Raw genomic sequence first — 144,179 nt, 5'->3', positions numbered from 1 at the left:
CCTATGCCGCCGGAACCAGTTGATTTGGAGTACGTATGAGAAAGTTATGCTCGACTTCGTGGACACTAGCAAAGATGTTCGGGGATTCTCTCTTCTAATTTGATTTTATTTTCCTAATTGCAACTCTTTTCTTACTCTTTGATCATTTTTGCTTCCTGGACACCTAATTTTCGACTTGTACCTATAAGATACCAAATCCACCAATTAATATAGAAATATAAATTAATCCGAAAAAAATCCACCTAAACGTAAACGTAGAGTTTTATTTCTACACTCCACTGTATCTTTTTTATCTAGTGTTTTTGCCGTTGTTTGTTGATGCGAATTAAAGTCCGAAAATTGTAGTTCGGGTTTTTAAGAACGTTGTTGCGAATGCAGTTTTGCGCATGTTTTTTTACATGTACGTTTGTGCATGTCCATTTGAGCGAGTGTGCTTATGCATGTTTGTTGATTTGTATTAATGTCCTAGGATTGTAGTTTGTGTTTTCATGATCCTTTTTGCGAATCCACTTTTGCGTGAGTACTTTTGTGCATGCTTTTGTACTTTTACTTATGTGCGTAACTCGTCTCGCGAGTGTTTTTGTGCACGTTTCTTGATGCGCATTCATGTCCTCGAACGGTAGTACGTATTTTGATGATCGCTTTTGGAATCCAATTTTGACCATGTTCGAGTCCGAATTTGGAATTTCGCCATTAGACATGAATTGTAGCCAGCTGAAATAGCTTTCCAATGCCGCTGGAACCAGTTGATTTGGAGTACGTATGAGAAGGTTATGCTCGACTTCGTGGACACTAGCAAAGATGTTCGGGGATTCTCTCTCCTAATTTGATTTTATTTTCCTAATCGCAACTCTTTTCTTACTCTTTGATCATTTTTGCTTCCTGGACACCTAATTTTCGACTTGTACCTATAAGATACCAAATCCACCAATTAATATAGAAATATAAATTAATCCGAAAAAAATCCACCTAAACGTAAACGTAGAGTTTTATTTCTACACTCCACTGTATCTTTTTTATCAAGTGTTTTTGCTGTTGTTTGTTGATGCGTATTAAAGTCCGAAAATTATAGTTCGTGTTTTTAAGAACGTAGTTGCGAATGCACTTTTGCGCATGTTTTTTTATATGTACGTTTGTGCATGTCCATTTGAGCGAGTGTGCTTATGCATGTTTGTTGATTTGTATTAATGTCCTAGGATTGTAGTTTGTGTTTTCATGATCCTTTTTGCGAATCCACTTTTGCGTGAGTACTTTTGTGCATGCTTTTGTACTTTTACTTATGTGCGTAACTCTTCTAGCGTCTGTTTTTGTGCACAATTCTTGATGCGCATTCATGTCCTCGAACGGTAGTACGTGTTTTCATGATCGCTTTTGGAATCCAATTTTGACCATGTTCGAGTCCGAATTTGGAATTTTGCCATTAGACATGAATTGTAGCCAGCTGAAATAGCTTTCCTATGCCGCCGGAACCAGTTGATTTGGAGTACGTATGAGAAAGTTATGCTCGACTTCGTGGACACTAGCAAAGATGTTCGGGGATTCTCTCTTCTAATTTGATTTTATTTTCCTAATTGCAACTCTTTTCTTACTCTTTGATCATTTTTGCTTCCTGGACACCTAATTTTCGACTTGTACCTATAAGATACCAAATCCACCAATTAATATAGAAATATAAATTAATCCGAAAAAAATCCACCTAAACGTAAACGTAGAGTTTTATTTCTACACTCCACTGTATCTTTTTTATCTAGTGTTTTTGCCGTTGTTTGTTGATGCGAATTAAAGTCCGAAAATTGTAGTTCGGTTTTTAAGAACGTTGTTGCGAATGCAGTTTTGCGCATGTTTTTTTACATGTACGTTTGTGCATGTCCATTTGAGCGAGTGTGCTTATGCATCTTTGTTGATTTGTATTAATTTCCTAGGATTGTAGTTTGTGTTTTCATGATCCTTTTTGCGAATCCACTTTTGCGTGAGTACTTTTGTGCATGCTTTTGTACTTTTACTTATGTGCGTAACTCGTCTCGCGAGTGTTTTTGTGCACGTTTCTTGATGCGCATTCATGTCCTCGAACGGTAGTAGGTATTTTCATGATCGCTTTTGGAATCCAATTTTGACCATGTTCGAGTCCGAATTTGGAATTTTGCCATTAGACAGGAATTGTAGCCTGCTGAAATAGCTTTCTAATGCCGCCGGAACCAGTTGATTTGGAGTACGGATGAGAAAGTTATGCTCGACTTCGTGGACACTACCAAAGATGTCCGAGGATTCTCTCTTCTAATTTGATTTTATTTTCCTAATTGCAACTCTTTTCTTACTCTTTGATCATTTTTGCTTCCTGGACACCTAATTTTCGACTTGTACCTATAAGATACCAAATCCACCAATTAATATAGAAATATAAATTAATCCGAAAAAAATCCACCTAAACGTAAACGTATAGTTTTATTTCTACACTCCACTGTATCTTTTTCATCTAGTGTTTTTGCTGTTGTTTGTTGATGCGTATTAAAGTCCGAGTATTGTAGTTCGTGTTTTTAAGAACGTTGTTGCGAATGCACTTTTGCGCATGTTTTTTTACATGTACGTTTGTGCATGTCCATTTGAGCGAGTGTGCTTATGCATGTTTGTTGATTTGTATTAATGTCCTAGGATTGTAGTTTGTGTTTTCATGATCCTTTTTGCGAATCCACTTTTGCGTGAGTACTTTTGTGCATGCTTTTGTACTTTTACTTATGTGCGTAACTCTTCTAGCGTCTGTTTTTGTGCACAATTCTTGATGCGCATTCATGTCCTCGAACGGTAGTACATATTTTCATGATCGCTTTTGGAATCCAATTTTGACCATGTTCGAGTCCGAATTTGGAATTTTGCCATTAGACATGAATTGTAGCCAGCTGAAATAGCTTTCCTATGCCGCCGGAACCAGTTGATTTGGAGTACGTATGAGAAAGTTATGCTCGACTTCGTGGACACTAGCAAAGATGTTCGGGGATTCTCTCTTCTAATTTGATTTTATTTTCCTAATTGCAACTCTTTTCTTACTCTTTGATCATTTTTGCTTCCTGGACACATAATTTTCTTCTTGTACCTATAAGATACCAAATCCACCAATTAATATAGAAATATAAATTAATCCGAAAAAAATCCACCTAAACGTAAACGTAGAGTTTTATTTCTACACTCCACTGTATCTTTTTTATCTAGTGTTTTTGCCATTGTTTGTTGATGCGAATTAAAGTCCGAAAATTGTAGTTCGGGTTTTTAAGAACGTTGTTGCGAATGCAGTTTTGCGCATGTTTTTTTACATGTACGTTTGTGCATGTCCATTTGAGCGAGTGTGCTTATGCATCTTTGTTGATTTGTATTAATGTCCTAGGATTGTAGTTTGTGTTTTCATGATCCTTTTTGCGAATCCACTTTTGCGTGAGTACTTTTGTGCATGCTTTTGTACTTTTACTTATGTGCGTAACTCTTCTAGCGAGTGTTTTTGTGCACAGTTCTTGATGCGCATTCATGTCCTCGAACGGTAGTACGTATTTTCATGATCGCTTTTGTAATCCAATTTTTAGCATTTTCGAGTCGGAATTTGGAATTTTGCCATTAGACAGGAATTGTAGCCAGCTGAAATAGCTTTCCAATGCAGCCGGAACCAGTTGATTTGGAGTACGTATGAGAAAGTTATGCTCGACTTCGTGGACACTAGCAAAGATGTTCGGGGATTCTCTCTTCTAATTTGATTTAATTTTCCTAATTGCAACTCTTTTCTTACTCTTTGATCATTTTTGCTTCCTGGACACCTAATTTTCGACTTGTACTTATAAGATACCAAATCCACCAATTAATATAGAAATATAAATTAATCCGAAAAAAATCCACCTAAACGTAAACGTAGAGTTTTATTTCTACACCCCACTGTATCTTTTTTATCTAGTGTTTTTGCTGTTGTTTGTTGATGCGTATTAAAGTCCAAAAATTGTAGTTCGTGTTTTTAAGAACGTAGTTGCGAATGCACTTGTGCGCATGTTTTTTTACATGTACGTTTGTGCATGTCCATTTGAGCGAGTGTGCTTATGCATGTTTGTTGATTTGTATTAATGTCCTAGGATTGTAGTTTGTGTTTTCATGATCCTTTTTGCAAATCCACTTTTGCGCGAGTACTTTTGTGCATGATTTTGTACTTTTACTTATGTGCGTAACTCTTCTAGCGAGTGTTTTTGTGCACAATTCTTGATGCGCATTCATGTCCTCGAACGGTAGTACGTATTTTCATGATCGCTTTTGGAATCCAATTTTGAGCATGTTCGAGTCCGAATTTGGAATTTTGCCATTAGACAGGAATTGTAGCCAGCTGAAATAGCTTTCCAATGCCGCCGGAACCAGTTGATTTGGAGTAGGGATGAGAAAGTTATGCTCGACTTCGTGGACACTACCAAAGATGTTCGGGGGATTCTCTCTTCTAATTTGATTTTATTTTCCTGATTGCAACTCTTTTCTGACTCATTGATCATTTTTGCTTCCTGGACACCTAAGTTTCGACTTGTACCTATAAGATACCAAATCCTCCAATTAATTAAGAAATATAAATTAATCCGAAAAAAATCCACCTAAACGTAAACGTAGAGTTTTATTTCTACACTCGACTGTATCTTTTTTATCTAGTGTTTTTGCTGTTGTTTGTTGATGCGTATTAAAGTCCGAGCATTGTAGTTCGTGTTTTTAAGAACGTTGTTGCGAATGCACTTTTGCGCATGTTTTTTTACATGTACGTTTGTGCATGTCCATTTGAGCGAGTGTGCTTATGCATGTTTGTTGATTTGTATTAATGTCCTAGGATTGTAGTTTGTGTTTTCATGATCCTTTTTGCGAATCCACTTTTGCGCGAGTACTTTTGTGCATGCTTTTGTACTTTTACTTATGTGCGTAACTCATCTCGCGAGTGTTTTTGTGCACGTTTCTTGATGCGCATTCATGTCCTGGAACGGTAGTAGGTATTTTCATGATCGCTTTTGGAATCCAATTTTGACCATGTTCGAGTCCGAATTTGGAATTTTGCCATGAGACAGGAATTTTAACCTGCTGAAATAGCTTTCCAATGCCGCCGGAACCAGTTGATTTGGAGTACGGATGAGAAAGTTATGCTCGACTTCGTGGACACTACCAAAGATGTCCGGGGATTCTCTCTTCTAATTTGATTTTATTTTCCTAATTGCAACTCTTTTCTTACTCTTTGATCATTTTTGCTTCCTGGACACCTAATTTTCGACTTGTACCTATAAGATACCAAATCCACCAATTAATATAGAAATATAAATTAATCCGAAAAAAATCCACCTAAACGTAAACGTAGAGTTTTATTTCTACACTCCACTGTATCTTTTTTATCTAGTGTTTGATGCGTATTAAAGTCCGAGTATTGTAGTTCGTGTTTTTAAGAACGTTGTTGCGAATGCACTTTTGCGCATGTTTTTTTACATGTACGTTTGTGCATGTCCATTTGAGCGAGTGTGCTTATGCACGTTTGTTGATTTGTATTAACGTCCTAGGATTGTAGTTTGTGTTTTCATGATCCTTTTTGCGAATCCACTTTTGCGTGAGTACTTTTGTGCATGCTTTTGTACTTTTACTTATGTGCGTAACTCTTCTAGCGAGTGTTTTTGTGCACAATTCTTGATGCGCATTCATGTCCTCGAACGGAAGTACGTATTTTGATGATCGCTTTTGGAATCCAATTTTGAGCATTTTCGAGTCCGAATTTGGAATTTTGCCATTAGACAGGAATTGTAGCCAACTCAAATAGCTTTCCAATGCCGCCGGAACCAGTTGATTTGGAGTACATATGAGAAAGTTATGCTCGACTTCGTGGACACTAGCAAAGATGTTCGGGGATTCTCTCTTCTAATTTGATTTTATTTTCCTAATTGCAACTCTTTTCTTACTCTTTGATCATTTTTGCTTCCTGGACACCTAATTTTCGACTTGTACCTATAAGATACCAAATCCACCAATTAATATAGAAATATAAATTAATCCGAAAAAAATCCACCTAAACGTAAACGTAGAGTTTTATTTCTACACTCCACTGTATCTTTTTTATCTAGTGTTTTTGCCGTTGTTTGTTGATGCGAATTAAAGTCCAAAAATTGTAGTTCGGGTTTTTAAGAACGTTGTTGCGAATGCAGTTTTGCGCATGTTTTTTTACATGTACGTTTGTGCATGTCCATTTGAGCGAGTGTGCTTATGCATGTTTGTTGATTTGTATTAATGTCCTAGGATTGTAGTTTGTGTTTTCATGATCCTTTTTGCGAATCCACTTTTGCGTGAGTACTTTTGTGCATGCTTTTGTACTTTTACTTATGTGCGTAACTCGTCTCGCGAGTGTTTTTGTGCACGTTTCTTGATGCGCATTCATGTCCTCGAACGGTAGTAGGTATTTTCATGATCGCTTTTGGAATCTAATTTTGACCATGTTCGAGTTCGAATTTGGAATTTTGCCATTAGACAGGAATTGTAGCCTGCTGAAATAGCTTTCCAATGCCGCCGGAACCAGTTGATTTGGAGTACGGATGAGAAAGTTATGCTCGACTTCGTGGACACTACCAAAGATGTCCGGGGATTCTCTCTTCTAATTTGATTTTATTTTCCTAATTGCAACTCTTTTCTTACTCTTTGATCATTTTTGCTTCCTGGACACCTAATTTTCGACTTGTACCTATAAGATACCAAATCCACCAATTAATATAGAAATATAAATTAATCCGAAAAAAATCCACCTAAACGTAAACGTAGAGTTTTCTTTCTACACTCCACTGTATCTTTTTTATCTAGTGTTTGATGCGTATTAAAGTCCGAGTATTGTAGTTCGTGTTTTTAAGAACGTTGTTGCGAATGCACTTTTGCGCATGTTTTTTTACATGTACGTTTGTGCATGTCCATTTGAGCGAGTGTGCTTATGCGTGTTTGTTGATTTGTATTAATGTCCTAGGATTGTAGTTTGTGTTTTCATGATCCTTTTTGCGAATCCACTTTTGCGTGAGTACTTTTGTGCATGCTTTTGTACTTTTACTTATGTGCGTAACTCTTCTAGCGAGTGTTTTGGTGCACAATTCTTGATGCGCATTCATGTCCTCGAACGGTAGTACGTATTTTCATGATCGCTTTTGGAATCCAATTTTGAGCATTTTCGAGTCCGAATTTGGAATTTTGCCATTAGACAGGAATTGTAGCCAGCTCAAATAGCTTTCCAATGCCGCCGGAACCAGTTGATTTGGAGTACGTATGAGAAAGTTATGCTCGACTTCGTGGACACTAGCAAAGATGTTCGGGGATTCTCTCTTCTAATTTGATTTTATTTTCCTAATTGCAACTCTTTTCTTACTCTTTGATCATTTTTGCTTCCTGGACACCTAATTTTCGACTTGTACCTATAAGATACCAAATCCACCAATTAATATAGAAATATAAATTAATCCAAAAAAAATCCACCTAAACGTAAACGTAGAGTTTTATTTCTACACTCCACTTTATCTTTTTTATCTAGTGTTTTTGCCGTTGTTTATTGATGCGAATTAAAGTCCGAAAATTGTAGTTCGTGTTTTTAAGAACGTTGTTGCGAATGCAGTTTTGCGCATGTTTTTTTACATGTACGTTTGTGCATGTCCATTTGAGCTAGTGTGCTTATGCATGTTTGTTGATTTGTATTAATGTCCTAGGATTGTAGTTTGTGTTTTCATGATCCTTTTTGCGAATCCACTTTTGCGTGAGTACTTTTGTGCATGCTTTTGTACTTTTACTTATGTGCGTAACTCGTCTCGCGAGTGTTTTTGTGCACGTTTCTTGATGCGCATTCATGTCCTCGAACGGTAGTACGTATTTTCCTGATCGCTTTTGGAATCCAATTTTGACCATGTTCGAGTCCGAATTTGGAATTTTGCCATTAGACAGGAATTGTAGCCAGCTGAAATAGCTTTCCAATGTTGCCGGAACCAGTTGATTTGGAGTACGTATGAGAAAGTTATGCCCGACTTCGTGGACACTAGCAAAGATGTTCGGGGATTCTCTCTTCTAATTTGATTTTATTTTCCTAATTGCAACTCTTTTCTTACTCTTTGACCATTTCTGCTTCCTGGACACCTAATTTTCGACTTCTACCTATAAGATACCAAATCCACCAATTAATATAGAAATATAAATTAATCAGAAAAAAATCCACCTAAACGTAAACTTAGAGTTTTATTTGTACACTCCACTGTATCTTTTTTATCTAGTGTTTTTGCTGTTGTTTGCTGATGCGTATTAAAGTCCGAGTATTGTAGTTCGTGTTTTTAAGAACGTTGTTGCGAATGCACTTTTGCGCATGGTTTTTTACATGTACGTTTGTGCATGTCCATTTGAGCGAGTGTGCTTATGCATGTTTGTTGATTTGTATTAATGTCCTAGGATTGTAGTTTGTGTTTTCATGATCCTTTTTGCGAATCCACTTTTGCGCGAGTACTTTTGTGCATGCTTTTGTACTTTTACTTATGTGCGTAACTCTTCTAGCGAGTGTTTTTGTGCACAATTCTTGATGCGCATTCATGTACTCGAACGGTGGTACGTATTTTCATGATCGCTTTTGGAATCCAATTTTGACCATGTTCGAGTCCGAATTTGGAATTTTGCCATTAGACAGGAATATTAGCCAGCTGAAATAGCTTTCCAATGCCGCCGGAACCAGTTGATTTGGAGTACGTATGAGAAGGTTATGCTCGACTTCGTGGACACTAGCAAAGATGTTCGGGGATTCTCTCTTCTAATTTGATTTTATTTTCCTAATCGCAACTCTTTTCTTACTCTTTGATCATTTTTGCTTCCTGGACACCTAATTTTCGACTTGTACCTATAAGATACCAAATCCACCAATTAATATAGAAATATAAATTAATCCGAAAAAAATCCACGTAAACGTAAACGTAGAGTTTTATTTCTACACTCCACTGTATCTTTTTTATCTAGTGTTTTGGCGCTGTTGTTTGTTGATGCGTATTAAAGTCCGAAAATTGTAGTTCGTGTTTTTAAGAACGTTGTTGCGAATGCACTTTTGCGCATGTTTTTTTACATCTACGTTTGTGCATGTCCATTTGAGCGAGTGTGCTTATGCATGTTTGTTGATTTGTACTAATGTCCTCGGATTGTAGTTTGTGTTTTCATGATCCTTTTTGCGAATCCACTTTTGCGCGAGTACTTTTGTGCATGATTTTGTACTTTTACTTATGTGCGTAACTCTTCTAGCGTGTGTTTTTGTGCCCAATTCTTGATGCGCATTCATGTCCTCGAACGGTAGTACATATTTTCATGATCACTTTTGGAATCCAATTTTGAGCATGTTCGAGTCCGAATTTGGAATTTTGCCATTAGACAGGAATTGTAGCCAGCTGAAATAGCTTTCTAATGCCGCCGGAACCAGTTGATTTGGAGTACGTATGAGAAAGTTATGCTCGACTTCGTGGACACTAGCAAAGATGTTCGGGGATTCTCTCTTCTAATTTGATTTTATTTTCCTAATTGCAACTCTTTTCTTACTCTTTGATCATTTTTGCTTCCTGGACACCTAATTTTCGACTTGTACCTATAAGATACCAAATCCACCAATTAATATAGAAATATAAATTAATCCGAAAAAAATCCACCTAAACGTAAACGTAGAGTTTTATTTCTACACTCCACTGTATCTTTTTTATCTAGTGTTTTTGCCGTTGTTTGTTGATGCGAATTAAAGTCCGAAAATTGTAGTTCGAATTTTTAAGAACGTTGTTGCGAATGCAGTTTTGCGCATGTTTTTTTACATGTACGTTTGTGCATGTCCATTTGAGCGAGTGTGCTTATGCATGTTTGTTGATTTGTATTAATTTCCTAGGATTGTAGTTTGTGTTTTCATGATCCTTTTTGCGAATCCACTTTTGCGCGAGTACTTTCGTGTATGCTTTTGTACTTTTACTTATGTGCGTAACTCTTCTAGCGAGTGTTTTTGTGCACAATTCTTGATGCGCATTCATGTCCTCGAACGGTGGTACGTATTTTCATGATCGCTTTTGGAATCCAATTTTGACCATGTTCGAGTCCGAATTTGGAATTTTGCCATTAGACAGGAATTTTAGCCAGCTGAAATAGCTTTCCAATGCCGCCGGAACCAGTTGATTTGGAGTACGTATGAGAAGGTTATGCTCGACTTCGTGGACACTAGCAAAGATGTCCGGGGATTCTCTCTTCTAATTTTATTTTATTTTCCTAATCGCAACTCTTTTCTTACTCTTTGATCATTTTTGCTTCCTGGACACCTAATTTTCGACTTGTACCTATAAGATACCAAATCCACCAATTAATTAAGAAATATAAATTAATCCGAAAAAAATCCACCTAAACGTAAACGTAGAGTTTTATTTGTACACTCCACTGTATATTTTTTATCTAGTGTTTTTGCTGTTGTTTGCTGATGAGTATTAAAGTCCGAGTATTGTAGTTCGTGTTTTTAAGAACGTTGTTGCGAATGCACTTTTGCGCATGGTTTTTTACATGTACGTTTGTGCATGTCCATTTGAGCGAGTGTGCTTATGCATGTTTGTTGATTTGTATTAATGTCCTAGGATTGTAGTTTGTGTTTTCATGATCCTTTTTGCGAATCCACTTTTGCGCGAGTACTTTTGTGCATGCTTTTGTACTTTTACTTATGTGCGTAACTCTTCTAGCGAGTGTTTTTGTGCACAATTCTTGATGCGCATTCATGTCCTCGAACGGTGGTACGTATTTTCATTATCGCTTTTGGAATCCAATTTTGACCATGTTCGAGTCCGAATTTGGAATTTTGCCATTAGACAGGAATTTTAGCCAGCTGAAATAGCTTTCCAATGCCGCCGGAACCAGTTGATTTGGAGTACGTATGAGAAGGTTATGCTCGACTTCGTGGACACTAGCAAAGATGTTCGGGGATTCTCTCTTCTAATTTGATTTTATTTTCCTAATCGCAACTCTTTTCTTACTCTTTGATCATTTTTGCTTCCTGGACACCTAATTTTCGACTTGTACCTATAAGATACCAAATCCACCAATTAATATAGAAATATAAATTAATCCGAAAAAAATCCACCTAAACGTAAACGTAGAGTTTTATTTCTACACTCCACTGTATCTTTTTTATCTAGTGTTTTGGCGCTGTTGTTTGTTGATGCGTATTAAAGTCCGAAAATTGTAGTTCGTGTTTTTAAGAACGTTGTTGCGAATGCACTTTTGCGCATGTTTTTTTACATGTACGTTTGTGCATGTCCATTTGAGCGAGTGTGCTTATGCATGTTTGTTGATTTGTATTAATGTCCTAGGATTGTAGTTTGTGTTTTCATGATCCTTTTTGCGAATCCACTTTTGCGCGAGTACTTTTGTGCATGATTTTGTACTTTTACTTATGTGCGTAACTCTTCTAGCGTGTGTTTTTGTGCCCAATTCTTGATGCGCATTCATAACCTCGAACGGTAGTACATATTTTCATGATCACTTTTGGAATCCAATTTTGAGCATGTTCGAGTCCGAATTTGGAATTTTGCCATTAGACAGGAATTGTAGCCAGCTGAAATAGCTTTCTAATGCCGCCGGAACCAGTTGATTTGGAGTACGTATGAGAAAGTTATGCTCGACTTCGTGGACACTAGCAAAGATGTTCAGGGATTCTCTCTTCTAATTTGATTTTATTTTCCTAATTGCAACTCTTGTCTTACTCTTTAATCATATTTGCTTCCTGGACACCTAATTTTCGACTTGTACCTATAAGATAAAAAATCCACCAATTAATATAGAAATATAAATTAATCCGAAAAAAAATCCACCTAAACGTAAACGTAGAGTTTTATTTCTACACTCCACTGTATCTTTTTTATCTAGAGTTTTTGCTGTTGTTTGTTGATGCGTATTAAAGTCCGAAAATTGTAGTTCGTGTTTTTAAGAACGTTGTTGCGAATGCTGTTTTGCGCATGTTTTTTTACATGTACGTTTGTGCATGTGCATTTGAGCGAGTGTGCTTATGCATGTTTGTTGATTTGTATTAATGTCCTAGGATTGTAGTTTGTGTTTTCATGATCCTTTTTGCGAATCCACTTTTGCGCGAGTACTTTTGTGCATGATTTTGTACTTTTCCTTATGTGCTTTCTCTTCTAGCGAGTGTTTTTGTGCACAATTCTTGATGCGCATTCATGTCCTCAAACGGTAGTAAGTATTTTCATGATCGCTTTTGGAATCCAATTTTGAGCATGTTCGAGTCCGAATTTGGAATTTTGCCATTAGACAGGAATTGTAGCCAGCTGAAATAGCTTTCCAATGCCGCCGAAACCAGTTGAGTGAAGTACGTATGAGAAGGTTATGCTCGACTTCGTGGACACTAGCAAAGATGTTCGGGGATTCTCTCTTCTAATTTGATTTTATTTTCCTAATTGCAACTCTTTTCGTACTCTTTGATCATTTTTGCTTCCTGGATACCTAATTTTGCCGCTGCCTCTCTCGATCAGCCACCCTCTCCCACGGCCACCACCACCGCGCCGTCGCCGGAAATTCGCCGGAATCGGCCACCCGTTGGCCGATCTCTTTCGGTATTCCTTTCCTTCTTTCTTTTCTTCCGTTATTCTGACTATTACGTGTCTAGTGCCACGTGTTTAGTAGATCGAAGTATACGAGGTGAAATCCAAGAGGAGGAAGATCGAAGAATCGAAGATGCGAGAAGGCAATTCCGAAAAACTGCTCTCGGATTTTCTGCGCTGCCCAGCGAGAAAATTCTCCATAAATCAACCGGTCATCCGATGGACGTGAAATTTTGACAGCAGCTTCACGACTCATAAATCTACCATCGTCCAGAAGGAATTGTTCATCCAGTAAATACGCATGGAGATACTGAAGTCGGAGCAAGGCTGTAATTTCAGATCAGCAAACAGGTTGGATCAATAGGAGTGGGAAGAGCAGCTAGCCATCTTCTCTGCGCGTGAATCACATGCGCCGCCGTAGCTCGGATCATAGCCGTTGCTGCCCCGGATTGCACGGATTGGTTTCTGTGGCAATCCAGCTTTGCTTAGTGCGCCTACCTCACGCTTCAAGAGGTAATGTTTCGAATCTATTGTCATTCGATTCGGTCACGTTTAAATTAATATATGCATGTTCGTTTTAATAAGAAACTTGTATGATTTTATGTGACTACATGAAATTGGTTTTATTATTGCGAGCATGATTATTTGATTTAAACGCGAGCATGCTAATTGATTTAATTTCGATTAAGTAATTAAGCATGTATGTTGTTTTAATTTCGCTGGAAGCGCAAAGGTACGCAATTAATTGTTTTCAATTATCGGGCATGTGCTTATGTGATTTAAAACTCGTTTAATTCGCATAAAATTTTTGTTTTCCGCTGCGTACGCGTGCCCGAAACCCAACAGTGGTATTAGAGCTCGTTGCGCAATTAATTGCGTTCGTTTTAATATGCTATGATTTTATGCATGTTCGATTTATTAAAATAGTGATTGTTGTATTATGTAATTGGGAGTTTTCGTAAGTTTAAAATATTTTTGAAATATTGTTTAGAATTTTTCCAGCTTTAAAATTGTTTAAAATTGGAAAAACGGATCTGAAATTATTTTAAAATGTCGGTTTTTTCAATTGTTCGGATCAAACCGGTCGAACCGGCCGGTTCGATGGTTATGCACGATTCAATTGACCGAATCCACGTGGATTCGGGTCGGTCAGACCGGTTCTCGGTCCGACTGACCCGGCCCACTGATTTGGGTCAATTGGACTGGGCAGAACCGGACTATTTCGGTCCGAACCGGTCAGTCCGGTCGGCCGAACCGGTTCACTGAAAATAAAAAAAAAAAAAAAAAAAATTATTTCAGATTTCTAAAATTAAACTTAAAACAAATTGATTTTAATTTTTGGAAAATTATTTTCAATTAATCCCAATTAGATAATTGGATCGACAATCATCTATTTTAGTAAATAGGTGTTAGATTAATTAATTAAGTTAAATTGTTAAATTGATTTCAATTAATAGAACACATTCATAATTTTGATTATGGTTCAACTTAATTAGTAGTACCTCAACATTATTTGAATGATTTATGCTAGTTGAGGTTCTATAATTATTTTGAAAAACTCGATAATTAATTAATGTAATTAATTATGACATTAGGTCGTATGTTCCTCTTAGGACAATATGCGCTTCCATATACCTTTAGAGAACATAGATGTAGTAATCACATAGACCAATCCAAACCTTCTGATGAGATAAAACATTTTAATAAAAATCCCTCATTCTTAATTTAATTAAGAATCATTTCAAGCTATAAAGAAAAACCCAATCTGTTGAGTTATTTCTTTCCTTCTGCCAACGGTTGGATTATGTGTAGCCCTTTACTATAGTGCAGTAAGCCGTGTTAGCGGGGAGTGCTATGGTAGAGTAAGCTGTAATTCAATTGACATAGCGATGAAGGTAGCCGTAGAAAAGGGTTATGTTGAATTAACGTGGTCGGCTAGATTAACTAGGGACTGCATTAGTTTGGCATAATCAAGTTCTATGAGCATCTTTGATTGGTAGGTCAGACTTGACACACGACGATTTTGATATTCGCGAGATTAACTTAGGTCATTATCAAGTGTGAGGAAAATTAATTTAGGGTCATATTGTGGATATGATTGATTGTGATCTACCTTTGGGCAAATATAATCGGGCTAGATTAACTACGGGTTATATTTGTCTATTGGACCTAAAGCCCATTAAGAAAAATCAGTTTTCTCGATTGTCTACTAGAGGGAAGTGGAACTCGATAAAATTAGTGGGAGAACAATTAAATAACACAAGGCCAAACATTTAATTGTAACAATCATTTAACGCGAATCTCTAATAATCCTCTTCTCTATACCTCTCAGATAATCATGTCTAAGAATCCCATAATGTCAATCCTCGACAATAAACTCAATGGCCCTAATTACCTAGATTGGTTGCGTAGTCTTAAGCTTGTGCTAACCGTTGAGGGGCGTCTCTATGTTTTGAACGAGAGACTTCCCGCCACTATACCTGCCACAGCAACTGATGCTGAAAAGAAAACTTATGAAGCATGGAAGAAAGATGACACACATGCTAGGTGCTATATGATAGCCGCCATGGAGCCCGCGCTTGCGAGGAAATATGAGTCTCACATGCATGCTTTCGATATAAAGGCTCATCTCGATAGCATGTATAGTGAGAATATTAGGGCATCGAGGTACGCTGCTACAAAGGAGTTGATCACGGCGAGACTGCGCGAAGGGACTTTGGTCCACGAGCACTGTCTCAAAATGGTCAGTCTCCTTGAAAAGCTAGTGAATCTCGATGTCACCCTCCCAGCCGAGCTCTCGTTGGATTTGATCCTGTTGTCTCTTCCTAGTTCCTATGAATTGTTCATAGTGAACTTCAACTTGAACAAACTAGATCCTCCATTGGATTAGTTAATGAACATGTTGGTCAGTTTCGAGTCCACCATTAAGAAAGAGAAGTCTGTTCTCATTGCTGTTACTTCTGGAAAGAATAGTTCTCCCCAAAAGAAGAGAAAGGAAAGAGTTCCCTTTCCAAACAGCAAGTTCGAAGTGGGTGAAGGTAGTGGGGGCCCCTAAGGCGAAATTCAGCAAAACGTAGTGAGATATTAATGATAAAGAACTTTGGCATTCCCGGAAACCCAACTACAAACATATTAGGATATGGGGTTTTCCCGCTTATGTGAAGCGATTAGTGGGAGATAAGTTGGATAGTAAATCCGACTTGTGCTATTTTGTGGGGTATCCCGAAGATTCAATGGGATACGAATTCTATTATGTCAAGGAAGAAAAGACGTTTGTTTCAAGAAATGCCACCTTTTTGGAAAGAGAGTTTCTATCCGATAGAAAAGGCAACATGATAGAACTTGAAGTAGTTCAAAAACCACAAAGTGAAGTTCAAGCGCAAGAACAAGTAATCGAACCAATACAACAATACACTAATATACCTCCTGAACCTACGGTACGTAGATCCGAAAGAGTTCGGAAAATGCCGGATAGGTTATTCCTCCTCGAAAATGATGAAGATCATGTTGATCTTGGACGAGATCCAAGAACATACAATGAGGCCGTATCGGATGCGGACATGGGACATTGGCTAACTGCCATGAAATCCGAAATGGACTCCATGTACTCCAACAAGGTATGGACCTTGGTAGATCCACCCAAAGGAATTGTTCCTATAGGCTGCAAGTGGATCTATAAGAAGAAAATTGGAGTTGATGGAAAGGTATCGACCTATAAAGCTAGATTGGTAGCAAAAGGATACACTCATAGGCCCGTTGACTATGAGGAAACCTTTTCGCCTGTCGCGATGCTGAAGTCCATTAGGATTTTGCTGGCCATAGTTGCGTGCTACGACTACGAGATATGGCAAATGGATGTGAAGACCGCCTTCCTTAATGGAGATATTGAGGAAGAAATTTACATGGCGCAGCCGGAAGGCTTCATATCTTCTGGAAGTGAGCAAAAGGTTTGCAAGCTCCAGCGATCCATTTATGGATTGAAGCAAGCATCCCGTAGTTGGAACATTAGGTTCGACTCAACTATCAAAGAGTTTGATTTTGAGAAGAATCCGGAGGAACCTTGTGTATACAAGAAGGTTAGTGGGAGGGCAGTGATATTTTTAGTGCTTTACGTTGATGACATTCTACTCATTGGGAATGACGTAGGAATGTTACAACAAACGAAAGCATGGTTGTCCACACGTTTCTCAATGAAGGATTTGGGAGAAGCATCTTACGTATTAGGAATACGCATCTATTGAGATGGAGCAAGGAAGATGCTTGGTTTATCCCAAAGCCTGTACATAGACACCGTTATGAAACGGTTTAGCATGGAAGAATCCAAGAAGGGATTCTTGCCAATGTCCCATGGGGTTCGTCTCTCGAAATCTATGTGTCCGCAAACACCTAGTGAAATTGAGGAGATGAAAAGGACGCCCTATGCTTCTGCCATAGGAAGCATAATGTATGGCATGCTATGTACGAGACCCGATATTGCGTATGCTGTGAGTGTCACAAGCAGATATCAGTCTAACCCCGGCCCGGCTCACTCGAAACCCGTGAAAGATATCCTCAAGTACTTGCGAAGGACTAAGGATATATTTTTGGTCTATGGGGGTGCCGAGTTGAAATTAGAGGGTTCTACCGACTCTAGTTTTCAATCGGACGTGGACGACTCAAAGTCGAATTCTGGATTTATATTCACGCTTAATGGTGGTGCCGTGTGTTGGAAGAGTTCCAAGCAAAACACGACGGCCGATTCCACTACTGAAGCGGAATACATTGCAGCGTCCGAAGCTGCAAAGGAAGGGACTTGGATAAGGAAGTTCATCCAAGAGTTGGGTGTCATTCCTAATGCTAGTGATCCAGTACCGTTGTACTGTGATAACACCGGAGCCTTGGCGCAAGCTAAGGAGCCGAGATCTCATCAGAAGTTGAAGCATATTCTGAGAAAGTATCATGTGATCCAAGAGATCATTGATAGAGGTGAAGTTAAAGTAGAACGAGTCACCTCGGAAGAGAATGTTGCAGACCCCTTTACGAAGCCTTTACCGAGATCGGTCCATGAGAAACATCGAGAGTCGATGGGATTGCGATTCATGGGTAGTTGGCTTTAGATCAAGTGGGAGATTGTTAGAGTAGGTGACCAACAAGCCAACTTGTGGCTGTGGTCTTTCGTATTTATTATGGTAATAAACGAACCTTTATTCGTATTAATGATAAAACACCTTGGCATTCTATATCTTTGTCCCTTTGTCACAAGCATAGATATAGTCCTTACAGTTATTACAAGTACTAGTAATTGATCGTTAGGATCGTGAGATATTTACTTAAGTATTATAACTGTTAAACGTGTTCCTAGTCGAAGGGTTACGCCACCAATGAGGATATCGGCCTTTCCCATTAGAAGACTAGCACTTAGTGTATGTGTACTGCATCTCATCAGTAAACGGTATTGTGATATCGGCATGCATAAGTGGGTGCTCGTAAGTTGACGAGTTCACTGAACTCCCTCACCCTAGAAATCTCTAAGTGGTTCCCAATAATCGAGTAGAGATATCTATGGTATAGTTGTACACCATTAGTCCTTATGACCTAGACATCACCGTGACTTCACTAGAGGACCAGCTGTATCGTGACCTGTCTCTGAGTTCCACCGAGGACCATCCCAAGGGCCAGTGTTCGTGCAGTCCGAAATCTAGTGGGAGGTCTGTGCATTGTAGTCGGGGATTCGATCGCTAGAATAGTCTTGGATGTCCTGTGTGTTCTGATAGTTTGTAATCATTCTAAGTCTCTGGCCAGAGCTGACTAAGTGATGATTAGAGGATTCGATTCTCTAAGTCATGCACGTGACGATTACAATACTTAGAACGATCGCACCGTCATTGAACATATAAAGAGGTCTCGATGAACCAATGCTTCTAGTTCAATCGGGACATATGAATCGAAGGGACCGTACTGTACGTTAATTATATCTGAAGGTTCTTGCAGGCACTTCATTTGTATCTAGGGAATCATGACGCGTAGTTGCTAGACGCCAATCTTGATTCGTTGGGTGATTAAGGTGAAACGAGTTTCATCTTAATCGTAACTCTAAGGGGACGAGTTTTGACCACAAAGGGTTGTGGGCCCACGGCTAGCTTACTCCTGAACCATCGAGGGTCACAATGCTCGTGCACATGAGATCTTTGAATAAACGGTCAGAGATAAAATGGTTTATCTTTGCATGATTGGAAGTCAATATGAGTGGGTCCAACATTCGTAATTTCTAATTATGAATGAGAATAAGAAAAGGAAAAGAATAGGCAAATGTATTAGTGGACTCTCTAAATCGGGAAGTTTCCAAATTTAGAAAGTGCACTGAATTAGGGTTTCCACTTTTGGAAAGTTGGAAATCGAGAGTTGGCACTCGTAATGACGAGGACATTATAATGATTCCGAAAATGTAATCGTTACAATTTTCCGATCATTGAATTGAGAGAGACGAGCAAGTAAAAGAACTAACGAACTTAAGCTGTTGGGCCCTGTCCAACTTAAGCCCGTTAGGGTTTTATGCAAGACATATAAATACTTGATTTATAGGTCTTACAAACACACAACTAAGAGAACACACGTTCATAACCCTAGCCGCTGCCTCTCTCGATCAGCCACCCTCTCCCACGGCCACCACCACCGCGCCGTCGCCGGAAATTCGCCGGAATCGGCCACCCGTTGGCCGATCTCTTTCGGTATTCCTTTCCTTCTTTCTTTTCTTCCGTTATTCTGACTATTACGTGTCTAGTGCCACGTGTTTAGTAGATCGAAGTATACGAGGTGAAATCCAAGAGGAGGAAGATCGAAGAATCGAAGATGCGAGAAGGCAATTCCGAAAAACTGCTCTCGGATTTTCTGCGCTGCCCAGCGAGAAAATTCGCCATAAATCAACCGGTCATCCGATGGACGTGAAATTTTGACAGCAGCTTCACGACTCATAAATCTACCATCGTCCAGAAGGAATTGTTCATCCAGTAAATACGCATGGAGATACTGAAGTCGGAGCAAGGCTGTAATTTCAGATCAGCAAACAGGTTGGATCAATAGGAGTGGGAAGAGCAGCTAGCCATCTTCTCTGCGCGTGAATCACATGCGCCGCCGTAGCTCGGATCATCGCCGTTGCTGCCCCGGATTGCACGGATTGGTTTCTGTGGCAATCCAGCTTTGCTTAGTGCGCCTACCTCACGCTTCAAGAGGTAATGTTTCGAATCTATTGTCATTCGATTCGGTCACGTTTAAATTAATATATGCATGTTCGTTTTAATAAGAAACTTGTATGATTTTATGTGACTACATGAAATTGGTTTTATTATTGCGAGCATGATTATTTGATTTAAACGCGAGCATGCTAATTGATTTAATTTCGATTAAGTAATTAAGCATGTATGTTGTTTTAATTTCGCTGGAAGCGCAAAGGTACGCAATTAATTGTTTTCAATTATCGGGCATGTGCTTATGTGATTTAAAACTCGTTTAATTCGCATAAAATTTTTGTTTTCCGCTGCGTACGCGTGCCCGAAACCCAACAGTGGTATCAGAGCTCGTTGCGCAATTAATTGCGTTCGTTTTAATATGCTATGATTTTATGCATGTTCGATTTATTAAAATAGTGATTGTTGTATTATGTAATTGGGAGTTTTCGTAAGTTTAAAATATTTTTGAAATATTGTTTAGAATTTTTCCAGCTTTAAAATTGTTTAAAATTGGAAAAACGGATCTGAAATTATTTTAAAATGTCGGTTTTTTCAATTGTTCGGATCAAACCGGTCGAACCGGCCGGTTCGATGGTTATGCACGATTCAATTGACCGAATCCACGTGGATTCGGGTCGGTCAGACCGGTTCTCGGTCCGACTGACCCGGCCCACTGATTTGGGTCAATTGGACTGGGCAGAACCGGACTATTTCGGTCCGAACCGGTCAGTCCGGTCGGCCGAACCGGTTCACTGAAAATAAAAAAAAAAAAAAAAAAATTTATTTCAGATTTCTAAAATTAAACTTAAAACAAATTGATTTTAATTTTTGGAAAATTATTTTCAATTAATCCCAATTAGATAATTGGATCGACAATCATCTATTTTAGTAAATAGGTGTTAGATTAATTAATTAAGTTAAATTGTTAAATTGATTTCAATTAATAGAACACATTCATAATTTTGATTATGGTTCAACTTAATTAGTAGTACCTCAACATTATTTGAATGATTTATGCTAGTTGAGGTTCTATAATTATTTTGAAAAACTCGATAATTAATTAATGTTATTAATTATGACATTAGGTCGTATGTTCCTCTTAGGACAATATGCGCTTCCATATACCTTTAGAGAACATAGATGTAGTAATCACATAGACCAATCCAAACCTTCTGATGAGATAAAACATTTTAATAAAAATCCCTCATTCTTAATTTAATTAAGAATCATTTCAAGCTATAAAGAAAAACCCAATCTGTTGAGTTATTTCTTTCCTTCTGCCAACGGTTGGATTATGTGTAGCCCTTTACTATAGTGCAGTAAGCCGTGTTAGCGGGGAGTGCTATGGTAGAGTAAGCTGTAATTCAATTGACATAGCGATGAAGGTAGCCGTAGAAAAGGGTTATGTTGAATTAACGTGGTCGGCTAGATTAACTAGGGACTGCATTAGTTTGGCATAATCAAGTTCTATGAGCATCTTTGATTGGTAGGTCAGACTTGACACACGACGATTTTGATATTCGCGAGATTAACTTAGGTCATTATCAAGTGTGAGGAAAATTAATTTAGGGTCATATTGTGGATATGATTGATTGTGATCTACCTTTGGGCAAATATAATCGGGCTAGATTAACTACGGGTTATATTTGTCTATTGGACCTAAAGCCCATTAAGAAAAATCAGTTTTCTCGATTGTCTACTAGAGGGAAGTGGAACTCGATAAAATTAGTGGGAGAACAATTAAATAACACAAGGCCAAACATTTAATTGTAACAATCATTTAACGCGAATCTCTAATAATCCTCTTCTCTATACCTCTCAGATAATCATGTCTAAGAATCCCATAATGTCAATCCTCGACAATAAACTCAATGGCCCTAATTACCTAGATTGGTTGCGTAGTCTTAAGCTTGTGCTAACCGTTGAGGGGCGTCTCTATGTTTTGAACGAGAGACTTCCCGCCACTATACCTGCCACAGCAACTGATGCTGAAAAGAAAACTTATGAAGCATGGAAGAAAGATGACACACATGCTAGGTGCTATATGATAGCCGCCATGGAGCCCGCGCTTGCGAGGAAATATGAGTCTCACATGCATGCTTTCGATATAAAGGCTCATCTCGATAGCATGTATAGTGAGAATATTAGGGCATCGAGGTACGCTGCTACAAAGGAGTTGATCACGGCGAGACTGCGCGAAGGGACTTTGGTCCACGAGCACTGTCTCAAAATGGTCAGTCTCCTTGAAAAGCTAGTGAATCTCGATGTCACCCTCCCAGCCGAGCTCTCGTTGGATTTGATCCTGTTGTCTCTTCCTAGTTCCTATGAATTGTTCATAGTGAACTTCAACTTGAACAAACTAGATCCTCCATTGGATTAGTTAATGAACATGTTGGTCAGTTTCGAGTCCACCATTAAGAAAGAGAAGTCTGTTCTCATTGCTGTTACTTCTGGAAAGAATAGTTCTCCCCAAAAGAAGAGAAAGGAAAGAGTTCCCTTTCCAAACAGCAAGTTCGAAGTGGGTGAAGGTAGTGGGGGCCCCTAAGGCGAAATTCAGCAAAACGTAGTGAGATATTAATGATAAAGAACTTTGGCATTCCCGGAAACCCAACTACAAACATATTAGGATATGGGGTTTTCCCGCTTATGTGAAGCGATTAGTGGGAGATAAGTTGGATAGTAAATCCGACTTGTGCTATTTTGTGGGGTATCCCGAAGATTCAATGGGATACGAATTCTATTATGTCAAGGAAGAAAAGACGTTTGTTTCAAGAAATGCCACCTTTTTGGAAAGGGAGTTTCTATCCGATAGAAAAGGCAACATGATAGAACTTGAAGTAGTTCAAAAACCACAAAGTGAAGTTCAAGCGCAAGAACAAGTAATCGAACCAATACAACAATACACTAATATACCTCCTGAACCTACGGTACGTAGATCCGAAAGAGTTCGGAAAATGCCGGATAGGTTATTCCTCCTCGAAAATGATGAAGATCATGTTGATCTTGGACGAGATCCAAGAACATACAATGAGGCCGTATCGGATGCGGACATGGGACATTGGCTAACTGCCATGAAATCCGAAATGGACTCCATGTACTCCAACAAGGTATGGACCTTGGTAGATCCACCCAAAGGAATTGTTCCTATAGGCTGCAAGTGGATCTATAAGAAGAAAATTGGAGTTGATGGAAAGGTATCGACCTATAAAGCTAGATTGGTAGCAAAAGGATACACTCAAAGGCAAGGTGTTGACTATGAGGAAACCTTTTCGCCTGTCGCGATGCTGAAGTCCATTAGGATTTTGCTGGCCATAGTTGCGTGCTACGACTACGAGATATGGCAAATGGATGTGAAGACCGCCTTCCTTAATGGAGATATTGAGGAAGAAATTTACATGGCGCAGCCGGAAGGCTTCATATCTTCTGGAAGTGAGCAAAAGGTTTGCAAGCTCCAGCGATCCATTTATGGATTGAAGCAAGCATCCCGTAGTTGGAACATTAGGTTCGACTCAACTATCAAAGAGTTTGATTTTGAGAAGAATCCGGAGGAACCTTGTGTATACAAGAAGGTTAGTGGGAGGGCAGTGATATTTTTAGTGCTTTACGTTGATGACATTCTACTCATTGGGAATGACGTAGGAATGTTACAACAAACGAAAGCATGGTTGTCCACACGTTTCTCAATGAAGGATTTGGGAGAAGCATCTTACGTATTAGGAATACGCATCTATAGAGATGGAGCAAGGAAGATGCTTGGTTTATCCCAAAGCCTGTACATAGACACCGTTATGAAACGGTTTAGCATGGAAGAATCCAAGAAGGGATTCTTGCCAATGTCCCATGGGGTTCGTCTCTCGAAATCTATGTGTCCGCAAACACCTAGTGAAATCGAGGAGATGAAAAGGACGCCCTATGCTTCTGCCATAGGAAGCATAATGTATGGCATGCTATGTACGAGACCCGATATTGCGTATGCTGTGAGTGTCACAAGCAGATATCAGTCTAACCCCGGCCCGGCTTACTCGAAACCCGTGAAAGATATCCTCAAGTACTTGCGAAGGACTAAGGATATATTTTTGGTCTATGGGGGTGCCGAGTTGAAATTAGAGGGTTCTACCTGTTAGAGTAGGTGACCTGCAAGCCAACTTGTGGCTGTGGTCTTTCTCTTTTCTTTGTAATAAAACAATCGTTTTTCGTTCGTAATAATAAAATATCTTATTTGGCATTCTATATCTGTTATCCCATGCAAGCAGCATAGATATAGTCCTAACTAGTTACTCTATTACTGTGAGTTGATCTAGTAGAATCGTGAGATAACTCAGCAATGTAATGTAACTGTTAAACCTTGTTCCTAGTCGATGGGTTACGCCAATAATGAGGATACCGGCCTTTCCCTTTTGAGACTAGCACTTAGTGTATGTGTACTGCGTCTCATCAGTCCTCGGTGTTGTGACATCGGCATACTTGAGTGGGTGCTCATACTGGATGAGTTCACTGAACTCCCTCGCCCTAGAAATCTATAAGTGGTTCTCATTCATCGAGTAATAGGTTTCTAAGATATAGTTGTACACCATTAGTCCTTAAGACCCAGACATCACCGTGACTTCACTAGAGGACCGATTGTATCGTGACCTGTCCCTGAGTCCCACCGCGGACCGCTCCAAGGGCCAACGTTCGTGCAATCCGAAATCTAGTGTGATGTCTGTGCATTGTAGTAGGGGATTCGAGCGCTTGAGTAGTCATGGATGTCCTGTGTGTTCTGACGGTTTATAATCCATGGAATCTCTGGCCAGAGTTGATAGTTGGGTGATTAGGGAAATGTGTTTCCCTAAGTCGCACACGAACGGATTTATAATACCTAGAACGTGCGCACGGTTATTGAACTTTATAAGAGGTCTCGGTGAACCAATGCCTCTAGTTCAATCAGGACATGTGCTACGAAAGGATCGTACTGTAGGCTAACTATATCATAAGGTTCTTGCAGGCACTTCATTTGTATCTAGGGAATCATGATGCGTAGTTGCTAGACGCCAATCTTGATTCGTTGGGCACCGATTTGATCGGGATTAGGTAAAATGAGTTTTACTCTAATCGGGACTCTTGGGAGGAGTTCATATAAGAACAATGTGTTGTTCGAATCACAAAGAGTTGTGAGCCCACGGCTAGCATACACCTGAACCATTGAGGGTCACACTTCTCGTGTAATATAGATCCTTGATAACAACAAGCATAGATTAATGTGTTAATCTTTGAACGATTGGATGTCGATATGATTGAATCCAAGATTCGTAATTGTGAATTGCGAATTGGAATAAACGTGGAGAAAGAGAGAAATTCGGAATTAAGTGAACTTTCTAAATTGGGAAGTTTCCCGATTTAGCAAGTCCACTAAAGTGGAAGTTTCCAATTTTGGAAATTGGAAATTTCGAAGAGGCACTCGTATCGACGAGGACTTTGAGCTCGTCACAAATATAATTTTGTTATAATTTTGTGAACGATCGTTTATTAGAAACGAGGCCGACGAGGGAATGGGTTTAATGCATCAGTGGGTCAAGCCCAATGACTTAAGCCCGCTAGGGTTGAAAACCCTAGGTATAAATAGACCTCAAAAGGAGTTTTGAGATCAGATTTTTCAGCACAAAAACCCTAGCCGCTCAACCCCTCTCGGCCGTTGCATCTCCGCCGCGCCACCGCCGATCACCGCCGGAAACACCGCCGGTTTTCTCCTCTTTTTCCTTCGTTTTATTCGTGTTGTTATCTAACTCGTTTACATCTAGTGCTGTAGTTCGAGTGGGTCAAAATATATGAGGTGAAACCTAATTGGAGAGGAGCTGCTGCCCCGACCAATCCACGCACCGCCGCTCACGCGCCGTCGCTGCCGCTGCCACGCGCCGCCGCTGCTGCTGCCGTTCGTCGCCGCTCGTTGCTTGCTGGATCAGCTCGGTCCAGCCGTGAGGTGCAGCCCCGAGGATTGGTAATTAGCAGCTTGTACGTGACTCGTTCTAGGATTTCGATTCGTCGAAATCGCACGCTACAAGAGGTAATTAAATCGGAACTTTCGTAATTCGATTCGAACATGTTTGTATGATTATTAATTTGCGAGCATGAGTAATACGTGATTACATGTTTCGATTTTATTAAATGATGAATAAGCATGTTTCGTGATTTTTCGGTTTTATGTATTTTTCAATTAAATCGAAAATTACCATATGTATGGCGGAAGCGTTAAGGTACGTTGACTATGTGATTAGTATTGCATGTAATCGAAACTAGTTCGATATAAAATTTTTAAATTCCGCTGCGTATACATGCACGATCCCCAACAGTGGTATCAGAGCCACGGGTTAATCGTTTATTTGTCAACGTGTTTATCGTTTTCGAAAGCATGCTTCGATTTGTTGAATTGTTGAATTATTGGTGTTATCTAATTGGGTGTTTTAATATTAATTAAATATTTTGAATATTTCAGAAAATATTAAAAAATTTTAATTTTGAAAAATTCGTTTTTGCTGCTGTTTTTCAGCTGACCGAACCGGTCCGGTCGGACCGGTCCGACCGGTCCGGTCAGCACAACAAAAAAAAAAAAAAAAAAAAAAAATTTAATTTGATTTTCTGAAATTAATATTAAAAATTAATTGATTTTAATTTTTTGAAATTATTTATCAATTAAACCCAAATTAGATAATTGATCCATTAATTTAATTTGAATTCAAAGAATAGTGTTGGATTAATTATTTAATTTAAATCGTTAAATTAGTTTAATTAATGGAACACAAATTAGATAGCAAATAATTAATGGACTTCATTCTTATTTGATTGATTTATGAATGAAGGGAGTCCGTTAATTATATTTGCAATTTATCGTATTAATTAATTAATTCATGAGATGAATAATTGTGATTAAGTACGATGATGATCGTATGTCTCTCTTAGGATCAATATGCGTTTCCACATACCTAGAGAACATAGTTGTAGGAATCACAAACGATCATAACCTAAAACTTCCGATGAGCTAATAAGATTTAATAAATAAAATCCCTCATTCTTAATTAAGAATAATTATCAAGCTATAAAGAAAAACCAAATTGTTGAATTTTTCTTTCCTTCTACCAACAATTAAATTATGTGTAGCCTCTCATAATAGTGCAGTAAGCCGTGTTAGCGGGGAGTGCTATTGTGGGATAAGCTGTAATTTAATTGACATTAGATGGAGATACGGTCATAGATAAAATTATGTTGGATTAATGTGGTCGGCTAGATTAACTAGGGATTGCATTAGTTTGATATAGTTGGATCTATGACATCTCATATTGGTAGGCTAGACTTGACACACGAAGATTTTGATATTCGCTAGATTAACTTAGGTCATTATCAAGTGTGAGGTAAATCGAACTTTAGGGTCACATAGTGATGTGATTGATAGTACTCTACCTTTAGGCTTATGTAATCGGGATAGATTAACTACGGGTTACATTAGCGCTATTGGACCTAAAGCCCATTAAAGAAAAATAAGTTTTCTCGATTGTCTGCTAGAGGGTGGTGGAATTCGATAAAATTAGTGGGAGAACAATTAAAACATAAAAGTCCAAAATTTTAATTGTAACGATTATTACGAACTAAACTCTAATTATTGTCTTCTTAAGATTTTCTCATCAACAATGTCCAAACATCCCTTTCCTTTATCCTCGACCAAAACAAACTCACCGGTCCAAACCATTTGGATTGGCTTCGCAATCTGAAACTTGTGTTCCAAGTAGAGGAGACGCAACTGCAAGGCTTACCTCGATCAGAAACGTTCTGAAAAGGGTACGTATTTAGTTGAAGTTAACTTGTCCGTTAAATCTTCTGCTTGGGTATTGGATACTGGTTGTGGCTCACATCTTTGTAATGATTTGCAGCTCATGACAAGAAGTAGGAAGCTTAATGTGGGTGAGACCTACCTAAGAATGGGCAACGGAGCAAGGGTTGCTGCTGAAGCCATTGGGACAATTTATCTTTCTGTTTTGGATTCTAGTTTTTCCATTGTTTTGAACAATTGTTTATTTGTTCCGTCACTTATTCGAAACCTTATTTCTATTCCCGTTTTGGATAATGAAGGTTTTACTTTTGTTTTTGGAAATTCGATTTGCATTATACAAAAGGAACAAAATATGATTTGTAAGGGACAACTTATAAACAACTTATATGAACTGAATCCAAGTGAAATACCTATTAACGTTATATCAGCAAAACGAAAAGATATAAGTCTTAACCCCGCACAACTTTGGCACGCTCGACTAGGTCACATTTCCTTGAGAAGGATGAACAAGTTTGTTAGTGAAGGAATGTTCTCCTTGGAGGACGTTAATTCACTTCAAACTTGTGTATCCTGCCTTAAAGGAAAAATGACCAAGACTCCCTTCAAAGGGAAGATGGAACGGGCCGAGGGTCTTTTGGATTTGATCCATTCAGACGTGTGTGGTCCACTAAGCGTTAGTGCTAGGGGTGGTTTTAACTACTTCGTTACCTTTACCGATGATTATTCTAGGTATGGTTTCGTGTACTTAATGAAGTATAAGTCTGAAACTTTTGAAAGGTTCAAAGATTTTAGACACCAAGTAGAAAACCAACTCGGTAGACGTATTAAGAAACTACGATCCGTTCGTGGTGGCGAATACTTAAGTACTGAGTTTATAGACTATCTTAAAGAGAATGGGATTCTGTCTCAATGGACTCCTCCTGGAACTCCTCAACTTAATGGAGTTTCCGAACGTCGGAATCGAACACTGTTAGACATGGTTCGATCTATGATGGGGTTCACCGAGTTACCGGCATACCTGTGGGGTCATGCACTCCTAACTGCCGTGTATTTGCTGAATAGGGTTAATACCAAAGCAGTTAACTCCACACCTTATGAACTTTGGCACTCCAAGAAACCCACGTTTAAACATATTAGGATATGGGGTTGTCCCGCTTACGTGAAGCGGCTAGTGGGAGACAAGTTGGATGGAAAATCCGACCTATGCTATTTTGTGGGGTATCCCGAGGATTCCATGGGATACGAATTCTACTATGTTTCCGAGGCAAAGGTGTTCGTCTCGAGAAATGCCGTGTTCCTTGAGAAGGAATTTCTATCGGATAGAAAGGGCAGTGTAGTTGATCTCGAAGAAGTTCGAGAACCACAATCTGAAGTTCAAGCACAACAATCAGATAATGAACCAATTCAACAAACCACTAATATACCTCCTGAACCGTCGCTGCGTAGATCCGAAAGAGTTCGGAGAGCGCCCGATAGGTTATTCCTCGTTGATGAAGTTGACCAAGGATGTGATCCTAGAACTTTCAACGAAGCTGTATCGGATACAGACAAGGGACATTGGCTTAATGCCATGAAATCCGAAATGGACTCTATGTACTCCAACAAGGTATGGACCTTGGTAGATCCACCCGAGGGAATCGTTCCCATAGGCTGCAAGTGGATCTATAAGAAGAAAATTGGAGTAGATGGAAAGGTATCGACCTACAAGGCTAGATTGGTAGCGAAGGGTTATACTCAAAAGCAAGGAGTTGACTATGAGGAAACCTTCTCTCCAGTTGCTATGCTTAAGTCCATTAGGATTTTGCTCGCCATCTCTGCGTGGTATGACTACGAGATATGGCAAATGGATGTGAAGACCGCTTTCCTTAATGGGGACATTGAGGAAGAAATTTACATGGCGCAGCCGGAAGGCTTCATATCTTCTGGAGATGAGCAAAAGGTTTGCAAACTCCAGCGATCCATTTATGGATTGAAACAAGCATCCCGTAGTTGGAACAAAAGGTTCGACACAACTATCAAAGAGTTTGAATTTGTGAAAAACCCGGAGGAACCTTGTGTCTACAAGAAGGTTAGTGGGAGTGCAGTGACTTTCCTTGTACTTTATGTTGATGACATACTACTCATTGGGAATGATGTAGGGATGTTGCAGTCAACTAAAGTATGGTTATCCACACGTTTCTCGATGAAGGATTTGGGAGAAGCATCCTACGTATTGGGAATACGGATCTATAGAGATAGATCGAGGAGATTGCTTGGCTTGTCCCAATCCATGTACATAGACACCGTTCTCAAACGGTTTAGCATGGAAGAATCCAAGAAGGGATTCTTGCCAATGTCCCATGGGGTTCGTCTCTTGAAATCCATGCGTCCTCAAACGCAAATGGAAATCGAGGAGATGAAAAGGACACCTTATGCATCCGCTATAGGAAGCATAATGTATGGCATGCTATGTACACGACCTGATATTGCGTATGCTGTGAGCGTCACAAGCAGATATCAGTCCGACCCCGGCCCAGCCCATTGGAAGGCTGTGAAGGACATTCTCAAGTACTTGCGAAGAACTCGAGATTTGTTTTTGGTCTATGGGGATACCGAGTTCAAATTAGAAGGCTTCACGGATTCTAGTTTTCAATCGGACGTGGATGACTCGAAGTCAAACTCGGGGTATATATTCAAAGTCAACGGGGGTGCCGTGTGTTGGAAGAGTTCCAAACAAGGCACGACGGCTGATTCCACCACCGAGGCTGAATATATTGCAGCATCAGATGCTTCAAAGGAAGGGTCATGGATTAGGAAATTCATCCAAGAGTTGGGTGTATTTCCGAACGCTAGCGATCCAGTACGGCTGTACTGCGATAACAACGGAGCCGTAGCGCAAGCTAAGGAACCAAGAGCTCATCAGAAGTCGAAGCACGTGTTGAGAAAATACCATGTGATCCGAGAGATCATAGAGAGAGGTGAAGTCAAGCTGGACAGAGTCAACTCGGAGGACAATATTGCAGATCCCTTCACCAAGCCATTGTCAGGATCAGTCCACGAGAAACATCGAGAGTCGATGGGACTTAGATTTATGAGTAGTTGGCTTTAGGTCAAGTGGGAGATTGTTAGAGTAGGTGACCTGCAAGCCAACTTGTGGCTGTGGTCTTTCTCTTTTCTTTGTAATAAAACAATCGTTTTTCGTTCGTAATAATAAAATATCTTATTTGGCATTCTATATCTGTTATCCCATGCAAGCAGCATAGATATAGTCCTAACGAGTTACTCTATTACTGTGAGTTGATCTAGTAGAATCGTGAGATAACTCAGCAATGTAATGTAACTGTTAAACCTTGTTCCTAGTCGATGGGTTACGCCAATAATGAGGATACCGGCCTTTCCCTTTTGAGACTAGCACTTAGTGTATGTGTACTGCGTCTCATCAGTCCTCGGTGTTGTGACATCGGCATACTTGAGTGGGTGCTCATACTGGATGAGTTCACTGAACTCCCTCGCCCTAGAAATCTATAAGTGGTTCTCATTCATCGAGTAATAGGTTTCTAAGATATAGTTGTACACCATTAGTCCTTAAGACCCAGACATCACCGTGACTTCACTAGAGGACCGATTGTATCGTGACCTGTCCCTGAGTCCCACCGCGGACCGCTCCAAGGGCCAACGTTCGTGCAATCCGAAATCTAGTGTGAAGTCTGTGCATTGTAGTAGGGGATTCGAGCGCTTGAGTAGTCATGGATGTCCTGTGTGTTCTGACGGTTTATAATCCATGGAATCTCTGGCCAGAGTTGATAGTGGGGTGATTAGGGAAATGTGTTTCCCTAAGTCGCACACGAACGGATTTATAATACCTAGAACGTGCGCACGGTTATTGAACTTTATAAGAGGTCTCGGTGAACCAATGCCTCTAGTTCAATCGGGACATGTGCTACGAAAGGATCGTACTGTACGCTAACTATATCATAAGGTTCTTGCAGGCACTTCATTTGTATCTAGGGAATCATGATGCGTAGTTGCTAGACGCCAATCTTGATTCGTTGGGCACCGATTTGATCGGGATTAGGTAAAATGAGTTTTACTCTAATCGGGACTCTTGGGAGGAGTTCATATAAGAACAATGTGTTGTTCGAATCACAAAGAGTTGTGAGCCCACGGCTAGCATACACCTGAACCATTGAGGGTCACACTTCTCGTGTAATATAGATCCTTGATAACAACAAGCATAGATTAATGTGTTAATCTTTGATCGATTGGATGTCGATATGATTGAATCCAAGATTCGTAATTGTGAATTGCGAATTGGAATAAACGTGGAGAAAGAGAGAAATTCGGAATTAAGTGAACTTTCTAAATTGGGAAGTTTCCCGATTTAGCAAGTCCACTGAAGTGGAAGTTTCCAATTTTGGAAATTGGAAATTTCGAAGAGGCACTCGTATCGACGAGGACTTTGAGCTCGTCACAAATATAATTTTGTTATAATTTTGTGAACGATCGTTTATTAGAAACGAGGCCGACGAGGGAATGGGTTTAATGCATCAGTGGGTCAAGCCCAATGACTTAAGCCCGCTAGGGTTGAAAACCCTAGGTATAAATAGACCTCAAAAGGAGTTTTGAGATCAGATTTTTCAGCACAAAAACCCTAGCCGCTCAACCCCTCTCGGCCGTTGCATCTCCGCCGCGCCACCGCCGATCACCGCCGGAAACACCGCCGGTTTTCTCCTCTTTTTCCTTCGTTTTATTCGTGTTGTTATCTAACTCGTTTACATCTAGTGCTGTAGTTCGAGTGGGTCAAAATATATGAGGTGAAACCTAATTGGAGAGGAGCTGCTGCCCCGACGAATCCACGCACCGCCGCACGCGCCGCACCGCCGCTCACGCGCCGCCGCTGCTGCTGCTGCCGTTCGTCGCCGCTCGTTGCTTGCTGGATCAGCTCGGTCCAGCCGTGAGGTGCAGCCCCGAGGATTGGTAATTAGCAGCTTGAACGTGACTCGTTCTAGGATTTCGATTCGTCGAAATCGCACGCTACAAGAGGTAATTAAATCGGAACTTTCGTAATTCGATTCGAACATGTTTGTATGATTATTAATTTGCGAGCATGAGTAATACGTGATTACATGTTTCGATTTTATTAAATGATGAATAAGCATGTTTCGTGATTTTTCGGTTTTATGTATTTTTCAATTAAATCGAAAATTACCATATGTATGGCGGAAGCGTTAAGGTACGTTGACTATGTGATTAGTATTGCATGTAATCGAAACTAGTTCGATATAAAAATTTTAAATTCCGCTGCGTATACATGCACGATCCCCAACACTACCGACTCTAGTTTTTAATCGGACGTGGACGACTCAAAGTCGAATTCTGGATTTATATTCACGCTTAATGGTGGTGCCGTGTGTTGGAAGAGTTCCAAGCAAAACACGACGGCCGATTCCACTACCGAAGCGGAATACATTGCAGCGTCCGAAGCTGCAAAGGAAGGGACTTGGATAAGGAAGTTCATCCAAGAGTTGGGTGTCATTCCTAATGCTAGTGATCCAGTACCGTTGTACTGTGATAACACCGGAGCCTTGGCGCAAGCTAAGGAGCCGAGATCTCATCAGAAGTTGAAGCATATTCTGAGAAAGTATCATGTGATCCAAGAGATCATTGATAGAGGTGAAGTTAAAGTAGAACGAGTCACCTCGGAAGAGAACGTTGCAGACCCCTTTACGAAGCCTTTACCGAGATCGGTCCATGAGAAACATCGAGAGTCGATGGGATTGCGATTCATGGGTAGTTGGCTTTAGGTCAAGTGGGAGATTGTTAGAGTAGGTGACCAACAAGCCAACTTGTGGCTGTGGTCTTTCGTATTTATTATGGTAATAAACGAACCTTTATTCGTATTAATGATAAAACACCTTGGCATTCTATATCTTTGTCCCTTTGTCACAAGCATAGATATAGTCCTTACAGTTATTACAAGTACTAGTAATTGATCGTTAGGATCGTGAGATATTTACTTAAGTATTATAACTGTTAAACGTGTTCCTAGTCGAAGGGTTACGCCACCAATGAGGATATCGGCCTTTCCCATTAGAAGACTAGCACTTAGTGTATGTGTACTGCATCTCATCAGTAAACGGTATTGTGATATCGGCATGCATAAGTGGGTGCTCGTAAGTTGACGAGTTCACTGAACTCCCTCACCCTAGAAATCTCTAAGTGGTTCCCAATAATCGAGTAGAGATATCTATGGTATAGTTGTACACCATTAGTCCTTATGACCTAGACATCACCGTGACTTCACTAGAGGACCAGCTGTATCGTGACCTGTCTCTGAGTTCCACCGAGGACCATCCCAAGGGCCAGTGTTCGTGCAGTCCGAAATCTAGTGGGAGGTCTGTGCATTGTAGTCGGGGATTCGATCGCTAGAATAGTCTTCGATGTCCTGTGTGTTCTGATAGTTTGTAATCATTCTAAGTCTCTGGCCAGAGCTGACTAAGTGATGATTAGAGGATTCGATTCTCTAAGTCATGCACGTGACGATTACAATACTTAGAACGATCGCACCGTCATTGAACATATAAAGAGGTCTCGATGAACCAATGCTTCTAGTTCAATCGGGACATATGAATCGAAGGGACCGTACTGTACGTTAATTATATCTGAAGGTTCTTGCAGGCACTTCATTTGTATCTAGGGAATCATGACGCGTAGTTGCTAGACGCCAATCTTGATTCGTTGGGTGATTAAGGTGAAACGAGTTTCATCTTAATCGTAACTCTAAGGGGACGAGTTTTGACCACAAAGGGTTGTGGGCCCACGGCTAGCTTACACCTGAACCATCGAGGGTCACACTGCTCGTGCACATGAGATCTTTGAATAAACGGTCAGAGATAAAATGGTTTATCTTTGCATGATTGGAAGTCAATATGAGTGGGTCCAACATTCGTAATTTCTAATTATGAATGAGAATAAGAAAAGGAAAAGAATAGGCAAATGTATTAGTGGACTTTCTAAATCGGGAAGTTTCCAAATTTAGAAAGTGCACTGAATTAGGGTTTCCACTTTTGGAAAGTTGGAAATCGAGAGTTGGCACTCGTAATGACGAGGACATTATAATGATTCCGAAAATGTAATCGTTACAATTTTCCGATCATTGAATTGAGAGAGACGAGCAAGTAAAAGAACTAACGAACTTAAGCTGTTGGGCCCTGTCCAACTTAAGCCCGTTAGGGTTTTATGCAAGACATATAAATACTTGATTTATAGGTCTTACAAACACACAACTAAGAGAACACACGTTCATAACCCTAGCCGCTGCCTCTCTCGATCAGCCACCCTCTCCCACGGCCACCACCACCGCGCCGTCGCCGGAAATTCGCCGGAATCGGTCACCCGTTGGCCGATCTCTTTCGGTATTCCTTTCCTTCTTTCTTTTCTTCCGTTATTCTGACTATTACGTGTCTAGTGCCATGTGTTTAGTAGATCGAAGTATACGAGGTGAAATCCAAGAGGAGGAAGATCGAAGAATCGAAGATGCGAGAAGGCAATTCCGAAAAACTGCTCTCGGATTTTCTGCGCTGCCCAGCGAGAAAATTCGCCATAAATCAACCGGTCATCCGATGGACGTGAAATTTTGACAGCAGCTTCACGACTCATAAATCTACCATCGTCCAGAAGGAATTGTTCATCCAGTAAATACGCATGGAGATACTGAAGTCGGAGCAAGGATGTAATTTCAGATCAGCAAACAGGTTGGATCAATAGGAGTGGGAAGAGCAGCTAGCCATCTTCTCTGCGCGTGAATCACATGCGCCACCGTAGCTCGGATCATCGCCGTTGCTGCCCCGGATTGCACGGATTGGTTTCTGTGGCAATCCAGCTTTGCTTAGTGCGCCTACCTCACGCTTCAAGAGGTAATGTTTCGAATCTATTGTCATTCGATTCGGTCACGTTTAAATTAATATATGCATGTTCGTTTTAATAAGAAACTTGTATGATTTTATGTGACTACATGAAATTGGTTTTATTATTGCGAGCATGATTATTTGATTTAAACGCGAGCATGCTAATTGATTTAATTTCGATTAAGTAATTAAGCATGTATGTTGTTTTAATTTCGCTGGAAGCGCAAAGGTACGCAATTAATTGTTTTCAATTATCGGGCATGTGCTTATGTGATTTAAAACTCGTTTAATTCGCATAAAATTTTTGTTTTCCGCTGCGTACACGTGCCCGAAACCCAACACTTTTGTGCATGATTTTGTACTTTTACTTATGTGCGTAACTCTTCTAGCGTGTGTTTTTGTGCCCAATTCTTGATGCGCATTCATGTCCTCGAACGGTAGTACATATTTTCATGATCGCTTTTGGAATCCAATTTTGAGCATGTTCGAGTCCGAATTTGGAATTTTGCCATTAGACAGGAATTGAAGCCAGCTGAAATAGCTTTCCAATGCCGCCGGAACCAGTTGATTGAAGTACGTATGAGAAGGTTATGCTCGACTTCGTGGACACTAGCAAAGATGTTCGGGGATTCTCTCTTCTAATTTGATTTTATTTTCCTAATTGCAACTCTTGTCTTACTCTTTGATCATATTTGCTTCCTGGACACCTAATTTTCGACTTGTACCTATAAGATAAAAAATCCACCAATTAATATAGAAATATAAATTAATCCGAAAAAAAATCCACCTAAACGTAAACGTAGAGTTTTATTTCTACACTCCACTGTATCTTTTTTATCTAGAATTTTTGCTGTTGTTTGTTGATGCGTATTAAAGTCCGAAAATTGTAGTTCGTGTTTTTAAGAACGTTGTTGCGAATGCTGTTTTGCGCATGTTTTTTTACATGTACGTTTGTGCATGTCCATTTGAGCGAGTGTGCTTATGCATGTTTGTTGATTTGTATTAATGTCCTAGGATTGTAGTTTGTGTTTTCATGATCCTTTTTGCGAATCCACTTTTGCGCGAGTACTTTTGTGCATGATTTTGTACTTTTCCTTATGTGCTTTCTCTTCTAGCGAGTGTTTTTGTGCACAATTCTTGATGCGCATTCATGTCCTCAAACGGTAGTACGTATTTTCATGATCGCTTTTGGAATCCAATTTTGAGCATGTTCGAGTCCGAATTTGGAATTTTGCCATTAGACAGGAATTGTAGCCAGCTGAAATAGCTTTCCAATGCCGCCGGAACCAGTTGATTGAAGTACGTATGAGAAGGTTATGCTCGACTTCATGGACACTAGCAAAGATGTTCGGGGATTCTCTCTTCTAATTTGATTTTATTTTCCTAATTGCAACTCTTTTCGTACTCTTTGATCATTTTTGCTTCCTGGACACCTAATTTTAGTCTTGTACGTATAAGATACCAAATCCACCAATTAATATAGAAATATAAATTAATCCGAAAAAAATCCACCTAAACGTAAACGTAGAGTTTTATTTCTACACTCCACTGTATCTTTTTTATCTAGTGTTTTGGCGCTGTTGTTTGTTGATGCGTATTAAAGTCCGAAAATTGTAGTTCGTGTTTTTAAGAACGTTGTTGCGAATGCACTTTTGCGCATGTTTTTTTACATGTACGTTTGTGCATGTCCATTTGAGCGAGTGTGCTTATGCATGTTTGTTGATTTGTATTAATGTCCTAGGATTGTAGTTTGTGTTTTCATGATCCTTTTTGCGAATCCACTTTTGCGCGAGTACTTTTGTGCATGATTTTGTACTTTTACTTATGTGCGTAACTCTTCTAGCGTGTGTTTTTGTGCCCAATTCTTGATGCGCATTCATGTCCTCGAACGGTAGTACATATTTTCATGATCACTTTTGGAATCCAATTTTGAGCATGTTCGAGTCCGAATTTGGAATTTTGCCATTAGACAGAAATTGTAGCCAGCTGAAATAGCTTTCTAATGCCGCCGGAACCAGTTGATTTGGAGTTCGTATGAGAAAGTTATGCTCGACTTCGTGGACACTAGCAAAGATGTTCGGGGATTCTCTCTTCTAATTTGATTTGATTTTCCTAATTGCAACTCTTGTCTTACTCTTTAATCATATTTGCTTTCCTGGACACCTAATTTTCGACTTGTACCTATAAGATAAAAAATCCACCAATTAATATAGAAATATAAATTAATCCGAAAAAAAATCCACCTAAACGTAAACGTAGAGTTTTATTTCTACACTCCACTGTATCTTTTTTATCTAGAGTTTTTGCTGTTGTTTGTTGATGCGTATTAAAGTCCGAAAATTGTAGTTCGTGTTTTTAAGAACGTTGTTGCGAATGTTGTTTTGCGCATGTTTTTTTACATGTACGTTTGTGCATGTCCATTTGAGCGAGTGTGCTTATGCATGTTTGTTGATTTGTATTAATGTCCTAGGATTGTAGTTTGTGTTTTCATGATCCTTTTTGCGAATCCACTTTTGCGCGAGTGCTTTTGTGCATGATTTTGTACTTTTCCTTATGTGCTTTCTCTTCTAGCGAGTGTTTTTGTGCACAATTCTTGATGCGCATTCATGTCCTCAAACGGTAGTACGTATTTTCATGATCGCTTTTGGAATCCAATTTTGAGCATGTTCGAGTCCGAATTTGGAATTTTGCCATTAGACAGGAATTGTAGCCAGCTGAAATAGCTTTCCAATGCCGCCGGAACCAGTTGATTGAAGTACGTATGAGAAGGTTATGCTCGACTTCATGGACACTAGCAAAGATGTTCGGGGATTCTCTCTTCTAATTTGATTTTATTTTCCTAATTGCAACTCTTTTCGTACTCTTTGATCATTTTTGCTTCCTGGACACCTAATTTTAGTCTTGTACGTATAAGATACCAAATCCACCAATTAATATAGAAATATAAATTAATCCGAAAAAAATCCACCTAAACGTAAACGTAGAGTTTTATTTCTACACTCCACTATATCTTTTTTATCTAGTGTTTTGGCGCTGTTGTTTGTTGATGCGTATTAAAGTCCGAAAATTGTAGTTCGTGTTTTTAAGAACGTTGTTGCGAATGCACTTTTGCGCATGTTTTTTTACATGTACGTTTGTGCATGTCCATTTGAGCGAGTGTGCTTATGCATGTTTGTTGATTTGTATTAATGTCCTAGGATTGTAGTTTGTGTTTTCATGATCCTTTTTGCGAATCCACTTTTGCGCGAGTACTTTTGTGCATGATTTTGTACTTTTACTTATGTGCGTAACTCTTCTAGCGTGTGTTTTTGTGCCCAATTCTTGATGCGCATTCATGTCCTCGAACGGTAGTACATATTTTCATGATCACTTTTGGAATCCAATTTTGAGCATGTTCGAGTCCGAATTTGGAATTTTGCCATTAGACAGAAATTGTAGCCAGCTGAAATAGCTTTCTAATGCCGCCGGAACCAGTTGATTTGGAGTTCGTATGAGAAAGTTATGCTCGACTTCGTGGACACTAGCAAAGATGTTCGGGGATTCTCTCTTCTAATTTGATTTTATTTTCCTAATTGCAACTCTTGTCTTACTCTTTAATCATATTTGCTTTCCTGGACACCTAATTTTCGACTTGTACCTATAAGATAAAAAATCCACCAATTAATATAGAAATATAAATTAATCCGAAAAAAAATCCACCTAAACGTAAACGTAGAGTTTTATTTCTACACTCCACTGTATCTTTTTTATCTAGAGTTTTTGCTGTTGTTTGTTGATGCGTATTAAAGTCCGAAAATTGTAGTTCGTGTTTTTAAGAACGTTGTTGCGAATGTTGTTTTGCGCATGTTTTTTTACATGTACGTTTGTGCATGTCCATTTGAGCGAGTGTGCTTATGCATGTTTGTTGATTTGTATTAATGTCCTAGGATTGTAGTTTGTGTTTTCATGATCCTTTTTGCGAATCCACTTTTGCGCGAGTGCTTTTGTGCATGATTTTGTACTTTTCCTTATGTGCTTTCTCTTCTAGCGAGTGTTTTTGTGCACAATTCTTGATGCGCATTCATGTCCTCAAACGGTAGTACGTATTTTCATGATCGCTTTTGGAATCCAATTTTGAGCATGTTCGAGTCCGAATTTGGAATTTTGCCATTAGACAGGAATTGTAGCCAGCTGAAATAGCTTTCCAATGCCGCCGGAACCAGTTGATTGAAGTACGTATGAGAAGGTTATGCTCGACTTCATGGACACTAGCAAAGATGTTCGGGGATTCTCTCTTCTAATTTGATTTTATTTTCCTAATTGCAACTCTTTTCGTACTCTTTGATCATTTTTGCTTCCTGGACACCTAATTTTAGTCTTGTACGTATAAGATACCAAATCCACCAATTAATATAGAAATATAAATTAATCCGAAAAAAATCCACCTAAACGTAAACGTAGAGTTTTATTTCTACACTCCACTATATCTTTTTTATCTAGTGTTTTGGCGCTGTTGTTTGTTGATGCGTATTAAAGTCCGAAAATTGTAGTTCGTGTTTTTAAGAACGTTGTTGCGAATGCACTTTTGCGCATGTTTTTTTACATGTACGTTTGTGCATGTCCATTTGAGCGAGTGTGCTTATGCATGTTTGTTGATTTGTATTAATGTCCTAGGATTGTAGTTTGTGTTTTCATGATCCTTTTTGCGAATCCACTTTTGCGCGAGTACTTTTGTGCATGATTTTGTACTTTTACTTATGTGCGTAACTCTTTTAGCGTGTGTTTTTGTGCCCAATTCTTGATGCGCATTCATGTCCTCGAACGGTAGTACATATTTTCATGATCACTTTTGGAATCCAATTTTGAGCATGTTCGAGTCCGAATTTGGAATTTTGCCATTAGACAGAAATTGTAGCCAGCTGAAATAGCTTTCTAATGCCGCCGGAACCAGTTGATTTGGAGTACGTATGAGAAAGTTATGCTCGACTTCGTGGACACTAGCAAAGATGTTCGGGGATTCTCTCTTCTAATTTGATTTTATTTTCCTAATTGCAACTCTTGTCTTACTCTTTGATCATATTTGCTTCCTGGACACCTAATTTTCGACTTGTACCTATAAGATAAAAAATCCACCAATTAATATAGAAATATAAATTAATCCGAAAAAAAATCCACCTAAACGTAAACGTAGAGTTTTATTTCTACACTCCACTGTATCTTTTTTATCTAGAATTTTTGCTGTTGTTTGTTGATGCGTATTAAAGTCCGAAAATTGTAGTTCGTGTTTTTAAGAACGTTGTTGCGAATGCTGTTTTGCGCATGTTTTTTTACATGTACGTTTGTGCATGTCCATTTGAGCGAGTGTGCTTATGCATGTTTGTTGATTTGTATTAATGTCCTAGGATTGTAGTTTGTGTTTTCATGATCCTTTTTGCGAATCCACTTTTGCGCGAGTACTTTTGTGCATGATTTTGTACTTTTCCTTATGTGCTTTCTCTTCTAGCGTGTGTTTTTGTGCCCAATTCTTGATGCGCATTCATGTCCTCGAACGGTAGTACATATTTTCATGATCGCTTTTGGAATCCAATTTTGAGCATGTTCGAGTCCGAATTTGGAATTTTGCCATTAGACAGGAATTGAAGCCAGCTGAAATAGCTTTCCAATGCCGCCGGAACCAGTTGATTGAAGTACGTATGAGAAGGTTATGCTCGACTTCGTGGACACTAGCAAAGATGTTCGGGGATTCTCTCTTCTAATTTGATTTTATTTTCCTAATTGCAACTCTTGTCTTACTCTTTGATCATATTTGCTTCCTGGACACCTAATTTTCGACTTGTACCTATAAGATAAAAAATCCACCAATTAATATAGAAATATAAATTAATCCGAAAAAAAATCCACCTAAACGTAAACGTAGAGTTTTATTTCTACACTCCACTGTATCTTTTTTATCTAGAATTTTTGCTGTTGTTTGTTGATGCGTATTAAAGTCCGAAAATTGTAGTTCGTGTTTTTAAGAACGTTGTTGCGAATGCTGTTTTGCGCATGTTTTTTTACATGTACGTTTGTGCATGTCCATTTGAGCGAGTGTGCTTATGCATGTTTGTTGATTTGTATTAATGTCCTAGGATTGTAGTTTGTGTTTTCATGATCCTTTTTGCGAATCCACTTTTGCGCGAGTACTTTTGTGCATGATTTTGTACTTTTCCTTATGTGCTTTCTCTTCTAGCGAGTGTTTTTGTGCACAATTCTTGATGCGCATTCATGTCCTCAAACGGTAGTAAGTATTTTCATGATCGCTTTTGGAATCCAATTTTGAGCATGTTCGAGTCCGAATTTGGAATTTTGCCATTAGACAGGAATTGAAGCCAGCTGAAATAGCTTTCCAATGCCGCCGGAACCAGTTGATTGAAGTACGTATGAGAAGGTTATGCTCGACTTCGTGGACACTAGCAAAGATGTTCGGGGATTCTCTCTTCTAATTTGATTTTATTTTCCTAATTGCAACTCTTTTCGTACTCTTTGATCATTTTTGCTTCCTGGACACCTAATTTTAGTCTTGTACCTATAAGATACCAAATCCACCAATTAATATAGAAATATAAATTAATCCGAAAAAAATCAACCTAAACGTAAACGTAGAGTTTTATTTCTACACTCCACTGTATCTTTTTTATCTAGTGTTTTTGCTGTTGTTTGTTGATGCGTATTAAAGTCCGAAAATTGTAGTTCGTGTTTTTAAGAACGTTGTTGCGAATGCAGTTTTGCGCATGTTTTTTTATATGTACGTTTGTGCATGTCCATTTGAGCGAGTGTGCTTATGCATGTTTGTTGATTTGTATTAATGTCCTAGGATTGTAGTTTGTGTTTTCATGATCCTTTTTGCGAATCCACTTTTGCGTGAGTACTTTTGTGCATGCTTTTGTACTTTTACTTATGTGCGTAACTCGTCTCGCGAGTGTTTTTGTGCACGTTTCTTGATGCGCATTCATGTCCTCGAACGGTAGTACGTATTTTCCTGATCGCTTTTGGAATCCAATTTTGACCATGTTCGAGTCCGAATTTGGAATTTTGCCATTAGACAGGAATTGTAGCCAGCTGAAATAGCTTTCCAATGTCGCCGGAACCAGTTGATTTGGAGTACGTATGAGAAAGTTATGCCCGACTTCGTGGACACTAGCAAAGATGTTCGGGGATTCTCTCTTCTAATTTGATTTTATTTTCCTAATTGCAACTCTTTTCTTACTCTTTGACCATTTCTGCTTCCTGGACACCTAATTTTCGACTTCTACCTATAAGATACCAAATCCACCAATTAATATAGAAATATAAATTAATCAGAAAAAAATCAACCTAAACGTAAACTTAGAGTTTTATTTGTACACTCCACTGTATCTTTTTTATCTAGTGTTTTTGCTGTTGTTTGCTGATGCGTATTAAAGTCAGAGTATTGTAGTTCGTGTTTTTAAGAACGTTGTTGCGAATGCACTTTTGCGCATGGTTTTTTACATGTACGTTTGTGCATGTCCATTTGAGCGAGTGTGCTTATGCATGTTTGTTGATTTGTATTAATGTCATAGGATTGTAGTTTGTGTTTTCATGATCCTTTTTGCGAATCCACTTTTGCGCGAGTACTTTTGTGCATGCTTTTGTACTTTTACTTATGTGCGTAACTCTTCTAGCGAGTGTTTTTGTGCACAATTCTTGATGCGCATTCATGTCCTCGAACGGTGGTACGTATTTTCATGATCGCTTTTGGAATCCAATTTTGACCATGTTCGAGTCCGAATTTGAAATTTTGCCATTAGACAGGAATTTTAGCCAGCTGAAATAGCTTTCCAATGCCGCCGGAACCAGTTGATTTGGAGTACGTATGAGAAGGTTATGCTCGACTTCGTGGACACTAGCAAAGATGTTCGGGGATTCTCTCTTCTAATTTGATTTTATTTTCCTAATCGCAACTCTTTTCTTACTCTTTGATCATTTTTGCTTCCTGGACACCTAATTTTCGACTTGTACCTATAAGATACCAAATCCACCAATTAATATAGAAATATAAATTAATCCGAAAAAAATCCACCTAAACGTAAACGTAGAGTTTTATTTCTACACTCCACTGTATCTTTTTTATCTAGTGTTTTGGCGCTGTTGTTTGTTGATGCGTATTAAAGTCCGAAAATTGTAGTTCGTGTTTTTAAGAACGTTGTTGCGAATGCACTTTTGCGCATGTTTTTTTACATGTACGTTTGTGCATGTCCATTTGAGCGAGTGTGCTTATGCATGTTTGTTGATTTGTATTAATGTCCTAGGATTGTAGTTTGTGTTTTCATGATCCTTTTTGCGAATCCACTTTTGCGCGAGTACTTTTGTGCATGATTTTGTACTTTTACTTATGTGCGTAACTCTTCTAGCGTGTGTTTTTGTGCCCAATTCTTGATGCGCATTCATGTCCTCGAACGGTAGTACATATTTTCATGATCACTTTTGGAATCCAATTTTGAGCATGTTCGAGTCCGAATTTGGAATTTTGCCATTAGACAGAAATTGTAGCCAGCTGAAATAGCTTTCTAATGCCGCCGGAACCAGTTGATTTGGAGTTCGTATGAGAAAGTTATGCTCGACTTCGTGGACACTAGCAAAGATGTTCGGGGATTCTCTCTTCTAATTTGATTTTATTTTCCTAATTGCAACTCTTGTCTTACTCTTTAATCATATTTGCTTTCCTGGACACCTAATTTTCGACTTGTACCTATAAGATAAAAAATCCACCAATTAATATAGAAATATAAATTAATCCGAAAAAAAATCCACCTAAACGTAAACGTAGAGTTTTATTTCTACACTCCACTGTATCTTTTTTATCTAGAGTTTTTGCTGTTGTTTGTTGATGCGTATTAAAGTCCGAAAATTGTAGTTCGTGTTTTTAAGAACGTTGTTGCGAATGTTGTTTTGCGCATGTTTTTTTACATGTACGTTTGTGCATGTCCATTTGAGCGAGTGTGCTTATGCATGTTTGTTGATTTGTATTAATGTCCTAGGATTGTAGTTTGTGTTTTCATGATCCTTTTTGCGAATCCACTTTTGCGCGAGTGCTTTTGTGCATGATTTTGTACTTTTCCTTATGTGCTTTCTCTTCTAGCGAGTATTTTTGTGCACAATTCTTGATGCGCATTCATGTCCTCAAACGGTAGTACGTATTTTCATGATCGCTTTTGGAATCCAATTTTGAGCATGTTCGAGTCCGAATTTGGAATTTTGCCATTAGACAGGAATTGTAGCCAGCTGAAATAGCTTTCCAATGCCGCCGGAACCAGTTGATTGAAGTACGTATGAGAAGGTTATGCTCGACTTCATGGACACTAGCAAAGATGTTCGGGGATTCTCTCTTCTAATTTGATTTTATTTTCCTAATTGCAACTCTTTTCGTACTCTTTGATCATTTTTGCTTCCTGGACACCTAATTTTAGTCTTGTACGTATAAGATACCAAATCCACCAATTAATATAGAAATATAAATTAATCCGAAAAAAATCCACCTAAACGTAAACGTAGAGTTTTATTTCTACACTCCACTATATCTTTTTTATCTAGTGTTTTGGCGCTGTTGTTTGTTGATGCGTATTAAAGTCCGAAAATTGTAGTTCGTGTTTTTAAGAAAGTTGTTGCGAATGCAGTTTTGCGCATGTTTTTTTACATGTACGTTTGTGCATGTCCATTTGAGCGAGTGTGCTTATGCATGTTTGTTGATTTGTATTAATGTCCTAGGATTGTAGTTTGTGTTTTCATGATCCTTTTTGCGAATCCACTTTTGCGTGAGTACTTTTGTGCATGCTTTTGTACTTTTACTTATGTGCGTAACTCGTCTCGCGAGTGTTTTTGTGCACGTTTCTTGATGCGCAGTCATGTCCTCGAACGGTAGTACGTATTTTCCTGATCGCTTTTGGAATCCAATTTTGACCATGTTCGAGTCCGAATTTGGAATTTTTCCATTAGACAGGAATTGTAGCCAGCTGAAATAGCTTTCCAATGTCGCCGAAACCAGTTGATTTGGAGTACGTATGAGAAAGTTATGCCCGACTTCGTGGACACTAGCAAAGATGTTCGGGGATTCTCTCTTCTAATTTGATTTTATTTTCCTAATTGCAACTCTTTTCTTACTCTTTGACCATTTCTGCTTCCTGGACACCTAATTTTCGACTTCTACCAATAAGATACCAAATCCACCAATTAATATAGAAATATAAATTAATCAGAAAAAAATCCACCTAAACGTAAACTTAGAGTTTTATTTGTACACTCCACTGTATCTTTTTTATCTAGTGTTTTTGCTGTTGTTTGCTGATGCGTATTAAAGTCCGAGTATTGTAGTTCGTGTTTTTAAGAACGTTGTTGCGAATGCACTTTTGCGCATGGTTTTTTACATGTACGTTTGTGCATGTCCATTTGAGCGAGTGTGCTTATGCATGTTTGTTGATTTGTATTAATGTCCTAGGATTGTAGTTTGTGTTTTCATGATCCTTTTTGCGAATCCACTTTTGCGCGAGTACTTTTGTGCATGCTTTTGTACTTTTACTTATGTGCGTAACTCTTCTAGCGAGTGTTTTTGTGCACAATTCTTGATGCGCATTCATGTCCTCGAACGGTGGTACGTATTTTCATGATCGCTTTTGGAATCCAATTTTGACCATGTTCGAGTCCGAATTTGGAATTTTGCCATTAGACAGGAATTGTAGCCAGCTGAAATAGCTTTCCAATGCCGCCGGAACCAGTTGATTTGGAGTACGTATGAGAAGGTTATGCTCGACTTCGTGGACACTAGCAAAGATGTTCGGGGATTCTCTCTTCTAATTTGATTTTATTTTCCTAATCGCAACTCTTTTCTTACTCTTTGATCATTTTTGCTTCCTGGACACCTAATTTTCGACTTTTACGTATAAGATACCAAATCCACCAATTAATATAGAAATATAAATTAATCCGAAAAAAATCCACCTAAACGTAAACGTAGAGTTTTATTTCTACACTCCACTGTATCTTTTTTATCTAGTGTTTTGGCGCTGTTGTTTGTTGATGCGTATTAAAGTCCGAAAATTGTAGTTCGTGTTTTTAAGAACGTTGTTGCGAATGCACTTTTGCGCATGTTTTTTTACATGTACGTTTGTGCATGTCCATTTGAGCGAGTGTGCTTATGCATGTTTGTTGATTTGTATTAATGTCCTAGGATTGTAGTTTGTGTTTTCATGATCCTTTTTGCGAATCCACTTTTGCGCGAGTACTTTTGTGCATGATTTTGTACTTTTACTTATGTGCGTAACTCTTCTAGCGTGTGTTTTTGTGCCCAATTCTTGATGCGCATTCATGTCCTCGAACGATAGTACATATTTTCATGATCACTTTTGGAATCCAATTTTGAGCATGTTCGAGTCCGAATTTGGAATTTTGCCATTAGACAGGAATTGTAGCCAGCTGAAATAGCTTTCTAATGCCGCCGGAACCAGTTGATTTGGAGTACGTATGAGAAAGTTATGCTCGACTTCGTGGACACTAGCAAAGATGTTCGGGGATTCTCTCTTCTAATTTGATTTTATTTTCCTAATTGCAACTCTTGTCTTACTCTTTAATCATATTTGCTTCATGGACACCTAATTTTCGACTTGTACCTATCAGCTAAATAATCCACCAATTAATATAGAAATATAAATTAATCCGAAAAAAAATCCACCTAAACGTAAACGTAGAGTTTTATTTCTACACTCCACTGTATCTTTTTTATCTAGAATTTTTGCTGTTGTTTGTTGATGCGTATTAAAGTCCGAAAATTGTAGTTCGTGTTTTTAAGAACGTTGTTGCGAATGCTGTTTTGCGCATGTTTTTTTACATGTACGTTTGTGCATGTCCATTTGAGCGAGTGTGCTTATGCATGTTTGTTGATTTGTATTAATGTCCTAGGATTGTAGTTTGTGTTTTCATGATCCTTTTTGCGAATCCACTTTTGCGCGAGTACTTTTGTGCATGATTTTGTACTTTTCCTTATGTGCTTTCTCTTCTAGCGAGTGTTTTTGTGCACAATTCTTGATGCGCATTCATGTCCTCAAACGGTAGTACGTATTTTCATGATCGCTTTTGGAATCCAATTTTGACCATGTTCGAGTCTGAATTTGGAATTTTGCCATTAGACAGGAATTGTAGCCAGCTGAAATAGCTTTCCAATGCCGCCGGAACAAGTTGATTTGGAGTACGTATGAGAAAGTTATGCTCGACTTCGTGGACACTAGCAAAGATGTTCAGAGATTCTCTCTTCTAATTTTATTTTATTTTCCTAATTGCAACTCTTTTCTTACTCTTTGATCATTTTTGCTTCCTGGACACCTAATTTTCGACTTGTACCTATAAGATAAAAAATCCACCAATTAATATAGAAATATAAATTAATCCGAAAAAAAATCCACCTAAACGTAAACGTAGAGTGTTATTTCTACACTCCACTGTATCTTTTTTATCTAGTGTTTTTTCTGTTGTTTGTTGATGCGTATTAAAGTCCGAAAATTGTAGTTCGTGTTTTTAAGAACGTTGTTGCGAATGCAGTTTTGCGCATGTTTTTTTACATGTACCTTTGTGCATGTCTATTTGAGCGAGTGTGCTTATGCATGTTTGTTGATTTGTATTAATGTCCTAGGATTGTAGTTTGTGTTTTCATGATCCTTTTTGCGGATCCACTTTTGCGTGAGTACTTCTGTGCATGCTTTTGTACTTTTACTTATGTGCGTAACTCTTCTAGCGAGTGTTTTTGTGCACGTTTCTTGATGCGCATTCATGTCCTCGAACGGTAGTACGTATTTTCATGATCACTTTTGGAATCCAATTTTACCATGTTCGAGTCCGAATTTGGAATTTTGCCATTAGACATGAATTGCAGCTCAAATAGCTTTCCAATGCCGCCGGAACCAGTTTATTTGGAGTACGTATGAGAAGGTTATGCTCGACTTCGTGGACACTAGCAAAGATGTTTGGGGATTCTCTTTTCTAATTTGATTTTATTTTCCTTATCGCAACTCTTTTCTTACTCTTTGATCATTTTTGCTTCCTGGACACCTAATTTTCGATTTGTACCTATAAGATACCAAATCCACCAATTAATATAGAAATATAAATTAATCCGAAAAAAATCCACCTAAACGTAAACGTAGAGTTTTATTTCTGCACTCCACTGTATCTTTTTTATCTAGTGTTTTTGCTGTTGTTTGTTGATGCGTATTAAAGTCCGAAAAATGTAGTTCGTGTTTTTAAGAACGTTGTTGCGAATGCACGTTTGCGCATGTTTTTTTACATGTACGTTTGTGCATGTCCATTTGAGCGAGTGTGCTTATGCATGTTTGTTGATTTGTATTAATGTCCTAGGATTGTAGTTTGTGTTTTCATGATTCTTTTTGCGAATCCACTTTTGCGTGAGTACTTTTGTGCATGCTTTTGTACTTTTACTTATGTGCGTAACTCTTCTAGCAAGTGTTTTTGTGCACGTTTCTTGATGCGCATTCATGTCCTCGAACGGTAGTACGTATTTTCATGATCACTTTTGGAATCCAATTTTGACCATGTTCGAGTCCGAATTTGGAATTTTGCCATTAGACATGAATTGTAGCCAGCTGAAATAGCTTTCCAATGCCGCCGAAACCAGTTGATTTGGAGTACGGATGAGAAAGTTATGCTCGACTTCGTGGACACTACCAAAGATGTTCGGGTGATTCTCTCTTCTAATTTGATTTTATTTTCCTAATTGCAACTCTTTTCTTACTCTTTGATCACCTAATTTTCGACTTGTACCTATAAGATACCAAATCCACCAATTAATATAGAAATATAAATTAATCCGAAAAAAATCTACCTAAACGTAAACTTAGAGTTTTATTTCTACACTCCACTGTATCTTTTTTATCTAGTGTTTTTGTTGTTGTTTGTTGATGCGTATTAAAGTCCGAGTATTGTAGTTCGTGTTTTAAAGAACGTTGTTGCGAATACACTTTTGCGCATGTTTTTTTACATGTACGTTTGTGCATGTCCATTTGAGCGAGTGTGCTTATGCATGTTTGTTGATTTGTATTAATGTCCTAGGATTGTAGTTTGTGTTTTCATGATCCTTTTTGCGAATCCACTTTTGCGCGAGTACTTTTGTGCATGCTTTTGTACTTTTACTTATGTGCGTAACTCTTCTAGCGAGTGTTTTTCTGCACAATTCTTGATGAGCATTCATGTCCTCGAACGGTGGTACATATTTTCATGATCGCTTTTGGAATCCAATTTTGACCATGTTCGAGTCCGAATTTGGAATTTTGCCATTAGACATGAATTGTAGCCAGCTGAAATAGCTTTCCAATGCCGCCGGAACCAGTTGATTTGGAGTACGGATGAGACAGTTATGCTCGACTTCATGGACACTACCAAAGATGTTCGGGGGATTCTCTCTTCTAATTTGATTTTATTTTCCTAATTGCAACTCTTTTCTTACTCTTCGATTATTTTTGCTTCCTGGATACCTAAGTTTCGTTTTGTACCTATAAGATACCAAATCCTCCAATTAATATAGAAATATAAATTAATCCGAAAAAAATCCACCTAAACGTAAACGTAGAGTTTTATTTCTACACTCCATTGTATCTTTTTTATCTAGAGTTTTTGCTGTTGTTTGTTGATGCGTATTAAAGTCCGAAAATTGTAGTTCGTGTTTCTAAGAACGTTGTTGCGAATGCAGTTTTGCGCATGTTTTTTTACATGTATGTTTGTGCATGTCCATTTGAGCGAGTGTGCTTATGCATGTTTGTTGATTTGTATTAATGTCCTAGGATTGTAGTTTGTGTTTTCATGATCCTTTTTGCGAATCCACTTTTGCGTGAGTACTTTTGTGCATGATTTTGTACTTTTACTTATGTGCGTAACTCTTCTAGCGAGTTTTTTTGTGCACGTTTCTTGATGCGCATTCATGTCCTCGAACGGTAGTACGTATTTTCATGATCGCTTTTGGAATCCAATTTTGACCATGTTCGAGTCCGAATATGGAATTTTGCCATTAGACAGGAATTGTAGCCAGCTGAAATAGCTTTCCAATGCCGCCGGAACCAGTTGATTTGGAATACGTATGAGAAAGTTATGTCTGGCTTCGTGGACACTAGCAAAGATGTTCGGGGATTCTCTCTTCTAATTTGATTTTATTTTCCTAATTGCAACTCTTTTCTTACTCTTTGATCATTTTTGCTTCCAGGACACCTAATTTTCGACTTGTACCTATAAGATACCAAATCCACCAATTAATATAGAAATATAAATTAATCCGAAAAAAATCCACCTAAACGTAAACGTAGAGTTTTATTTCTACACTCCACTGTATCTTTTTTATCTAGTGTTTTTGCTGTTGTTTGTTGATGCGTATTAAAGTCCGAAAATTGTAGTTCGTGTTTTTAAGAACGTTGTTGCGAATGCACTTTTGCGAATGTTTTTTTACATGTACGTTTGTGCATGTCCATTTGAGCGAGTGTGCTTATGCATGTTTGTTGATTTGTATTAATGTCCTAGGATTAAAGTTTGTGTTTTCATGATCTTTTTGCGAATCCACTTTTGCGTGAGTACTTTTGTGCATTCTTTTGTACTTTTACTTATGTGCGTAACTCTTCTAGCAAGTGTTTTTGTGCACGTTTCTTGATGCGCATTCATGTCCTCGAACGGTAGTACGTATTTTCATGATCACTTTTGGAATCCAATTTTGACCATGTTCGAGTCCGAATTTGGAATTTTGCCATTAGACATGAATTGTAGCCAGCTAAAATAGCTTTCCAATGCCGCCGGAACCAGTTGATTTGGAGTACGGATGAGAAAGTTATGCTCGACTTCGTGGACACTACCAAAGATGTTCGGGGGATTCTCTCTTCTAATTTGATTTTATTTTCCTAATTGCAACTCTTTTCTTACTCTTTGATCATTTTTGCTTCCTGGACACCTAATTTTCGACTTGTACCTATAAGATACCAAATCCACCAATTAATATAGAAATATAAATTAATCCGAAAAAAATCCACCTAAACGTAAACTTAGAGTTTTATTTCTACACTCCACTGTATCTTTTTTATCTAGTGTTTTTGTTGTTGTTTGTTGATGCGTATTAAAGTCCGAGTATTGTAGTTCGTGTTTTTAAGAACGTTGTTGCGAATGCACTTTTGCGCATGTTTTTTTACATGTACGTTTGTGCATGTCCATTTGAGCGAGTGTGCTTATGCATGTTTGTTGATTTGTATTAATGTCCTAGGATTGTAGTTTGTGTTTTCATGATCCTTTTTGCGAATCGACTTTTGCGCGAGTACTTTTGTGCATGCTTTTATACTTTTACTTATGTGCGTAACTCTTCTAGCGAGTGTTTTTGTGCACAATTCTTGATGCGCATTCATGTCCTCGAACGGTTGTACATATTTTCATGATCGCTTTTGGAATCCAATTTTGACCATGTTCGAGTCCGAATATGGAATTTTGCCATTAGTCAGGAATTGTAGCCAGCTGAAATAGCTTTCCAATGCCGCCGGAACCAGTTGATTTGGAGTACGGATGAGAAAGTTATGCTCGACTTCATGGACACTACCAATGATGTTCGGGGGATTCTCTCTTCTAATTTGATTTTATTTTCCTAATTGCAACTCTTTTCTTACTTATTGATCATTTTTGCTTCCTGGACACCTAAGTTTCGTCTTGTACCTATAAGATACCAAATCCTCCAATTAATATAGAAATATAAATTAATCCGAAAAAAATCCACCTAAACGTAAACGTAGAGTTTTATTTCTACACTCCACTGTATCTTTTTTATCTATTGTTTTTGCTGTTGTTTGTTGATGCGTATTAAAGTCTGAAAATTGTAGTTCGTGTTTCTAAGAACGTTGTTGCGAATGTAGTTTTGCGCATGTTTTTTTACATGTACGTTTGTGCATGTCCATTTGAGCGAGTGTGCTTATGCATGTTTGTTGATTTGTATTAATGTCCTAGGATTGTAGTTTGTGTTTTCATGATCCTTTTTGCGAATCAACTTTTGCGTGAGTAATTTTGTGCATGATTTTGTACTTTTACTTATGTGCGTAACTCTTCTAGCGAGTTTTTTTGTGCACGTTTCTTGATGCGCATTCATGTCCTCGAACGGTAGTACGTATTTTCATGATCGCTTTTGGAATCCAATTTTGACCATGTTCGAGTCCGAATATGGAATTTTGCCATTAGACAGGAATTGTAGCCAGCTGAAATAGCTTTCCAATGCCGCCGGAACCAGTTGATTTGGAATACGTATGAGAAAGTTATGTTCGACTTCGTGGACACTAGCAAAGATGTTCGGGGATTCTCTCTTCTAATTTAATTTTATTTTCCTAATTGCAACTCTTTGATCATTTTTGCTTCCTGGACACCTAATTTTCGACTTGTACCTATAAGATACCAAATCCACAAATTAATATAGAAATATAAATTAATCCGAAAAAAATCCACCTAAACGTAAACTTAGAGTTTTATTTCTACACTCCACTGTATCTTTTTTATCTAGTGTTTTTGTTGTTGTTTGTTGATGTGTATTAAAGTCCGAGTATTGTAGTTCGTGTTTTTAAGAACGTTGTTGCGAATGCACTTTTGCGCATGTTTTTTTACATGTACGTTTGTGCATGTCCATTTGAGCGAATGTGCTTATGCATGTTTGTTGATTTGTATTAATGTCCTAGGATTGTAGTTTGTGTTTTCATGATCGTTTTTGCGAATCCACTTTTGCGCGAGTACTTTTGTGCATACTTTTGTACTTTGACTTATGTGCGTAACTCTTCTAGCGAGTGTTTTTGTGCACAATTCTTGATGCGCATTCATGTCCTCGAACGGTGGTACATATTTTCATGATCGCTTTTGGAATCCAATTTTGACCATGTTCGAGTCCGAATTTGGAATTTTGCCATTAGACATGAATTGTAGCCAGCTGAAATAGCTTTCCAATGCCGCCGAAACCAGTTGATTTGGAGTACGGATTAGAAAGTTATGCTCGACTTCATGGACACTACCAAAGATGTTCGGGGGATTCTCTCTTCTAATTTGATTTTATTTTCCTAATTGCAACTCTTTTCTTACTCTTTGATCATTTTTGCTTCTTGGACACCTAAGTTTCGTCTTGTACCTATAAGATACCAAATCCTCCAATTAATATAGAAATATAAATTAATCCGAAAAAAATCAACCTAAACGTAAACGTAGAGTTTTATTCCTACACTCCACTGTATCTTTTATATCTAGTGTTTTTGCTGTTGTTTGCTGATGCGTATTAAAGTCCGAAAATTGTAGTTCGTGTTTCTAAGAACGTTGTTGCGAATGCAGTTTTGCGCATGTTTTTTTACATGTACGTTTGTGCATGTCCATTTGAGCGAGTGTGCTTATGCATGTTTGTTGATTTGTATTAATGTCCTAGGATTGTAGTTTGTGTTTTCATGATCCTTTTTGCGAATCCACTTTTGCGTGAGTACTTTTGTGCATGATTTTTTACTTTTACTTATGTGCGTAACTCTTCTAGCGAGTTTTTTTGTCCACGTTTTTTGATGCGCATTCATGTCCTCGAACGGTAGTACGTATTTTCATGATCACTTTTGGAATCCAATTTTGACCATGTTCGAGTCCGAATATGGAATTTTGCCATTAGACAGGAATTGTAGCCAGCTGAAATAGCTTTCCAATGCCGCCGGAACCAGTTGATTTGGAATACGTATGAGAAAGTTATGTTCGACTTCGTGGACACTAGCAAAGATGTTCGGGGATTCTCTCTTCTAATTTAATTTTATTTTCCTAATTGCAACTCTTTGATCATTTTTGCTTCCTGGACACCTAATTTTCGACTTGTACCTATAAGATACCAAATCCACAAATTAATATAGAAATATAAATTAATCCGAAAAAAATCCACCTAAACGTAAACTTAGAGTTTTATTTCTACACTCCACTGTATCTTTTTTATCTAGTGTTTTTGTTGTTGTTTGTTGATGTGTATTAAAGTCCGAGTAATGTAGTTCGTGTTTTTAAGAACGTTGTTGCGAATGCACTTTTGCGCATGTTTTTTTACATGTACGTTTGTGCATGTCCATTTGAGCGAGTGTGCTTATGCATGTTTGTTGATTTGTATTAATGTCCTAGGATTGTAGTTTGTGTTTTCATGATCCTTTTTGCGAATCCACTTTTGCGCGAGTACTTTTGTCCATACTTTTGTACTTTTACTTATGTGCGTAACTCTTCTAGCGAGTGTTTTTTTGCACATTTCTTGATGCGCATTCATGTCCTCGAACGGTGGTACATATTTTCATGATCGCTTTTGGAATCCAATTTTGACCATGTTCGAGTCCGAATTTGGAATTTTGCCATTAGACATGAATTGTAGCCAGCTGAAATAGCTTTCCAATGCCGCCGAAACCAGTTGATTTGGAGTACGGATGAGAAAGTTATGCTCGACTTCATGGACACTACCAAAGATGTTCGGGGGATTCTCTCTTCTAATTTGATTTTATTTTCCTAATTGCAACTCTTTTCTTACTCTTTGATCATTTTTGCTTCCTGGACACCTAAGTTTCGTCTTGTACCTATAAGATACCAAATCCTCCAATTAATATAGAAATATAAATTAATCCGAAAAAAATCAACCTAAACGTAAACGTAGAGTTTTATTCCTACACTCCACTGTATCTTTTATATCTAGTGTTTTTGCTGTTGTTTGCTGATGCGTATTAAAGTCCGAAAATTGTAGTTCGTGTTTCTAAGAACGTTGTTGCGAATGCAGTTTTGCGCATGTTTTTTTACATGTACGTTTGTGCATGTCCATTTGAGCGAGTGTGCTTATGCATGTTTGTTGATTTGTATTAATGTCCTAGGATTGTAGTTTGTGTTTTCATGATCCTTTTTGCGAATCCACTTTTGCGTGAGTACTTTTGTGCATGATTTTTTACTTTTACTTATGTGCGTAACTCTTCTAGCGAGTTTTTTTGTGCACGTTTTTTGATGCGCATTCATGTCCTCGAACGGTAGTACGTATTTTCATGATCGCTTTTGGAATCCAATTTTGACCATGTTCGAGTCCGAATTTTGAATTTTGCCATTAGACATGAATTGTAGCCAGCTGAAATAGCTTTCTAATGCCGCCGGAACCAGTTGATTTGGAGTACGGATGGGAAAGTTATGCTCGACTTCGTGGACACTACCAAAGATGTTCGGGGGATTCTCTCTTCTAATTTGATTTTATTTTCCTAATTGCAACTCTTTTCTTACTCTTTGATCATTTTTGCTTCCTGGACACCTAATTTTCGACTTGTACCTATAAGATACCAAATCCACCAATTAATATAGAAATATAAATTAATCCGAAAAAAATCCACCTAAACGTAAACTTAGAGTTTTATTTCTACACTCCACTGTATCTTTTTTATCTAGTGTTTTTGTTGTTGTTTGTTGATGCGTATTAAAGTCCGAGTATTGTAGTTAGTGTTTTTAAGAACGTTGTTGCGAATGCACTTTTGCGCATGTTTTTTTACATGTACGTTTGTGCATGTCCATTTGAGCGAGTGTGCTTATGCATGTTTGTTGATTTGTATTAATGTCCTAGGATTGTAGTTTGTGTTTTCATGATCCTTTGTACGAATCCACTTTTGCGCGAGTACTTTTGTGCATGCTTTTGTACTTTTACTTATGTGCGTAACTCTTCTAGCGAGTGTTTTTGTGCACGTTTCTTGATGCGCATTCATGTCCTCGAACGGTGGTACATATTTTCATGATCGCTTTTGGAATCCAATTTTGACCATGTTCGAGTCCGAATTTGGAATTTTGCCATTAGACATGAATTGTAGCCAGCTGAAATAGCTTTCCAATGCCGCCGGAACCAGTTGATTTGGAGTACGGATGAGAAAGTTATGCTCGACTTCATGGACACTACCAAAGATGTTCGGGGGATTCTCTCTTCTAATTTGATTTTATTTTCCTAATTGCAACTCTTTTCTTACTCTTTGATCATTTTTGCTTCCTGGACACCTAATTTTCGACTTGTACCTATAAGATACCAAATCCACCAATTAATATAGAAATATAAATTAATCCGAAAAAAATCCACCTAAACGTAAACGTAGAGTTTTATTTCTACACTCCACTGTATCTTTTTTATCTAGTGTTTTTGCTGTTGTTTGTTGATGCGTATTAAAGTCCGAAAATTGTAGTTCGTGTTTCTAAGAACGTTGTTGCGAATGCAGTTTTGCGCATGTTTTTTTACATGTACGTTTGTGCATGTCCATTTGAGCGAGTGTGCTTATGCATGTTTGTTGATTTGTATTAATGTCCTAGGATTGTAGTTTGTGTTTTCATGATCCTTTTTGCGAATCCATTTTTGCGTGAGTACTTTTTTGCATGATTTTGTACTTTTACTTATGTGCGTAACTCTTCTAGCGAGTTTTTTTGTGCACGTTTCTTGATGCGCATTCATGTCCTCGAACGGTAGTACGTATTTTCATGATCGCTTTTGGAATCCAATTTTGACCATGTTCGAGTCCGAATTTGGAATTTTGCCATTAGACAGGAATTGTAGCCAGCTGAAATAGCTTTCCAATGCCAGCGGAACCAGTTGATTTGGAGTACGTATGAGAAAGTTATGTCCGACTTCGTGGACACTAGCAAAGATGTTCGGGGATTCTCTCTTCTAATTTGATTTTATTTTCCTAATTGCAACTCTTTTCTTACTCTTTGATCATTTTTGCTTCCTGGACACCTAATTTTCGACTTGTACCTATAAGATACCAAATCCACCATTTAATATAGAAATATAAATTAATCCGAAAAAAATCCACCTAAACGTAAACTTAGAGTTTTATTTCTACACTCCACTGTATCTTTTTTATCTAGTGTTTTTGTTGTTGTTTGTTGATGCGTATTAAAGTCCGAGTATTGTAGTTCGTGTTTTTAAGAACGTTGTTGCGAATGCACTTTTGCGCATGTTTTTTTACATGTACGTTTGTGCATGTCCATTTGAGCGAGTGTGCTTATGCATGTTTGTTGATTTGTATTAATGTCCTAGGATTGTAGTTTGTGTTTTCATGATCCTTTTTGCGAATCCACTTTTGCGTGAGTACTTTTGTGCATGATTTTGTACTTTTACTTATGTGCGTAACTCTTCTAGCGAGTTTTTTTGTGCACGTTTCTTGATGCGCATTCATGTCCTCGAACGGTAGTACGTATTTTCATGATCGCTTTTGGAATCCAATTTTGACCATGTTCGAGTCCGAATTTTGAATTTTGCCATTAGACAGGAATTGTAGCCAGCTGAAATAGCTTTTAATGCCGCCGGAACCAGTTGATTTGGAGTACGGATGAGAAAGTTATGCTCGACTTCGTGGACACTACCAAAGATGTTCGGGGGATTCTCTCTTCTAATTTGATTTTATTTTCCTAATTGCAACTCTTTTCTTACTCTTTGATCATTTTTGCTTCCTGGACACCTAATTTTCGACTTGTACCTATAAGATACCAAATCCACCAATTAATATAGAAATATAAATTAATCCGAAAAAAATCCACCTAAACGTAAACTTAGAGTTTTATTTCTACACTCCACTGTATCTTTTTTATCTAGTGTTTTTGTTGTTGTTTGTTGATGCGTATTAAAGTCCGAGTATTGTAGTTCGTGTTTTTAAGAACGTTGTTGCGAATGCACTTTTGCGCATGTTTTTTTACATGTACGTTTGTGCATGTCCATTTGAGCGAGTGTGCTTATGCATGTTTGTTGATTTGTATTAATGTCCTAGGATTGTAGTTTGTGTTTTCATGATCCTTTTTGCGAATCCACTTTTGCGCGAGTACTTTTGTGCATGCTTTTGTACTTTTACTTATGTGCGTAACTCTTCTAGCGAGTGTTTTTTTGCAGAATTCTTGATGCGCATTCATGTCCTCGAACGGTGGTACGTATTTTCATGATCGCTTTTGGAATCCAATTTTGACCATGTTCGAGTCCGAATTTGGAATTTTGCCATTAGACATGAATTGTAGCCAGCTGAAATAGCTTTCCAATGCCGCCGGAACCAGTTGATTTGGAGTACGAATGAGAAAGTTATGCTCGACTTCGTGGACACTACAAAAGATGTTCGGGGGATTCTCTCTTCTAATTTGATTTTATTTTCCTAATTGCAACTCTTTTCTTACTCTTTGATCATTTTTGCTTCCAGGACACCTAATTTTCGACTTGTACCTATAAGATACCAAATCCACCAATTAATATAGAAATATAAATTAATCCGAAAAAAATCCACCTAAACGTAAACGTAGAGTTTTATTTCTACACTCCACTGTATCTTTTTTATCTAGTGTTTTTGCTGTTGTTTGTTGATGCGTATTAAAGTCCGAAAATTGTAGTTCGTGTTTTTAAGAACGTTGTTGCGAATGCACTTTTGCGCATGTTTTTTTACATGTACGTTTGTGCATGTCCATTTGAGCGAGTGTGCTTATGCATGTTTGTTGATTTGTATTAATGTCCTAGGATTGTAGTTTGTGTTTTCATGATCCTTTTTGCGAATCCACTTTTGCGTGAGTACTTTTGTGCATGATTTTGTACTTTTACTTATGTGCGTAACTCTTCTAGCGAGTTTTTTTGTGCACGTTTCTTGATGCGCATTCATGTCCTCGAACGGTAGTACGTATTTTCATGATCGCTTTTGGAATCCAATTTTGACCATGTTCGAGTCCGAATTTTGAATTTTGCCATTAGACATGAATTGTAGCCAGCTGAAATAGCTTTCCAATGCCGCCGGAACCAGTTGATTTGGATACGTATGAGAAAGTTATGTCGACTTCGTGGACACTAGCAAAGATGTTCGGGGATTCTCTCTTCTAATTTTATTTTATTTTCCTAATTGCAACTCTTTTCTTACTCTTTGATCATTTTTGCTTCCTGGACACCTAATTTTCGACTTGTACCTATAAGATACCAAATCCACCAATTAATATAGAAATATAAATTAATCCGAAAAAAATCCACCTAAACGTAAACTTAGAGTTTTATTTCTACACTCCACTGTATCTTTTTTATCTAGTGTTTTTGTTGTTGTTTGTTGATGCGTATTAAAGTCCGAGTATTGTAGTTCGTGTTTTTAAGAACGTTGTTGCGAATGCACTTTTGCGCATGTTTTTTTACATGTACGTTTGTGCATGTCCATTTGAGCGAGTGTGCTTATGCATGTTTGTTGATTTGTATTAATGTCCTAGGATTGTAGTTTGTGTTTTCATGATCCTTTTTGCGAATCCACTTTTGCGCGAGTACTTTTGTGCATGCTTTTGTACTTTTACTTATGTGCGTAACTCTTCTAGCGAGTGTTTTTGTGCAGAATTCTTGATGCGCATTCATGTCCTCGAACGGTAGTACATATTTTCATGATCGCTTTTGGAATCCAATTTTGACCATGTTCGAGTCCGAATTTGGAATTTTGCCATTAGACATGAATTGTAGCCAGCTGAAATAGCTTTCCAATGCCGCCGGAACCAGTTGATTTGGAGTACGGATGAGAAAGTTATGCTCGACTTCATGGACACTACCAAAGATGTTCGGGGGATTCTCTCTTCTAATTTGATTTTATTTTCCTAATTGCAACTCTTTTCTTACTCTTTGATCATTTTTGCTTCCTGGACACCTAATTTTCGACTTGTACCTATAAGATACCAAATCCACCAATTAATATAGAAATATAAATTAATCCGAAAAAAATCCACCTAAACGTAAACGTAGAGTTTTATTTCTACACTCCACTGTATCTTTTTTCTGTAGTGTTTTTGCTGTTGTTTCTTGATGCGTATTAAAGTCCGAAAATTGTAGTTCGTGTTTTAAGAACGTTGTTGCGAATGCAGTTTTGCGCATGTTTTTTTACATGTACGTTTGTGCATGTCCATTTGAGCGAGTGTGCTTATGCATGTTTGTTGATTTGTATTAATGTCCTAGGATTGTAGTTTGTGTTTTCATGATCCTTTTTGCGAATCCACTTTTGCGTGAGTACTTTTGTGCATGATTTTGTACTTTTACTTATGTGCGTAACTCTTCTAGCGAGTTTTTTTGTGCACGTTTCTTGATGCGCATTCATGTCCTCGAACGGTAGTACGTATTTTCATGATCGCTTTTGGAATCCAATTTTGACCATGTTCGAGTCCGAATTTGGAATTTTGCCATTAGACAGGAATTGTAGCCAGCTGAAATAGCTTTCCAATGCCGCCGGAACCAGTTGATTTGGAGTACGTATGAGAAAGTTATGTCCGACTTCGTGGACACTACCAAAGATGTTCGGGGATTCTCTCTTCTAATTTGATTTTATTTTCCTAATTGCAACTCTTTTCTTACTCTTTGATCATTTTTGCTTCCTGGACACCTAATTTTCGACTTGTACCTATAAGATACAAAATCCACCATTTAATATAGAAATATAAATTAATCCGAAAAAAATCCACCTAAACGTAAACTTAGAGTTTTATTTCTACACTCCACTGTATCTTTTTTATCTAGTGTTTTTGTTGTTGTTTGTTGATGCGTATTAAAGTCCGAGTATTGTAGTTCGTGTTTTTAAGAACGTTGTTGCGAATGCACTTTTGCGCATGTTTTTTTACATGTACGTTTGTGCATGTCCATTTGAGCGAGTGTGCTTATGCATGTTTGTTGATTTGTATTAATGTCCTAGGATTGTAGTTTGTGTTTTCATGATCCTTTTTGCGAATCCACTTTTGCGCGAGTACTTTTGTGCATGCTTTTGTACTTTTACTTATGTGCGTAACTCTTCTAGCGAGTGTTTTTGTGCACAATTCTTGATGCGCATTCATGTCCTCGAACGGTAGTACGTATTTTCATGATCGCTTTTGGAATCCAATTTTGACCATGTTCGAGTCCGAATTTGGAATTTTGCCATTAGACATGAATTGTAGCCAGCTGAAATAGCTTTCCAATGCCGCCGGAACCAGTTGATTTGGAGTACGGATGAGAAAGTTATGCTCGACTTCATGGACACTACCAAAGATGTTCGGGGATTCTCTCTTCTAATTTGATTTTATTTTCCTAATTGCAACTCTTTTCTTACTCTTTGATCATTTTTGCTTCCTGGACACCTAAGTTTCGTCTTGTACCTATAAGATACCAAATCCACCAATTAATATAGAAATATAAATTAATCCGAAAAAAATCCACCTAAACGTAAACGTAGAGTTTTATTTCTACACTCCACTGTATCTTTTTTATCTAGTGTTTTTGCTGTTGTTTGTTGATGCGTATTAAAGTACGAAAATTGTAGTTCGTGTTTCTAAGAACGTTGTTGCGAATGCAGTTTTGCGCATGTTTTTTTACATGTACGTTTGTGCATGTCCATTTGAGCGAGTGTGCTTATGCATGTTTGTTGATTTGTATTAATGTCCTAGGATTGTAGTTTGTGTTTTCATGATCCTTTTTGCGAATCCACTTTTGCGTGAGTACTTTTGTGCATGCTTTTGTACTTTTACTTATGTGCGTAACTCTTCTAGCGAGTTTTTTTGTGCACGTTTCTTGATGCGCATTCATGTCCTCGAACGGTAGTACGTATTTTCATGATCGCTTTTGGAATCCAATTTTGACCATGTTCGAGTCCGAATATGGAATTTTGCCATTAGACAGGAATTGTAGCCAGCTGAAATAGCTTTCCAATGCCGCCGGAACCAGTTGATTTGGAATACGTATGAGAAAGTTATGTCCGACTTCGTGGACACTAGCAAAGATGTTCGGGGATTCTCTCTTCTAATTTGATTTTATTTTCCTAATTGCAACTCTTTTCTTACTCTTTGATCATTTTTGCTTCCTGGACACCTAATTTTCGACTTGTACCTATAAGATACCAAATCCACCAATTAATATAGAAATATAAATTAATCCGAAAAAAATCCACCTAAACGTAAACTTAGAGTTTTATTTCTACACTCCACTGTATCTTTTTTATCTAGTGTTTTTGCTGTTGTTTGTTGATGCCTATTAAAGTCCGAGTATTGTAGTTCGTGTTTTTAAGAACGGTGTTGCGAATGCACTTTTGCGCATGTTTTTTTACATGTACGTTTGTGCATGTCCATTTGAGCGAGTGTGCTTATGCATGTTTGTTGATTTGTATTAATGTCCTAGGATTGTAGTTTGTGTTTTCATGATCCTTTTTGCGAATCCACTTTTGCGTGAGTACTTTTGTGCATGCTTTTGTACTTTTACTTATGTGCGTAACTCTTCTAGCGAGTGTTTTTGTGCACAATTCTTGATGCGCATTCATGTTCTCGAACGGTAGTACGTATTTTCATGATCGCTTTTGGAATCCAATTTTGACCATGTTCGAGTCCGAATTTGGAATTTTGCCATTAGACAGGAATTGTAGCCACTGAAATAGCTTTCCAATGCCGCCGGAACCAGTTGATTTGGAGTACGGATGAGAAAGTTATGCTCGACTTCGTGGACACTACCAAAGATGTTCGGGGGATTCTCTCTTCTAATTTGATTTTATTTTCCTAATTGCAACTCTTTTCTTACTCTTTGATCATTTTTGCTTCCTGGACACCTAAGTTTCGTCTTGTACCTATAAGATACCAAATCCACCAATTAATATAGAAATATAAATTAATCCGAAAAAAATCCACCTAAACGTAAACTTAGAGTTTTATTTCTACACTCCACTGTATCTTTTTTATCTAGTGTTTTTGCTGTTGTTTGTTGATGCCTATTAAAGTCCGAGTATTGTAGTTCGTGTTTTTAAGAACGTTGTTGCGAATGCACTTTTGCGCATGTTTTTTTACATGTACGTTTGTGCATGTCCATTTGAGCGAGTGTGCTTATGCATGTTTGTTGATTTGTATTAATGTCCTAGGATTGTAGTTTGTGTTTTCATGATCCTTTTTGCGAATCCACTTTTGCGTGAGTACTTTTGTGCATGCTTTTGTACTTTTACTTATGTGCGTAACTCTTCTAGCGAGTGTTTTTGTGCACAATTCTTGATGCGCATTCATGTTCTCGAACGGTAGTACGTATTTTCATGATCGCTTTTGGAATCCAATTTTGACCATGTTCGAGTCCGAATTTGGAATTTTGCCATTAGACAGGAATTGTAGCCAGCTGAAATAGCTTTCCAATGCCGCCGGAACCAGTTGATTTGGAGTACGGATGAGAAAGTTATGCTCGACTTCGTGGACACTACCAAAGATGTTCGGGGATTCTCTCTTCTAATTTGATTTTATTTTCCTAATTGCAACTCTTTTCTTACTCTTTGATCATTTTTGCTTCCTGGACACCTAAGTTTCGTCTTGTACCTATAAGATACCAAATCCTCCAATTAATATAAAAATATAAATTAATCCGAAAAAAATCCACCTAAACGTAAACTTAGAGTTTTATTTCTACACTCCACTGTATCTTTTTTATCTAGTGTTTTTGCTGTTGTTTGTTGATGCGTATTAAAGTCCGAGTATTGTAGTTCGTGTTTTTAAGAACGTTGTTGCGAATGCACTTTTGCGCATGTTTTTTTACATGTACGTTTGTGCATGTCCATTTGAGCGAGTGTGCTTATGCATGTTTGTTGATTTGTATTAATGTCCTAGGATTGTAGTTTGTGTTTTCATGATCCTTTTTGCGAATCCACTTTTGCGTGAGTACTTTTGTGCATGATTTTGTACTTTTACTTATGTGCGTAACTCTTCTAGCGAGTTTTTTTGTGCACGTTTCTTGATGCGCATTCATGTCCTCGAACGGTAGTACGTATTTTCATGATCGCTTTTGGAATCCAATTTTGACCATGTTCGAGTCCGAATTTGGAATTTTGCCATTAGACAGGAATTGTAGCCAGCTGAAATAGCTTTCCAATGCCGCCGGAACCAGTTGATTTGGAGTACGTATGAGAAAGTTATGTCCGACTTCGTGGACACTAGCAAAGATGTTCGGGGATTCTCTCTTCTAATTTGATTTTATTTTCCTAATTGCAACTCTTTTCTTACTCTTTGATCATTTTTGCTTCCTGGACACCTAATTTTCGACTTGTACCTATAAGATACCAAATCCACCAATTAATATAGAAATATAAATTAATCCGAAAAAAATCCACCTAAACGTAAACTTAGAGTTTTATTTCTACACTCCACTGTATCTTTTTTATCTAGTGTTTTTGATGTTGTTTGTTGATGCCTATTAAAGTCCGAGTATTGTAGTTCGTGTTTTTAAGAACGTGTTGCGAATGCACTTTTGCGCATGTTTTTTTACATGTACGTTTGTGCATGTCCATTTGAGCGAGTGTGCTTATGCATGTTTGTTGATTTGTATTAATGTCCTAGGATTGTAGTTTGTGTTTTCATGATCCTTTTTGCGAATCCACTTTTGCGCGAGTACTTTTGTGCATGCTTTTGTACTTTTACTTATGTGCGTAACTCTTCTAGCGAGTGTTTTTGTGCACAATTCTTGATGCGCATTCATGTCTCGAACGGTAGTACGTATTTTCATGATCGCTTTTGGAATCCAATTTTGACCATGTTCGAGTCCGAATTTGGAATTTTGCCATTAGACAGGAATTGTAGCCACCTGAAATAGCTTTCCAATGCCGCCGGAACCAGTTGATTTGGAGTACGGATGAGAAAGTTATGCTCGACTTCGTGGACACTACCAAAGATGTTCGGGGGATTCTCTCTTCTAATTTGATTTTATTTTCCTAATTGCAACTCTTTTCTTACTCTTTGATCATTTTTGCTTCCTGGACACCTAAGTTTCGTCTTGTACCTATAAGATACCAAATCCTCCAATTAATATAGAAATATAAATTAATCCGAAAAAAATCCACCTAAACGTAAACGTAGAGTTTTATTTCTACACTCCACTGTATCTTTTTTATCTAGTGTTTTTGCTGTTGTTTGTTGATGCGTATTAAAGTCCGAAAATTGTAGTTCGTGTTTCTAAGAACGTTGTTGCGAATGCAGTTTTGCGCATGTTTTTTTACATGTACGTTTGTGCATGTCCATTTGAGCGAGTGTGCTTATGCATGTTTGTTGATTTGTATTAATGTCCTAGGATTGTAGTTTGTGTTTTCATGATCCTTTTTGCGAATCCACTTTTGCGTGAGTACTTTTGTGCATGATTTTGTACTTTTACTTATGTGCGTAACTCTTCTAGCGAGTTTTTTTGTGCACGTTTCTTGATGCGCATTCCTGTCCTCGAACGGTAGTACGTATTTTCATGATCGCTTTTGGAATCCAATTTTGACCATGTTCGAGTCCGAATTTGGAATTTTGCCATTAGACAGGAATTGTAGCCAGCTGAAATAGCTTTCCAATGCCGCCGGAACCAGTTGATTTGGAATACGTATGAGAAAGTTATGTCCGACTTCGTGGACACTAGCAAAGATGTTCGGGGATTCTCTCTTCTAATTTTATTTTATTTTCCTAATTGCAACTCTTTTCTTACTCTTTGATCATTTTTGCTTCCTGGACACCTAATTTTCGACTTGTACCTATAAGATACCAAATCCACCAATTAATATAGAAATATAAATTAATCTGAAAAAAATCCACCTAAACGTAAACTTAGAGTTTTATTTCTACACTCCACTGTATCTTTTTTATCTAGTGTTTTTGCTGTTGTTTGTTGATGCCTATTAAAGTCCGAGTATTGTAGTTCGTGTTTTTAAGAACGTTGTTGCGAATGCACTTTTGCGCATGTTTTTTTACATGTACGTTTGTGCATGTCCATTTGAGCGAGTGTGCTTATGCATGTTTGTTGATTTGTATTAATGTCCTAGGATTGTAGTTTGTGTTTTCATGATCCTTTTTGCGAATCCACTTTTGCGCGAGTACTTTTGTGCATGCTTTTGTACTTTTACTTATGTGCGTAACTCTTCTAGCGAGTGTTTTTGTGCACAATTCTTGATGCGCATTCATGTTCTCGAACGGTAGTACGTATTTTCATGATCGCTTTTGGAATCCAATTTTGACCATGTTCGAGTCCGAATTTGGAATTTTGCCATTAGACAGGAATTGTAGCCACCTGAAATAGCTTTCCAATGCCGCCTGAACCAGTTGATTTGGAGTACGGATGAGAAAGTTATGCTCGACTTCATGGACACTACCAAAGATGTTCGGGGATTCTCTCTTCTAATTTGATTTTATTTTCCTAATTGCAACTCTTTTCTTACTCTTTGATCATTTTTGCTTCATGGACACCTAATTTTCGTCTTGTACCTATAAGATACCAAATCCACCAATTAATATAGAATTATAAATTAATCGAGAAAAAATCCACCTAAACGTAAACGTAGAGTTTTATTTCTACACTCCACTGTATCTTTTTTATCTAGTGTTTTTGCTGTTGTTTGTTGATGCGTATTAAAGTCCGAAAATTGTAGTTTGTGTTTCTAAGAACGTTGTTGCGAATGCAGTTTTGCGCATGTTTTTTTACATGTACGTTTGTGCATGTCCATTTGAGCGAGTGTGCTTATGCATGTTTGTTGATTTGTATTAATGTCCTAGGATTGTAGTTTGTGTTTTCATGATCCTTTTTGCGAATCCACTTTTGCGTGAGTACTTTTGTGCATGATTTTGTACTTTTACTTATGTGCGTAACTCTTCTAGCGAGTTTTTTTGTGCACGTTTCTTGATGCGCATTCATGTCCTCGAACGGTAGTACGTATTTTCATGATCGCTTTTGGAATCCAATTTTGACCATGTTCGAGTCCGAATATGGAATTTTGCCATTAGACATGAATTGTAGCCACCTGAAATAGCTTTCCAATGCCGCCGGAACCTGTTGATTTGGAATACGTATGAGAAAGTTATGTCCGACTTCGTGGACACTAGCAAAGATGTTCGGGGATTCTCTCTTCTAATTTGATTTTATTTTCCTAATTGCAACTCTTTTCTTACTCTTTGATCATTTTTGCTTCCTGGACACCTAATTTTTGACTTGTACCTATAAGATACCAAATCCACCAATTAATATAGAAATATAAATTAATCCGAAAAAAATCCACCTAAACGTAAACTTAGAGTTTTATTTCTACACTCCACTGTATCTTTTTTATCTAGTGTTTTTGCTGTTGTTTGTTGATGCCTATTAAAGTCCGAGTATTGTAGTTCGTGTTTTTAAGAACGTTGTTGCGAATGCACTTTTGCGCATGTTTTTTTACATGTACGTTTGTGCATGTCCATTTGAGCGAGTGTGCTTATGCATGTTTGTTGATTTGTATTAATGTCCTAGGATTGTAGTTTGTGTTTTCATGATCCTTTTTGCGAATCCACTTTTGCGCGAGTACTTTTGTGCATGCTTTTGTACTTTTACTAATGTGCGTAACTCTTTTAGCGAGTGTTTTTGTGCACAATTCTTGATGCGCATTCATGTCCTCGAACGGTAGTACGTATTTTCATGATCGCTTTTGGAATCCAATTTTGACCATGTTCGAGTCCGAATATGGAATTTTGCCATTAGACATGAATTGTAGCCAGCTGAAATAGCTTTCCGATGCCGCCGAAACCAGTTGATTTGGAATACGTATGAGAAAGTTATGTCGACTTCGTGGACACTAGCAAAGATGTTCGGGGATTCTCTCTTCTAATTTGATTTTATTTTCCTAATTGCAACTCTTTTCTTACTCTTTGATCATTTTTGCTTCCTGGACACCTAATTTTGACTTGTACCTATAAGATACCAAATCCACCAATTAATATAGAAATATAAATTAATCCGAAAAAAATCCACCTAAACGTAAACTTAGAGTTTTATTTCTACACTCCACTGTATCTTTTTTATCTAGTGTTTTTGCTGTTGTTTGTTGATGCCTATTAAAGTCCGAGTATTGTAGTTCGTGTTTTTAAGAACGTTGTTGCGAATGCACTTTTGCGCATGTTTTTTTACATGTACGTTTGTGCATGTCCATTTGAGCGAGTGTGCTTATGCATGTTTGTTGATTTGTATTAATGTCCTAGGATTGTAGTTTGTGTTTTCATGATCCTTTTTGCGAATCCACTTTTGCGCGAGTACTTTTGTGCATGCTTTTGTACTTATACTTATGTGCGTAACTCTTCTAGCGTGTGTTTTTGTGCACAATTCTTGATGCGCATTCATGTCCTCGAACGGTAGTACGTGTTTTCATGATCGCTTTTGGAATCCAATTTTGACCATGTTCGAGTCCGAATTTGGAATTTTGCCATTAGACAGGAATTGTAGCCAGCTGAAATAGCTTTCCAATGCAGCCAGAACCAGTTGATTTGGAGTACGTATGAGAAAGTTATGCTCGACTTCGTGGACACTAGCAAAGATGTTCAGGGATTCTCTCTTCTAATTTGATTTTATTTTCCTAATTGCAACTCTTTTCTTACTCTTTGATCATTTTTGCTTCCTGGACACCTAATTTTCGACTTGTACCTATAAGATACCAAATCCACCAATTAACATAGAAATATAAATTAATCCGAAAAAAATCCACCTAAACGTAAATTTAGAGTTTTATTTCTACACTATATCTTTTTTATCTAGTGTTTTTGCTGTTGTTCGTTGATGCGTATTAAAGTCCGAAAATTGTAGTTCGTGTTTTTAAGAACGTTGTTGCGAATGCATTTTGGCGCATGTTTTTTTACATGTATGTTTGTGCATGTCCATTTGAGCGAGTGTGCTTATGCATGTTTGTTGATTTGTATTAATGTTCTAGGATTGTAGTTTGTGTTTTCATGATCCTTTTTGCGAATCCACTTTTGCGTGAGTACTTTTGTGCATGCTTTTGTACTTTTACTTATGTGCTTAACTCTTCTAGCGAGTGTTTTTGTGCACGTTTCTTGATGCGCATTCATGTCCTCGAACGGTAGTACGTATTTTCATGATCGCTTTTGAAATCCAATTTTGACCATGTTCGAGTCCGAATTTGGAATTTTGCCATTAGACAGGAATTGTAGCCAGCTGAAATAGCTTTCAAAATGCCGCCGGAACCAGTTGATTTGGAATACGTATGAGAAAGTTATGTCGACTTCGTGGACACTAGCAAAGATGTTCGGGGATTCTCTCTTCTAATTTGATTTTATTTTCCTAATTGCAACTCTTTTCTTACTCTTCGATCATTTTTGCTTCCTGGACACCTAATTTTCGACTTGTACCTATAAGATACCAAATCCACCAATTAATATAGAAATATAAATTAATCCGAAAAAAATCCACCTAAACGTAAACTTGGAGTTTTATTTCTACACTCCACTGTATCTTTTTTATCTAGTGTTTTTGCTGTTGTTTGTTGATGCCTATTAAAGTCCGAGTATTGTAGTTCGTGTTTTTAAGAACAGTGTTGCGAATGCACTTTTGCGCATGTTTTTTTACATGTACGTTTGTGCATGTCCATTTGAGCGAGTGTGCTTATGCATGTTTGTTGATTTGTATTAATGTCCTAGGATTGTAGTTTGTGTTTTCATGATCCTTTTTGCGAATCCACTTTTGCGCGAGTACTTTTGTGCATGCTTATGTACTTTTACTTATGTGCGTAACTCTTTTAGCGAGTGTTTTTGTGCACAATTCTTGATGCGCATTCATGTCCTCGAACGGTAGTACGTATTTTCATGATCGCTTTTGGAATCCAATTTTGACCATGTTCGAGTCCGAATTTGGAATTTTGCCATTAGACAGGAATTGTAGCCAGCTGAAATAGCTTTCCAATGCCGCCGGAACCAGTTGATTTGGAGTACGAATGAGAAAGTTATGCTCGACTTCATGGACACTACCAAAGATGTTCGGGGGATTCTCTCTCTAATTTGATTTTATTTTCCTAATTGCAACTCTTTTCTTACTCTTTGATCATTTTGGCTTCCTGGACACCTAAGTTTCGTCTTGTACCTATAAGATACCAAATCCTCCAATTAATATAGAAATATAAATTAATCCGAAAAAAATCCACCTAAACGTAAACGTAGAGTTTTATTTCTACACTCCACTGTATCTTTTTTATCTAGTGTTTTTGCTGTTGTTTGTTGATGCGTATTAAAGTCCGAAAATTGTAGTTCGTGTTTCTAAGAACGTTGTTGCGAATGCAGTTTTGCGCATGTTTTTTTACATGTACGTTTGTGCATGTCCATTTGAGCGAGTGTGCTTATGCATGTTTGTTGATTTGTATTAATGTCCTAGCATTGTAGTTTGTGTTTTCATGATCCTTTTTGCGAATCCACTTTTGCGTGAGTACTTTTGTGCATGATTTTGTACTTTTACTTATGTGCGTAACTCTTCTAGCGAGTTTTTTTGTGCACGTTTCTTGATGCGCATTCATGTCCTCGAACGGTAGTACGTATTTTCATGATCGCTTTTGGAATCCAATTTTGACCATGTTCGAGTCGGAATATGGAATTTTGCAATTAGACATGAATTGTAGCCAGCTGAAATAGCTTTCCAATGCCGCCGGAACCTGTTGATTTGGAATACGTATGAGAAAGTTATGTCGACTTCGTGGACACTAGCAAAGATGTTCGGGGATTCTCTCTTCTAATTTGATTTTATTTTCCTAATTGCAACTCTTTTCTTACTCTTCGATCATTTTTGCTTCCTGGACACCTAATTTTCGACTTGTACCTATAAGATACCAAATCCACCAATTAATATAGAAATATAAATTAATCCGAAAAAAATCCACCTAAACGTAAACTTGGAGTTTTATTTCTACACTCCACTGTATCTTTTTTATCTAGTGTTTTTGCTGTTGTTTGTTGATGCCTATTAAAGTCCGAGTATTGTAGTTCGTGTTTTTAAGAACAGTGTTGCGAATGCACTTTTGCGCATGTTTTTTTACATGTACGTTTGTGCATGTCCATTTGAGCGAGTGTGCTGATGCATGTTTGTTGATTTGTATTAATGTCCTAGGATTGTAGTTTGTGTTTTCATGATCATTTTTGTGAATCCACTTTTGCGCGAGTACTTTTGTGCATGCTTTTGTACTTTTACTTATGTGCGTAACTCTTCTAGCGAGTGTTTTTGTGCACAATTCTTGATGCGCATTCATGTTCTCGAACGGTAGTACGTATTTTCATGATCGCTTTTGGAATCCAATTTTGACCATGTTCGAGTCCGAATTTGGAATTTTGCCATTAGACAGGAATTGTAGCCACCTGAAATAGCTTTCCAATGCCGCCTGAACCAGTTGATTTGGAGTACGGATGAGAAAGTTATGCTCGACTTCATGGACACTACCAAAGATGTTCGGGGGATTCTCTCTTCTAATTTGATTTTATTTTCCTAATTGCAACTCTTTTCTTACTCTTTGATCATTTTTGCTTCATGGACACCTAAGTTTCGTCTTGTACCTATAAGATACCAAATCCTCCAATTAATATAGAAATATAAATTAATCGAGAAAAAATCCACCTAAACGTAAACGTAGAGTTTTATTTCTACACTCCACTGTATCTTTTTTATCTAGTGTTTTTGCTGTTGTTTGTTGATGCGTATTAAAGTCCGAAAATTGTAGTTTGTGTTTCTAAGAACGTTGTTGCGAATGCAGTTTTGCGCATGTTTTTTTACATGTACGTTTGTGCATGTCCATTTGAGTGAGTGTGCTTATGCATGTTTGTTGATTTGTATTAATGTCCTAGGATTGTAGTTTGTGTTTTCATGATCCTTTTTGCGAATCCACTTTTGCGTGAGTACTTTTGTGCATGATTTTGTACTTTTACTTATGTGCGTAACTCTTCTAGCGAGTTTTTTTGTGCACGTTTCTTGATGCGCATTCATGTCCTCGAACGGTAGTACGTATTTTCATGATCGCTTTTGGAATCCAATTTTGACCATGTTCGAGTCCGAATATGGAATTTTGCCATTAGACATGAATTGTAGCCACCTGAAATAGCTTTCCAATGCCGCCGGAACCTGTTGATTTGGAATACGTATGAGAAAGTTATGTCCGACTTCGTGGACACTAGCAAAGATGTTCGGGGATTCTCTCTTCTAATTTGATTTTATTTTCCTAATTGCAACTCTTTTCTTACTCTTTGATCATTTTTGCTTCCTGGACACCTAATTTTTGACTTGTACCTATAAGATACCAAATCCACCAATTAATATAGAAATATAAATTAATCCGAAAAAAATCCACCTAAACGTAAACTTAGAGTTTTATTTCTACACTCCACTGTATCTTTTTTATCTAGTGTTTTTGCTGTTGTTTGTTGATGCCTATTAAAGTCCGAGTATTGTAGTTCGTGTTTTTAAGAACGGTGTTGCGAATGCACTTTTGCGCATGTTTTTTTACATGTACGTTTGTGCATGTCCATTTGAGCGAGTGTGCTTATGCATGTTTGTTGATTTGTATTAATGTCCTAGGATTGTAGTTTGTGTTTTCATGATCCTTTTTGCGAATCCACTTTTGCGCGAGTACTTTTGTGCATGCTTTTGTACTTATACTAATGTGCGTAACTCTTTTAGCGAGTGTTTTTGTGCACAATTCTTGATGCGCATTCATGTCCTCGAACGGTAGTACGTGCTTTCATGATCGCTTTTGGAATCCAATTTTGACTATGTTCGAGTCCGAATATGGAATTTTGCCATTAGACATGAATTGTAGCCAGCTGAAATAGCTTTCCGATGCCGCCGAAACCTGTTGATTTGGAATACGTATGAGAAAGTTATGTCGACTTCGTGGACACTAGCAAAGATGTTCGGGGATTCTCTCTTCTAATTTGATTTTATTTTCCTAATTGCAACTCTTTTCTTACTCTTTGATCATTTTTGCTTCCTAGACACCTAATGTTTGACTTGTACCTATAAGATACCAAATCCACCAATTAATATAGAAATATAAATTAATCCGAAAAAAATCCACCTAAACGTAAACTTAGAGTTTTATTTCTACACTCCACTGTATCTTTTTTATCTAGTGTTTTTGCTGTTGTTTGTTGATGCCTATTAAAGTCCGAGTATTGTAGTTCGTGTTTTTAAGAACGTGTTGCGAATGCACTTTTGCGCATGTTTTTTTACATGTACGTTTGTGCATGTCCATTTGAGCGAGTGTGCTTATGCATGTTTGTTGATTTGTATTAATGTCCTAGGATTGTAGTTTGTGTTTTCATGATCCTTTTTGCGAATCCACTTTTGCGCGAGTACTTTTGTGCATGCTTTTGTACTTATACTTATGTGCGTAACTCTTCTAGCGTGTGTTTTTGTGCACAATTCTTGATGCGCATTCATGTCCTCGAACGGTAGTACGTGTTTTCATGATCGCTTTTGGAATCCAATTTTGACCATGTTCGAGTCCGAATTTGGAATTTTGCCATTAGACTGGAATTGTAGCCAGCTGAAATAGCTTTCCAATGCAGCCAGAACCAGTTGATTTGGAGTACGTATGAGAAAGTTATGCTCGACTTCGTGGACACTAGCAAAGATGTTCAGGGATTCTCTCTTCTAATTTGATTTTATTTTCCTAATTGCAACTCTTTTCTTAGTCTTTGATCATTTTTGCTTCCTGGACACCTAATTTTCGACTTGTACCTATAAGATACCAAATCCACCAATTAACATAGAAATATAAATTAATCCGAAAAAAATCCACCTAAACGTAAATTTAGAGTTTTATTTCTACACTATATCTTTTTTATCTAGTGTTTTTGCTGTTGTTCGTTGATGCGTATTAAAGTCCGAAAATTGTAGTTCGTGTTTTTAAGAACGTTGTTGCGAATGCATTTGGCGCATGTTTTTTTACATGTATGTTTGTGCATGTCCATTTGAGCGAGTGTGCTTATGCATGTTTGTTGATTTGTATTAATGTTCTAGGATTGTAGTTTGTGTTTTCATGATCCTTTTTGCGAATCCACTTTTGCGTGAGTACTTTTGTGCATGCTTTTGTACTTTTACTTATGTGCGTAACTCTTCTAGCGAGTGTTTTTGTGCACGTTTCTTGATGCGCATTCATGTCCTCGAACGGTAGTACGTATTTTCATGATCGCTTTTGAAATCCAATTTTGACCATGTTCGAGTCCGAATATGGAATTTTGCCATTAGACAGGAATTGTAGCCAGCTGAAATAGCTTTCAAAATGCCGCCGGAACCAGTTGATTTGGAATACGTATGAGAAAGTTATGTCGACTTCGTGGACACTAGCAAAGATGTTCGGGGATTCTCTCTTCTAATTTGATTTTATTTTCCTAATTGCAACTCTTTTCTTACTCTTCGATCATTTTTGCTTCCTGGACACCTAATTTTCGACTTGTACCTATAAGATACCAAATCCACCAATTAATATAGAAATATAAATTAATCCGAAAAAAATCCACCTAAACGTAAACTTGGAGTTTTATTTCTACACTCCACTGTATCTTTTTTATCTAGTGTTTTTGCTGTTGTTTGTTGATGCCTATTAAAGTCCGAGTATTGTAGTTCGTGTTTTTAAGAACGTGTTGCGAATGCACTTTTGCGCATGTTTTTTTACATGTACGTTTGTGCATGTCCATTTGAGCGAGTGTGCTTATGCATGTTTGTTGATTTGTATTAATGTCCTAGGATTGTAGTTTGTGTTTTCATGATCCTTTTTGCGAATCCACTTTTGCGTGAGTACTTTTGTGCATGCTTATGTACTTTTACTTATGTGCGTAACTCTTTTAGCGAGTGTTTTTGTGCACAATTCTTGATGCGCATTCATGTCCTCAAACGGTAGTACGTATTTTCATGATCGCTTTTGGAATCCAATTTTGACCATGTTCGAGTCCGAATTTGGAATTTTGCCATTAGACAGGAATTGTAGCCAGCTGAAATAGCTTTCCAATGCCGCCGGAACCAGTTGATTTGGAGTACGAATGAGAAAGTTATGCTCGACTTCATGGACACTACCAAAGATGTTCGGGGATTCTCTCTCCTAATTTGATTTTATTTTCCTAATTGCAACTATTTTCTTACTCTTTGATCATTTTGCTTCCTGGACACCTAAGTTTCGTCTTGTACCTATAAGATACCAAATCCACCAATTAATATAGAAATATAAATTAATCCGAAAAAAATCCACCTAAACGTAAACGTAGAGTTTTATTTCTACACTCCACTGTATCTTTTTTATCTAGTGTATTTGCTGTTGTTTGTTGATGCGTATTAAAGTCCGAAAATTGTAGTTCGTGTTTTAAGAACGTTGTTGCGAATGCAGTTTTGCGCATGTTTTTTTACATGTACGTTTGTGCATGTCCATTTGAGCGAGTGTGCTTATGCATGTTTGTTGATTTGTATTAATGTCCTAGCATTGTAGTTTGTGTTTTCATGATCCTTTTTGCGAATCCACTTTTGCGTGAGTACTTTTGTGCATGATTTTGTACTTTTACTTATATGCGTAACTCTTCTAGCGAGTTTTTTTGTGCACGTTTCTTGATGCGCATTCATGTCCTCGAACGGTAGTACGTATTTTCATGATCGCTTTTGGAATCCAATTTTGACCATGTTCGAGTCCGAATATGGAATTTTGCAATTAGACATGAATTGTAGCCAGCTGAAATAGCTTTCCAATGCCGCCGGAACCTGTTGATTTGGAATACGTATGAGAAAGTTATGTCCGACTTCGTGGACACTAGCAAAGATGTTCGGGGATTCTCTCTTCTAATTTGATTTTATTTTCCTAATTGCAACTCTTTTCTTACTCTTCGATCATTTTTGCTTCCTGGACACCTAATTTTCGACTTGTACCTGTAAGATACCAAATCCACCAATTAATATAGAAATATAAATTAATCCGAAAAAAATCCACCTAAACGTAAACTTGGAGTTTTATTTCTACACTCCACTGTATCTTTTTTATCTAGTGTTTTTGCTGTTGTTTGTTGATGCCTATTAAAGTCCGAGTATTGTAGTTCGTGTTTTTAAGAACGTGTTGCGAATGCACTTTTGCGCATGTTTTTTTACATGTACGTTTGTGCATGTCCATTTGAGCGAGTGTGCTGATGCATGTTTGTTGATTTGTATTAATGTCCTAGGATTGTAGTTTGTGTTTTCATGATCCTTTTTGCGAATCCACTTTTGCGTGAGTACTTTTGTGCATGCTTTTGTACTTATACTTATGTGCGTAACTCTTCTAGCGTGTGTTTTTGTGCACAATTCTTGATGCGCATTCATGTCCTCGAACGGTAGTACGTATTTTCATGATCGCTTTTGGAATCCAATTTTGACCATGTTCGAGTCTGAATTTGGAATTTTGCCATTAGACTGGAATTGTAGCCAGCTGAAATAGCTTTCCAATGCCGCCAGAACCAGTTGATTTGGAGTACGTATGAGAAAGTTATGCTCGACTTCGTGGACACTAGCAAAGATGTTCAGGGATTCTCTCTTCTAATTTGATTTTATTTTCCTAATTGCAACTCTTTTCTTACTCTTTGATCATTTTTGCTTCCTGGACACCTAATTTTCGACTTGTACCTATAAGATACCAAATCCTCCAATTAACATAGAAATATAAATTAATCCGAAAAAAATCCACCTAAACGTAAACTTAGAGTTTTATTTCTACACTATAACTTTTTTATCTAGTGTTTTTGCTGTTGTTCGTTGATGCGTATTAAAGTCCGAAAATTGTAGTTCGTGTTTTTAAGAACGTTGTTGTGAATGCAGTTTTGCGCATGTTTTTTTACATGTATGTTTGTGCATGTCCATTTGAGCGAGTGTGCTTATGCATGTTTGTTGATTTGTATTAATTTCCTAGGATTGTAGTTTGTGTTTTCATGATCCTTTTTGCGAATCCACTTTTGCGTGAGTACTTTTGTGCATGCTTATGTACTTTTACTTATGTGCGTAACTCTTCTAGCGAGTGTTTTTGTGCACGTTTCTTGATGCGCATTCATGTCCTCGAACGGTAGTACGTATTTTCATGATCGCTTTTGAAATCCAATTTTGACCATGTTCGAGTCCGAATATGGAATTTTGCCATTAGACAGGAATTGTAGCCAGCTGAAATAGCTTTCAAAATGCCGCCGGAACCAGTTGATTTGGAATACGTATGAGAAAGTTATGTCCGACTTCGTGGAAACTAGCAAAGATGTTCGGGGATTCTCTCTTCTAATTTGATTTTATTTTCCTAATTGCAACTCTTTTCTTACTCTTCGATCATTTTTGCTTCCTGGACACCTAATTTTCGACTTGTACCTATAAGATACCAAATCCACCAATTAATATAGAAATATAAATTAATCCGAAAAAATCCACCTAAACGTAAACTTGGAGTTTTATTTCTACACTCCACTGTATCTTTTTTATCTAGTGTTTTTGCTGTTGTTTGTTGATGCCTATTAAAGTCCGAGTATTGTAGTTCGTGTTTTTAAGAACAGTGTTGCGAATGCACTTTTGCACATGTTTTTTTACATGTACGTTTGTGCATGTCCATTTGAGCGAGTGTGCTTATGCATGTTTGTTGAATTGTATTAATGTCCTAGGATTGTAGTTTGTGTTTTCATGATCCTTTTTGCGAATCCACTTTTGCGCGAGTACTTTTGTGCATGCTTTTGTACTTTTACTTATGTGCGTAACTCTTCTAGCGAGTGTTTTTGTGCACAATTCTTGATGCGCATTCATGTCCTCGAACGGTAGTACGTATTTTCATGATCGCTTTTGGAATCCAATTTTGACCATGTTCGAGTCCGAATTTGGAATTTTGCCATTAGACAGGAATTGTAGCCAGCTGAAATAGCTTTCCAATGCCGCCGGAACTAGTTGATTTGGAGTACGAATGAGAAAGTTATGCTCGACTTCATGTACACTACCAAAGATGTTCGGGGGATTCTCTCTCCTTATTTGATTTTATTTTCCTAATTGCAACTATTTTCTTAATCTTTGATCATTTTTGCTTCCTGGACACCTAAGTTTCGTCTTGTACCTATAAGATACCAAATCCTCCAATTAATATAGAAATATAAATTAATCCGAAAAAAATCCACCTAAACGTAAACGTAGAGTTTTATTTCTACACTCCACTGTATCTTTTTTATCTAGTGTTTTTGCTGTTGTTTGTTGATGCGTATTAAAGTCCGAAAATTGTAGTTCGTGTTTCTAAGAACGTTGTTGCGAATGCAGTTTTGCGCATGTTTTTTTACATGTACGTTTGTGCATGTCCATTTGAGCGAGTGTGCTTATGCATGTTTGTTGATTTGTATTAATGTCCTAGCATTGTAGTTTGTGTTTTCATGATCCTTTTTGCGAATCCACTTTTGCGTGAGTACTTTTGTGCATGATTTTGTACTTTTACTTATGTGCGTAACTCTTCTAGCGAGTTTTTTTGTGCACGTTTCTTGATGCGCATTCATGTCCTCGAACGGTAGTACGTATTTTCATGATCGCTTTTGGAATCCAATTTTGACCATGTTCGAGTCGGAATTTGGAATTTTGCCATTAGATATGGATTGTAGCCAGCTGAAATAGCTTTCCAATGCCGCCGGAACCTGTTGATTTGGAATACGTATGAGAAAGTTATGTCCGACTTCGTGGACACTAGCAAAGATGTTCGGGGATTCTCTCTTCTAATTTGATTTTATTTTCCTAATTGCAACTTTTTTCTTACTCTTCGATCATTTTTGCTTCCTGGACACCTAATTTTCGACTTGTACCTATAAGATACCAAATCCACCAATTAATATAGAAATATAAATTAATCCGAAAAAAATCCACCTAAACGTAAACTTGGAGTTTTATTTCTACACTCCACTGTATCTTTTTTATCTAGTGTTTTTGCTGTTGTTTGTTGATGCCTATTAAAGTCCGAGTATTGTAGTTCGTGTTTTTAAGAACAGTGTTGCGAATGCACTTTTGCGCATGTTTTTTTACATGTACGTTTGTGCATGTCCATTTGAGCGAGTGTGCTTATGCATGTTTGTTGATTTGTATTAATGTCCTAGGATTGTAGTTTGTGTTTTCATGATCCTTTTTGCGAATCCACTTTTGCGCGAGTACTTTTGTGCATGCTTTTGTACTTTTACTTATGTGCGTAACTCTTCTAGCGAGTGTTTTTGTGCACAATTCTTGATGCGCATTCATGTCCTCGAACGGTAGTACGTATTTTCATGATCGCTTTTGGAATCCAATTTTGAGCATGTTCGAGTCCGAATTTGGAATTTTGCCATTAGACAGGAATTGTAGCCACCGGAAATAGCTTTCCAATGCCGCCGGAACCAGTTGATTTGGAGTACGGATGAGAAAGTTATGCTCGACTTCATGGACACTACCAAAGATGTTCGGGGGATTCTCTCTTCTAATTTGATTTTATTTTCCTAATTGCAACTCTTTTCTTACTGTTTGATCATTTTTGCTTCCTGGACACCTAAGTTTCGTCTTGTACCTATAAGATACCAAATCCTCCAATTAATATAGAAATATAAATTAATCCGAAAAAAATCCACCTAAACGTAAACGTAGAGTTTTATTTCTACACTCCACTGTATCTTTTTTATCTAGTGTTTTTGCTGTGGTTTGTTGATGCGTATTAAAGTCCGAAAATTGTAGTTCGTGTTTCTAAGAACGTTGTTGCGAATGCAGTTTTGCGCATGTTTTTTTACATGTACGTTTGTGCATGTCCATTTGAGCGAGTGTGCTTATGCATGTTTGTTGATTTGTATTAATGTCCTAGGATTGTAGTTTGTGTTTTCATGATCCTTTTTGCGAATCCACTTTTGCGTGAGTACTTTTGTGCATGATTTTGTACTTTTACTTATGTGCGTAACTCTTCTAGCGAGTTTTTTTGTGCACGTTTCTTGATGCGCATTCATGTCCTCGAACGGTAGTACGTATTTTCATGATCGCTTTTGGAATCCAATTTTGACCATGTTCGAGTCCGAATATGGAATTTTGCCATTAGACAGGAATTGTAGCCAGCTGAAATAGCTTTCCAATGCCGCCAGAACCAGTTGATTTGGAATACGTATGAGAAAGTTATGTCCGACTTCGTGGACACTAGCAAAGATGTTCGGGGATTCTCTCTTCTAATTTTATTTTATTTTCCTAATTGCAACTCTTTTCTTACTCTTTGATCATTTTTGCTTCCTGGACACCTAATTTTCGACTTGTACCTATAAGATACCAAATCCACCAATTAATATAGAAATATAAATTAATCCGAAAAAAATCCACCTAAACGTAAACTTAGAGTTTTATTTCTACACTCCACTGTATCTTTTTTATCTAGTGTTTTTGCTGTTGTTTGTTGATGCCTATTAAAGTCCGAGTATTGTAGTTCGTGTTTTTAAGAACGTGTTGCGAATGCAGTTTTGCGCATGTTTTTTTACATGTACGTTTGTGCATGTCCATTTGAGCGAGTGTGCTTATGCATGTTTGTTGATTTGTATTAATGTCCTAGGATTGTAGTTTGTGTTTTCATGATCCTTTTTGCGAATCCACTTTTGCGTGAGTACTTTTGTGCATGATTTTGTACTTTTACTTATGTGCGTAACTCTTCTAGCGAGTTTTTTTGTGCACGTTTCTTGATGCGCATTCATGTCCTCGAACGGTAGTACGTATTTTCATGATCGCTTTTGGAATCAAATTTTGACCATGTTCGAGTCCGAATATGGAATTTTGCCATTAGACAGGAATTGTAGCCAGCTGAAATAGCTTTCCAATGCCGCCGGAACCAGTTGATTTGGAATACGTATGAGAAAGTTATGTCCGACTTCGTGGACACTAGCAAAGATGTTCGGGGATTCTCTCTTCTAATTTGATTTTATTTTCCTAATTGCAACTCTTTTCTTACTCTTTGATCATTTTTGCTTCCTGGACACCTAATTTTCGACTTGTACCTATAAGATACCAAATCCACCAATTAATATAGAAATATAAATTAATCCGAAAAAAATCCACCTAAACGTAAACTTAGAGTTTTATTTCTACACTCCACTGTATCTTTTTTATCTAGTGTTTTTGATGTTGTTTGTTGATGCCTATTAAAGTCCGAGTATTGTAGTTCGTGTTTTTAAGAACGGTGTTGCGAATGAACTTTTGCGCATGTTTTTTTACATGTACGTTTGTGCATGTCCATTTGAGCGAGTGTGCTTATGCATGTTTGTTGATTTGTATTAATGTCCTAGGATTGTAGTTTGTGTTTTCATAATCCTTTTTGCGAATCCACTTTTGCGCGAGTACTTTTGTGCATGCTTTTGTACTTTTACTTATGTGAGTAACTCTTCTAGCGAGTGTTTTTGTGCACAATTCTTGATGCGCATTCATGTTCTCGAACGGTAGTACGTATTTTCATGATCGCTTTTGGAATCCAATTTTGACCATGTTCGAGTCCGATTTTGGAATTTTGCCATTAGACAGGAATTGTAGCCACCGGAAATAGCTTTCCAATGCCGCCGGAACCAGTTGATTTGGAGCACGGATGAGAAAGTTATGCTCGACTTCATGGACACTACCAAAGATGTTCGGGGGATTCTCTCTTCTAATTTGATTTTATTTTCCTAATTGCAACTCTTTTCTTACTCTTTGATCATTTTTGCTTCATGGACACCTAAGTTTCGTCTTGTACCTATAAGATACCAAATCCTCCAATTAATATAGAATTATAAATTAATCGAGAAAAAATCCACCTAAACGTAAACGTAGAGTTTTATTTCTACACTCCACTGTATCTTTTTTATCTAGTGTTTTTGCTGTTGTTTGTTGATGCGTATTAAAGTCCGAAAATTATAGTTTGTGTTTCTAAGAACGTTGTTGCGAATGCAGTTTTGCGCATGTTTTTTTACATGTACGTTTGTGCATGTCCATTTGAGTGAGTGTGCTTATGCATGTTTGTTGATTTGTATTAATGTCCTAGCATTGTAGTTTGTGTTTTCATGATCCTTTTTGCGAATCCACTTTTGCGTGAGTACTTTTGTGCATGATTTTGTACTTTTACTTATGTGCGTAACTCTTCTAGCGATTTTTTTTGTGCACGTTTCTTGATGCGCATTCATGTCCTCGAACGGTAGTACGTATTTTCATGATCGCTTTTGGAATCCAATTTTGACCATGTTCGAGTCCGAATATGGAATTTTGCCATTAGACATGAATTGTAGCCACCTGAAATAGCTTTCCAATGCTGCCGGAACTTGTTGATTTGGAATACGTATGAGAAAGTTATGTCCGACTTCGTGGACACTAGCAAAGATGTTCGGGGATTCTCTCTTCTAATTTGATTTTATTTTCCTAATTGCAACTCTTTTCATACTCTTTGATCATTCTTGCTTCCTGGACACCTAATTTTTGACTTGTACCTATAAGATACCAAATCCACCAATTAATATAGAAATATAAATTAATCCGAAAAAAATCCACCTAAACGTAAACTTAGAGTTTTATTTCTACACTCCACTGTATCTTTTTTATCTGGTGTTTTTGCTGTTGTTTGTTGATGCCTATTAAAGTCCGAGTATTGTAGTTCGTGTTTTTAAGAACGGTGTTGCGAATGCACTTTTGCGCATGTTTTTTTACATGTACGTTTGTGCATGTCCATTTGAGCGAGTGTGCTTATGCATGTTTGTTGATTTGTATTAATGTCCTAGGATTGTAGTTTGTGTTTTCATGATCCTTTTTGCGAATCCACTTTTGCGCGAGTACTTTTGTGCATGCTTTTGTACTTATACTAATGTGCGTAACTCTTTTAGCGAGTGTTTTTGTGCACAATTCTTGATACGCATTCATGTCCTCGAACGGTAGTACGTGCTTTCATGATCGCTTTTGGAATCCAATTTTGACTATGTTCGAGTCCGAATATGGAATTTTGCCATTAGACATGAATTGTAGCCAGCTGAAATAGCTTTCCGATGCCGCCGGAACCTGTTGATTTGGAATACGTATGAGAAAGTTATGTCCGACTTCGTGGACACTAGCAAAGATGTTCGGGGATTCTCTCTTCTAATTTGATTTTATTTTCCTAATTGCAACTCTTTTCATACTCTTTGATCATTTTTGCTTCCTAGACACCTAATGTTTGACTTGTACCTATAAGATACCAAATCCACCAATTAATATAGAAATATAAATTAATCCGAAAAAAATCCACCTAAACGTAAACTTAGAGTTTTATTTCTACACTCCACTGTATCTTTTTTATCTAGTGTTTTTGCTGTTGTTTGTTGATGCCTATTAATGTCCGAGTATTGTAGTTCGTGTTTTTAAGAACGGTGTTGCGAATGCACTTTTGCGCATGTTTTTTTACATGTACGTTTGTGCATGTCCATTTGAGCGAGTGTGCTTATGCATGTTTGTTGATTTGTATTAATGTCCTAGGATTGTAGTTTGTGTTTTCATGATCCTTTTTGCGAATCCACTTTTGCGCGAGTACTTTTGTGCATGCTTTTGTACTTATACTTATGTGCGTAACTCTTCTAGCGTGTGTTTTTGTGCACAATTCTTGATGCGCATTCATGTCCTCGAACGGTAGTACGTGTTTTCATGATCGCTTTTGGAATCAAATTTTGACCATGTTCGAGTCCGAATTTGGAATTTTGCCATTAGACTGGAATTGTAGCCAGCTGAAATAGCTTTCCAATGCAGCCAGAACCAGTTGATTTGGAGTACGTATGAGAAAGTTATGCTCGACTTCGTGGACACTAGCAAAGATGTTCAGGGATTCTCTCTTCTAATTTGATTTTATTTTCCTAATTGCAACTCTTTTCTTAGTCTTTGATCATTTTTGCTTCCTGGACACCTAATTTTCGACTTGTACCTATAAGATACCAAATCCTCCAATTAACATAGAAATATAAATTAATCCGAAAAAAATCCACCTAAACGTAAATTTAGAGTTTTATTTCTACACTATATCTTTTTTATCTAGTGTTTTTGCTGTTGTTCGTTGATGCGTATTAAAGTCCGAAAATTGTAGTTCGTGTTTTTAAGAACGTTGTTGCGAATGCATGTTGGCGCATGTTTTTTTACATGTATGTTTGTGCATGTCCATTTGAGCGAGTGTGCTTATGCATGTTTGTTGATTTGTATTAATTTTCTAGGATTGTAGTTTGTGTTTTCATGATCCTTTTTGCTAATCCACTTTTGCGTGAGTACTTTTGTGCATGCTTTTGTACTTTTACTTATGTGCGTAACTCTTCTAGCGAGTGTTTTTGTGCACGTTTCTTGATGCGCATTCATGTCCTCGAACGGTAGTACGTATTTTCATGATCGCTTTTGAAATCCAATTTTGACCATGTTCAAGTCCGAATATGGAATTTTGCCATTAGACAGGAATTGTAGCCAGCTGAAATAGCTTTCAAAATGCCGCCGGAACCAGTTGATTTGGAATACGTATGAGAAAGTTATGTCCGACTTCGTGGACACTAGCAAAGATGTTCGGGGATTCTCTCTTCTAATTTGATTTTATTTTCCTAATTGCAACTCTTTTCTTACTCTTCGATCATTTTTGCTTCCTGGACACCTAATTTTCGACTTGTACCTATAAGATACCAAATCCACCAATTAATATAGAAATATAAATAAATCTAAAAAAAATCCACCTAAACGTAAACTTAGAGTTTTATTTCTACACTCCACTGTATCTTTTTTATCTAGTGTTTTTGCTGTTGTTTGTTGATGCCTATTAAAGTCCGAGTATTGTAGTTCGTGTTTTTAAGAACAGTGTTGCGAATGCACTTTTGCGCATGTTTTTTTACATGTACGTTTGTGCATGTCCATTTGAGCGAGTGTGCTTATGCATGTTTGTTGATTTGTATTAATGTCCTAGGATTGTAGTTTGTGTTTTCATGATCCTTTTTGCGAATCCACTTTTGCGCGAGTACTTTTGTGCATGCTTATGTACTTTTACTTATGTGCGTAACTCTTTTAGCGAGTGTTTTTGTGCACAATTCTTGATGCGCATTCATGTCCTCAAACGGTAGTACGTATTTTCATGATCGGTTTTGGAATCCAATTTTGACCATGTTCGAGTCCGAATTTGGAATTTTGCCATTAGACAGGAATTGTAGCCAGCTGAAATAGCTTTCCAATGCCGCCGGAACCAGTTGATTTGGAGTACGAATGAGAAAGTTATGCTCGACTTCATGGACACTACCAAAGATGTTCGGGGGATTCTCTCTCCTAATTTGATTTTATTTTCCTAATTCCAACTATTTTCTTACTCTTTGATCATTTTGGCTTCCTGGACACCTAAGTTTCGTCTTGTACCTATAAGATACCAAATCCTCCAATTAATATAGAAATATAAATTAATCCGAAAAAAATCCACCTAAACGTAAACGTAGTGTTTTATTTCTACACTCCACTGTATCTTTTTTATCTAGTGTATTTGCTGTTGTTTGTTGATGCGTATTAAAGTCCGAAAATTGTAGTTCGTGTTTCTAAGAACGTTGTTGCGAATGCAGTTTTGCGCATGTTTTTTTACATGTACGTTTGTGCATGTCCATTTGAGCGAGTGTGCTTATGCATGTTTGTTGATTTGTATTAATGTCCTAGCATTGTAGTTTGTGTTTTCATGATCCTTTTTGCGAATCCACTTTTGCGTGAGTACTTTTGTGCATGATTTTGTACTTTTACTTATATGCGTAACTCTTCTAGCGAGTTTTTTTGTGCACGTTTCTTGATGCGCATTCATGTCCTCGAACGGTAGTACGTATTTTCATGATCGCTTTTGGAATCCAATTTTGACCATGTTCGAGTCGGAATATGGAATTTTGCAATTAGACATGAATTGTAGCCAGCTGAAATAGCTTTCCAATGCCGCCGGAACCTGTTGATTTGGAATATGTATGAGAAAGTTATGTCCGACTTCGTGGACACTAGCAAAGATGTTCGGGGATTCTCTCTTCTAATTTGATTTTATTTTCCTAATTGCAACTCTTTTCTTACTCTTCGATCATTTTTGCTTCCTGGACACCTAATTTTCGACTTGTACCTATAAGATACCAAATCCACCAATTAATATAGAAATATAAATTACTCCGAAAAAAATCCACCTAAACGTAAACTTGGAGTTTTATTTCTACACTCCACTGTATCTTTTTTATCTAGTGTTTTTGCTGTTGTTTGTTGATGCCTATTAAAGTCCGAGTATTGTAGTTCGTGTTTTTAAGAACAGTGTTGCGAATGCACTTTTGCGCATGTTTTTTTACATGTACGTTTGTGCATGTCCATTTGAGCGAGTGTGCTTATGCATGTTTGTTGATTTGTATTAATGTCCTAGGATTGTAGTTTGTGTTTTCATGATCATTTTTGCGAATCCACTTTTGCGCGAGTACTTTTGTGCATGCTTTTGTACTTATACTTATGTGCGTAACTCTTCTAGCGTGTGTTTTTGTGCACAATTCTTGATGCGCATTCATGTCCTCGAACGGTAGTACGTGTTTTCATGATCGCTTTTGGAATCCAATTTTGACCATGTTCGAGTCCGAATTTGGAATTTTGCCATTAGACTGGAATTGTAGCCAGCTGAAATAGCTTTCCAATGCCGCCAGAACTAGTTGATTTGGAGTACGTATGAGAAAGTTATGCTCGACTTCGTGGACACTAGCAAAGATGTTCAGGGATTCTCTCTTCTAATTTGATTTTATTTTCCTAATTGCAACTCTTTTCTTAGTCTTTGATCATTTTTGCTTCCTGGACACCTAATTTTCGACTTGTACCTATAAGATACCAAATCCTCCAATTAACATAGAAATATAAATTAATCCGAAAAAAATCCACCTAAACGTAAACTTAGAGTTTTATTTCTACACTATAACTTTTTTATCTAGTGTTTTTGCTGTTGTTCGTTGATGCGTATTAAAGTCCGAAAATTGTAGTTCGTGTTTTTAAGAACGTTGTTGTGAATGCAGTTTTGCGCATGTTTTTTTACATGTATGTTTGTGCATGTCGATTTGAGCGAGTGTGCTTATGCATGTTTGTTGATTTGTATTAATTTTCTAGGATTGTAGTTTGTGTTTTCATGATCCTTTTTGCTAATCCACTTTTGCGTGAGTACTTTTGTGCATGCTTATGTACTTTTACTTATGTGCGTAACTCTTCTAGCGAGTGTTTTTGTGCACGTTTCTTGATGCGCATTCATGTCCTCGAACGGTAGTACGTATTTTCATGATCGCTTTTGAAATCCAATTTTGACCATGTTCAAGTCCGAATATGGAATTTTGCCATTAGACAGGAATTGTAGCCAGCTGAAATAGCTTTCAAAATGCCGCCGGAACCAGTTGATTTGGAATACGTATGAGAAAGTTATGTCCGACTTCGTGGAAACTAGCAAAGATGTTCGGGGATTCTCTCTTCTAATTTGATTTTATTTTCCTAATTGCAACTCTTTTCTTACTCTTCGATCATTTTTGCTTCCTGGACACCTAATTTTCGACTTGTACCTATAAGATACCAAATCCACCAATTAATATAGAAATATAAATTAATCCGAAAAAAATCCACCTAAACGTAAACTTGGAGTTTTATTTCTACACTCCACTGTATCTTTTTTATCTAGTGTTTTTGCTGTTGTTTGTTGATACCTATTAAAGTCCGAGTATTGTAGTTCGTGTTTTTAAGAACAGTGTTGCGAATGCACTTTTGCACATGTTTTTTTACATGTACGTTTGTGCATGTCCATTTGAGCGAGTGTGCTTATGCATGTTTGTTGATTTGTATTAATGTCCTAGGATTGTAGTTTGTGTTTTCATGATCCTTTTTGCGAATCCACTTTTGCGCGAGTACTTTTGTGCATGCTTTTGTACTTTTACTTATGTGCGTAACTCTTCTAGCGAGTGTTTTTGTGCACAATTCTTGATGCGCATTCATGTCCTCGAACGGTAGTACGTATTTTCATGATCGGTTTTGGAATCCAATTTTGACCATGTTCGAGTCCGAATTTGGAATTTTGCCATTAGACAGGAATTGTAGCCAGCTGAAATAGCTTTCCAATGCCGCCGGAACTAGTTGATTTGGAGTACGAATGAGAAAGTTATGCTCGACTTCATGTACACTACCAAAGATGTTCGGGGGATTCTCTCTCCTTATTTGATTTTATTTTCCTAATTGCAACTATTTTCTTAATCTTTGATAATTTTGGCTTCCTGGACACCTAAGTTTCGTCTTGGACCTATAAGATACCAAATCCTCCAATTAATATAGAAATATAAATTAATCCGAAAAAAATCCACCTAAACGTAAACGTAGAGTTTTATTTCTACACTCCACTGTATCTTTTTTATCTAGTGTTTTTGCTGTTGTTTGTTGATGCGTATTAAAGTCCGAAAATTGTAGTTCGTGTTTCTAAGAACGTTGTTGCGAATGCAGTTTTGCGCATGTTTTATTACATGTACGTTTGTGCATGTCCATTTGAGCGAGTGTGCTTATGCATGTTTGTTGATTTGTATTAATGTCCTAGCATTGTAGTTTGTGTTTTCATGATCCTTTTTGCGAATCCACTTTTGCGTGAGTACTTTTGTGCACGATTTTGTACTTTTACTTATGTGCGTAACTCTTCTAGCGAGTGTTTTTGTGCACAATTCTTGATGCGCATTCATGTCCTCGAACGGTAGTACGTATTTTCATGATCGGTTTTGGAATCCAATTTTGACCATGTTCGAGTCCGAATTTGGAATTTTGCCATTAGACAGGAATTGTAGCCAGCTGAAATAGCTTTCCAATGCCGCCGGAACCAGTTGATTTGGAGTACGAATGAGAAAGTTATGCTCGACTTCATGGACACTACCAAAGATGTTCGGGGGATTCTCTCTTCTAATTTGATTTTATTTTCCTAATTGCAACTATTTTCTTACTCTTTGATCATTTTGGCTTCCTGGACACCTAAGTTTCGTCTTGTACCTATAAGATACCAAATCCTACAATTAATATAGAAATATAAATTAATCCGAAAAAAATCCACCTAAACGTAAACGTAGAGTTTTATTTCTACACTCCACTGTATCTTTTTTATCTAGTGTTTTTGCTGTTGTTTGTTGATGCGTATTAAAGTCCCAAAATTGTAGTTCGTGTTTCTAAGAACGTTGTTGCGAATGCAGCTTTGCGCATGTTTTTTTACATGTACGTTTGTGCATGTCCATTTGAGCGAGTGTGCTTATGCATGTTTGTTGATTTGTATTAATGTCCTAGCATTGTAGTTTGTGTTTTCATGATCCTTTTTGCGAATCCACTTTTGCGTGAGTACTTATGTGCATGATTTTGTACTTTTACTTATGTGCGTAACTCTTCTAGCAAGTTTTTTTGTGCACGTTTCTTGATGCGCATTCATGTCCTCGAATGGTAGTACGTATTTTCATGATCGCTTTTGGAATCCAATTTTGACCATGTTCGAGTCGGAATATGGAATTTTGCCATTAGACATGAATTGTAGCCAGCTGAAATAGCTTTCCAATGCCGCCGGAACCTGTTGATTTGGAATACGTATGAGAAAGTTATGTCCGACTTCGTGGACACTAGCAAAGATGTTCGGGGATTCTCTCTTCAAATTTGATTTTATTTTCCTAATTGCAACTCTTTTCATACTCTTTGATCATTTTTGCTTCCTGGACACCTAATTTTTGACTTGTACCTATAAGATACCAAATCCACCAATTAATATAGAAATATAAATTAATCCGAAAAAAATCCACCTAAACGTAAACTTAGAGTTTTATTTCTACACTCCACTGTATCTTTTTTATCTAGTGTTTTTGCTGTTGTTTGTTGATGCCTATTAAAGTCCGAGTATTGTAGTTCGTGTTTTTAAGAACGGTGTTGCGAATGCACTTTTGCGCATGTTTTTTTACATGTACGTTTGTGCATGTCCATTTGAGCGAGTGTGCTTATGCATGTTTGTTGATTTGTATTAATGTCCTAGGATTGTAGTTTGTGTTTTCATGATCCTTTTTGCGAATCCACTTTTGCGCGAGTACTTTTGTGCATGCTTTTGTACTTATACTTATGTGCGTAACTCTTCTAGCGAGTGTTTTTGTGCACAATTCTTGATGCGCATTCATGTCCTCGAACGGTAGTACGTGTTTTCATGATCGCTTTTGGAATCCAATTTTGACCATGTTCGAGTCCGAATTAGGAATTTTGCCATTAGACTGGAATTGTAGCCAGCTGAAATAGCTTTCCAATGCCGCCAGAGCCATTTGATTTGGAGTACGTATGAGAAAGTTATGCTCGACTTCGTGGACACTAGCAAAGATGTTCAGGGATTCTCTCTTCTAATTTGATTTTATTTTCCTAATTGCAACTATTTTCTTACTCTTTGATCATTTTTGCTTCCTGGACACCTAAGTTTTGTCTTGTACCTATAAGATACCAAATCCTCCAATTAATATAGAAATATAAATTAATCCGAAAAAATCCACCTAAACGTAAACGTAGAGTTTTATTTCTACACTCCACTGTATCTTTTTTATCTAGTGTTTTTGCTGTTGTTTGTTGATGCGTATTAAAGTCCGAAAATTTTAGTTCGTGTTTCTAAGAACGTTGTTGCGAATGCAGTTTTGCGCATGTTTTTTTACATGTACGTTTGTGCATGTCCATTTGAGCGAGTGTGCTTATGCATGTTTGTTGATTTGTATTAATGTCCTAGCATTGTAGTTTGTGTTTTCATGATCCTTTTTGCGAATCCACTTTTGCGTGAGTACTTTTGTGCATGATTTTGTACTTTTACTTATGTGCGTAACTCTTCTAGCGAGTTTTTTTGTGCACGTTTCTTGATGCGCATTCATGTCCTCGAACGGTAGTACGTATTTTCATGATCGCTTTTGGAATCCAATTTTGACCATGTTCGAGTCGGAATATGGAATTTTGCCATTAGACATGAATTGTAGCCAGCTGAAATAGCTTTCCAATGCCGCCGGAACCTGTTGATTTGGAATACGTATGAGAAAGTTATGTCCGACTTCGTGGACACTGTTGGGTTTCGGGCACGCATACAAGTACATGCCCGACAAATTAAATCAATTAATTGCGTACCTTTGCGCTTCCAGCGAAATTAAAAACAACATACATGCTAAATAATTTAACCGAATTTAAATCAATTAACATGCTCGCGTTTAAACCAATAATCATGCTTGCAAAGATTAAAACAATTACACATAATCACATAAATCATATGATAGCAAACATGAATTCATAGTTTAAACGTAAACGAATCGAAACTAGGGTTTCGTGTATTTACCTCTTGAAGCGTGAGGTAGGAGCGTTTAGCAAGTCGAGATTGCTACGGAAACCAATCCGTACAATCGGGGCAGCAGCGGTGCAGCGGTAGCAGCGGCGAATCGGCCACGGCGGCGCGTGAGGTACACGCGCGGTCTTCCGGGGCGGCGCGTGGGGCAGCGTGCGGCTTCGGCTCGTGCGCTGCTCTTCGATTCCTCGATCTTCGATCTTCCTCCTCTCGGATTTCACCTCGTATACTTCGATCTACTACACACGTGGCACTAGACACGTAATAGTCAGAAAAATGGAAGAAAAAGAGAAGGAAAGAAGCTACCAAACCAATCGGCCGATTCCGGCGAAACGGCGGGGAGGACGGCCGGTGGTGGCCGCGGAAAGAGAGAGGCCGAGAGAGAGAGGTGGACGGCTGCTAGGGTTAGGGTTTCACTTGTTTGTGCAAGACCTATAAATCTTGTATTTATAGTGTCTTGCATAAAACCCTACCGGGCTTAAGTTGGACCGGGCCCAACAGCTTAAGTTCGCTAGTACTTTTACTTGCTCGTTTCTCTCAATCCAATGATCGGAAAATTGCAACAATTACATTTTCGGAATCATTATAATATCCTCGTCATTACGAGTGCCATCTTTCATTTTCCAACTTTCCAAAAGTGGAAACCCTAGTTCAGTGCGCTTTCTAAATTTGGAAACTTCCCGATTTAGAAAGTTCACTAACACGTTCGCCTATTCCTTTCCTTTTCTTATTCTCATTCATAATTCCAAATTACGAACGTTGGACTCAATCATATTGACTTCCAATCATGCAAAGATAAACTATTTTATCTCTGACCGTTTATTCAAAGATCTCATGTGCACGAGCAGTGTGACCCGATGGTTCAGGTGTAAGCTAGCCGTGGGCCCACAACTCTTTGTGGTCAAAACTCGTCCCTTAGAGTTACGATTAAGATGAAGCTCGTTTCACCTTAATCACCCAACGAATCAAGATTGGCGTCCAGCAACTACGCGTCATGATTCCCTAGATACAAATGAAGTGCCTGCAAGAACCTTCAGATATAGTTAACGTACAGTACGGTCCCTTCGATTCATATGTCCTGATCGAACTAGAGGCATTGGTTCATCGAGACCTCTTTATATGTTCGATGACGGTGCGATCGTTCTAAGTGTTGTAATCGTCACGTGCATGACTTAGAGAATCGAATTCTCTAATCATCACTTAGTCAGCTCTGGCCCGAAACTTAGAATGATTACAAACTTTCAGAACACACAGGACATGCAAGACTATTCTAGCGATCGAATCCCCGACTACAATGCACAGACCTCCCACTAGATTTCGGACTGCACGAACACTGGCCCTTGGGATGGTCCTCGGTGGAACTCAGGGACAGGTCACGATACAGCTGGTCCTCTAGTGAAGTCACGGTGATGTCTAGGTCATAAGGACTAATGGTGTACAACTATACCATAGATATCTCTACTCGATTATTGGGAACCACTTAGAGATTTCTAGGGTGAGGGAGTTCAGTGAACTCGTCAACTTACGAGCACCCACTTATGCATGCCGATATCACAATACCGTTTACTGATGAGATGCAGTACACATACACTAAGTGCTAGTCTTCATGGGAAAGGCCGATATCCTCATTAGTGGCGTAACCCTTCGACTAGGAACACGTTTAACAGTTATAATACTTAAGTAAATATCTCACGATCCTAACGATCAATTACTAGTACTTGTAATAACTGTAAGGACTATATCTATGCTTGTGACAAAGGGACAAAGATATAGAATGCCAAGGTGTTTTATCATTAATACGAATAAAGGTTCGTTTATTACAATAACAAATACGAAAGACCACAGCCACATGTTGGCTTGTTGGTCACCTACTCTAACAATCTCCCACTTGACCTAAAGCCAACTACCCATAAATCGCAATCCCATCGACTCTCGATGTTTCTCATGGACCGATCTCGGTAAAGGCTTCGTGAAGGGGTCTGCAACGTTCTCTTCCGAGGTGACTCGTTCAACCTTAACTTCACCTCTATCAATGATCTCTCGGATCACGTGATACATCCTCAGAATATGCTTCGACTTCTGATGAGATCGTGGCTCCTTAGCTTGCGCCACGGCTCCGGTGTTATCACAGTACAACGGTACTGGATCACTAGCATCAGGAATGACACCCAACTCTTGGATGAATTTCCTTATCCAAGTCCCCTCTTTTGCAGCTTCGGACGCTGCAATGTATTCCGCTTCGGTAGTGGAATCGGCCGTCGTGCTTTGCTTGGAACTCTTCCAACATACGGCACCACCATTAAGCGTGAATATAAATCCAGAATTCGACTTCGAGTCGTCCACATCCGATTGAAAACTAGAGTCAGTAAAACCCTCTAATTTCAACTCGGCACCCCCATAGACCAAAAATATATCCTTAGTTCTTCGCAAGTACTTGAGGATATCTTTCACGGCTTTCCAGTGAGCCGGGCCGGGGTTAGACTGATATCTGCTTGTGACACTCACAGCATATGCAATATCGGGTCTCGTACACAACATGCCATACATTATGCTTCCTATGGCAGAAGTATAGGGCGTCCTTTTCATCTCCTCGATTTCACTAGGTGTTTGCGGACACATAGATTTCGAGAGACGAACCCCATGGGACATTGGCAAGAATCCCTTCTTGGATTCTTCCATGCTAAACCGTTTCATAACGGTGTCTATGTACAGGCTTTGGGATAAGCCAAGCATTTTCCTTGCTCTATCTCTATAGATGCGTATTCCTAATACGTAAGATGCTTCTCCCAAATCCTTCATTGAGAAACGTGTGGACAACCATGCTTTCGTTTGCTGTAACATTCCTACGTCATTCCCAATGAGTAGAATGTCATCAACGTAAAGCACTAAAAATATCACTTCCCTCCCACTAACCTTCTTGTATACACAAGGTTCCTCCGGATTCTTCTCAAAATCAAACTCTTTGATAGTTGAGTCGAACCTAATGTTCCAACTACGGGATGCTTGCTTCAATCCATAAATGGATCGCTGGAGCTTGCAAACCTTTTGCTCACTTCCAGAAGATATGAAGCCTTCCGGCTGCGCCATGTAAATTTCTTCCTCAATATCTCCATTAAGGAAGGCGGTCTTCACATCCATTTGCCATATCTCGTAGTCGTACCACGCAGCTATGGCCAGCAAAATCCTAATGGACTTCAGCATCGCGACAGGCGAAAAGGTTTCCTCATAGTCAACACCTTGCCTTTGAGTGTATCCTTTTGCTACCAATCTAGCTTTATAGGTCGATACCTTTCCATCAACTCCAATTTTCTTCTTATAGATCCACTTGCAGCCTATAGGAACAATTCCTTTGGGTGGATCTACCAAGGTCCATACCTTGTTGGAGTACATGGAGTCCATTTCGGATTTCATGGCAGTTAGCCAATGTCCCATGTCCGCATCCGATACGGCCTCATTGTATGTTCTTGGATCTCGTCCAAGATCAACATGATCTTCATCATTTTCGAGGAGGAATAACCTATCCGGCATTTTCCGAACTCTTTCGGATCTACGTACCGTAGGTTCAGGAGGTATATCAGTGGTTTGTTGTATTGGTTCGATTACTTGTTCTTGCGTTTGAACTTCACTTTGTGGTTCTTGAACTACTTCAAGTTCTATCATGCTGCCCTTTCTATCGGATAGAAACTCCCTTTCCAAAAAGGTGGCATTTCTCGAAACAAACGTCTTTGCTTCTTTGACATAGTAGAACTCGTATCCCATCGAGTCTTCGGGATACCCCACAAAATAGCACAAGTCGGATTTACTATCCAACTTATCTCCCACTAATCGCTTCACATAAGAGGGACAACCCCATATCCTAATATGTTTGTAGTTGGGTTTCCGGGAATGCCAAAGTTCATAAGGTGTGGATTTAACTGCTTTGGTGTTAACTCTATTCAGCAAATACGCGGCAGTACGAAGTGCATGACCCCATAAGTATGCCGGTAAGTTTGTGAACCCCATCATTGATCGAACCATATCTAATAAAGTTCGATTCCGACGTTCGGAGACTCCATTAAGTTGAGGAGTTCCCGGTGGAGTCCATTGGGATTGTATCCCATTCTCTTTTAGATAGTCAATGAACTCGATGCTCAAGTATTCTCCACCACGATCGGATCGTAGCTTCTTAATACTTCGTCCGAGTTGCTTTTCCACTTCGTGTCTAAAATCTTTGAACTTTTCAAATGTTTCAGACTTGTACTTCATCAAGTACACATACCCATACCTAGAATAATCGTCGGTAAAGGTAGCGAAGTAGTTATATCCACCCTTCGCACTAACACTTAGTGGACCACATACGTCTGTATGGATCAAATCCAAAAGACCCTCGGCTCGTTCCATTTTCCCTTTGTAGGGTGACTTGGTCATTTTCCCTTTAAGGCAAGATTCACAAGTTTGTAGTGATTTCACGTCCTCCAAAGAGAACAATCCTTCACTGACAAAATCGTTCATCCTTCTTAAATAGACATGACCTAATCTAGCGTGCCAAAGTTGTGCGGGGTTTTGATCTATCTCCTTACGTTTTGCTGATATAACATTAATAGGTATTTCATTTGGATTCAGTTCATATAAGTTGTTTAATAGTCGTCCTTTGCAAATCAAATTCTCATTCTTTTGTATAATGCAAATCGAATTTCCAAAAACAAAAGTAAAACCTTCAATGTCTAATACAGGAATAGAAATAAGGTTTCTAATGAGCGACGGAACAAATAAACAATCGTTCAAAACAATTGGAAAACTAGAATCCAAAACATATAAGTAAATTGTGCCAATGGCTTCAGCAGCAACTCTTGCTCCATTCCCCATCCTTAGGTAGGTCTCACCCGCTCTAAGTCTTCGACTTCTTGTCATTAGCTGCAAATCATTGCACAAATGTGAGCCACAGCCCGTATCCAATACCCAAGAAGAAGAGTTGACAGACAAATTTACGTCAATGAAATACGTACCCTTTTCAGAACCTTTCTGCTTTAGGTAAGCCTTGCAGTTGCGGCGCCAATGTCCTTTCTTTCCACAGTGATGGCAAGCATCATCAACTTGCTTACCAACCTTTGCTTTGGGGCCTCCACTACCTTCACCCACTTCGAACTTGCTGTTTGGGAAGGGAACTCTTTCCTTTCTCTTCTTTTGGAAAGAACTCTTCTTTCCAGAAGTAGCAGCAATGAGAACAGATTTCTCTTTCTTAATGGTGGACTCGAAGCTGACCAACATGTTCATTAACTCATCCAAGGGAGGATCTAGTTGTTGGGTTTCGGGCACGCATACGCAGCGGAAAACAAAAATTTTATGCGAATTAAACGAGTTTAAATCACATAAACACATGCCCGATAAATTAAATCAATTAATTGCGTACCTTTGCGCTTCCAGCGAAATTAAACAACAACATACATGCTAATTATTTAATCGAATTTAAAACAATTAACATGCTCGCGTTTAAACCAAATAACATGCTCACAATGATTTAAATCGATTACACATAATCACATAAAATCATACGAAACAAACATGAATACATAGGTTCAAACGAAACTCAAATCGAAACTAGGGTTTCGCATATTTACCTCTTGAAGCGTGAGGTAGGAGCGTTTAGCACGTCGAGATTGCTACGGAAACCAATCCGTACAATCGGGGCAGCAGCGGTGCAGCGGCAGCAGCGGCGCGTGAGGTCACGGCGGCGCGCGAACTTCCGGGCGGCGCGTGGGGCAGCGTGCGGCTTCGGCTCGTGTGTTGCTCCTCGATTCTTCGATCTACAGTCTTTCTCCTCTCGGATTTCACCTCGTATACTTCGATCTACTACAACGTGGCACTAGACACGAAGTAGTTAGAATAAAACGGAAGAAAAGAGAAGGAAAAACAATACCGAAAGGAGAACGGCCGATGGACGGCCGATTCCGGCGACGGAGGGGCGACGGCGGCGCGGTGGTGGCCGCGGAAAGAGAGGCCGAGAGAGAGAGGGGTCGGCCGCTTAGGGTTAGGGTTTGATGTGTATGTGCAAGGTCTATAAATCATGTATTTATAGTCCCTTGCATAAAACCCTAGCGGGCTTAAGTTGGACCGGGCCCAACAGCTTAAGTCCGTTAGTACTTTCTCTTGCTCGTCTCTCTTAATTCAATGACCGAAAAATTGCAACGATTACATTTTCTGAATCATTATAATTCCCTCGTCATTACGAGTGCCATCTTTCATTTTCCAACTTTCCAAAAGTGGAAACCCTAGTTCAGTGCACTTTCTAAATTTGGAAACTTCCCGATTTAGAAAGTTCACTAACACGTTCGCCTATTCTTTTCCTTTTCTTATTCTCATTCGTAATTCCAAATTACGAATGTTGGACTCAATCGTATTGACCTCCAATTATGCAAAGATAAACTATTTTATCTCTGACCGTTTATTCAAAGATCTCATGTGCACGAGCAGTGTGACCCTCGATGGTTCAGGTGTAAGCTAGCCGTGGGCCCACAACTCTTTGTGGTCAAAACTCGTCCCTTAGAGTTACGATTAAGATGAAGCTCGTTTCACCTTAATCACCCAACGAATCAAGATTGGCGTCTAGCAACTACGCGTCATGATTCCCTAGATACAAATGAAGTGCATGCAAGAACCTTCAGATATAGTTAACGTACAGTACGGTCCCTTCGATACATATGTCCCGATCGAACTAGAGGCATTGGTTCATCGAGACCTATTTATCTGTTCGATGACGGTGCGATCGTTCTAAGTGTTGTAATCCTTACGTGCATGACTTAGAGAATCGAATTCTCTAATCATCACTTAGTCAGCTCTGGCCAGAAACTTAGAATGATTACAAACTTTCAGAACACACAGGACATCCAAGACTATTCTAGCGATCGAATCCCCGACTACAATGCACAGACCTCCCACTAGATTTCGGACTGCACGAACACTGGCCCTTGGGATGGTCCTCGGTGGAACTCAGGGACAGGTCACGATACAGCTGGTCCTCTAGTGAAGTCACGGTGATGTCTAGGTCATAAGGACTAATGGTGTACAACTATACCATAGATATCTCTACTCGATTATTGGGAACCACTTAGAGATTTCTAGGGTGAGGGAGTTCAGTGAACTCGTCAACTTACGAGCACCCACTTATGCATGCCGATATCACAATACCGTTTACTGATGAGATGCAGTACACATACACTAAGTGCTAGTCTTAATGGGAAAGGCCGATATTCTCATTAGTGGCGTAACCCTTCGACTAGGAACATGTTTAACAGTTATAATACTTAAGTAAATATCTCACGATCCTAACGACCAATTACTAGTACTTGTAATAACTGTAAGGACTATATCTATGCTTGTGACAAAGGGACAAAGATATAGAATGCCAATGTGTTTTATCATTAATACGAATAAAGGTTCGTTTATTACAATAATAAATACGAAAGACCACAGCCACATGTTGGCTTGTTGGTCACCTACTCTAACAATCTCCCACTTGACCTAAAGCCAACTACCCATAAATCGCAATCCCATCGACTCTCGATGTTTCTCATGGACCGATCTCGGTAAAGGCTTCGTAAAGGGGTCTGCAACGTTCTCTTCCGAGGTGACTCGTTCAACTTTAACTTCACCTCTATCAATTATCTCTCGGATCATGTGATACTTCCTCAGAATATGCTTCGACTTCTGATGAGATCGTGGCTCCTTAGCTTGCGCCACGGCTCCGGTGTTATCACAGTACAACGGTACTGGATCACTAGCATCAGGAATGACACCCAACTCTTGGATGAATTTCCTTATCCAAGTCCCTTCTTTTGCAGCTTCGGACGCTGCAATGTATTCCGCTTCGGTAGTGGAATCAGCCGTCGTGCTTTGCTTGGAACTCTTCCAACACACGGCACCACCATTAAGCGTGAATATAAATCCAGAATTCGACTTTGAGTCGTCCACGTCCGATTGAAAACTAGAGTCGGTAAAACCCTCTAATTTCAACTCGGCACCACCATAGACCAAAAATATATCCTTAGTCCTTCGCAAGTACTTGAGGATATCTTTCACGGCTTTCCAGTGAGCCGGGCCGGGGTTAGACTGATATCTGCTTGTGACACTCACAGCATACGCAATATCGGGTCTCGTACACAGCATGCCATACATTATGCTTCCTATGGCAGAAGCATAGGGCGTCCTTTTCATCTCCTCGATTTCACTAGGTGTTTGCGGACACATAGATTTCGAGAGACGAACCCCATGGGACATTGGCAAGAATCCCTTCTTGGATTCTTCCATGCTAAACCGTTTCATAACGGTGTCTATGTACAGGCTTTGGGATAAACCAAGCATCTTTCTCGCTCTATCTCTATAGATGCGTATTCCTAATACATAAGATGCTTCTCCCAAATCCTTCATTGAGAAACGTGTGGACAACCATGCTTTCGTTTGTTGTAACATTCCTACGTCATTCCCAATGAGTAGAATGTCGTCAACGTAAAGCACTAAAAATATCACTGCCCTCCCACTAACCTTCTTGTATACACAAGGTTCCTCCGGATTCTTCTCAAAATCAAACTCTTTGATAGTTGAGTCGAACCTAATGTTCCAACTACGGGATGCTTGTTTCAATCCATAAATGGATCGCTGGAGCTTGCAAACCTTTTGATCACTTCCAGAAGATATGAAGCCTTCCAGCTGCGCCATGTAAATTTCTTCATCAATGTCTCCATTAAGGAAGGCGGTCTTCACATCCATTTGCCATATCTCGTAGTCGTACCACGCAGCTATGGCCAGCAAAATCCTAATGGACTTCAGCATCGCGACTGGCGAAAAGGTTTCCTCATAGTCAACACCTTGCCTTTGAGTGTACCCTTTTGCTACCAATCTAGCTTTATAGGTCGACACCTTTCCATCAACTCCAATTTTCTTCTTATAGATCCACTTGCAGCCTATAGGAACAATTCCTTTGGGTGGATCTACCAAGGTCCATACCTTGTTGGAGTACATGGAGTCCATTTCGGATTTCATGGCAGTTAGCCAATGTCCCATGTCCGCATCCGATACGGCCTCATTGTATGTTCTTGGATCTCGTCCAAGATCAACATGATCTTCATCATTTTCGAGGAGGAATAACCTATCCGGCATTTTCCGAACTCTTTCGGATCTACGTACCGTAGGTTCAGGAGGTATATTAGTGGTTTGTTGTATTGGTTCGATTACTTGTTCTTGCGTTTGAACTTCACTTTGTGGTTCTTGAACTACTTCAAGTTCTATCATGCTGCCCTTTCTATCGGATAGAAACTCCCTTTCCAAAAAGGTGGCATTTCTCGAAACAAACGTCTTTGCTTCTTTGACATAGTAGAACTCGTATCCCATCGAGTCTTCGGGATACCCCACAAAATAGCACAAGTCGGATTTACTATCCAACTTATCTCCCACTAATCGCTTCACATAAGCGGGACAACCCCATATCCTAATATGTTTGTAGTTGGGTTTCCGGGAATGCCAAAGTTCATAAGGTGTGGATTTAACTGCTTTGGTGTTAACTCTATTCAGCAAATACGCGGCAGTACGAAGTGCATGACCCCACAAGTATGCCGGTAAGTTAGTGAACCCCATCATTGATCGAACCATATCTAATAAAGTTCGATTCCGACGTTCGGACACTCCATTAAGTTGAGGAGTCCCCGGTGGAGTCCATTGGGATTGTATCCCATTCTCTTTTAGATAGTCAATGAACTCGATGCTCAAGTATTCTCCACCACGATCGGATCGTAGCTTCTTAATACTTCGTCCGAGTTGCTTCTCTACTTCGTGTCTAAAATCTTTGAACTTTTCAAATGTTTCAGACTTGTACTTCATCAAGTACACATACCCATACCTAGAATAATCATCGGTAAAGGTAGCGAAGTAGTTATATCCACCCTTCGCACTAACACTTAGTGGACCACATACGTCTGTATGGATCAAATCAAAATGACCCTCGGCTCGTTCCATTTTCCCTTTGTAGGGTGACTTGGTCATTTTCCCTTTAAGGCAGGATTCACAAGTTTGTAGTGATTTCACGTCCTCCAAAGAGAACAATCCTTCACTGACAAAATCGTTCATCGTTCTTAAAAGAGACATGACCTAATCTAGCGTGCCAAACTTGTGCGGGGTTTTGATCTATCTCCTTACGTTTTGCTGATATAACATTAATAAGTATTTCATTTGGATTTAGTTCATACAAGTTGTTTAATAGTCGTCCTTTGCAAATTAAATTCTCATTCTTTTGTATAATGCATATCGAATTTCCAAAAACAAAAGTAAAACCTTCAATATCTAATACAGGAATAGAAATAAGGTTTCTAATGAGCGACGGAACAAATAAACAATCGTTCAAAACAATAGGAAAACTAGAATCCAAAACATTTAAGTAAATTGTGCGAATGGCTTCAGCAGCAACTCTTGCTCCATTCCCCATCCTTAGGTAGGTCTCACCCGCTCTAAGTCTTCGACTTCTTGTCATTAGCTGCAAATCATTGCACAAATGTGAGCCACAGCCCGTATCCAATACCCAAGAAGAAGAGTTGACAGACAAATTTACGTCAATGAAATACGTACCCTTTTCAGAACCTTTCTGCTTCAGGTAAGCCTTGCAGTTGCGGCGCCAATGTCCTTTCTTTCCACAGTGATGGCAAGCATCATCAACTTGCTTACCAACCTTTGCTTTGGGGCCCCCACTACCTTCACCCACTTCGAACTTGCTGTTTGGGAAGGGAACTCTTTCCTTTCTCTTCTTTTGGAAAGAACTCTTCTTTCCAGAAGTAGCAGCAATGAGAACAGACTTCTCTTTCTTAATGGTGGACTCGAAGCTGACCAACATGTTCATTAACTCATCCAAGGGAGGATCTAGTTTGTTCATGTTGAAGTTCATTATGAACGATTCATAGGAACTAGGAAGAGACAACAGGATCAAATCCAACGAGAGCTCGGCCGGGAGGGTGACATCAAGATTCACTAGCTTTTCAAGGAGAGTGATCATTTTGAGACAGTGCTCGTGGACCGAAGTCCCTTCGCGCAGTCTCGCCGTGATCAACTCCTTTGTAGCAGCGTACCTCGATGCCCTAATATTCTCACTATACATGCTATCGAGATGAGCCTTTATATCGAAAGCATGCAAGTGAGACTCATATTTCCTCGCAAGCGCGGGCTCCATGGCGGCTATCATATATCACCTAGCATGAGTGTCATCTTTCTTCCAAACTTCATAAGTTTCTTTCTCAGCATCAGTCGCTGTGTCGGGTATAGTGGCGGGAAGCCTCTCGTTCAAAACATAGAGACACCCCTCAACAGTTAGTACAAGCTTAAGACTACGCAACCAATCTAGGTAATTAGGGCCATTGAGTTTATTGTCGAGGATTGACATTATGGGATTCTTAGACATGATTATCTGAGACATATAGAGAAGAGGATTATTAGAGATTCGCGTTAAATGATTGTTACAATTAAATGTTTGGACTTATGTTATTTAATTGTTCTCCCACTAATTTTATCGAATTCCACTTCCCTCTAGTAGACAAACGAGAAAACTGATTTTTCTTAATGGGCTTTAGGTCCAATAGACAAATATAACCCGTAGTTAATCTAGCCCGATTATATTTGCCCAAAGGTAGATCACAATCAATCATATCCACAATATGACCCTAAATTAATTTTCCTCACACTTGATAATGACCTAAGTTAATCTCGCGAATATCAAAATCGTCGTGTGTCAAGTCTAACCTACCAATCAAAGATGCTCATAGAACTTGATTATGCCAAACTAATGCAGTCCCTAGTTAATCTAGCCGACCACGTTAATCCAACATAACCCTTTTCTACGGCTACCTTCATCATTATGTCAATTGAATTACAGCTTACTCTACCATAGCACTCCCCGCTAACTCGGCTTACTGCACTATAGTAAAGGGCTACACATAATCCAACCGTTGGCAGAAGGAAAGAAATAACTCAACAGATTGGGTTTTTCTTTACAGCTTGAAATGATTCTTAATTAAAAGAATGAGGGATTTTTATTAAAAGGTTTTATCTCATCAGAAGGTTTTGGATTGGTCTATGTGATTCCTACATCTATGTTCTCTAAAGGTATATGGAAACGCATATTGTCCTAAGAGGAACATACGACCTAACTATATAATTAATTACATTAATTAATTATCGGGTTTTTCAAAATAATTATAGAACCTCAACTAGCATAAATCATTCATATAATGTTGAGGTACTACTAATTAAGTTGAATTTATAATCAATATTATATATGTGTTCTATTAATTGAAATCAATTTAACAATTTAAATTAATTAATTAATCTAACACCTATTTACTAAAATAGATGATTGTTGATCCAATTATCTAATTGGGATTAATTGAAAATAATTTTCCAAAAATTAAAATCAATTTGTTTTAAGTTTAATTTTAGAAATCTGAAATAATTGTTTTTTTTTTTTTTTTTTTTTTTTTTTTTTATTTTCAGTGAACCGGTTCGGCCGACCGGTCTGACCGGTTCGGACCGAAACGGTCCGGTTCTGCCCGGTCCAGCTGACCCAAATCAGTGGGCCGGGTCAGTCGGACCGGGAACCGGTCTGACCGACCCGAATCCACTTGGATTCGGTCAACTAAATCGTGCACAACCATCGAACCGGCCGGTTCGACCGGTTCGATCCGAACAATTAAAAAACCGACATTTTTAATACAATTTCAGATCCGATTTTCAAATTTTAAACAATTTTAAAGCTGGAAAAACTCTAAACAATATTTCAAAAATATTTTAAACTTACGAAAACTCCCAATTACATAATACGACAATCACTACTTCAATAAATCGAACATGCATAAAATCATACTATTTTAAACGACGCAATTAATTGCGCAACGAGCTCTGATACCACTGTTGGGTTTCGGGCACGCATACGCAGCGGAAAACAAAAATTTTATGCGAATTAAACGAGTTTAAATCACATAAACACATGCCCGATAAATTAAATCAATTAATTGCGTACCTTTGCGCTTCCAGCGAAATTAAACAACAACATACATGCTAATTATTTAATCGAATTTAAAACAATTAACATGCTCGCGTTTAAACCAAATAACATGCTCACAATGATTTAAATCGATTACACATAATCACATAAAATCATACGAAACAAACATGAATACATAGGTTCAAACGAAACTCAAATCGAAACTAGGGTTTCGCATATTTACCTCTTGAAGCGTGAGGTAGGAGCGTTTAGCACGTCGAGATTGCTACGGAAACCAATCCGTACAATCGGGGCAGCAGCGGTGCAGCGGCAGCAGCGGCGCGTGAGGTCACGGCGGCGCGTGAGGTCACGGCGGCGCGTGAGTTTCACGCGCGAACTTCCGGGCGGCGCGTGGGGCAGCGTGCGGCTTCGGCTCGTGCGTTGCTCCTCGATTCTTCGATCTACAGTCTTCCTCCTCTCGGATTTCACCTCGTATACTTCGATCTACTACAACGTGGCACTAGACACGAAGTAGTTAGAATAAAACGGAAGAAAAGAGAAGGAAAAACAATACCGAAAGGAGAACGGCCGATGGACGGCCGATTCCGGCGACGGAGGGGCGACGGCGGCGCGGTGGTGGCCGCGGAAAGAGAGGCCGAGAGAGAGAGGGGTCGGCCGCTTAGGGTTAGGGTTTGATGTGTATGTGCAAGGTCTATAAATCATGTATTTATAGTCCCTTGCATAAAACCCTAGCGGGCTTAAGTTGGACCGGGCCCAACAGCTTAAGTCCGTTAGTACTTTCTCTTGCTCGTCTCTCTTAATTCAATGACCGAAAAATTGCAACGATTACATTTTCCGAATCATTATAATTCCCTCCTCATTACGAGTGCCATCTTTCATTTTCCAACTTTCCAAAAGTGGAAACCCTAGTTCAGTGCACTTTCTAAATTTGGAAACTTCCCGATTTAGAAAGTTCACTAACACGTTCGCCTATTTTTTTCCTTTTCTTATTCTCATTCATAATTCCAAATTACGAATGTTGGACTCAATCGTATTGACCTCCAATTATGCAAAGATAAACTATTTTATCGCTGACCGTTTATTCAAAGATCTCATGTGCACGAGCAGTGTGACCCTCGATGGTTCAGGTGTAAGCTAGCCGTGGGCCCACAACTCTTTGTGGTCAAAACTCGTCCCTTAGAGTTACGATTAAGATGAAGCTCGTTTCACCTTAATCACCCAACGAATCAAGATTGGCGTCTAGCAACTACGCGTCATGATTCCCTAGATACAAATGAAGTGCCTGCAAGAACCTTCAGATATAGTTAACGTACAGTACGGTCCCTTCGATACATATGTCCCGATCGAACTAGAGGCATTGATTCATCGAGACCTCTTTATCTGTTCGATGACGGTGCGATCGTTCTAAGTGTTGTAATCCTTACGTGCATGACTTAGAGAATCGAATTCTCTAATCATCACTTAGTCAGCTCTGGCCAGAGACTTAGAATGATTACAAACTATCAGAACACACAGGACATCCAAGACTATTCTAGCGATCGAATCCCCGACTACAATGCACAGACCTCCCACTAGATTTCGGACTGCACGAACACTGGCCGTTGGGATGGTCCTCGGTGGAACTCAGGGACAGGTCACGATACAGCTGGTCCTCTAGTGAAGTCACGGTGATGTCTAGGTCATAAGGACTAATGGTGTACAACTATACCATAGATATCTCTACTCGATTATTGGGAACAACTTAGAGATTTCTAGGGTGAGGGAGTTCAGTGAACTCGTCAACTTACGAGCACCCACTTATGCATGCCGATATCACAATACCGTTTAGTGATGAGATGCAGTACACATACACTAAGTGCTAGTCTTAATGGGAAAGGCCGATATCCTCATTAGTGGCGTAACCCTTCGACTAGGAACATGTTTAACAGTTATAATACTTAAGTAAATATCTCACGATCCTAACGACCAATTACTAGTACTTGTAATAACTGTAAGGACTATATCTGTGCTTGTGACAAAGGGACAAAGATATAGAATGCCAATGTGTTTTATCATTAATACGAATAAAGGTTCGTTTATTACAATAATAAATACGAAAGACCACAGCCACATGTTGGCTTGTTGGTCACCTACTCTAACACTAGTTTGTTCATGTTGAAGTTCACTATGAACGATTCATAGGAACTAGGAAGGGACAACATGATCAAATCCAAGGAGAGCTCGGCCGGGAGGGTGACATCAAGATTCACTAGCTTTTCAAGGAGAGTGATCATTTTGAGACAGTGCTCGTGGACCGAAGTCCCTTCGCGCAGTCTCGCCGTGATCAACTCCTTTGTAGCAGCGTACCTCGATGCCCTAATATTCTCACTATACATGCTATCGAGATGAGCCTTTATATCGAAAGCATGCATGTGAGACTCATATTTCCTCGCAAGCGCGGGCTCCATGGCGGCTATCTTATAGCACCTAGCATGAGTGTCATCTTTCTTCCAAACTTCATAAGTTTCCTTTTCAGCATCAGTCGCTGTGGCAGGTATAGTGGCGGGAAGCCTCTCGTTCAAAACATAGAGACGCCCCTCAACAGTTTAGCACAAGCTTAAGACTACGCAACCAATCTAGGTAATTAGGGCCATTGAGTTTATTGTCGAGGATTGACATTATGGGATTCTTAGACATGATTATCTGAGACATATAGAGAAGAGGATTATTAGAGATTCACGTTAAATGATTGTTACAATTAAATGTTTGGACTTATGTTATTTAATTGTTCTCCCACTAATTTTATCGAGTTCCACTTCCCTCTAGTAGACAAACGAGAAAACTGATTTTTCTTAATGGGCTTTAGGTCCAATAGACAAATATAACCCGTAGTTAATCTAGCCCGATTATATTTGCCCAAAGGTAGATCACAATCAATCATATCCACAATATGACCCTAAATTAATTTTCCTCACACTTGATAATGACCTAAGTTAATCTCGCGAATATCAAAATCGTCGTGTGTCAAGTCTAACCTACCAATCAAAGATGCTCATAGAACTTGATTATGCCAAACTAATGCAGTCCCTAGTTAATCTAGCCGACCACGTTAATTCAACATAACCCTTTTCTATGGCTACCTTCATCAATATATCAATTGAATTACAGCTTACTCTACCATAGCACTCCCCGTTAACACGGCTTACTGCACTACAGTAAAGGGCTACACATAATCCAACCGTTGGCAGAAGGAAAGAAATAACTCAACAGATTGGGTTTTTCTTTACAGCTTGAAATGATTCTTAATTAAAAGAATGAGGGATTTTTATTAAAAGGTTTTATCTCATCAGAAGGTTTTGGATTGGTCTATGTGATTCCTACATCTATGTTCTCTAAAGGTATATGGAAACGCATATTGTCCTAAGAGGAACATACGACCTAACTATATAATTAATTACATTAATTAATTATCGGGTTTTTCAAAATAATTATAGAACCTCAACTAGCATAAATCATTCATATAATGTTGAGGTACTACTAATTAAGTTGAATTTATAATCAATATTATATATGTGTTCTATTAATTGAAATCAATTTAACAATTTAAATCAATTTGATTAATCTAACACCTATTTACTAAAATAGATGATTGTTGATCCAATTATCTAATTGGGATTAATTGAAAATAATTTTCCAAAAATTAAAATCAATTTGTTTTAAGTTTAATTTTAGAAATCTGAAATTTTGTTTTTTTTTTTTTTTTTATTTTCAGTGAACCGGTTCGGACCAACCGGTCTGACCGGTTCGGACCGAAGCGGTCCGGTTCTGTCCGGTCCAGCTGACCCAAATCAGTGGGCCGGGTCAGTCGGACCGGGAACCGGTCTGACCGACCCGAATCCACATGGATTCGGTCAACTAAATCGCACACAACCATCGAACCGGCCGGTTCGACCGGTTCGATCCGAACAATTAAAAACCGACGTTTAAAAAATAATTTCAGATCCGATTTTCCAATTTTAAACAATTTTAAAGCTGGAAAAATTCTAAACAATATTTCAAAAATATTTTAAACTTACGAAAACTCCCAATTACATAATACAACAAATACTACTTTAATAAATCGAACATGCATAAAATCATAGCATATTATACGACGCAATTAATTACGCAACGAGCTCTGATACCACTGTTGGGTTTCGGGCACGCATACGCAGCGGAAAACAAAAATTTAATGTGATTTAAACGACTTTAAAGCACACAAGTACATGCCCGACAAATTAAATCAATTAATTGCGTACCTATGCGCTTCCAGCGAAATTAAAAACAACATACATGCTAAATAATTTAACCGAATTTAAATCAATTAACATGCTCGCGTTTAAACCAATAATCATGCTTGCAAAGATTGAAACGATTACACATAATCACATAAAATCATATGATAGCAAACATGAATTCATAGTTTAAACGTAAACGAATCGAAACTAGGGTTTCGTGTATTTACCTCTTGAAGCGTGAGGTAGGAGCGCTTAGCAAGTCGAGATTGCTACGGAAACCAATCCGTACAATCGGGGCAGCAGCGGTGCAGCGGCAGCAGCGGCGAATCGGCCACGGCGGCGCGTGAGGTACACGCGCGGTCTTCCGGGGCGGCGCGTGGGGCAGCGTGCGGCTTCGGCTCGTGCGCTGCTCTTCGATTCCTCGATCTTCGATCTTCCTCCTCTCGGATTTCACCTCGTATACTTCGATCTACTAAACACGTGGCACTAGACACGTAATAGTAAGAAAAACGGAAGAAAAAGAGAAGGAAAGAAGCTACCAAACCAATCGGCCGATGGACGGCCGATTCCGGCAAAACGGCGGGGAGGACGGCCGGTGGTGGCCGCGGAAAGAGAGAGGCCGAGAGAGAGAGGTGGACGGCTGCTAGGGTTAGGGTTTCACTTGTTTGTGCAAGACCTATAAATCTTGTATTTATAGTGTCTTGCATAAAACCCTAGCGGGCTTAAGTTGGACCGGGCCCAACAGCTTAAGTTCGCTAGTACTTTTACTTGCTCGTTTCTCTCAATCCAATGATCGGAAAATTGCAACAATTACATTTTCGGAATCATTATAATATCCTCGTCATTACGAGTGCCATCTTTCATTTTCCAACTTTCCAAAAGTGGAAACCCTAGTTCAGTGCGCTTTCTAAATTTGGAAACTTCCCGATTTAGAAAGTTCACTAACACGTTCGCCTATTCCTTTCCTTTTCTTATTCTCATTCATAATTCCAAATTACGAACGTTGGACTCAATCATATTGACTTCCAATCATGCAAAGATAAACTATTTTATCTCTGACCGTTTATTCAAAGATCTCATGTGCACGAGCAGTGTGACCCTCGATGGTTCAGGTGTAAGCTAGCCGTGGGCCCACAACTCTTTGTGGTCAAAACTCGTCCCTTAGAGTTACGATTAAGATGAAGCTCGTTTCACCTTAATCACCCAACGAATCAAGATTGGCGTCTAGCAACTACGCGTCATGATTCCCTAGATACAAATGAAGTGCCTGCAAGAACCTTCAGATATAGTTAACGTACAGTACGGTCCCTTCGATTCATATGTCCCGATCGAACTAGAGGCATTGGTTCATCGAGACCTCTTTATATGTTCGATGACGGTGCGATCGTTCTAAGTGTTGTAATCGTCACGTGCATGACTTAGAGAATCGAATTCTCTAATCATCACTTAGTCAGCTCTGGCCAGAAACTTAGAATGATTACAAACTTTCAGAACACACAGGACATGCAAGACTATTCTAGCGATCGAATCCCCGACTACAATGCACAGACCTCCCACTAGATTTCGGACTGCACGAACACTGGCCCTTGGGATGGTCCTCGGTGGAACTCAGGGACAGGTCACGATACAGCTGGTCCTCTAGTGAAGTCACGGTGATGTCTAGGTCATAAGGACTAATGGTGTACAACTATACCATAGATATCTCTACTCGATTATTGGGAACCACTTAGAGATTTCTAGGGTGAGGGAGTTCAGTGAACTCGTCAACTTACGAGCACCCACTTATGCATGCCGATATCACAATGCCGTTTACTGATGAGATGCAGTACACATACACTAAGTGCTAGTCTTCATGGGAAAGGCCGATATCCTCATTAGTGGCGTAACCCTTCGACTAGGAACACGTTTAACAGTTATAATACTTAAGTAAATATCTCACGATCCTAACGATCAATTACTAGTACTTGTAATAACTGTAAGGACTATATCTATGCTTGTGACAAAGGGACAAAGATATAGAATGCCAAGGTGTTTTATCATTAATACGAATAAAGGTTCGTTTATTACAATAACAAATACGAAAGACCACAGCCACATGTTGGCTTGTTGGTCACCTACTCTAACAATCTCCCACTTGACCTAAAGCCAACTACCCATAAATCGCAATCCCATCGACTCTCGATGTTTCTCATGGACCGATCTCGGTAAAGGCTTCGTGAAGGGGTCTGCAACGTTCTCTTCCGAGGTGACTCGTTCAACCTTAACTTCACCTCTATCAATGATCTCTCGGATCACGTGATACTTCCTCAGAATATGCTTCGACTTCTGATGAGATCGTGGCTCCTTAGCTTGCGCCACGGCTCCGGTGTTATCACAGTACAACGGTACTGGATCACTAGCATCAGGAATGACACCCAACTCTTGGATGAATTTCCTTATCCAAGTCCCCTCTTTTGCAGCTTCGGACGCTGCAATGTATTCCGCTTCGGTAGTGGAATCGGCCGTCGTGCTTTGCTTGGAACTCTTCCAACATACGGCACCACCATTAAGCGTGAATATAAATCCAGAATTCGACTTCGAGTCGTCCACATCCGATTGAAAACTAGAGTCAGTAAAACCCTCTAATTTCAACTCGGCACCCCCATAGACCAAAAATATATCCTTAGTTCTTCGCAAGTACTTGAGGATATCTTTCACGGCTTTCCAGTGAGCCGGGCCGGGGTTAGACTGATATCTGCTTGTGACACTCACAGCATATGCAATATCGGGTCTCGTACACAGCATGCCATACATTATGCTTCCTATGGCAGAAGTATAGGGCGTCCTTTTCATCTCCTCGATTTCACTAGGTGTTTGCAGACACATAGATTTTGAGAGACGAACCCCATGGGACATTGGCAAGAATCCCTTCTTGGATTCTTCCATGCTAAACCGTTTCATAACGGTGTCTATGTACAGGCTTTGGGATAAGCCAGGCATTTTCCTTGCTCTATCTCTATAGATGCGTATTCCTAATACGTAAGATGAGAAAGTTATGCTCGACTTCATGGACACTACCAAAGATGTTCGGGGGATTCTCTCTTCTAATTTGATTTTATTTTCCTAATTGCAACTATTTTCTTACTCTTTGATCATTTTTGCTTCCTGGACACCTAAGTTTTGTCTTGTACCTATAAGATACCAAATCCTCCAATTAATATAGAAATATAAATTAATCCGAAAAAAATCCACCTAAACGTAAACGTAGAGGTTTATTTCTACACTCCACTGTATCTTTTTTATCTAGTGTTTTTGTTGTTGTTTGTTGATGCGTATTAAAGTCCGAAAATTGTAGTTCGTGTTTCTAAGAACGTTGTTGAATGCAGTTTTGCGCATGTTTTTTTACATGTACGTTTGTGCATGTCCATTTGAGCGAGTGTGCTTATGCATGTTTGTTGATATGTATTAATGTCCTAGCATTGTAGTTTGTGTTTTCATGATCCTTTTTGCGAATCCACTTTTGCGTGAGTACTTTTGTGCATGATTTTGTACTTTTACTTATGTGCGTAACTCTTCAAGCGAGTTTTTTTGTGCACGTTTCTTGATGCGCATTCATGTCCTCGAACGGTAGTACGTATTTTCATGATCGCTTTTGGAATCCAATTTTGACCATGTTCGAGTCCGAATATGGAATTTTGCTATTAGACATGAATTGTAGCCAGCTGAAATAGCTTTCCAATGCTGCCGGAACCTGTTGATTTGGAATACGTATGAGAAAGTTATGTCCGACTTCGTGGACACTAGCAAAGATGTTCGGGGATTCTCTCTTCTAATTTGATTTTATTTTCCTAATTGCAACTCTTTTCTTACTCTTCGATCATTTTTGCTTCCTGGACACCTAATTTTCGACTTGTACCTATAAGATACCAAATCCACCAATTAATATAGAAATATAAATTAATCCGAAAAAAATCCACCTTAACGTAAACTTAGACTTTTATTTCTACACTCCACTGTATCTTTTTTATCTAGTGTTTTTGCTGGTGTTTGTTGATGCCTATTAAAGTCCGAGTATTGTAGTTCGTGTTTTTAAGAACGGTGTTGCGAATGAACTTTTGCGCATGTTTTTTTACATGTACGTTTGTGCATGTCCATTTGAGCGAGTGTGCTTATGCATGTTTGTTGATTTGTATTAATGTCCTAGGAATGTAGTTTGTGTTTTCATGATCCTTTTTGCGAATCCACTTTTGCGCGAGTACTTTTGTGCATGCTTTTGTACTTTAACTTATGTGCGTAATTCTTCTAGCGAGTGTTTTTGTGCACAATTCTTGATGCGCATTCATGTCCTCGAACGGTAGTACGTATTTTCATGATCGCTTTTGGAATCCAATTTTGACCATGTTCGAGTCCGAATTTGGAATTTTGCCATTGGACAGGAATTGTAGGCAGCTGAAATAGCTTTCCAATGCCGCCACAACCAGTTGATTTGGAGTACGGATGAGAAAGTTATGCTCGACTTCATGGACACTACCAAAGATGTTCGGGGGATTCTCTCTTCTAATTTGATTTTATTTTCCTAATTGCAACTATTTTCTTACTCTTTGATCATTTTTGCTTCCTGGACACCTAAGTTTCGTCTTGTACCTATAAGATACCAAATCCTCCAATTAATATAGAAATACAAATTAATCCGAAAAAAATCCACCTAAACGTAAACGTAGAGTTTTATTTCTACACTCCACTGTATCTTTTTTATCTAGTGTTTTTGCTGTTGTTTGTTGATGCATATTAAAGTCCGAAAATTGTAGTTCGTGTTTCTAAGAACGTTGTTGCGAATGCAGTTTTGCGCATGTTTTTTTACATGTACGTTTGTGCATGTCCATTTGAGCGAGTGTGCTTATGCATGTTTGTTGATATGTATTAATGTCCTAGCATTGTAGTTTGTGTTTTCATGATCCTTTTTGCGAATCCACTTTTGCGTGAGTACTTTTGAGCATGATTTTGTACTTTTACTTATGTGCGTAACTCTTCTAGCGTGTTTTTTTGTGCACGTTTCTTGATGCGCATTCATGTCCTCAACGGTAGTACGTATTTTCATGATCGCTTTTGGAATCCAATTTTGACCATGTTCGAGTCCGAATATGGAATTTTGCTATTAGACATGAATTGTAGCCAGCTGAAATAGCTTTCCAATGCTGCCGGAACCTGTTGATTTGGAATACGTATGAGAAAGTTATGTCCGACTTCGTGGACACTAGCAAAGATGTTCGGGGATTCTCTCTTCTAATTTGATTTTATTTTCCTAATTGCAACTCTTTTCTTACTCTTCGATCATTTTTGCTTCCTGGACACCTAATTTTCGACTTGTACCTATAAGATACCAAATCCACCAATTAATATAGAAATATAAATTAATCCGAAAAAATCCACCTTAACGTAAACTTACACTTTTATTTCTACACTCCACTGTATCTTTTTTATCTAGTGTTTTTGCTGGTGTTTGTTGATGCCTATTAAAGTCCGAGTATTGTAGTTCGTGTTTTTAAGAACGGTGTTGCGAATGCAGTTTTGCGCATGCTTTTTTACATGTATGTTTGTGCATGTCCATTTGAGCGAGTGTGCTTATGTATGTTTGTTGATTTGTATTAATTTCCTAGGATTGTAGTTTGTGTTTTCATGATCCTTTTTGCGAATCCACTTTTGCGTGAGTACTTTTGTGCATGCTTTTGTACTTTTACTTATGTGCGTAACTCTTCTAGCGAGTGTTTTTGTGCACGTTTCTTGATGCGCATTCATGTCCTCGAACGGTAGTACGTATTTTCATGATCGCTTTTGAAATCCAATTTTGACCATGTTCGAGTCTGAATATGGAATTTTGCCATTAGACAGGAATTCTAGCCAGCTGAAATAGCTTTCCAATGCCGCCGGAACCAGTTGATTTGGAATACGTATGAGAAAGTTATGTCCGACTTCGTGGACACTAGCAAAGATGTTCGGGGATTCTCTCTTCTAATATGATTTTATTTTCCTATTTGCAACTCTTTTCTTACACTTCGATCATTTTTGCTTCCGGGACACCTAATTTTCGACTTGTACCTATAAGATACCAAATCCACCAATTAATATAGAAATATAAATTAATCCGAAAAAAATCCACCTTAACGTAAACTTAGAGTTTTATTTCTACACTCCACTGTATCTTTTTTATCTAGTGTTTTTGCTGTTGTTCGTTGATGCCTATTAAAGTCCGAGTATTGTAGTTCGTGTTTTTAAGAACGGTGTTGCGAATGCACTTTTGCGCATGTTTTTTTACATGTACGTTTGTGCATGTCCATTTGAACGAGTGTGCTTATGCATGTTTGTTGATTTGTATTAATGTCCTAGGAATGTAGTTTGTGTTTTCATGATCCTTTTTGCGAATCCACTTTTGCGCGAGTACTTTTGTGCATGCTTTTGTACTTTTACTTATGTGCCTAATTCTTCTAGCGAGTGTTTTTGTGCACAATTCTTGATGCGCATTCATGTCCTCGAACGGTAGTACGTATTTTCATGATCGCTTTTGGAATCAAATTTTGACCATGTTCGAGTCCGAATTTGGAATTTTGCCATTAGACAGGAATTGTAGAAAGCTGAAATAGCTTTCCAATGCCGCCAGAACCAGTTGATTTGGAGTACGGATGAGAAAGTTATGCTCAACTTCATGGACACTACCAAAGATGTTCGGGCGATTCTCTCTTCTAATTTGATTTTATTTTCCTAATTGCAACTATTTTCTTACTCTTTGATCATTTTTGCTTCCTGGACACCTAAGTTTCGTCTTGTACCTATAGGATACCAAATCCTCCATTTAATATAGAAATATAAATTAATCCGAAAAAAATCCACCTAAACGTAAACGTAGAGTTTTATTTCTACACTCCACTGTATCTTTTTTATCTAGTGTTTTTGCTGTTGTTTGTTGATGCGTATTAAAGTCCGAAAATTGTAGTTCGTGTTTCTAAGAACGTTGTTGCGAATGCAGTTTTGCGCATGTTTTTTTACATGTAAGTTTGTGCATGTCCATTTGAGCGAGTGTGCTTATGCATGTTTGTTGATATGTATTAATGTCCTAGCATTGTAGTTTGTGTTTTCATGATCCTTTTTGCGAATCCACTTTTGCGTGAGTACTTTTGTGCATGATTTTGTACTTTTACTTATGTGCGTAACTCTTCTAGCGAGTTTTTTTTTTGCACGTTTCTTGATGCGCATTCATGTCCTCGAACGGTAGTACGTACTTTCATGATCGCTTTTGGAATCCAATTTTGACCATGTTCGAGTCCGAATATGGAATTTTGCTATTAGACATGAATTGTAGCCAGCTGAAATAGCTTTCCAATGCTGCCGGAACCTGTTGATTTGGAATACGTATGAGAAAGTTATGTCCGACTTCGTGGACACTAGCAAAGATGTTCGGGGATTCTCTCTTCTAATTTGATTTTATTTTCCTAATTGCAACTCTTTTCATACTCTTTGATCATTTTTGCTTTCTGGACACCTAATTTTTGACTTGTACCTATAAGATACCAAATCCACCAATTAATATAGAAATATAAATTAATCCGAAAAAAATCCACCTAAACGTAAACTTAGAGTTTTATTTCTACACTCCACTGTATCTTTTTTATCTAGTGTTTTTGCTGTTGTTTGTTGATCCCTATTAAAGTCTGAGTATTGTAGTTCGTGTTTTTAAGAACGGTGTTGCGAATGCACTTTTGCGCATGTTTTTTTACATGTACGTTTGTGCATGTCCATTTGAGCGAGTGTGCTTATGCATGTTTGTTGATTTGTATTAATGTCCTAGGATTGTAGTTTGTGTTTTCATGATCCTTTTTGCGAATCCACTTTTGCGCGAGTACTTTTGTGCATGCTTTTGTACTCATACTTATGTGCGTAACTCTTCTAGCGAGTGTTTTTGTGCACAATTCTTGATGCGCATTCATGTCCTCGAACGGTAGTACGTGTTTTCATGATCGCTTTTGTCATCCAATTTTGACCATGTTCGAGTCCGAATTTGGAATTTTGCGATTCGACTGGAATTGTAGCCAGCTGAAATAGCTTTCCAATGCCGCCAGAACCAGTTGATTTGGAGTACGTATGAGAAAGTTATGCTCGACTTCGTGGACACTAGCAAAGATGTTCAGGGATTCTCTCTTCTAATTTGATTTTATTTTCCTAATTGCAACTCTTTTCTTACTCTTTGATCATTTTTGCTTCCTGGACACCTAATTTTCGACTTGTACCTATAAGATACCAAATCCACCAATTAACATAGAAATATAAATTAATCCGAAAAAAATCCACCTAAACGTAAACGTAGAGTTTTATTTCTACACTCCACTATATCTTTTTTATCTAGTGTTTTTGCTGTTGTTCGTTGATGCGTATTAAAGTCCGAAAATTGTAGTTCGTGTTTTTAAGAACGTTGTTGCGAATGCAGTTTTGCGCATGTTTTTTTACATGTATGTTTGTGCATGTCCATTTGAGCGAGTGTGCTTATGCATGTTTGTTGATTTGTATTAATTTCCTAGGATTGTAGTTTGTGTTTTCATGATCCTTTTTGCGAATCCACTTTTGTGTGAGTACTTTTGTGCATGCTTTTGTACTTTTACTTATGTGCGTAACTCTTCTAGCGAGTGTTTTTGTGCACGTTTCTTGATGCGCATTCATGTCCTCGAACGGTAGTACGTATTTTCATGATCGCTTTTGAAATCCAATTTTGACCACGTTCGAGTCCGAATATGGAATTTTGCCATTAGACAGGAATTGTAGCCAGCTGAAATAGCTTTCCAATGCCGCCGGAACCAGTTGATTTGGAATACGTATGAGAAAGTTATGTCCGACTTCGTGGACACTAGCAAAGATGTTCGGGGATTCTCTCTTCTAATTTGATTTCATTTTCCTAATTGCAACTCTTTTCATACTCTTTGATCATTTTTGCTTTCTGGACACCTAATTTTTGACTTGTACCTATAAGATACCAAATCCACCAATTAATATAGAAATATAAATTAATCCGAAAAAAATCCACCTAAACGTAAACTTAGAGTTTTATTTCTACACTCCACTGTATCTTTTTTATCTAGTGTTTTTGCTGTTGTTTGTTGATCCCCATTAAAGTCCGAGTATTGTAGTTCGTGTTTTTAAGAACGGTGTTGCGAATGCACTTTTGCGCATGTTTTTTTACATGTACGTTTGTGCATGTCCATTTGAGCGAGTGTACTTATGCATGTTTGTTGATTTGTATTAATGTCCTAGGATTGTAGTTTGTGTTTTCATGATCCTTTTTGCGAATCCACTTTTGCGCGAGTACTTTTGTGCATGCTTTTGTACTTATACTTATGTGCGTAACTCTTCTAGCGAATGTTTTTGTGCACAATTCTTGATGCGCATTCATGTCCTCGAACGGTAGTACGTGTTTTCATGATCGCTTTTGGAATCCAATTTTGACCATGTTCGAGTCCGAATTTGGAATTTTGCCATTAGACTGGAATTGTAGCCAGCTGAAATAGCTTTCCGATGCCGCCAGAACCAGTTGATTTGGAGTACGTATGAGAAAGTTATGCTCGACTTCGTGGACACTAGCAAAGATGTTCAGGGATTCTCTCTTCTAATTTGATTTTATTTTCCTAATTGCAACTCTTTTCTTACTCTTTGATCATTTTTGCTTCCTGGACACCTAATTTTCGACTTGTACCTATAAGATACCAAATCCACCAATTAATATAGAAATATAAATTAATCCGAAAAAAATCCACCTAAACGTAAACTTAGAGTTTTATTTCTACACTCCACTGTATCTTTTTTATCTAGTGTTTTTGCTGTTGTTTGTTGATCCCTATTAAAGTCTGAGTATTGTAGTTCGTGTTTTTAAGAACGGTGTTGCGAATGCACTTTTGCGCATGTTTTTTTACATGTACGTTTGTGCATGTCCATTTGAGCGAGTGTGCTTATGCATGTTTGTTGATTTGTATTAATGTCCTAGGATTGTAGTTTGTGTTTTCATGATCCTTTTTGCGAATCCACTTTTGCGCGAGTACTTTTGTGCATGCTTTTGTACTCATACTTATGTGCGTAACTCTTCTAGCGAGTGTTTTTGTGCACAATTCTTGATGCGCATTCATGTCCTCGAACGGTAGTACGTGTTTTCATGATCGCTTTTGGAATCCAATTTTGACCATGTTCGAGTCCGAATTTGGAATTTTGCGATTCGACTGGAATTGTAGCCAGCTGAAATAGCTTTTCAATGCCGCCAGAACCAGTTGATTTGGAGTACGTATGAGAAAGTTATGCTCGACTTCGTGGACACTAGCAAAGATGTTCAGGGATTCTCTCTTCTAATTTGATTTTATTTTCCTAATTGCAACTCTTTTCTTACTCTTTGATCATTTTTGCTTCCTGGACACCTAATTTTCGACTTGTACCTATAAGATACCAAATCCACCAATTAACATAGAAATATAAATTAATCCGAAAAAAATCCACCTAAACGTAAACGTAGAGTTTTATTTCTACACTCCACTATATCTTTTTTATCTAGTGTTTTTGCTGTTGTTCGTTGATGCGTATTAAAGTCCGAAAATTGTAGTTCGTGTTTTTAAGAACGTTGTTGCGAATGCAGTTTTGCGCATGTTTTTTTACATGTATGTTTGTGCATGTCCATTTGAGCGAGTGTGCTTATGCATGTTTGGTTATTTGTATTAATTTCCTAGGATTGTAGTTTGTGTTTTCATGATCCTTTTTGCGAATCCACTTTTGCGTGAGTACTTTTGTGCATGCTTTTGTACTTTTACTTATGTGCGTAACTCTTCTAGCGAGTATTTTTGTGCACGTTTCTTGATGCGCATTCATGTCCTCGAACGGTAGTACGTATTTTCATGATCGCTTTTGAAATCCAATTTTGACCACGTTCGAGTCCGAATATGGAATTTTGCCATTCGACAGGAATTGTAGCCAGCTGAAATAGCTTTCCAATGCCGCCGGAACCAGTTGATTTGGAATACGTATGAGAAAGTTATGTCCGACTTCGTGGACACTAGCAAAGATGTTCGGGGATTCTCTCTTCTAATTTGATTTCATTTTCCTAATTGCAACTCTTTTCATACTCTTTGATCATTTTTGCTTTCTGGACACCTAATTTTTGACTTGTACCTATAAGATACCAAATCCACCAATTAATATAGAAATATAAATTAATCCGAAAAAAATCCACCTAAACGTAAACTTAGAGTTTTATTTCTACACTCCACTGTATCTTTTTTATCTAGTGTTTTTGCTGTTGTTTGTTGATCCCTATTAAAGTCTGAGTATTGTAGTTCGTGTTTTTAAGAACGGTGTTGCGAATGCACTTTTGCGCATGTTTTTTTACATGTACGTTTGTGCATGTCCATTTGAGCGAGTGTGCTTATGCATGTTTGTTGATTTGTATTAATGTCCTAGGATTGTAGTTTGTGTTTTCATGATCCTTTTTGCGAATCAACTTTTGCGCGAGTACTTTTGTGCATGCTTTTGTACTCATACTTATGTGCGTAACTCTTCTAGCGAGTGTTTTTGTGCACAATTCTTGATGCGCATTCATTTCCTCGAACGGTAGTACGTGTTTTCATGATCGCTTTTGGAATCCAATTATGACCATGTTCGAGTCCGAATTTGGAATTTTGCCATTAGACTGGAATTGTAGCCAGCTTAAATAGCTTTCCAATGCCGCCAGAACCAGTTGATTTGGAGTACGTATGAGAAAGATATGCTCGACTTCGTGGACACTAGCAAAGATGTTCAGGGATTCTCTCTTCTAATTTGATTTTATTTTCCTAATTGCAACTCTTTTCTTACTCTTTGATCATTTTTGCTTCCTGGACACCTAATTTTCGACTTGTACCTATAAGATACCAAATCCACCAATTAACATAGAAATATAAATTAATCCGAAAAAAATCCACCTAAACGTAAACGTAGAGTTTTATTTCTACACTCCACTTTATCTTTTTTATCTAGTGTTTTTGCTGTTGTTCGTTGATGCGTATTAAAGTCCGAAAATTGTAGTTCGTGTTTTTAAGAACGTTGTTGCGAATGCAGTTTTGCGCATGTTTTTTTACATGTATGTTTGTGCATGTCCATTTGAGCGAGTGTGCTTATGCATGTTTGTTGATTTGTATTAATTTCCTAGGATTGTAGTTTGTGTTTTCATGATCCTTTTTGCGAATCCACTTTTGCGTGAGTACTTTTGTGCATGCTTTTGTACTTTTACTTATGTGCGTAACTCTTCTAGCGAGTGTTTTTGTGCACGTTTCTTGATGCGCATTCATGTCCTCGAACGGTAGTACGTATTTTCATGATCGCTTTTGAAATCCAATTTTGACCACGTTCGAGTCCGAATATGGAATTTTGCCATTAGACAGGAATTGTAGCCAGCTGAAATAGCTTTCCAATGCCGCCGGAACCAGTTGATTTGGAGTACGTATGAGAAAGTTATGTCCGACTTCGTGGACACTAGCAAAGATGTTCGGGGATTCTCTCTTCTAATTTGATTTCATTTTCCTAATTGCAACTCTTTTCTTACTCTTCGATCATTTTTGCTTCCTGGACACCTAATTTTCGACTTGTACCTATAAGATACCAAATCCACCAATTAATATAGAAATATAAATTAATCCGAAAAAAATCTACCTAAACGTAAACTTAGAGTTTTATTTCTACACTCCACTGTATCTTTTTTATCTAGTGTTTTTGTTGTTGTTTGTTGATGCCTATTAAAGTCCGAGTATTGTAGTTCGTGTTTTTAAGAACGGTGTTGCGAATGCACTTTTGCGCATGGTTTTTTACATGTACGTTTGTGCATGTCCATTTCAGCGAGTGTGCTTATGCAGGTTTGTTGATTTGTATTAATGTCCTAGGATTGTAGTTTGTGTTTTCATGATCCTTTTTGCGAATCCACTTTTGCGCGAGTACTTTTGTGCATGCTTTTGTACTTTTACTTATGTGCGTAACTCTTCTAGCGAGTGTTTTTGTGCACAATTCTTGATGCGCATTCATGTCCTCGAACGGTAGTACGTATTTTCATGATCTCTTTTGGACTCCAATTTTGACCACGTTCGAGTCAGAATATGGAATTTTGCCATTAGACAGGAATTGTAGCCAGCTGAAATAGCTTTCCAATGCCGCCGGAACCAGTTGATTTGGAATACGTATGAGAAAGTTATGTCCGACTTCGTGGACACTAGCAAAGATGTTCGGGGATTCTCTCTTCTAATTTGATTTTATTTTCCTAATTGCAACTCTTTTCATACTCTTTGATCATTTTTGCTTTCTGGACACCTAATTTTTGACTTGTACCTATAAGATACCAAATCCACCAATTAATATAGAAATATAAATTAATCCGAAAAAAATCCACCTAAACGTAAACTTAGAGTTTTATTTCTACACTCCACTGTATCTTTTTTATCTAGTGTTTTTGCTGTTGTTTGTTGATCCCTATTAAAGTCCGAGTATTGTAGTTCGTGTTTTTAAGAACGGTGTTGCGAATGCACTTTTGCGCATGTTTTTTTACATGTACGTTTGTGCATGTCCATTTGAGCGAGTGTGCTTATGCATGTTTGTTGATTTGTATTAATGTCCTAGGATTGTAGTTTGTGTTTTCATGATCCTTTTTGCGAATCCACTTTTGCGCGAGTACTTTTGTGCATGCTTTTGTACTTATACTTATGTGCGTAACTCTTCTAGCGAGTGTTTTTGTGCACAATTCTTGATGCACATTCATGTCCTCGAACGGTAGTACGTGTTTTCATGATCGCTTTTGGAATCCAATTTTGACCATGTTCGAGTCCGAATTTGGAATTTTGCCATTAGACTGGAATTGTAGCCTGCTAAAATAGGTTTCCAATGCCGCCAGAACCAGTTGATTTGGAGTACGTATGAGAAAGTTATTCTCGACTTCGTGGACACTAGCAAAGATGTTCGGGGATTCTCTCTTCTAATTTGATTTTATTTTCCTAATTGCAACTCTTTTCTTACTCTTTGATCATTTTTGCTTCCTGGACACCTAATTTTCGACTTGTACCTATAAGATACCAAATCTACAAATTAACATAGAAATATAAATTAATCCGAAAAAAATCCACCTAAACGTAAACGTAGAGTTTTATTTCTACACTCCACTATATCTTTTTTATCTAGTGTGTTTGCTGTTGTTTGTTGATGCGTATTAAAGTCCGAGTATTGTAGTTCGTGTTTTCAAGAACGTTGTTGCGAATGCACTTTTGCGCATGTTTTCTTACATGTATGTTTGTGCATGTCCATTTGAGCGAGTGTGCTAATGCATGTTTGTTGATTTGTATTAATGTCCTCGGATTGTAGTTTGTGTTTTCACGATTCTTTTTGCGAATCCACTTTTGCGTGAGTACTTTTGTGCATGCTTTTGAACTTTTACTTATGTGCGTATCTCTTCTAGCGAGTGTTTTTGTGCACATTTCTTGATGCGCATTCATGTCCTCGAACGGTAGTACGTATTTTCATGATCGCTTTTGGAATCCAATTTTGACCATGTTCGAGTCCGAATTTGGAATTTTGCCATTAGAGAGGAATTGTAGCCAGCTGAAATAGCTTTCCAATGCCGCCGGAACCAGTTGATTTGGAGTACGTATGAGAAAGTTATGTCCGACTTCGTGGACACTAGCAAAGATGTTCGGGGATTCTCTCTTCTAATTTGATTTTATTTTCCTAATTGCAACTCTTTTCTTACTCTTTGATCATTTTTGCTTCCTGGACACCTAATTTTCGACTTGTACCTATAAGATACCAAATCCACCAATTAACATAGAAATATAAATTAATCCGAAAAAAATCTACCTAAACGTAAACTTAGAGTTTTATTTCTACACTCCACTGTATCTTTTTTATCTAGTGTTTTTGTTGTTGTTTGTTGATGCCTATTAAAGTCCGAGTATTGTAGTTCGTGTTTTTAAGAACGGTGTTGCGAATGCACTTTTGCGCATGTTTTTTTACATGTACGTTTGTGCATGTCCATTTCAGCGAGTGTACTTATGCAGGTTTGTTGATTTGTATTAATGTCCTAGGATTGTAGTTTGTGTTTTCATGATCCTTTTTGCGAATCCACTTTTGCGCGAGTACTTTTGTGCATGCTTTTGTACTTTTACTTATGTGCGTAACTCTTCTAGCGAGTGTTTTTGTGCACAATTCTTGATGCGCATTCATGTCCTCGAACGGTAGTACGTATTTTCATGATCGCTTTTGAAATCCAATTTTACCACGTTCGAGTCCGAATATGGAATTTTGCCATTAGACAGGAATTATAGCCAGCTGAAATAGCTTTCCAATGCCGCCGGAACCAGTTGATTTGGAATACGTATGAGAAAGTTATGTCCGACTTCGTGGACACTAGCAAAGATGTTCGGGGATTCTCACTTCTAATTTGATTTTATTTTCCTAGTTGCAACTCTTTTCTTACTCTTCGATCATTTTTGCTTCCTGGACACCTAATTTTCGACTTGTACCTATAAGATACCAAATCCACCAATTAATATAGAAATATAAATTAATCCGAAAAAAATCTACCTAAACGTAAACTTAGAGTTTTATTTCTACACTCCACTGTATCTTTTTTATCTAGTGTTTTTGTTGTTGTTTGTTGATGCCTATTAAAGTCCGAGTATTGTAGTTCGTGTTTTTAAGAACGGTGTTGCGAATGCACTTTTGCGCATGTTTTTTTACATGTACGTTTGTGCATGTCCATTTCAGCGAGTGTGCTTATGCACGTTTGTTGATTTGTATTAATGTCCTAGGATTGTAGTTTGTGTTTTCATGATCCTTTTTGCGAATCCACTTTTGCGCGAGTACTTTTGTGCATGCTTTTGTACTTTTACTTATGTGCGTAACTCTTCTAGCGAGTGTTTTTGTGCACAATTCTTGATGCGCATTCATGTCCTCGAACGGTAGTACGTATTTTCATGATCTCTTTTGGACTCCAATTTTGACCATGTTCGAGTCAGAATTTGGAATTTTGCCATTAGACAGGAATTGTAGCCAGCTGAAATAGCTTTCCAATGCCGTCGGAACCTGTTGATTTGGAGTACGTATGAGAAAGTTATGCTCGACTTTGTGGACACTACCAAATATGTTCGGGGATTCTCTCTTCTAATTTTATTTTATTTTCCGAATTGCAACTCTTTTCTTACTCTTTGGTAATTTTTGCTTCCTGGACACCTAATTTTCTACTTGTACATATAAGATACCAAATCCACCAATTAATATAGAAATATAAAGTAATCCGAAAAAAATCCACCTAAACGTAAACGTAGAGTTTTATTTCTACACTCCACTATATCTTTTTTATCTAGTGTTTTTGCTGTTGTTTGTTGATGCGTATTAAAGTCCGAGTATTGTAGTTCCTGTTTTTAAGAATGTTGTTGCGAATGCCATTTTGCGCATGTTTTTTTACACGTACGTTTGTGCATGTCCATTTGAGCGAGTGTGCTTATGCATGTTTGTTGATTTGTAATAATGTCATAGGATTGTAGTTTGTGTTTTCATGATCCTTTTTGCGAATCCACTTTTGCGCGAGTACTTTTGTGCATGCTTTTGTACTTTTACTTATGTGCGTAACTCGTCTAGCGAGTGTTTTTGTGCACAATTCTTGATGCGCATTCATGTCCTCGAATGGTAGTACGTATTTTCATGATCTCTTTTGGACTCCAATTTTGACCATGTTCGAGTCCGAATTTGGAATTTTGCCATTAGACAGGAATTGTAGCCAGCTGAAATAGCTTTCCAATGCCACCAGAACCAGTTTATTTGGAGTACGTATGAGAAAGTTATGCTCGACTTCGTGGACACAACCAAAAATGTTCGGGGATTCTCTCTTCTAATTTGATTTTATTTTCCTAATAGCAACTCTTTTCTTACTCTTTGATTATTTTTGCTTCCTGGACACCTAATTTTCGATTTGTACCTATAAGATACCAAATCCACCAACAAATATAGAAATATAAATTAATTCGAAAAAATCCACCTAAACGTAAACGTAGAGTTTTATTTCTACACTCCACTGTATCTTTTTTATCTAGTGTTTTTGCTGTTGTTTGTTGATGCGTATTAAAGTCCGAGTATTGTAGTTTGTGTTTTTAAGAACGTTGTTGCGAATGCAGTTTTGCGCATGTTTTTTTACACGTACGTTTGTGCATGTCCATTTGAGCGAGTGTGCTTATGCATGTTTGTTGATTTGTATTAATGTCCTAGGATTGTAGTTTGTGTTTTCATGATTCTTTTTGCGAATCCACTTTTGCGTGAGTACTTTTGTGCATGCTTTTGAACTTTTACTTATGTGTGTATCTCTTCTAGCGAGTGTTTTTGTGCACGTTTCTTGATGCGCATTCATGTCCTCGAACGGTAGTACGTATTTTCATGATCGCTTTTGGACTCGAATTTCGACCATGTTCGAGTCCGAATTTGGAATTTTGCCATTAGACAGGAATTGTAGCCAACTGAAATAGCTTTCCAATGCCGCCGGAACCAGTTGATTGGGAGTACGTATGAGAAAGTTATGCTCGACTTCGTGGACACAACCAAAAATGTTCGGGGATTCTCTCTTCTAATTTGTTTTTATTTTCCTAATTGCAACTGTTTTCTTACTCTTTGATTATTTTTGCTTCCTGGACACCTAATTTTCGATTTGTAGCTATAAGATACCAAATCCACCAATTAATATAGAAATATAAATTAATCCGAAAAAATCCACCTAAACGTAAACGTAGAGTTTTATTTCTACACTCCACTGTATCTTTTTTATCTAGGGTGTTTGCTGTTGTTTGTTGATGCGTATTAAAGTCCGAGTATTGTAGTTCGTGTTTTTAAGAACGTTGTTGCGAATGCACTTTTGCGCATGTTTTCTTACATGTATGTTTGTGCATGTCCATTTGAGCGAGTGTGCTAATGCATGTTTGTTGATTTGTATTAATGTCCTCGGATTGTAGTTTGTGTTTTCATGATTCTTTTTGCGAATCCACTTTTGCGTGAGTACTTTTGTGCATGCTTTTGAACTTTTACTTATGTGCGTATCTCTTCTAGCGAGTGTTTTTGTGCACGTTTCTTGATGCGCATTCATGTCCTCGAACGGTAGTACGTATTTTCATGATCGCTTTTGGAATCCAATTTTGACCATGTTCGAGTCCGAATTTGGAATTTTGCCATTAGAGAGGAATTGTAGCCAGCTGAAATAGCTTTCCAATGCCGCTGGAACCAGTTGATTTAGAGTACGTATGAGAAAGTTATGTCTGACTTCGTGGACACTAGCAAAGATGTTCGGGGATTCTCTCTTCTAATTTGATTTTATTTTCCTAATTGCAACTCTTTTCTTACTCTTTGATCATTTTTGCTTCCTGGACACCTAATTTTCGACTTGTACCTTTAAGATAACAAATCCACCATTTAATATAGAAATATAAATTAATCCGAAAAAAATCCACCTAAACGTAAACTTAGAGTTTTATTTCTACACTCCACTGTATCTTTTTTATCTAGTGTTTTTGGTGTTGTTTGTTGATGCGTATTAAAGTCCGAGTATTGTAGTTCGTGTTTTTAAGAACGGTGTTGCGAATGCACTTTTGCGCATGTTTTGTTACATGTACGTTTGTGCATTTCCATTTGAGCGAGTGTGCTTATGCATGTTTGTTGATTTGTATTAATGTCCTAGGATTGTAGTTTGTGTTTTCATGATCCTTTTTGCGAATCCACTTTTGCGCGAGTACTTTTGTGCATGCTTTTGTAATTTTACTTATGTGCGTAACTCTTCTAGCGAGTGTTTTTGTGCACAATTCTTGATGCGCATTCATGTCCTCGAACAGTAGTACGTATTTTCATGATCTCTTTTGGACTCCAATTTTGACCATGTTCGAGTCCGAATTTGGAATTTTGCCATTAGACAGGAATTGTAGCCAGCTGAAATAGCTTTCCAATGCCGGCGGAAACAGTTGATTTGGAGTACGGATGAGAAAGTTATGCTCGACTTCATGGACACTACCAAAGATGTTCGGGGGATTCTCTCTTCTAATTTGATTTTATTTTCCTAATTGCAACTCTTTTCTTACTTATTGATCATTTTTGCTTCCTGGACACCTAAGTTTCGTCTTGTACCTATAAGATACCAAATCCTCCAATTAATATAGAAATATAAATTAATCCGAAAAAAATCCACCTAAACGTAAACGTAGAGTTTTATTTCTACACTCCACTGTATCTTTTTTATCTATTGTTTTTGCTGTTGTTTGTTGATGCGTATTAAAGTCCAAAAATTGTAGTTCGTGTTTCTAAGAACGTTGTTGCGAATGCAGTTTTGCGCATGTTTTTTTACATGTACGTTTGTGCATGTCCATTTGAGCGAGTGTGCTAATGCATGTTTGTTGATTTGTATTAATGTCCTAGGATTGTAGTTTGTGTTTTCATGATTCTTTTTGCGAATCCACTTTTGCGTGAGTACTTTTGTGCATGCTTTTGAACTTTTACTTATGTGCGTATCTCTTGTAGCGAGTGTTTTTGTGCACAATTCTTGATGCGCATTCATGTCCTCGAACGGTGGTACATATTTTCATGATCGGTTTTGGAATCCAATTTTGACCATGTTCGAGTCCGAATTTGGAATTTTGCCATTAGAGAGGAGTTGTAGCCAGCTGAAATAGCTTTCCAATGCCGCTGGAACCAGTTGATTTGGAGTACGTATGAGAAAGTTATGTCTGACTTCGTGGACACTAGCAAAGATGTTCGGGGATTCTCTCTTCTAATTTGATTTTATTTTCCTAATTGCAACTCTTTCATACTCTTTGATCATTTTTGCTTCCTGGACACCTAATTTTCGACTTGTACCTATAAGATACCAAATCCACAAATTAATATAGAAATATAAATTAATCCGAAAAAAATCCACCTAAACGTAAACTTAGAGTTTTATTTCTACACTCCACTGTATCTTTTTTATCTAGTGTTTTTGTTGTTGTTTGTTGATGTGTATTAAAGTCCGAGTATTGTAGTTCGTGTTTTTAAGAACGTTGTTGCGAATGCACTTTTGCGCATGTTTTTTTACATGTACGTTTGTGCATGTCCATTTGAGCGAGTGTGCTTATGCATGTTTGTTGATTTGTATTAATGTCCTAAGATTGTAGTTTGTGTTTTCATGATCCTTTTTGCGAATCCACTTTTGCGCGAGTACTTTTGTGCATGCTTTTGTACTTTTACTTATGTGCGTAACTCTTCTAGCGAGTGTTTTTGTGCACAATTCTTGATGCGCATTCATGTTCTCGAACAATAGTACGTATTTTCATGATCTCTTTTGGACTCCAATTTTGACCATGTTCGAGTCCGAATTTGGAATTTTGCCATTAGACAGGAATTGTAGCCAGCTGAAATAGCTTTCCAATGCCGCCGGAAACAGTTGATTTGGAGTACGGATGAGAAAGTTATGCTCGACTTCGTGGACACTACCAAAGATGTTCGGGGATTCTCTCTTCTAATTTGATTTTATTTTCCTAATTGCAACTCTTTTCTTACTCTTTGATCATTTTTGCTTCCTGGACACCTAATTTTCGATTTGTACCTATAAGATACCAAATCTACCAATTAATATAGAAATATAAATTAATCTGAAAAAATCCACCTAAACGTAAACTTAGAGTTTTATTTCTACACTCCACTGTATCTTTTTTATCTAGTGTTTTTGTTGTTGTTTGTTGATGCGTATTAAAGTCCGAGTATTGTAGTTCGTGTTTTTAAGAACGTTGTTGCGAATGCACTTTTGCACATGTTTTTTTACATGTACGTTTGTGCATGTCCATTTGAGCGATTGTGTTTATGCATGTTTGTTGATTTGTATTAATGTCCTAGGATTGTAGTTTGTGTTTTCATGATCCTTTTTGCGAATCCACTTTTGCGCGAGTACTTTTGTGCATGCTTTTGTACTTTTACTTATGTGCGTAACTCTTCTAGCGAGTGTTTTTGTGCACAATTCTTGATGCGCATTCATGTCCTCGAACGGTAGTACGTATTTTCATGATCGCTTTTGGAATCCAATTTTGACCATGTTCGAGTCCGAATTTGGAATTTTGCCATTAGACATGAATTGTAGCCAGCTGAAATAGCTTTCCAATGCCGCCGGAACCAGTTGATTTGGAGTACGGATGAGAAATTTATGCTCGACTTCGTGGACACTACCAAAGATGTTCGGGGGATTCTCTCTTCTAATTTGATTTTATTTTCCTAATTGCAACTCTTTTCTTACTCTTTGATCATTTTTGCTTCCTGGACACCTAAGTTTCGTCTTGTACCTATAAGATACCAAATCCTCCAATTAATATAGAAATATAAATTAATCCGAAAAAAATCCACCTAAACGTAAACGTAGAGTTTTATTCTACACTCCACTGTATCTTTTTTATCTAGTGTTTTTGTTGTTGTTTGTTGATGCGTATTAAAGTCCAAAAATTGTAGTTCGTGTTTCTAAGAACGTTGTTGCGAATGCAGTTTTGCGCATGTTTTTTTACATGTACGTTTGTGCATGTCCATTTGAGAGAGTGTGCTTATGCATGTTTGTTGATTTGTATTAATGTCCTAGGATTGTAGTTTGTGTTTTCATGATCCTTTTTGCGAATCCACTTTTGCGCGAGTACTTTTGTGCATGATTTTGTACTTTTACTTATGTGCGTAACTCTTCTAGCGAGTGTTTTTGTGCACAATTCTTGATGCGCATTCATGTCCTCGAACGGTAGTACGTATTTTCATGATCGCTTTTGGAATCCAATTTTGACCATGTTCGAGTCCGAATTTGGAATTTTGCCATTAGACAGGAATTGTAGCCAGCTGAAATAGCTTTCCAATGCCGCCGGAACCAGTTGATTTTGAGTATGGATGAGAAAGTTTTGCTCGACTTCGTGGACACTACCAAAGATGTTCGGGGGATTCTCTCTTCTAATTTGATTTTATTTTCCTAATTGCAACTCTTTTCTTACTTTTGATCATTTTTGCTTCCTGGACACCTAAGTTTCGTCTTGTACCTATAAGATACCAAATCCTCCAATTAATATAGAAATATAAATTAATCCGAAAAAAATCCACCTAAACGTAAACGTAGAGTTTTATTTCTACACTCCACTGTATCTTTTTTATCTAGTGTTTTTGCTGTTGTTTGTTGATGCGTATTAAAGTCCGAAAATTGTAGTTCGTGTTTCTAAGAACGTTGTTGCGAATGCAGTTTTGCGCATGGTTTTTTACATGTACGTTTGTGCATGTCCATTCGAGCGAGTGTGCTTATGCATGTTTGTTGATTTGTATTAATGTCCTAGGATTGTAGTTTGTGTTTTCATGATCCTTTTTGCGAATCAACTTTTGCGTGAGTACTTTTGTGCATGATTTTGTACTTTTACTTATGTGCGTAACTCTTCTAGCGAGTTTTTTTGTGCACGTTTCTTGATGCGCATTCATGTCCTCGAACGGTAGTACGTATTTTCATGATCGCTTTTGGAATCCAATTTTGACCATGTTCGAGTCCGAATATGGAATTTTGCCATTAGACAGGAATTGTAGCCAGCTGAAATAGCTTTCCAATGCCGCCGGAACCAGTTGATTTGGAATACGTATGAGAAAGTTATGTCCGACTTCGTGGACACTAGCAAAGATGTTCGGGGATTCTCTCTTCTAATTTGATTTTATTTTCCTAATTGCAACTCTTTCATACTCTTTGATCATTTTTGCTTCCTGGACACCTAATTTTCGACTTGTACCTATAAGATACCAAATCCACAAATTAATATAGAAATATTAATTAATCCGAAAAAAATCCACCTAAACGTAAACTTAGAGTTTTATTTCTACACTCCACTGTATCTTTTTTATCTAGTGTTTTTGTTGTTGTTTGTTGATGTGTATTAAAGTCCGAGTATTGTAGTTCGTGTTTTTAAGAACGTTGTTGCGAATGCACTTTTGCGCATGTTTTTTTACATGTACATTTGTGCATGTCCATTTGAGCGAGTGTGTTTATGCATGTTTGTTGATTTGTATTAATGTCCTAGGATTGTAGTTTGTGTTTTCATGATCCTTTTTGCGAATCCACTTTTGCGCGAGTACTTTTGTGCATGCTTTTGTACTTTTACTTATGTGCGTAACTCTTCTAGCGAGTGTTTTTGTGCACAATTCTTGATGCGCATTCATGTCCTCGAACGGTGGTACATATTTTCATGATCGCTTTTGGAATCCAATTTTGACCATGTTCGAGTCCGAATTTGGAATTTTGCCATTAGACAGGAATTGTAGCCAGCTGAAATAGCTTTCCAATGCCGCCGGAACCAGTTGATTTGGAGTACGGATGAGAAAGTTATGCTCGACTTCATGGACACTACCAAAGATGTTCGGGGGATTCTCTCTTCTAATTTGATTTTATTTTCCTAATTGCAACTCTTTTCTTACTTATTGATCATTTTTGCTTCCTGGACACCTAAGTTTCGTCTTGTACCTATAAGATACCAAATCCTCTAATTAATATAGAAATATAAATTAATCCGAAAAAAATCCACCTAAACGTAAACGTAGAGTTTTATTTCTACACTCCACTGTATCTTTTTTATCCAGTGTTTTTGCTGTTGTTTGTTGATGCGTATTAAAGTCCGAAAATTGTAGTTCGTGTTTCTAAGAACGTTGTTGCGAATGCAGTTTTGCGCATGTTTTTTTACATGTAAGTTTGTGCATGTCCATTTGAGCGAGTGTGCTTATGCATGTTTGTTGATTTGTATTAATGTCCTAGGATTGTAGTTTGTGTTTTCATGATCCTTTTTGCGAATCAACTTTTGCGTGAGTACTTTTGTGCATGATTTTGTACTTTTACTTATGTGCGTAACTCTTCTAGCGAGTTTTTTTGTGCACGTTTCTTGATGCGCATTCATGTCCTCGAACGGTAGTACGTATTTTCATGATCGCTTTTGGAATCCAATTTTGACCATGTTCGAGTCCGAATATGGAATTTTGCCATTAGACATGAATTGTAGCCAGCTGAAATAGCTTTCCAATGCCGCCGGAACCAGTTCATTTGGAATACGTATGAGAAAGTTATGTCGACTTCGTGGACACTAGCAAAGATGTTCGGGGATTCTCTCTTCTAATTTGATTTTATTTTCCTAATTGCAACTCTTTCTTACTCTTTGATCATTTTTGCTTCCTGGACACCTAATTTTCGACTTGTACCTATAAGATACCAAATCCACCAATTAATATAGAAATATAAATTAATCCGAAAAAAATCCACCTAAACGTAAACTTAGAGTTTTATTTCTACACTCCACTGTATCTTTTTTATCTAGTGTTTTTGTTTTTGTTTGTTGATGCGTATTAAAGTCCGAGTATTGTAGTTCGTGTTTTTAAGAACGTTGTTGCGAATGCACTTTTGCGCATGTTTTTTTACATGTACGTTTGTGCATGTCCATTTGAGCGAGTGTGCTTATGCATGTTTGTTGATTTGTATTAATGTCCTAGGATTGTAGTTTGTGTTTTCATGATCCTTTTTGCGAATCCACTTTTGCGCGAGTACTTTTGTGCATGCTTTTGTACTTTTACTTATGTGCGTAACTCTTGTAGCGAGTGTTTTTGTGCACAATTCTTGATGCGCATTCATGTCCTCGAACGGTAGTACATATTTTCATGATCGCTTTTGGAATCCAATTTTGACCATGTTCGAGTCCGAATTTGGAATTTTGCCATTAGACATGAATTGTAGCCAGCTGAAATAGCTTTCCAATGCCGCCGGAACCAGTTGATTTGGAGTACGGATGAGAAAGTTATGCTCGACTTCATGGACACTACCAAAGATGTTCGGGGGATTCTCTCTTCTAATTTGATTTTATTTTCCTAATTGCAACTCTTTTCTTACTCTTTGATCATTTTTGCTTCCTGGACACCTAATTTCGTCTTGTACCTATAAGATACCAAATCCACCAATTAATATAGAAATATAAATTAATCCGAAAAAAATCCACCTAAACGTAAACGTAGAGTTTTATTCCTACACTCCACTGTATCTTTTTTATCTAGTGTTTTTGCTGTTGTTTGTTGATGCGTATTAAAGTCCGAAAATTGTAGTTCGTGTTTCTAAGAACGTTGTTGCGAATGCACTTTTGCGCATGTTTTTTTACATGTACGTTTGTGCATGTCCATTTGAGCGAGTGTGCTTATGCATGTTTGTTGATTTGTATTAATGTCCTAGGATTGTAGTTTGTGTTTTCATGATCCTTTTTGCGAATCAACTTTTGCGTGAGTACTTTTGTGCATGATTTTGTACTTTTACTTATGTGCGTAACTCTTCTAGCGAGTTTTTTTGTGCACGTTTCTTGATGCGCATTCATGTCCTCGAACGGTAGTACGTATTTTCATGATCGCTTTTGGAATCCAATTTTGACCATGTTCGAGTCCGAATATGGAATTTTGCCATTAGACAGGAATTGTAGCCAGCTGAAATAGCTTTCCAATGCCGCCGGAACCAGTTGATTTGGAATACGTATGAGAAAGTTATGCTCGACTTCGTGGACACTACCAAAGATGTTAGGGGATTCTCTCTTCTAATTTGATTTTATTTTCCTAATTGCAACTCTTTTCTTACTCTATGATCATTTTTGCTTCCTGGACACCTAATTTTCGACTTGTACCTATAAGATACCAAATCCACCATTTAATATAGAAATATAAATTAATCCGAAAAAAATCCACCTAAACGTAAACTTAGAGTTTTATTTCTACACTCCACTGTATCTTTTTTATCTAGTGTTTTTGTTGTTGTTTGTTGATGCGTATTAAAGTCCGAGTATTGTAGTTCGTGTTTTTAAGAACGTTGTTGCGAATGCACTTTTGCGCATGTTTTTTTACATGTACGTTTGTGCATGTCCATTTGAGCGAGTGTGCTTATGCATGTTTGTTGATTTGTATTAATGTCCTAGGATTGTAGTTTGTGTTTTCATGATCCTTTTTGCGAATCCACTTTTGCGTGAGTACTTTTGTGCATGCTTTTGTACTTTTACTTATGTGCGTAACTCTTCTAGCGAGTGTTTTTGTGCACAATTCTTGATGCGCATTCATGTCCTCGAACGGTAGTACGTATTTTCATGATCGCTTTTGGAATCCAATTTTGACCATGTTCGAGTCCGAATTTGGAATTTTGCCATTAGACAGGAATTGTAGCCAGCTGAAATAGCTTTCCAATGCCGTCGGAACCTGTTGATTTGGAGTACGGATGAGAAAGTTATGCTCGACTTCATGGACACTACCAAAGATGTTCGGGGATTCTCTCTTCTAATTTGATTTTATTTTCCTAATTGCAACTCTTTTCTTACTCTTTGATCATTTTTGCTTCCTGGACACCTAATTTTCGACTTGTACCTATAAGATACCAAATCCACAAATTAATATTGAAATATAAATTAATCCGAAAAAAATCCACCTAAACGTAAACTTAGAGTTTTATTTCTACACTCCACTGTATCTTTTTTATCTAGTGTTTTTGTTGTTGTTTGTTGATGCGTATTAAAGTCCGAGTATTGTAGTTCGTGTTTTTAAGAACGTTGTTGCGAATGCACTTTTGCGCATGTTTTTTTACATGTACGTTTGTGCATGTCCATTTGAGCGAGTGTGCTTATGCATGTTTGTTGATTTGTATTAATGTCCTAGGATTGTAGTTTGTGTTTTCATGATCCTTTTTGCGAATCCACTTTTGCGTGAGTACTTGTGTGCATGCTTTTGTACTTTTACTTATGTGTGTAACTCTTCTAGCGAGTGTTTTTGTGCACAATTCTTGATGCGCATTCATGTCCTCGAACGGTAGTACGTATTTTCATGATCGCTTTTGGAATCCAATTTTGACCATGTTCGAGTCCGAATTTGGAATTTTGCCATTAGACAGGAATTGTAGCCAGCTGAAATAGCTTTCCAATGCCGCCAGAACCAGTTGATTTGGAGTACGGATGAGAAAGTTATGCTCGACTTCGTGGACACTACCAAAGATGTTCGGGGATTCTCTCTTCTAATTTGATTTTATTTTCCTAATTGCAACTCTTTTCTTACTCTTTGATCATTTTTGCTTCCTGGACACCTAATTTTCGACTTGTACCTATAAGATACCAAATCCACCAATTAATATTGAAATATAAATTAATCCGAAAAAAATCCACCTAAACGTAAACTTAGAGTTTTATTTCTACACTCCACTGTATCTTTTTTATCTAGTGTTTTTGCTGTTGTTTGTTGATGCGTATTAAAGTCCGAGTATTGTAGTTCGTGTTTTTAAGAACGTTGTTGCGAATGCACTTTTGCGCATGTTTTTTTACATGTACGTTTGTGCATGTCCATTTGAGCGAGTGTGCTTATGCATGTTTGTTGATTTGTATTAATGTCCTAGGATTGTAGTTTGTGTTTTCATGATCCTTTTTGCGAATCCACTTTTGCGTGAGTACTTTTGTGCATGCTTTTGTACTTTTACTTATGTGCGTAACTCTTCTAGCGAGTGTTTTTGTGCACAATTCTTGATGCGCATTCATGTCCTCGAACGGTGGTACATATTTTCATGATCGCTTTTGGAATCCAATTTTGACCATGTTCGAGTCCGAATTTGGAATTTTGCCATTAGACATGAATTGTAGCCAGCTGAAATAGCTTTCCAATGCCGCCGGAACCAGTTGATTTGGAGTACGGATGAGAAAGTTATGCTCGACTTCGTGGACACTACCAAAGATGTTCGGGGATTCTCTCTTCTAATTTGATTTTATTTTCCTAATTGCAACTCTTTTCTTACTCTTTGATCATTTTTGCTTCCTGGACACCTAATTTTCGTCTTGTACCTATAAGATACCAAATCCACCAATTAATATAGAAATATAAATTAATCCGAAAAAAATCCACCTAAACGTAAACGTAGAGTTTTATTCCTACACTCCACTGTATCTTTTTTATCTAGTGTTTTTGCTGTTGTTTGTTGATGCGTATTAAAGTCCGAAATTGTAGTTCGTGTTTCTAAGAACGTTGTTGCGAATGCACTTTTGCGCATGTTTTTTTACATGTACGTTTGTGCATGTCCATTTGAGCGAGTGTGCTTATGCATGTTTGTTGATTTGTATTAATGTCCTAGGATTGTAGTTTGTGTTTTCATGATCCTTTTTGCGAATCCACTTTTGCGTGAGTACTTTTGTGCATGATTTTGTACTTTTACTTATGTGCGTAACTCTTCTAGCGAGTTTTTTTGTGCACGTTTCTTGATGCGCATTCATGTCCTCGAATCGTAGTACGTATTTTCATGATCGCTTTTGGAATCCAATTTTGACCATGTTCGAGTCCGAATTTTGAATTTTGCAATTAGACATTAATTGTAGCCAGCTGAAATAGCTTTCCAATGCCGCCTGAACCAGTTGATTTGGAGTACGGATGAGAAAGTTATGCTCGACTTCGTGGACACTACCAAAGATGTTCGGGGATTCTCTCTTCTAATTTGATTTTATTTTCCTAATTGCAACTCTTTTCTTACTCTTTGATCATTTTTGCTTCCTGGACACCTAATTTTCGACTTGTACCTATAAGATACCAAATCCACCATTTAATATAGAAATATAAATTAATCCGAAAAAAATCCACCTAAACGTAAACTTAGAGTTTTATTTCTACACTCCACTGTATCTTTTTTATCTAGTGTTTTTGTTGTTGTTTGTTGATGCGTATTAAAGTCCGAGTATTGTAGTTCGTGTTTTTAAGAACGTTGTTGCGAATGCACTTTTGCGCATGTTTTTTTACATGTACGTTTGTGCATGTCCATTTGAGCGAGTGTGCTTATGCATGTTTGTTGATTTGTATTAATGTCCTAGGATTGTAGTTTGTGTTTTCATGATCCTTTTTGCGAATCCACTTTTGCGCGAGTACTTTTGTGCATGCTTTTGTACTTTTACTTATGTGCGTAACTCTTGTAGCGAGTGTTTTTGTGCAGAATTCTTGATGCGCATTCATGTCCTCGAACGGTGGTACATATTTTCATGATCGCTTTTGGAATCCAATTTTGACCATGTTCGAGTCCGAATTTGGAATTTTGCCATTAGACAGGAATTGTAGCCAGCTGAAATAGCTTTCCAATGCCGCCGGAACCAGTTGATTTGGAGTACGTATGAGAAAGTTATGTCCGACTTCGTGGACACTAGCAAAGATGTTCGGGGATTCTCTCTTCTAATTTGATTTTATTTTCCTAATTGCAAATCTTTTCTTACTCTTTGATCATTTTTGCTTCCTGGACACCTAATTTTCGACTTGTACCTATAAGATACCAAATCCACCATTTAATATAGAAATATAAATTAATCCGAAAAAAATCCACCTAAACGTAAACTTAGAGTTTTATTTCTACACTCCACTGTATCTTTTTTATCTAGTGTTTTTGTTGTTGTTTGTTGATGCGTATTAAAGTCCGAGTATTGTAGTTCGTGTTTTTAAGAACGTTGTTGCGAATGCACTTTTGCGCATGTTTTTTTACATGTACGTTTGTGCATGTCCATTTGAGCGAGTGTGCTTATGCATGTTTGTTGATTTGTATTAATGTCCTAGGATTGTAGTTTGTGTTTTCATGATCCTTTTTGCGAATCCACTTTTGCGTGAGTACTTTTGTGCATGCTTTTGTACTTTTACTTATGTGCGTAACTCTTCTAGCGAGTGTTTTTGTGCACAATTCTTGATGCGCATTCATGTCCTCGAACGGTAGTACGTATTTTCATGATCGCTTTTGGAATCCAATTTTGACCATGTTCGAGTCCGAATTTGGAATTTTGCCATTAGACATGAATTGTAGCCAACTGAAATAGCTTTCCAATGCCACCGGAACCAGTTGATTTGGAGTACGGATGAGAAAGTTATGCTCGACTTCGTGGACACTACCAAAGATGTTCGGGGGATTCTCTCTTCTAATTTGATTTTATTTTCCTAATTGCAACTTTTTCTTACTCTTCGATCATTTTTGCTTCCTGGACACCCAATTTTCGACTTGTACCTATAAGATACCAAATCCACCAATTAATATAGAAATATAAATTAATCCGAAAAAAATCCACCTAAACGTAAACTTAGAGTTTTATTTCTACACTCCACTGTATCTTTTTTATCTTGTGTTTTTGTTGTTGTTTGTTGATGCGTATTAAAGTCCGAGTATTGTAGTTCGTGTTTTTAAGAACGTTGTTGCGAATGCACTTTTGCGCATGTTTTTTTATAGTACGTTTGTGCATGTCCATTTGAGCGAGTGTGCTTATGCATGTTTGTTGATTTGTATTAATGTCCTGAGATTGTAGTTTGTGTTTTCATGATCCTTTTTGCGAATCCACTTTTGCGCGAGTACTTTTGTGCATGCTTTTGTACTTTTACTTATGTGCGTAACTCTTCTAGCGAGTGTTTTTGTGCACAATTCTTGATGCGCATTCATGTCCTCGAACGGTAGTACGTATTTTCATGATCGCTTTTGGAATCCAATTTTGACCATGTTCGAGTCCGAATTTGGAATTTTGCCATTAGACATGAATTGTAGCCAGCTGAAATAGCTTTCCAATGCCGCCAGAACCAGTTGATTTGGAGTACGGATGAGAAAGTTATGCTCGACTTCGTGGACACTACCAAAGATGTTCGGGGATTCTCTCTTCTAATTTGATTTTATTTTCCTAATTGCAACTCTTTTCTTACTCTTTGATCATTTTTGCTTCCTGGACACCTAATTTTCGTCTTGTACCTATAAGATACCAAATCCTCCAATTAATATAGAAATATAAATTAATCCGAAAAAAATCCACCTAAACGTAAACGTAGAGTTTTATTTCTACACTCCACTGTATCTTTTTTATCTAGTGTTTTTGCTGTTGTTTGTTGATGCGTATTAAAGTCCGAAAATTGTAGTTCGTGTTTCTAAGAACGTTGTTGCGAATGCAGTTTTGCGCATGTTTTTTTACATGTACGTTTGTGCATGTCCATTTGAGCGAGTGTGCTTATGCATGTTTGTTGATTTGTATTAATGTCCTAGGATTGTAGTTTGTGTTTTCATGATCCTTTTTGCGAATCCACTTTTGCGTGAGTACTTTTGTGCATGATTTTGTACTTTTACTTATGTGCGTAACTCTTCTAGCGAGTTTTTTTGTGCACGTTTCTTGATGCGCATTCATGTCCTCGAACGGTAGTACGTATTTTCATGATCGCTTTTGGAATCCAATTTTGACCATGTTCGAGTCCGAATTTTGAATTTTGCCATTAGACATGAATTGTAGCCAGCTGAAATAGCTTTCCAATGCCGCCGGAACCAGTTGATTTGGAGTACGGATGAGAAAGTTATGCTCGACTTCGTGGACACTACCAAAGATGTTCGGGGATTCTCTCTTCTAATTTGATTTTATTTTCCTAATTGCAACTCTTTTCTTACTCTTTGATCATTTTTGCTTCTTGGACACCTAATTTTCGACTTGTACCTATAAGATACCAAATCCACCAATTAATATAGAAATATAAATTAATATAGAAATATAAATTACTCCGAAAAAAATCCACCTAAACGTAAACTTAGAGTTTTATTTCTACACTCCACTGTATTTTTTTTTATGTAGTGTTTTTGTTGTTGTTTGTTGATGCGTATTAAAGTCCGAGTATTGTAGTTCGTGTTTTTAAGAACGTTGTTGCGAATGCACTTTTGCGCATGTTTTTTTACATGTACGTTTGTGCATGTCCATTTGAGCGAGTGTGCTTATGCATGTTGGTTGATTTGTATTAATGTCCTAGGATTGTAGTTTGTGTTTTCATGATCCTTTTTGCGAATCCACTTTTGCGCGAGTACTTTTGTGCATGCTTTTGTACTTTTACTTATGTGCGTAACTCTTCTAGCGAGTGTTTTTGTGCAGAATTCTTGATGCGCATTCATGTCCTCAAACGGTGGTACATATTTTCATGATCGCTTTTGGAATCCAATTTTGACCATGTTCGAGTCCGAATTTGGAATTTTGCCATTAGACATGGATTGTAGCCAGCTGAAATAGCTTTCCAATGCCGCCGGAACCAGTTGATTTGGAGTACGGATGAGAAAGTTATGCTCGACTTCATGGACACTACCAAAGATGTTCGGGGATTCTCTCTTCTAATTTGATTTTATTTTCCTAATTGCAACTCTTTTCTTACTCTTTGATCATTTTTGCTTCGTGGACACCTAATTTTCGACTTGTACCTATAAGATACAAAATCCACCAATTAATATAGAAATATAAATTAATCTGAAAAAAATCCACCTAAACGTAAACGTAGAGTTTTATTTCTACACTCCACTGTATCTTTTTTATCTAGTGTTTTTGCTGTTGTTTCTTGATGCGTATTAAAGTTCGAAAATTGTAGTTCGTGTTTCTAAGAACGTTGTTGCGAATGCACTTTTGCGCATGTTTTTTTACATGTACGTTTGTGCATGTCCATTTGAGCGAGTGTGCTTATGCATGTTTGTTGATTTGTATTAATGTCCTAGGATTGTAGTTTTTGTTTTCATGATCCTTTTTGCGAATCCACTTTTGCGTGAGTACTTTTGTGCATGCTTTTGTACTTTTACTTATGTGTGTAACTCTTCTAGAGAGTGTTTTTGTGCAGTTTCTTGATGCGCATTCATGTCCTCGAACGGTGGTACATATTTTCATGATCGCTTTTGGAATCCAATTTTGACCATGTTCGAGTCCGAATTTGGAATTTTGCCATTAGACAGGATTGTAGCCAGCTGAAATAGCTTTCCAATGCCGCCGGAACCAGTTGATTTGGAGTACGGATGAGAAAGTTATGCTCGACTTCATGGACACTACCAAAGATGTTCGGGGATTCTCTATTCTAATTTGATTTTATTTTCCTAATTGCAACTCTTTTCTTACTCTTTGATCATTTTTGCTTCCTGGACACCTAATTTTCGACTTGTACCTATAAGATACCAAATCCACCAATTAATATAGAAATATAAATTAATCCGAAAAAAATCAACCTAAACGTAAACGTAGAGTTTTATTTCTACACTCCACTGTATCTTTTTTATCTAGTGTTTTTGCTGTTGTTTGTTGATGCGTATTAAAGTCCGAAAATTGTAGTTCGTGTTTCTAAGAACGTTGTTGCGAATGCAGTTTTGCGCATGTTTTTTTACATGTACGTTTGTGCATGTCCATTTGAGCGAGTGTGCTTATGCATGTTTGTTGATTTGTATTAATGTCCTAGGATTGTAGTTTGTGTTTTCATGATCCTTTTTGCGAATCCACTTTTGCGTGAGTACTTTTGTGCATGATTTTGTACATTTCCTTATGTGCGTAACTCTTCTAGCGAGTTTTTTTGTGCACGTTTCTTGATGCGCATTCATGTCCTCGAACGGTAGTACGTATTTTCATGATCGCTTTTGGAATCCAATTTTGACCATGTTCGAGTCCGAATTTGGAATTTTGCCATTAGACAGGAATTGTAGCCAGCTGAAATAGCTTTCCAATGCCGCCGGAACCAGTTGATTTGGAATACGTATGAGAAAGTTATGTCCGACTTCGTGGACACTAGCAAAGATGTTCGGGGATTCTCTCTTCTAATTTGATTTTATTTTCCTAATTGCAACTCTTTTCTTACTCTTTGATCATTTTTGCTTCCTGGACACCTAATTTTCGACTTGTACCTATAAGATACCAAATCCACCAATTAATATAGAAATATAAATTAATCCGAAAAAAATCCACCTAAACGTAAACTTAGAGTTTTATTTCTACACTCCACTGTATCTTTTTTATCTAGTGTTTTTGCTGTTGTTTGTTGATGCCTATTAAAGTCCGAGTATTGTAGTTCGCGTTTTTAAGAACGTGTTGCGAATGCACTTTTGCGCATGTTTTTTTACATGTACGTGTGTGCATGTCCATTTGAGCGAGTGTGCTTATGCATGTTTGTTGATTTGTATTAATGTCCTAGGATTGTAGTTTGTGTTTTCATGATCCTTTTTGCGAATCCACTTTTGCGCGAGTACTTTTGTGCATGCTTTTGTACTTTTACTTATGTGCGTAACTCTTCTAGCGAGTGTTTTTGTGCAGAATTCTTGATGCGCATTCATGTCCTCAAACGGTGGTACATATTTTCATGATCGCTTTTGGAATCCAATTTTGACCATGTTCGAGTCCGAATTTGGAATTTTGCCATTAGACATGAATTGTAGCCAGCTGAAATAGCTTTCCAATGCCGCCGGAACCAGTTGATTTGGAGTACGGATGAGAAAGTTATGCTCGACTTCATGGACACTACCAAAGATGTTCGGGGATTCTCTCTTCTAATTTGATTTTATTTTCCTAATTGCAACTCTTTTCTTACTCTTTGATCATTTTTGGTTCGTGGACACCTAATTTTCGACTTGTACCTATAAGATACAAAATCCACCAATTAATATAGAAATATAAATTAATCTGAAAAAAATCCACCTAAACGTAAACGTAGAGTTTTATTTCTACACTCCACTGTATCTTTTTTATCTAGTGTTTTTGCTGTTGTTTCTTGATGCGTATTAAAGTTCGAGTATTGTAGTTCGTGTTTTTAAGAACGGTGTTGCGAATGCACTTTTGCGCATGTTTTTTTACATGTACGTTTGTGCATGTCCATTTGAGCGAGTGTGCTTATGCATGTTTGTTGATTTGTATTAATGTCCTAGGATTGTAGTTTGTGTTTTCATGATCCTTTTTGCGAATCCACTTTTGCGCGAGTACTTTTGTGCATGCTTTTGTACTTTTACTTATGTGCGTAACTCTTCTAGCGAGTGTTTTTGTGCACAATTATTGATGCGCATTCATGTCCTCGAACGGTAGTACATATTTTCATGATCGCTTTTGGAATCCAATTTTGACCATGTTCGAGTCCGAATTTGGAATTTTGCCATTAGACATGAATTGTAGCCAGCTGAAATAGCTTTCCAATGCCGCCTGAACCAGTTGATTTGGAGTACGGATGAGAAAGTTATGCTCGACTTCGTGGACACTACCAAAGATGTTCGGGGATTCTCTCTTCTAATTTGATTTTATTTTCCTAATTGCAACTTTTTTCTTACTCTTTGATCATTTTTGCTTCCTGGACACCCAATTTTCGACTTGTACCTATAAGATACCAAATCCACCAATTAATATAGAAATATAAATTAATCCGAAAAAAATCCACCTAAACGTAAACTTAGAGTTTTATTTCTACACTCCACTGTATCTTTTTTATCTTGTGTTTTTGTTGTTGTTTGTTGATGCGTATTAAAGTCCGAGTATTGTAGTTCGTGTTTTTAAGAACGTTGT

Source organism: Erythranthe guttata, chromosome 14 (assembly GCF_056151865.1).
Source record: "Erythranthe guttata isolate IM_541 chromosome 14, IM_541, whole genome shotgun sequence".
In the NCBI taxonomy this organism is placed as follows: domain Eukaryota; kingdom Viridiplantae; phylum Streptophyta; class Magnoliopsida; order Lamiales; family Phrymaceae; genus Erythranthe; species Erythranthe guttata.
The sequence above is the reverse complement of the archived record's forward strand: the minus strand, read 5'-3'. Positions refer to the sequence as shown.